The sequence below is a fragment of the Leucoraja erinacea genome, chromosome 28 (assembly GCF_028641065.1).
Source record: "Leucoraja erinacea ecotype New England chromosome 28, Leri_hhj_1, whole genome shotgun sequence".
Lineage (NCBI taxonomy): Eukaryota > Metazoa > Chordata > Chondrichthyes > Rajiformes > Rajidae > Leucoraja > Leucoraja erinaceus.
The window spans coordinates 545,090-656,193 of record NC_073404.1 but is presented as its reverse complement, the minus strand read 5'-3'; the positions used below and the strand labels follow the sequence as shown (position 1 = coordinate 656,193).

Below are 111,104 nucleotides of genomic sequence, written 5' to 3'. Positions count from 1 at the left end.
GAGAAGAGAGCGAGAGGAAGAGGGGAGAGGGAGAGGAGGGAGGGAGGAGGAGAAGGGAGGGGAGAGAGGAGCGGGGAGGTGAGAGGGGAGCGGGCGAGGAGGGGAGGGGAGAAGAGAGGAGAGGGGGGAGGGGGAGGGGAGGGAGGGGGAGAGGAGAGGATGGAGGGAGGAGGGAGGAGGAGAGGGAGAGGAGAGATGGAGAAGAGGGGGAGAGAGAAAGGAAGAGGGAGGGGAGGAGAAGGGAGGGGGAGAGGAGGGAGGAAGAGTGGAGAGGAGTAAGGGGGGGGAGGGGAGGGGAGGGATGGAGGGGAGACGAGGAAGAGGGAGAGGGGAGGGAGAGAGGGGAGAGAGGGGGGATGAGAGGGGCAGAGAATGAGGGGAGGGAAGGAGTGGAGCAGGAGGGGAGGAGGAGAATGGAGAGTGGGAGGGGGAGAGCGGGAGGAGGAGGAGGAAAGGGGGGAGGGAGGGGGGAGGAAAAGGAGAGGAGGAGGGAGAGGTGGAGAGAGAAGGGGGAGGAGAGAGGAGGAGAGGAAAGAGGGGAGGGAAAGGAGGAGGGAGGTGAGAGGGGGGAGAAGAGAGTAGGGGAGGAGAGGGGGAGAGGGGGGGAGAGAGGAGGGGGAAGGTAGAGGAGAGAGTGGAGAGGAAGTAGAAGGGGGAGGAAAGGTATTTGGAGAGGATGGGGGAGAGGCCAGGATGAGAGGAGAGGACGGAAAGAGAGGAGAGAGGAGAGGAGGGGAGGGGAGAGGAGGGTAGTGGGGAGAGGAGGGGAGGAGAGGAGAGGAGGGGAGAGGGGGGGAGGAGGGGGGAGGAGAGGAGGGGAGAAGAGGAGATGAGAGGGTCAGGGAGGGGAGAGGAGGACTGGAGAGGGGGAAGGGAGAGGAGAGAAAATAGAGAGGGAGAGGGGCAGAGAGTTGAGAGGGAGGAGAGGAGGGGGATGGGAGAGAGAGGAGGGAGAGGGAGGGGAGAGAGAAAGGGGAGAGAGAAAGAGAGGGATGAGGATGGAGAGAGAGGAGGGGAGAGGTGAAAGGAGAGGTGGAGAGAGAAATAGGAGGAGAGAGGAGAGAGAAAGGAGGAACGAGGGGAGAGAGAGCATAGAGGGGAGAGAGAGCGAAAGCGAAAGGGTTCCTAGGGAGAGGGGGGAAAAGAGAGAGAAGAGAGGCCTTTTTATTAACCCGAACCACCAACAAACAGGCAGTGCTTTTTATTTCAAACTAACCATATTTTCATTTTAAACCACATTAAGGGTACTTACTCACAGGTGTGAAGAAATTTGTTCAGTGTCATTCAGAGCTCAGAGTGTCCTCCATGTTGCAGAGACGAATTGAGGCACACCACATCCTGATTTTATAGTCCCTCCCCCTCCCTACAGCAGGGGCAGCAGAGAGAATGGGGAATGTTGTAAAAACATCAATATCTCTGTCATTTTTCATCGACGGGAAAAATCCTCGGCACACATGCGGCGGAGGGGGGCTGTGAGCAAGGTGGCCATAAATGATGGCCGTAGGTGGCGGCGTTCTCTCGGACATCGCAGCAAAGACGGCCGAAAGCGGTCTAGAACAGAGATTTAGTAATATAGATTAATTATTTGGACGAGGGAATTGAATGCAACATCTCCAAGTTTGTGGATGACACGAAGCTGGAGGGCAGTGTTAGCTGTGAGGAGGGTGCTAGGAGGCTGCAAGGTGACTTGGATAGGTTGGGCGAGTGGGCAAATTCATGGCAGATGCAGTATAATGTGGATAAATGTGAGGTTATCCACGTTGGTGGCAAGAACAGGAAAGTAGACTATTATCTGAATAGTGACCGATATGAAAAGGGGAGATGCAACGAGACCTGGGTGTCATGGTACACCAGTCATTGAAAGTAAGCATGCAGGTGCAGCAGGTAGTGAAGAAAGCGAATGGTATGTTAGCATGCATATCAAAAGGATTTGAGTATAGGAGCAGGGAGGTTCTACTGCAGTTGTACAGGGCGTTGGAGAGACCACACCTGGAGTATTGCATACAGTTTTGGTCTCCTAATCTGAGGAAAGACATTCTTGTCATAGAGGGAGTACAGGGAAGGTTCACCAGACTGATTCCTGGGATGGCAAAACTTTCATACGAAGAAAGACTGGATAGACTCGGCTTGTACTTGCTAGAATTTAGAAGATTGAGGGGGGATCTTATAGAAACTTACAAAATTCTTAAGGAGTTGGACAGGCTAGATGCAAGAAGATTGTTCCCGATGTTGGGGAAGTCCAGAACAAGGGGTCACAGTATAAGGATAAGGGTGAAATCTTTTAGGACCGAGATACGAAAAACATTTTTCACACAGAGAGTGGTGAATCTGTGAAATTCTCTGCCACAGAAGTTAGTTGAGGCCAGTTCATTGGCTATATTTAAGAGGGAGTTAGATGTGGCCCTTGTGGCTAAAGAGATCAGGGGGTATGGAGAGAAGGCAGGTACAGGATACTGAGTTGGATGATCAGCCATGATCATATTGAATGACGGTGCAGGCTCAAAGGGCCGAATGGCCTACTCCTGCACCTATTTTCTATGTTTCTAAACAAACGCAAAAATTAACAAAAAGATTGAAATATCGAACAGACTGTCGGCAGGGCTGCCATTTCCCATCTCCGGCGCCCCCTACCAGTTCAAGGTGAAGGTGAAAAGATGTAATAGGAATCTTAATGGTTACCATTTCACACAAAGGGTGGTGGGTGTATGGAACAAGTTGCCAGAGGAGGAATTTGAGGCTGGGACTATCGCAATGTTTAAGAAACCGTTAGACAGGTACATAGATAGGTCAGGTTTGAAGGGATATGGACTAAGCGCAGGCAAGTGGGACTAGTGTAGCTGGGACATGTTGGTCGGTGTTGGCAAGTTGAGCCGAAAGGCCCTGTTTCCACACTGTATCACTTTATGACTATGACTTATTTCCCTTTTTAAATCTCTCCAATGATCTAGTCCACAGCAGGGTAGAAAATACCAGAGATTCACCTGTGCAGAAAAAAACGTTCGGTGCTGAGAATGTGTGGCCCTGCAGAGCAGCACTGGGGTTGTTAGAATCTGTGTCCTGACATTATGGTGCCTTGTTGCATCAGCTCAGTGTCCTTGGCGTATACTGTTTTGTGTTTTCCTAGCATGTGGCCTTGCAGAACAGTCTTGCGACTGTGTTATTGTTTCCTGTCAGTTCCCTATAAGTATGTGAAGACACAAATACATGGACTACCACAGAACTCTATCAGTTGTATAGACTTGATCGGTACACACACAATGGCAGATAATTTACAGTGAGTAGTATTGTGTACATAACAAGTGTGGTCCACTGCTACAGTTCTGCGGCTGTGCATGTATTAATGTAAAACCAGAAAATGTTGCAGACTGACCAGCGGAGAATTTCCACTATCATCTGTTTCTAATTTACGTTTTCAGTATTTACAGTTTTCTAATCCCTTATTTATCCAACTGCTCTTGTTACAATCTATACCCTTATAGACTGCTGGTTGTTGTAAAGATAGGTGTCCTTGCAGTACTGTGCCAATGATGTTTGTCGGACAGAGTTCCAGTGAAGTGATGGAATTGTGCAGCTCGGGATCAAACGTGTTGTGTGTGTCAATCTCTGTCCTTATATTAGAGAGCTGAGTGTTATATTGGTCTGCATTCTCACTGGCCAGTGCTGTGCTCTAGCAGCTCAGCGTGCTTGTAATACAGTGTACAGAAGTTTGGCCTTTTTTAAAATAAACCAACATTGTCCACACTGGACATTAGAAGGTTCACAGAAAACTGTTTTGAATGTCTCAAGCCATTACTGGTTACAGGGTCATTCTGTGACAGGACGAGTGCACAAATACACGCACAGCCACAGAACTGTACCAGTGGGACGTACTTGCTTTGTACATAATGACAGATTCTCACTTCAGAAAGGCTGTGGACATCCCAGAGCTGGTAAAGAATATTCCCGGAAATGATTCCAGGGATGGCAAGAGTGTTTTACTTTCATATGTACAGAAACGGAACAATGACAACCTTACTTGCAAATACACCAGGTTTGTAAGCGCAGCTGTGTTTACATTAGGCCTGCCGTGACAGAGCCGAAATGGTGTTACACTCCAGCTGTGGCCCGCCATTGTGTTAGAATGCTCCACTGCCTCCCTGCTTCTGTCTCCGACCTCTGTTTAACAATCCAAGGATGCAATGTATTTTATTCCCCACTCATTCCACATGCCCTGCCACTCTCTGATATAGATACAGAGGAATACTCTGCTCCCATGTTCCTGCACAACCTGTAGATCTGTGACCTTCTGTCACCTTGTTTCCCTTTCGTTCCTTTCTACCAAGGTGCCTCACCTCACATATCTGTGCATTAAACATTATCTGCCTGACCAACCAAGTCTTGCAGTCTGTGACTGCTTTGGTTGGTATTGTCCATCTCCAATGGTGACCAGACCTATACCGTACATTAGAATGTACATAGTACCTCATTTACTCTGTTCCCACTAAGAAGATGAATCATGGAAATAGGTGAATATATTAACATAGAAACTTAGAAAATAGGTGCAGGAGGAGGCCATTCGGCCCTTCGAGCCAACACCGCCATTCATTGTCATCATGGCTGATCGTCCCCTGTCCATAACCCGTGCCTGCCTTCTCCCCATATCCCTTGATTCCACCAACCCCTAGAGCTCTATCTAACTCTCTCTTAAATCCATCCAATGATTTGGCCTCCACTGCCCTCTGTGGCAGGGAATTCCACAAATTCACAACTCTCTGGGTGAAAAAGTAATTTCTCACCTCAGTCTTACATGGTTTCCCCTTTTTCTAAGACTGTGGCCCATGGTTCTGGACTCGCCCAACATTGGGAACAATTTTCCTGCATCTAGCTTATCCAGTCCTTTTATAATTTTATATGTTTCTATAAGATCCCCCCTCATCCTTCTAAACTCCAGTGAAAAGCCTCGTCTTTTCAATATTCCTCATATGACAGTCCCGCCATCCTAGGGATCAATCTCGTGAACCTACGCTGCACTGCCTCAATAAGAAGGATGTCCTTCCTCAAATTAGGAGACTAAAACTGTAAGCAATACTCCAGATGTGGTCTCACCAGAGCAGAAGAACCTCTCTACTATACTGAAATCATCTTGTTATGAAGGCCAATATTCCATAAGCTTTCTTCACTGTCTGCTGTACCTGTACGCCAACTTTCAGTGACCGGTGTACAAGGACACCCAGGTCTCGATGCACCTCCCTCTTACCTAATCAATCATGGAACTTGGCAAGTGAGATTGCCCAGAAGGCAATACAAATGGCTGGTAGTTATTTTTATTATAGGGTGGGGGGATATCAACTTTAAATGAACAGAAACATTATATTTGTGAAAATGTGTAATTTTTCTGGTTGACATTTAAACCATCTCCTGAAAAGCAAAGAAAAGGCAGAGCTGTTCAACTACATGCAAAGTCACTTTAATTGTCATCTGAGTTGCTCCCAAGCAGAGCATCCTCCTCATCAGACTTGTCACTGTCAGGGTGAGGTCCCGAGGCAGATGTTGCAGCTGGGTCTTCACCCGTGTCAGGCCCCCTTGCCCTCATCCCTCCTGCATGCCACAAGCTGATGGCTGGCCGGGGATCAAAGTCCTTGGTGTTACTGGCATGCTGCATGATGAGGAGCGGGTCTGTTACCTGGTCATCCTGGAGGGAACATCTGATGGTGGTCTTCAGCTGTTTCAGCTGACTGAAGCCTCGCTCAGCCTCAGCTGAACTTGCCGGTATGGTAAGGACGAGGTCAAGGAGAGTGCAAATAGTGGGTAGCTCTTCTGGTGTGGGACTTCAGGAACACCATGCTGTATCACAACTACCCTTTCAGCAACATGGCTGTAACTTGGCACTACACTGGAGCACTAGGGGGAGCTTCAGTACCCACATTTCAGAGGTGGGTTTCTGATGAAAATGTGGGGGAGAACTGGTAAGCGAGAGACAGAGTTACGGAGACAGAGAGAGGCAGAAAGAGCAGAGGCAGAGACAGAGATGGATGCAGAGACAGAGAGACAGACAGATAGAAAGACAGGGACAGAGACAGGTACATGGATATGTGAGGAAAGGGTTAATAGGGATAGTTGATTTAGACTAGAAATCCTGAGAAATAGCTGAGGTAGGATAATAGTGAGCTTCAGCACGAACACCCCACCGCGCTTGTCTGGATAGTAACAGCAGAAGAACAGGTAGTGACAATTCAAGGTTGAGAATTAGAAGATAAGCAGCCCAGCAGAAACATTACGAGAACTGGGGGAAAGGGCAGGAACTACTCTGTACTGCGCATGCTTAATTAGATACATGAATATTACGACAACTCCCAGCATGACAAAATGTCTCATTTAAATACACATGCGATGTGTGATGTGGGAGGTGACCTGGACGTTGAAGGGCGTTATGGGACGTTCTGGTGAGAATGTGAACCTCAGTGCTCTGATTGGAAGGAGCCAGAAGGGGAGGCTGATTCAATACAGTACAATACAATACAACACAATACAATTTATTTGTCACTTGAACCTCATAGAAGCTCAAGTGAAATGTTGTTTCTGCAGTCATACATACAAGAAAAAAAAGACCCAAGACACAACACAATTTGCACAGACATCAATCACAGCGCATCTCCACCTCGCTGTGATGGAAGGCAAAAAAAACGTATCTCTCCCCTGCAATTCCCTCTCCCCCCGATGTCAGAGTCAAAGGCAGAGCCCCCGGCGGGCGATAATAATTGTCCCGCGGCCATTAACGCTGCGCCGGGTGATGCAAGGCTGCGTTCCGGGTCTTGTTGTTGGAGCCCCGGGCGGGCGCTGGCAAAGTCCCGCAGCCGTTGAAGCCACGCCGGGCGATGATGTAAGGCCCCGCTCTAGGTCATCCTCGACCCCGCTACTCGGGTGGGAGAAGTCGCCGTTGCGGAAGCCCCGAAAAGCGGTCTCCCAGCAGGGACCCGCGGGCTCCCGATATTACTGTCTGCCAGACCTGCGGTAAGCCTCCGAATCTCCGAGGGTCGGGTCGCAGCAGCGAGCCACCACCGCTCCTCCCGCTCCGGACTCGGCCAGCTCCGTAATGGTGAGTAGGTCCGCAGCTCCGTAACTGGAGCCCCAGGACGTTCCTGCTGGAGGCCGCTCCACGGTGCAGCCCCAACGACAACGGAGACCCGACAGGGAAAGGTCGGGTTCTCTGTGCAGGGGAAATTTTTTTTAAGTTTCCCATACCCCCCCCCCCCCCACACACACACACACATACCCCATCAAAAAAATAAAAACTACATTAAAACGGGACAAAAAATAACAAAAAGACAGACGGACTGCAGAGGCCGCTGCGACGCGAGTCGCGCCGCCCACCGGATTATATATAGATTCAGCCAAATGGTGCTGTATAAGTAGAGGATGGTTTCCTGGTCTCGGTGTCTCTCGGTTAGAGAGATACCCGGGGGCTGCAGACTCGTAAATAAAGGTGTTTCTTGTTTCCACGACTTTGTCTCTGGCATCGTGATTGTGAGCACTCACATTTGCATCTCACAGATAGATCAGGTTTGGAGGGACGTGGACCAAACGCAGGCAGGTGACTTTGCAGTTTCTCTGCCCCTCCCGTGGGATGAGGGATTTAAGGGCCTTTCCCACTTGGGCGATATTTTCGGCAACAGCCTGAAAAGAGGTTGTGGCGTCGTGGTCGGGTGGTGACGCATGGTGACGCATGTAGTGACGTTCAAAAGGTTCAAAATCCAGGGGTGACATTTGGGTGTCTCATCATGTCGTGCACCCGGTCACACGCTGGCGTATACTGTCCTGCGAGTGACACCCGGTTAGGGTTAGGGTTAGGGTTGGGGGTTACGGACTACAGATGGGCTGTAAAATATTCTTCCTTCAATGCATGGATTTTAAACATTAATATATTAAAATTAATACAATAAAATCAATTGTGCAAATGAAAAGACGTCTGAATCGTTCAGTTTTACTTTGTATTGGTCGCTTCCAGATCCAAATCACTGTCTCTAACTATTCACAGGGATGGATTCAGTGAGTGTAGACTGAACTCCTCTCTCCCCTACACCCCCCTCTTCCCCCGTCCCGCCTCCATCCCTCCTTCTCCACTCCACTCCCCCCCACCATTCTCCCTTCTCCTCTCCCCTTCTTCCCTTCCACCCTCTTCCTCCTCCCCGCTCCACTGTTCTCTCCCTTCTCCACTTCCACCCTCCCCTCACATACCCTTCTCACCCTCTCCCTCCCCCCATTTTCCGCACCGACCCGCACACTATCCTACGCTAGGGATAATTTATAAATACCAAGCCTATCAACCTAGAATTAGGTCAGAGATGTGCACCTCCCGTTTGGATTTTATAAGGTTTGTATAAATTGTCCCAAGCGTGTGTGGGATAGTGTGTGGGGGATCGCTTGTCACAGGCTGGGTCCACAAATGAGGTTGGGGAAAGTGGTGGGGGGGGGGGGGTGGGAGAAGGGGAAGAAGAGTGGAGCGGGGAAGAGGGGGGGAAGGGAAGAAGGGTGGCAGAGGGGGAGGGAAGAAGGGTAAGGGGGAGTGGAGAAGAAGGGGAGTGGAGAAGCAGGGATGGAGGGGGGGGGGGGGGGGGGGGGGGGTGGAGGGGAAAGAGGAGTTCAGTCTACTCTCACTGAATCTTGAAGGAAGAAGGGAATAAGCGACTCAGGCGCTCGACACAACTGCAAATTGTTCTGTTGCTGTTGTTCCCTTAAAGAGCCTGTCCCACTTTGCAATTTTTTCAGCGACTGCGGAGCATCAGTGACTGACGCCCTTTAAAACCGTCACTGATGCTCCACAGTCATTGAAAAAAATCGTCCACTGTCCACATCAGCCCAGCATTCCTTCGCTTGCCAAGCCAGGCAAAATGACTCTGCTTTTAGGTTGCCCGGATGGACTTTAGGTGGCCATTGGCTCCAGGACATCGGTCAATTTCGGAGACTTGCTGATCAGATATATCCAAGGACACAGTGGAAACCTACAGAATAAATTGTGGGAGGCCTTGCTGAGAAGAATGAATCATCATTGGACTTGAGTGAGGTGCCAGAAAACCCGAAGATGGGGAGGGCAGGCTAGGACTTCATTCCTTAGAACACAAGAGGCTGAGGGATGATCTTATAGAAGTGTATAAAATCATGACGTGGATAGATAGGGTGACGGCATATAGTCTTTTACCCAGATTAGAGAATCGAGAACCAAAGGACATAAGTTTAATGTGAGATTGGAAACATTTGATGGGAACCCGTGGGGCAACTTTTTCACAGAGGCAGGTATGATAACATTTAAAAGACATTTGTACAGGCACGTGGATAGGAATGAATTTGAGTGATATTCAGCCAAAGGCAGGCAAGTTGGCCTCGTGTAGATGGGGCGTCTTGGTTAACATGGGCAAGTTGGGCAGAAGGGCCTGTTCCCATGCTGTATGCCTCTAAGTACAGCAGTCCAGAGAGCAGCTCACACCCAATAACCCACTTTATTCTGATTATTACATTTTCAATTTTTGTTTGCCCTTGGCTATCTATTGCAGCCAATTCTTGTTGCTTGTCTCAGCTCCTCTGAACCTGATTCCCAGCACCTTCAGGTAGTCACACCCAATGGTGAAGGGACGGAAGATCAGTCGGCCCAGATGCCGAAGAGTAGAGTCTCGTTCTTCTAACAGTTTATTCCGGCTCCCAATGTCAACAGGTCACAGATGCTGACCGAAGTGTGGGCCAACTGTGGATCCGAGCAGAAGATGGTGACACCATCCATGGGCAGGGAGTCTTTGATCTGAGTGCCTCTACTGCCTGGCAATGCCACCCCTCTTCTGTTCGCATATTTCCTGATGGATTTAACAGAGGGTTCTTTACTGCATCTGAATAAGACAGGGGAGAGTGGCTGACTGAACCCTGCCTGACTCCTGGTCTTTGTCTCTGAAACTGGTACACTATGGTAAGCAACCAGGCACCATGTGGTTAGTTGCTGAGAACTACATTCTGCCCCTGTATTTTGGTGAGACCAAGCGGAGACTCAGTGACCATTGTGGCATAAAAAATAGGTGCAGGAGGAGGCCATTCGGCCCTTCGAACCAGCACCGCTATTCATGGCTGATCGTCCCCTAACAATAACCCGTGCCTGCCTTCTCCCATATCCCTTGACTCCACTAGCCCGTAGAGCTCTATCTAACTCTCTCTTAAATCCATCCAGTGACTTGGCCTCCACTGCCCTGTGTGGCAGGGAATTCCATAAATTCACAACTCTCTGGGTGAAAAAGTTATTTCTCACCTCAGTCTAAAATAACCTCCCCTTTATTCTAAGTCTGTGGCCCCTGGTTCTGGACTTGCCCAACATTGGGAACATTTTCCTGCATCTAGCTTGTCCAGTCCTTTTATAATTTTATATGTTTCTATAAGATACCCCCTCATCCTTCTAAACTCCAGTGAATACAAGCCTAGTCTTTTCAATCTTTCCTCATATGACAGTCCCGCTATCCCAGGGATCAATCTCGTGAACCTACGCTGCACTGCCTCAATCACAAGGATGTCCTTCCTCAAATTAGGAGACCAAAACTGTACACAATACTCCTGATATGGCCTAGAGCACTATACAACTGCAGAAGAACCTCTTTACTCCTATACTGAAATCCTCTTGTTATGAAGGCCAACGTTCTTCACTTTCTTCACTGCCTGCTGTACCTGTAAGCCACCAAAGTGGATAACCTCACATTTTTCTCATTATACTGCATCTGCCACGCATCTGCCCACTCACTCAACCTGTCCAGGTCACCCTGCAACCTCCTAACATCCTCGGTGGGGGCGTTGCAAGGTTGGCAGCCCTGCCAGCAATGTGTTAGTTTTTTCTACTTTTTTTTGTGTTTTTTAATGTATGTTTTTAATATTTGGGGGGGGTGTGTCTTGTGTGGGGGGGGTGGTGGTGGGGGGTGGTGTGGGGGGTGGTGTGGGGGGGGGGGGGGGGTGGGGGGGGGGGGGGTGGGGGGCGGGGAAACCGCTTTGGTCGCCTCCTCCACGGAGATGACTTTTTCCATGTCGCCTCCCCCATGGCCTAACATCGAGGATCAGTGCAGACTTTCCCGGAGACATGCCCGGGGCTTTAGTTGCGGGCGCAGCTGCGAGTGCAGCGTGGGCTCTCGTCGCGGAATGGGCGAGCACTCGCCGGGGGTCGCCGGAGGGGAGCGCTCCGTTCGCTGGCTAGCGGCAGCCTGAAGCCGGGGTCCGCAGAGCTCCAGCCAGCGCGGCGTCCTGGGCCTGGGATCCCTCGTTGGGGACCTCGGAGAGGAGCTCCGACCACCGGCCCGCGGCCAACTTCTACCGCGGGTGCGGCGTGGACTTGCCACCGTGTGCGGGGTCCCTCACCAGGGACCGTTGGAGAAGAGCTCCGACCGCCGGCCCTGCAGTCTGCAGCGCTTCTGGCTGCGGCGCGGTGGGAACATTTAGTCTTCGACCGCCAGCCTGCGGTCTACAACAACCTGAAGCCACGGTCTTTGGGTGGGAGGCACCGATTCAGGATTTACCTGGACTTTTCAACTTGTCTACTCATCTGGACGCCTGCAGCGACGGCTGCGGAGGGTTGAGGTCCAGACCACGGGGGAAAATGGAGGAGGACTGGCCAAATGTTGTGCCTTCCACCACAGTGATGAAAGCTGTGGTGGATGTTTATATTATATTTTTATTGTGCTTTTGTGTGTTCTTTTTCATTGTACCGCTGCTGGCAAATTCATTTCACTTGCACTTTATGCAATAAAACCAGGGCTGCCAACATTGGGTGAGAGTTGAGAGTGAGAAATTGTGAGGGAGCGTAGCGACCCAGGGGGGGAGGGTGTGGGAGGGGGTGTTCCCACTCCCATAGTAGGCTCCGGAGGCGGCACTCACCCGGTCCGCTCCTGGCTCCGGGCCGGGGTTAAAACTCCATGGAGTGTGGACAGAGCGGTCGACGGACATAGAGTCGCCGGAGGTGAGGGTGGGAGGTGTGTGCCGTGACTCAGGGAGGAAGGGGGAGGGGGGTTGGTGCTGGTAGTTTGATAGCCCTGCTTTAAACCAATCCCCTCTAGTGCTTGAATCACATATCCTGGGAAAAAGACTATGCATTCACCTGATATTCCCCTCATGGTTTTTACTCACCACTAAAACAATTTTTGCTTTATTTTGAACTTTCAGCACCCGCAGATATTTGAGCGTGAGAAATTTTGTGATCAGCGTGAGAGCATGAGAATTTTGTGAAATGCGTGAGTCTCACGCTCAATGCGTGAGAGTTGGCAGTCTTGCTAATAATGCAAACATTTTATGCAAGTTCCAATTGTTTGGACAAAAATCACTTATTACTGCTTTATAACAGTTAAGTTACTTTAAGACCATTTCAGAAATGATGGCACTCAACAAACAATCAACTAACAAATTAAAGCAAACTAAAAATAAATAACATGTTCCCTTTCCTGACTCGACCTCATAAGTACTTTAACGCTGTTAACAGAGCAAAGGGATATTAATCTCAAGAATCAAAATGGGGAAAGTGGGGGCAATTTTGCTTAAATGGTCATTCTAAGCCCATTCAGATCTTCATAGAGTCAGAGTTATACAACATGTACGTGGCTGGCCCAATTTGTCCATAATGATCAAGTTGGCATTCTGCGTGCCCAGGGACTGGCTGCCGTTCCCAGATCAGCTCGCGTCCCAGGGACTGGCTGCAGTTCTCAGGTCGGCTCGCCTGCCCTGACCCTGCGAAAACAAATTGAAAAAAAACGTGGTTTTTCGGGTTACGGGCCGGATTCAGCCCGTGTGCCGTAGGTTGCCGAACCCTGTCCTAGATGTTTGGCCTCATTGTGGTCCTCCCCATGTTTTACAACCGATTCACCTGGTTAGTTTTATCTCCGGCTGCTTCATGTTGTCAGCGGCTGCACATCCAACCAAGAAAGAAGAGAAGAGAAGAGATGCAACGTCACTCACAGCCGCCAACTGACGCGCTTCCCCGGAAGACTGCACAGATCGTTGTGATATGGCGCAAAAAGACAAACTGTGCAGGGACTGAAGACAGCGTGAGAATTCTGTCATCAGCGTGAGAATTGGCTGAAATGCGTGACTCTCACGCTCAAAGCGTGAGAGTTGGCAGCCCTGTCTAAGGCCAGGATGTGACAACAGATGCACAGGGAGACACATACACAAAGGAAGACACACAGGGAGACACACACACACACAGGGAGACACACACACACACACAGGGAGACAGACACACACACACACAGGGAGACAGACACACACACACAGGGAGACACACACACACACACAGGGACACACACACACACACACACACACACACACACACACACACACACACACACACACACAGGGAGACACACACACACACACAGGGAGACAGACACACACACACACACACACACACACACACACACACACACACACACACACACACACACACACACACACACACACACACACACACACACAGGGACACACACACACACACACACACACACAGGGAGACAGACACACACACACACAGGGAGACAGACACACACACACAGGGAGATACACACACACACAGGGAGATACACACACACACACACAGGGAGACACACACACACACACACACACAGGGACACACACACACACACAGAGACAGACACACACACACACACACACACACACACACACGCACACACACACAGACACACACACAGACACAGACACACACACACACACACACAGACACACCCACCCACACACACCCACACACACACACACACACACACACGGACACAGACACACACACGGGGAGACACACACACACACACACACACACAGCTAGTTTTTTGTAGTGGGTATACTGTGATGATTCCCTCCTAGCCTCTTCCACACCCGTCCTATAAACACCGCCACACTCACTGTCGCATACAGTAGCCTACAACCACCATAAGTAATTGAGATTATTCAACACTCGATATTGTCATCAGTTTCTAGGACAATAAACAGTCAAATTAAAATCACCATTAGGCACTAGCATCAAATAAACTATAAAGCATCAATAAATAAATAACTGTTGGCTATATAAACACTGTACTACTGTATATGTAACCGGCCTGGCCTCAGTACTAATGTGCTAAGGAGACGACGGGATACTTGAGTCTTTTGCACAGGACATTTATTGCTGCTGCTGCTGCATGCTCTGTTTAGAGTTTTGAGACAAGAAAAAACAGAGTTAGTCATTTGTCAGAAACAATTACAACTCAATAAAATAAAATACCCTATATAAGAAACAATAAATGCAAAAATACAAAATAAAAACATGTTCTTTAGAATTATGTTTCCCATACAAAAATACTTAAATAATAAATTAAAATAAATAAAACATATCAGCAACTGTTCTAAGACGTCTCACACTCATACTTAATACAGCAATCACACAGCATCACAAAATACACGTTTTCAATCACAGTAAGTCCTATGCAAATAACATCTGTTCAGTGTTTAACAGAGAAGAAAAACAGTACATCCGCAAAAACGACCAGCGGAGGGCGCATGACCCATGCAAAATAAAACAAACACCACAATCCCTTCATTGTAAAAAAGTAACAAACAAAGGTGAATACACAGTTACATGAGGGATATTTAGTGGAATACAAACACTTTTCCATACTTGCTACTGTAGCAGGTATGGAAAAGTGTTTGTATTCCACTAAAAGGGATTTTGTCAACAATTGTTTTTCACTTTAAATGTAGTAGCCTGCTAGTTTACAAAACTTTCCAAATTTGCTTGTACTCAGGCATCTGAGGTGTGCTCTGCCTTCTTGCTTGCGTGGCAGAGCGATGGCTTCGTAACCATGTTGATACATATTTGCTTGGCTCAAAAAGGCTTACAGGGGGCCCATTGATGCTGATCATCATCAAATTGCTGACACTAGACAACAACATTCTAGATCTTTGGTCTGTGTACACAATATTCATCAGACTGAAGCCCCTTTCACACTCTGCAGTGCTGCAAGGGATGGTCTGCATGCAGTGGATGAGTGGTTTGAGGCATTCAGGTTCACTCTCTGGGTGCTCGATGAAATCTCTCATTCCATTGACAGCTTGTTCTTGACAAAGATTGAATCGCCTGCACAGTCGTTTTACCTGTGACTCACCGTGCCGTATGCCAGGTGTTGATGGCCAGGTGCTTGAATCCAGAATGCTGAGATCATGAAGAATTTCATCCTTAAATGAGAGCCGCTTCTCCATGTTGTTGATCAGACTTTGTAGGAACTGCTTTGTATTGATCGGCATGAGCTTAGCATTTGACTCCAGGGACACTGATCCAAACTGTCCCAAAGCCTGTGCTTTCAATGCTTCCTCCAATTTCTCTCCTGGAGAATCTTTAAATGATGCCAGCACTCGGATGGTGCGCTTCAGCAGCTGTTCTGCTCTTAAAAAGTGTGATTGAATGGGCCTGTAATTGCTGGGACAGGTTTGAAAGTTCAGATAGTGCATCATACATGAGTCCAAGGTCACAAAGAAATTCCTTGCTTTGCATACGACGTGCCAGGCCTCTGTAGGTTTGCCTCTCTTTGCCGTTTCTTGTTTGGTCTCCTGCAGCATTCTCAAAGTGTCTGTTAAGTGCTTCGTATGACCTCCACACAGCCTTTACAGAACGGAAACTGCTGGCAACCCATCGGGTGTTTAAAACTCTGCCAATCTTCAGGACTTGTGAGCCCACTTCTTGTGCTGCTTCCATAAGTTCCCGTGAATTTTTATTGGACTGACTGTAGAGATTGTGGAGTTTGTCCATGAAAACTTTGAAGTGGTTGACTGCCTGAACCTCATCCACAGCATCATTTACAGCCAGTTCTAGACGGTGGTTCATACAGTGTCATGTGAAGAGGTTAGGGTACCTTGTAGTCAGCCTGGTTGCCACACCAGAGTTTTTGCCTAACATAACACTGGCTCCATCAGAAACAAATGAGATCCAGTTGTTTTGAAGCCACTCTTCACTAAAGCCTGCAGTGTCCAAACAGTTTAATAGAGCTTCCTCTATAGACTCTGCCCTCTGGCTTTCCAGCTCCACCAGGTCCAAAAAAACAAATTCAGGAGTAGCTCCATCTAAAGAGGCCTTCACATTGACAATCATGGCTGATTTATGGCTGAGAGAAGTTGCCTCATCAATGAGAACAGACAGCTTGCTTGAAGATGACACAATGCTGTCAACTATTTTTGTCTGCATCTTTTTTGCTATGTGTTCCACAATTTTTGTTGAACTGAACCTTGAGTGCAGACTTGTGCCCATGTTGACACCGTTTTTTTCCTGAAGCTCAATGAGATCGTCATGGTCAGAGAAAGGTCGGTTCATCTTGGCAAGATAATATGCTGTTCTGAATACAGCATTTGTCTCAGCTAACACAGTGTCTGACACAGCTCTCACAAGATTCCCAAGTAAATCCTGTCCACCCTTTTCAGTGAGCTCGAGCTCCTGAGCTATTTCGTGTGCCCTGGACATCTCATGCCGTCTGATCTTGTTTCTCAAGGAGGCCAGGGCTGTTGGTCTGCTTGAGCCTGATGACTGGATCTTAAACATCGCCCACTCCTCAGATATGGAAATTCTTTTCTCTGTTAAGACGCCAGTAGATTTTGTTGAGCTGCAAATAGCACAACCTGGAAGTAAACAAAAACATGACTAATTAACATCATACAAGTAGTCTTTTTTGAATCTATATTAGCAATAACACCTTCTGAACTGGATAAGAATCTATTCAAAATAATTGAATGAACTGTAAATAAGCTTCACTGTGACAATATCATTATAATTTAATTGTATAAAAGTGAAATTAATGTATCTTTAAGATGAAAATAAACCAGCTATACTCTCATTTGCATAAAGTTGACTTCATGTGTTTATACCAGCTTTACAAGTTGGCTGATATTTACCTAACTTTCTGTCCTTCCATTCTAACCAAGAATGCCTGCTTTTAAACTCCCTAGCCTGACTCTCAGTCCATAGGGCTGGCCAGGAGTTATCATCTAGAAGGAACAAGGAGATATTCAGCACACACACACTCACAGTCTCACAGTAAAATGTGTAATAACTACGTTATTTACTACTTTACTACAACAAGATTGAGCTAGCAAGGCCGTTTAGTGAATATATGTGTGGTATTCATTCAGTTTGGGAAATCTCTTATAAGCTAGTAGCTAGTAGTCTAATATCTGCTAAAGTTCACTTGTATACGACTTTCACTTACCCGATACACTGCTGGCATCAGGCTCCGCTGTAGTTCCCTCTTCTTCATCTAACGTCCTAGTGACTGCTGGAGTGTCGTCCGAGGCAGCAGCAGGCTTGTTTTTTTTTTTTTAAATGGCTAAGGGTAGTTTGTTGCTTCCGCTTCATATTTACTGTTGAGCCGCTGGACATCACCTCGGCGCCGACTGAGTTGATATCGCTGTCGTCTAGGTGACGTGACGTCAGGTCTAGGTCACGGGCGGTCACCACGGTCACGGGCACGGGCCATGGACGGAAGCCTCTGTATGGCTATTATAATGCTGCGTTCCATTGTACTCGGAACTCGGGACTTTCCGACTTCCGACAAGGAAAAGTGCGACTCTGACAGAGACACAGCGCACAGGTTGAATTTATGAATGAAAGTGTGACAGTTCTGTGACAGAGCTGTCATACTTTCATTCATAAAATAAACAGAACTTCTGTCACTATCGAAGTTGATACGTGTCATTGCGCATTTCTAAGTGGGCATACGGAAATGCTGGAGCTTTCTTAGTGGGACTACACCTCTGACACACAGGGAGACACACACACGGGGAGACACGCACACACACACAGAGACACGCACACAGGGAGACACACACACGGGGAGACGCACACGCACACACACAGACACGCAGAGACACGCACACGCACACAGGGAGACACACACAGTTAGACACACACACGGGGAGACACGTACACACACACACACAGAGAGACACACAGAGACACGCACACGCACACAGGGAGACACACACAGGGAGGCACACACACAAGGATACACACACAGGGAAACAGACACACACACACCTTTCCTCCCCCATCCCTCCCTCTCTTTCCTCCCCCTCTCTCTCTTTCCTCACGCTTCCTCTTTCTCCCTTTCTCCTTCTCTTCCTTCAATCCCTTACTACATCCCCTCCCCATCTCTCCCTTTTTCTCTTTCTCTCTCTCTCTTTCTCCCCTCCCTCTCTTTCCCCGGCCGCCGAATGGGGAGTCTGGCGGGCACGGTGCTGCGTGGATTGGCGGCGTTGGTGCTGCCGGGTGAGTTGAAGAGCAGGAGGGAGCGAGGTTGCCACGGCAGCCCGAAACGCAGCGCTCGTAGATGGCGCACAAAAGCGCTGACACCCGCTGCCCGGGACCGACGCGCTTCCCCAATCCGTGCAGATCGCTGTCATGTGTCATGTGGCACAAAGATCCTATAGCTCCGCCAATGCTCCGCTATAGGATCTTTGCTGTGCAGGGACTGAAGACAGCCTGTCAGCGTGAGAATTCTGTCTTCAGCGTGAGGGCGTGAGAATTGGCTGAAATGCGTGAGTGTTACGCTCAAAGCGTGAGAGTTGGCAGCCCTGTAAAACTGATTGTGATTGTTTCACTGAAAACTTGCTCTCAACCCAGTATTCACTGCAGTTTTGAAGGATGAGGGGATATCTTATATAAAATTATAAAAGGACTGGACAAGCAAGATGCAGGAAAAATGGTCCCAATGTTGGGCGTCCAGAACCAGGGGCCACCGTCTTAGAATAAAGGGGAGACCATTTAAGACTGAGGTGAGGAAAAACTTTTTCACCCAGAGAGTTGTGAATTTGTGGAATTCCCTGCCACAGAGGGCAGTGGAGGCCAAATCACTGGATGGATTTAAGAGAGAGTTAGATATAGCTCTAGGGGCTAGTGGAGTGAAGGGATATGGGGAAAAGGCAGGCACGGGTTATTGATTGGGGACGATCAGCCATGATCACAATGAATGGCGGTCTTGGCTCGAAGGGTTGAATGGCCTCCTCCTGCACTTATTTTCGATGTTTCTATATTTCTATGACCCATTTCTTCCCACCCTGCTTTCAACAAAGACTATCCCCTACTCCCATTTCCTCCTTCTATGCCAATCTGCGCCCAAGATGAGATGTTCCATACTAAAACAACTGAGATGTCCTCATTCTTTAGGGAATGGGGGTTCCCCTCTCCCATCATAGATGAGGCTCTCGCTCGTGTCTCTTGGTAACCTGCAGCTCCACTCCTCATCCTCCTACCCTTAGTCGCAACAGAGACAGAGTCCCCCTGGGTCCTTACCTTTCACCTCATCAGCCATCGCATACAACACACAAACCTCCGAAATATCCGCCACCTCCGATGGGATCCCACCACTGGCCACATTTTCCCATTCTACCCCTTTCCGCCTTCGCAGAGACCGTTCCCTCCGCAACTCCCTGGGTAACTCATCCCTTCCCACCCGAACAACCTCCTCCCCAGGTACCTTCCCCTGCAACCGCAGAAGATGCAACACCTGTTGCTATACCTCCTCCCTCGACTGTGTCCAGGGATCACAACTGTCCTTTCAGGTTAAGCAAAGATTCACGCACCTCCTCAAACCTCATCTACCGTATCCGTTGTTCAAGATGTGAACTCTTGTACATCGGTGAGACCAAACACAGATCGTTTCGCAGAGCACCTTCCTTCAGCCCGCTTGAACCAACCTGATCTCCCGGTTGTTAAACACTTTAATTTGCCTTCCCATTCCTACACTGACCTTCCTGTCTTCAGTCTCCTCCATTATTATCTAAATGGTGTCAAGTTGGGCAAAGGGGAAGTACAATGGGATCTGGGGGTCCTTGTTCATCAGTCAATTAAAGTAAGCATGCAGGTACAGCAGGCAGTGAAGAAAGCGAATGGCATTTTGGCCTTCCTAACAAAAAGAGTTGAGCATAGGAGCAAAGAGGTCCTTCTGCAGTTGTACAAGGCCCTAGTGACACCACAGCTGGTGTATTGTATGCAGTTTTGGTCTCCAAATTTCAGGAAGGACATTCTTGCTATTGAGGGAGAGCAGCATAGGTTCACAAGGTTAATTGCCGGGATGGCGGGACTGTCATATGCTGAGAGAATGGAGCGGCTGGGCGTGTATACTCTGGAGTTTAGGATGAGAGGAGATCTTATTGAAACGTGTAAGATTATTAACTGTTTGGACACGGTAGAGACAGGAAACATGTTCACGATGTTGGGGGAGACCAGAACCAGGGGCTACAGTTTAAGAATAAGGGGTAAGCCATTTAGACTGGAGACGAGGAAACACTTTTTCACACAGAGTTGTGAGTCTGTGGAATTCTCTGCCTCAGAGGGCGGTAGAGGCCGGTTCTCTGGATACTTTCAAGAGAGGGCTAGATAGAGCTCTTAAAGATAGTGGATTTAACGGGGTACTGATAGTGGATGATCAGCCATGATCATATTGAATGGCGGTGCTGGTTCGAAGGGCCAAATGGCCTACTCCTGCACCTAATTTCTATGTTTCTATGTTTCTATTGTCCATTGTCTAATGACAACACTTCATCTCACCCTACTAAAGACTCTATCCCCTACTCCCAATTCCTCTGTCTACGCCGTATCTGCACCCAAGATGAGGTGTTCCTTACTGGAACATCCAAGATGTCCTCATTCTTTAGGGAACGGGGCTTCCCCTCTCCCATCATAGATGAGGCCCTCACTCATGTCTCCAAGGTACCCCACAACTCTGCTATTGCTCTCCCTAGTCGCAACAGAGACAAGAGTCCCCCTAGTCCTTACCTTCCACACCATCAGCCATCGCATAGAACACTTAATCCTCCAAAATATCCGCCACCTCCAATGGGATCCCACCACTAGTCACGTTTCCCATCTCCACCCCTTTCCGCAGAGACCGTTCCCTCCGCAACTCCCTGGTTAACTCATCCCTTCCCACCCAAACCACCCCCTCCCCACGTACCTTCCCCTGCAACCGCAGAAGATGCAACACCTGTCGCTATACCTCCTCCCTCGACTCTGTCCAGGGACCCCGACAGTACTTTCAGGTTAGGCAGAGGTTCACGCACCTCCTCCAACCTCATTTACTGTATCCGTTGTTCAAGATGGGGCTCATACATCGGTGAGACCAAACGCAGACGGGGCGATCGTTTCACGGAACACCTTCACTCAGCCCGCGTGAACCAGCCTGATCTCCCGGTTTCTAAACACTTTAATTCTCTTTCCCATTCCTACATAGACCTTTTTGTTCTCCGTCTCCTCCATTGTCAGAGTGAGGCTAAACGCAAATTGGAGGAACAGCATCTCATATTTCGCTTAGGCAAGATATTTTATTTCTCTCACTTCAGGTAGCCCCGGCATTCCCTCTCTCTCTCTTCCCCTCCCCCACCCAAGTCGCACTAGCTTCTCATTTTCACCCTACAAACAGCTTACCATGGCCTCTTTCCTTTATCATTGTTACTTTTTAGCATATCTTTTATTCATTGGTCTTTATCTCTCAACATCACCTTCTATATCTCTCAATTCCCTTACCCCTAATCAGTCTGAAGAAGGGTCTCGACCCAAAACGTCACCCATTAATTCTCTCCACAGATGCTGCCTGTGCCGCTGAGTTACTCCAGCATTTTGTGTTTGATCTTTTCATCTCTGGCTTTTGTCTAACCATCTGCCTATCAAATTCAGCCTCCCCCCCCCCCCAACACCTATATCCACCTATTACTTGACAGACTTTGATCTGCCCCTCCTCTCTCTTCCAGTTTACATCTGCCCCTCCCCCCCCCCCCCCCCCCCCCTCCCCCCCCCCCCCCCCCCTCACAATCAATCTGAAGAAGAATCCTGACCTGCAGTGTCAATATTCTCCGGAAATGTTACCTGACCTGCTGTGTTACTCCAGCACTGTCTTTATTTGTAAACCAGCATCACCAGTTCTTTGTTTCTGTAGTCTGCACCTTTCCCCTTTGCTCCTTGACTTGAGTTTGATGATTGTATTTATGTATAGTGTTATCTGATCAGATTGTATAGTATGCAAATCAGAGCTTTTCACTTACTCGGTACATGTAACATTAAGGGCACTACATCTCTCTCCCTGCCCCTCATCTCTTTATCCAATTCATTGAGCACTCCAGTAGGCCTGGAAATGTTGGCTGATCCTGCACCAGGGAAGGTTGTTTCCATCAGAAACTTGAGCTCACCTCCTCTCTACAAATGCTTCCTTGTTAGCTCAGTGCTTCCATTTAGCTCTGTTTTTATTTCTGCTTGAAACATTGACTGCCCCTCCCCCGCAGTCGCTGCCTGCTTTGCTGAGAGCTTCCAGTATTTTCTTTCTCTTTATTTCCAGTACCTGCAGGTTTTGTTTCAAATGTGAACACAAGCTTCACTCTACAGACTGAACTTCTGTGCATATTCAGGTAACAGAGGGAATGCTGTGTTAACAGTACCATGTAACATGGGGACAAGAGACTACAGATGCTGGGAGATGGAGCAAAGAGTAAACTGCTGAAAGTGTAGGAAGGAACTGCAGATGCTGATTTCAACTAAAGATAGACACAACATGCTGGAATAACTCAGCAGGACAGGCAGCATCTCTGGAGAAAAGGAATGGGTGACAAGTTGGGTCGAGTGAAGAAGGGTCTCGACCCAAAACATCACTCATTCCTTCTCTCCAGAGATGCTGCCTGTACCGCTGAGTTACTCCAACATTTTTTGTCTAAACTGCTGAAGGTGCTCAAAAGCTGGAGAAACTCAGCGGGTGCAGCAGCATCAATGGAGCGAAGGAAATAGGCAACGTTTCGGGCCAAAACCCTTCTTCAGACTGATCGGGGACGGGGGTGGGCGGGGACAAGAAAGGGAAAAGGAGGAGGAGGAGCCCGAAGTCTGGGGGATGGGAGGAGACAGCAGGGGGGCTGAGGAAGGGGAGGAGACAGCAAGGACTAACAAAATTGGGAGAATTCGATGTTCATGCCCCCGGGATGCAGACTCCCCAAACGGAATATGAGGTGCTGTTCCTCCAATTTCCGGTGCTTCTCGCTGTGGCCATGGAGGAGACCGAGGACAGAGAGGTCGGAGACGGAGTGGGAGGGGGAGTTGAAGTGCTGAGCCACCGGGAGGTCAGCTTGGTTATTGCGGACCGAGCGGAGGTGTTCGGCGAAACGATCGCCCAACCTCCGCTTGGTCTCGATATAGGTCTGCTGACATCTAGAGCAGCGGACGCAATAGATGAGGTTGGAAGAAGAGATGCAGGTAAACCTCTGTCGCACCTGGAACGATTGCTTGGGTCCTTGAACGGAGTCGAGGGGAGGGGTAAAGGGACAAGTGTTGCTTCTCTTGCGGTTGCAAGGGAAAGTGCCCGGGGAGGGGGTGGTACGAGAGGGAAGGGAAGAATTGACAAGGGAGTTATGGAGGGAGCGGTCTTTGCGGAAGGCAGATATGGGGGGAGATGGGAAGATGTGGCGAGTGGTGGGGTCACGTTGGAGGTGGCGAAACTGACGGAGGATTACTTTTTGTATGTGACGGCTGGTGGGGTGAAAGGTGAGGACTAGGGGGACTCGGCCCTTGTTGCGAGTGGGGGGATGGGGAGAGAGAGCAGTGTTGCGGGGTATGGAAGAGACCCTGGTGCGAGCCTCATTTATGGTGGAGGAGGGGAACCCCCGTTCCCTGAATAATGAGTACATTGCAGATGTCCTGGTGTGGAACGCCTCATCCGTGGAGCAGATGCGGCGTAGACGGAGGAATTGGGAGTAGGGGATGGAGTCCTTACAGGAAGCAGGGTGGGAAGAAGTGTAGTCCAGATAGCCATGGGAGTCAGTGGGTTTGTAGTGTATGTCGGTCAGAAGTCTATCACCTGCAATGGAGATAGTGAGGTCAAGGAATGGTAGGGAAGTGTCGGAAATGGTCCAGGTGTATTTGAGTGCCGGATGGGAGTTAGTGGTGAAGTGGATGAAGTCAGTCAGTTGTGTGTGGGTACAGGAGGTGGCACCAAAGCAGTCGTCGATATAGCGGAGGTAGAGGTCGGGGATGGGGCCCTGGTATGTATTGAACAAGGATTGCTCGACGTAACCTACAAATAGGCAGGCATAGCTGGGGCCCATGCGTGTGCCCATAGCTACGCCTTGTATTTGGAGGAAATGGGAGGAGTCGAACGTGAAGTTATTGAGGGTAAGGACCAGCTCCGCTAGGCGGAGGAGAGTGTCAGTGGCTGGGTATAGGTTGCTTCTCTGGTCGAGGAAGAACCGGAGGGCTATGAGACCATCGTGGTGGGGGATGGAGGTGTAGAGTGATTGGACGTCCATGGTGAAGATGAGGGGGTGAGGGCCTAGAGAATTGAATGCGCGGAGACGACGGAGAGTGTCTGAGGTGTCTTGAACATAGGTAGGGAGGGATTTAACCAAGGGTGATAGGATGGAGTCAAGGTATTTGGAAATGAGTTCGGTGGGGCACGAACAGGCAGAGACAATGGGTTACTACTCCCTTGTCAATTACTACTCCCTTGTCAATTCTTCCCTTCCCTCTCGTACCACCCCCTCCCTGGGCACTTTCCCTTGCAACCGCAAGAGATGCAACACTTGTCCCTTTACCTCCCCCCTCGACTCCGTTCAAGGACCCAAGCAATCGTTCCAGGTGCGACAGAGGTTTAACTGCATCTCTTCCAACCTCATCTATTGCGTCCGCTGCTCTAGATGTCAGCAGATCTATATCGGTGAGACCAAGCGGAGGTTGAGCGATCGTTTCGCCGAACACCTCCGCTCGGTCCGCAATAACCAAGCTGACCTCCCGGTGGCTCAGCACTTCAACTCCCCCTCCCACTCCGTCTCCGACCTCTCTGTCCTCGGTCTCCTCCATGGCCACATCGAGCAGCACCTGAAATTGGAGGAACAGCACCTCATATTCCGTTTGGGGAGTCTGCATCCTGGGGGCATGAACATCGAATTCTCCCAATTTTGTTAGTCCTTGCTGTCTCCTCCCCTTCCTCAGCCCCCCTGCTGTCTCCTCCCATCCCCCAGACTTCGGGCTCCTCCTCCTCCTTTTCCCTTTCTTGTCCCCGCCCACCCCCGTCCCCGATCAGTCTGAAGAAGGGTTTTGGCCCGAAACGTTGCCTATTTCCTTCGCTCCATTGATGCTGCTGCACCCGCTGAGTTTCTCCAGTTTTTTGTGTAACCTTCGATTCTCCAGCATCTGCAGTTCCCTCTTAAATGCTGAAGGTGCTCAGTGGTTAGTCAGTATCTGCGAGACAGAGGGACAGTTCACATTTCAGATCGGGGCCTTGCAACTGGACTGAGAGGACAGATTGGCAGTCCAAAGTAGTGGATGGGAAGGAGGGGTGAGGCGGGGACTGGGATGTGATAGGTGAAAGCAGGTAAACACAAAAAGCTGGAGTAACTCAGCAGGTTAGACAGCATCTCTGGAGCAATGGAGTAGGTGACGTTTTGGGTCGAGACCCTTCTTCAGACCTGACCCTTCAGTCTGGACGCGAAACGCCACCAATTGCATTTCTCCAGAGATGCTGTCTGAGTTCTATCCTACACATTAGGTGAAACCCGGTGGTGTTCGGGGAGGAACAATGAACCAACACAAAGTTGCCTTGGTGGTTTGGTAATTGCTTGAGGAGACTGGGGGGAGGGTGGGAAGAAAGGCGGACCATGGAGAAATAACTCCGCTGTTGTTATTATACCTGCCTCAACTACCTCCTCTGGGAGCTCATTCCATATACCCACCACCATCTGTGTTACTCCTTAGGTCCCTATTACATCTTTCCCCATCAGCTTAAACCTATGTCCATTGGTTCTTGGTTAATCTACAATGGGTAAAAGACCATGCATTTAGCCGAACTATTGCCCTCATGATCTTATACACTCTATAAGAACACCCCTCACTTTCCTGCGCACCAAGAAACAAAGTCCTACCCTGCTCAACCTCTCCCTTTTGTTCGGGTCTTTAAGTCCTGGCAACATCCTTGTAAATCTCCTCTGCGCTCTTTCCAGCTATACGATCCTTCCAAAAGCAGGGAGGCCAAAACTGAACACAACACTGTAAATCGACGCATACACAATACTCTAAGTCACCCATTCCTTCTCTCCAGAGATCCTGCCTGTCTCACTGAGTTACTCCAGCTTTTAGTGGCTTTCAGTTTAAACCAGCATCTGCAGTTCCTTCTTACACACCCCAACTTCTACACTCAATACCCTGACTGATGAAGGCCCATGTACTGAAAGCCCCTCGGATCACCCCTCAGCCTCCTGTGCTCAAAGGAATACAAAGTCCTACCCTGCCCAACTTCTTGCTAATGCTTCAAAGGTACTTTATTGTGTCATGTACCTAAGTACAATGAAATTCTTTGTGGAAGCTTGGGAAAAAGAAACCCATGAGTGAACCAAGGAGTTGTGGGGTGAGTGATCTCTAAAAGGTGGAAAGTGGTGGAGATGGGAATATGTCATTAATGGTGAGATCCTATTGGAGGTGACGGTAATGTCATAAGGGATCTCATACAGGACAGAGGCACATGAGGCTAGATGTTGGTATGGAGGGTGGTGTGGGAAAGGTTAATGTACACAACAGGCAAAAAGCCAGAGAGAGAGGAAGGAGGGCTGGTTAAACTGCATGTGTTTTAATGCAAGGGTCTTGACGGGTAAGGCAGATGAGTTAGGGCATGGATAGGTACGAGTGACTGGCACATTGTAGCCATGACTGAAACCTGGATAAGGGAGGGGTAGGGCTGGCAGCTCAATGTTGTGGGGTACAGGAGCTTCAGGAGAAACAGGGGTGAGGAAAAAAGAGGAGGGGAGTTGCATTGTGGTTTAGGAGGATGTCTCGGCTGTGTTCAGAGGTGACATTATGGACGGTTTGTCAAGTGGCTGGAGATGAGGAACAAGAAAGGGATGATCACCTTGTTGGGGGTGTACTACAGACCCCCAAATAGTCAACAGGAATTAGAAGAACAAATGTGCCGGGAGATTGCACACAGCTGCAGGTCAAATAAGGTTGTTGTAGTAGGGGATTTCAACTTTCCCAATATAGACTGGGAAAATCATAGTGTCAAGGGTATAGATGTGGTGCAAATCCTCAAAAGTGTTCAGGAGAGTTTTCTTCAACAGTACGTAGAGGCCCCCACATGTGGGAGGGCAACGCTGGATCTAGTATTGGGAAATTGGGAAGGGCAAGTTAATGAAGTGTGTGTGGAGGAGCCTTTTGGGACATGTGACCACAGTTCGATTAGGTTTAAGATAGTTATGGATCGGGACGGAGAGGGTCCACATGTTAAAATGCCCAACTGGGGTAAGGCCATCTTTGAGGTTATGAGAGAAGGTCTCGCTCAAGTTGACTGGAGCAGGTTATTTGAGGGAAAAGGAACATCGGCCAAGTGGGATGTCTTTAAAAGTGTAATGAAGAGAGCTCAGGATGTGTACGTTCCCGTTAAGAGTGAAATGCAAAGCAGGCAAACGTAAGGAAGCTTGGCTGACGAGGGAAATGGAGATGTTAGTCATAAACAAGAAGGATGCATGGGACAGGTATAGGCAGCTGGGATCAAGTGCATCCCCAGAGGAGTTTCGGTAAGCAAGGAGCTAACCTCCCATGGTTTTGTCCGTGGGAGGTCGTGTCTCACAAATTTGATTGATTTTTTTGAAGACGTGACCAAAAAGGTTGATGAGGGCAGCGCTGAAGATGTAGTGTACATGGACTTCAGTAAGGCGTTCGACAAGGTTTCCGCATGGTAGGCTGCACCGGAAGGTTAGATTTCATGGGATCCAAGGAGAGATAGCTGAATGGATAGCAAATTGGCTCCATGGAAGGAAGCAGAGGGTGATGGTGGAAGGTTGCTTCTCAGACTGGAGGCCTATGACTAGTGGTTCGGTGCTGGGCCCATTACTGTTTGTCATCTACATCAATGATTTGGATGAGCACATACAGGGCAAGATTAGCAAGTTTGCTGATGATTAGTGGTTTTGCAGATAGTGAAGAAGGTTGTGAATAATTGAAGCAGGATCTGGATCGATTGGCCAGGTGGTCGGAGGAATGGTTGATGTAATTTAATACAGAGAAGTGTGAGGTGATGCATTTTGGGACGTCGAACAAGGGCAGGACCTACACAGTAAATGGTAGGCTTCTGGGTAGTGTTGTAGAGCAGAGGGATCTAGGAGTACAGGTGCATGGTTCGTTGAAGGTCGAGTCGCAGGTAGATAAGGTGGTCAAAAAGGCTTTTGGAACTTTGTCCTCCATCAGTCAGAGAATTGAATATAGAAGTTGGGTGGTCATGTTGCAGTTATATAAGACGTTGGTGAGGCCGCATTGAGAATATTGTGTTCAGTTCTGGGCGCCATGTTATAGGAAAGATATTGTCAAGCTTAAAAGGGTTCAGAAAAGATTTACGAGGATGTTGCCAGGACTAGAGGGTGTGAGTTATAGGGAGAGGTTAAGTAGGCTAGGTCTCTATTCCACAGAGCGTAGGAGGATGTGGGATCTTATAGAGGCATACAAAATCATGAGAGGAATACATCGGGTAGATGCACAGAGTCTTTTACCCAGAGTACGGGAATCGAGGACCAGAGGACATAGGTTCAAGGTGAAGGGGAAAAGATTTAATAGGAATCCGAGGGGCAACTTTTTCACACAGAGGGTGGTGGGTGTATGGAACAAGCTGCCAGAGGAGGTAGTTTATCGCTGGGACTATCCCATCATTTCAGAAACAGATGGACAGGTACATGGATAGGACAGGTACACAAAAAATTGCTGGAGAAACTCAGCGGGTGCAGCAGCATCTATGGAGCGAAGAAAATAGGATTTTGTGTACCTTCGATCTTCCAGCATCTGCAGGTCCTTCTTGAACACATGGATAGGACAGGTTTGGAGGGTTATGGACTAAGTGCAGGCAAGTGGGACGAGGGTAGTTGGGACATTGTTGGCCGATGTGGGCGAGTTGGGCCGAAGGGCCTGTTTCCACACTGTATCAATCTGTGACTATGACGCTAAGGTCATAAGTGATATGCCATAAGCAGTGTAGGCTCGAAGGGCCAAATGGCCTCCTCCTGTACATATTTGCTATGATAGTAGAATTAGGCCATTCGGCCCCTTGTCTACTCTGCAATTCAATCATGGCTGATCTATTTCTCCCTCTTCTCTCCTTAACCTCTGACACCTGTACTAATCAAGAATCTATCCAACTCTGCCTTAAAAATATCCACTGACTTGGCCTCCATAACAGTCTGTGGTGAATAATTCCATAGATTCACCAGCCTCTGACTAAAGAATGTTTTCCTCATCTCCTTCGTAAAAGAATGTTGTTTAATTCTGAGGCTATGACCTCTAGTCCTAGACTCTCCCAATAGTGGAAACATCGTCTCCTACACCCACTTGACCCAAGCCTTTCACTATTATGTATGTTTCAATGAGATCCCACCTCATTTTTTTAAACTCCAGCGAGTACAGGCCCAGTACTGGAAATCACTCATCATAGGTTATCCTACTTATTCCTGGGATAATTCTTGTACACATCCTCTGGACCATCTCCAGAGTCAGCACATCCCTCCTCAGATATGATTCCCTAAATTGCTCACAACATTGCAAATGCGGCCTGACCAGCACCTTATAGAGCCTCAGCATCACATCCCTGTTTTTGTATACAAGCCCTCTTGAAATAAATGCTAGCATTGAGTTTGCTTTCTTTACTACCGACTCGACTTGCAGATTAACTTTTTGATAATCTGTATCCAACACATGTTGTGATGGATGCAGAGGCTGGTGGGGGTGAAAGGCGAGGATCAGGAGAACTGTATCCTTGTTGCATCTGGGTCAGAGTGAGAGCAGAACTCCAGGACACAGGTGACGGATCCATCTATGACAGCTGGGGGAACCACATTCATGAAAGAATGATGACACCTCGATTGTCCTCTTATGGAAAGCCTGATTTTAGGAGCAGATGCAACAGAGATGGAGGAATTGAGAGAAAGGGAGAGCATTTTTTGAGGAGGCAGGGTGGCTACAAGTGTAGTCAAGATAACTGCAGGTGTTGGTAGATTTGTAATATATGCCAGTCAACAGTCTGTCTCCTGTGATGGAGACCGAGAGAAGAGGAAGGGAGAAAGGTGTCAGGGATAGTCCAGCCCCGATGCAGTCAGCGATGTAGAAGAGAAAGAGTTGGGGATCGGTTCAGCATACGCCTGTAACAACGACTGTACGACATATCTTCCTGGTGGGAGATGGAGGTGGTTAGCATGAGTGACTGGGGGGCCTAGAAACTGAACGTTATCAAAGAGTTGAAGGGTGTTTGAGGTGCTTCAGTTGTAAGTCAGAAGGGAATGGGCAAGGGGGAGAGGATAGAATTAAAATACGTGGAGATGAGTTCAGTGGGGCAGGGGCAGACAGCAACAGTGGATTTGCCAGCGTAGTTCTGTTTGTGGATTTTGGGGAGGAGATAGAAACGGGCAGTGCGGGGCTGAGGAACGATAAATATACATTAGATAGTACAAGTGTGTTAGACAGGAGACCACAATGAGGCAGTACACAAGTCGCCATTGTGTACCATTCAAGTCTAAAGTTGTTAAAAATGATAATGTCTTAACTTGGCCATAAAGGCCCATTGTCTCAGCAGCGGCACTGGGCCAGGAGTTGCGGTGGACATCCTGACTTGGCAAAGTGTCAAAGTCCTCCACTGCTGAACCGCCGCACCATGTCACTGCCCTGGTCTAATGGAGCCCCAAGCCCAGGCTCTATGATCTTTGCCCCAAGCTGCCTCGACCACTCCGATGGCTCAACATCTGCCCATGAATGCGCCACCCCTCGCCTCCAATGGCCATCGCTTAGCCTTCATGCCTGGGGCACTCTCGAAGCTGTCCAGTGCCGAGGGCAGTGAAGGTGAGCCCCATGCCCACTCACCAGCATTGTTCTTATCTTCCATCCACTGCCATCTTGATCCCATACTCTAGCCCAGACCCTCAGCCACATCCTTATACATCTTCTCTTATCTCTTGTGTAGGAAGGAAATACAGATGCTGGTATAAACCACATTTAGACACAAAGTGCTGGAGTAAGTCAGTGGGTCGCGCATCTTGGGATAGGCGATATTTAGATTTGGGATTGTCTGAAGAAAGGTCCCAATCCGAAACATCGTGTATCCATCCATGTACTGCAGAGATTCATGCTGCCTGAGCTGCTAACTTACTCCAGCACTTTGTGTTCTATATCACAACCACAGATCATAGTGCTTTGCTCTATGATGTTTGGTCACTTCTCCTCTCCTCTCCCCACTCCCTTCCTCTCCACCCTCTCTCCACCCTCTCCTCACTCTCCCCTCTCACTTCCCTCCCCTCTCACTCACTCTACCGTCACCTCTCTCTTCTAGCCAAAGATACTAGCCTTCCCTCTATATCCCCTCCCCTCCCCCTTCTATCTCCCCCTCCCCCTCCCCCCTCCCCCCCCCTCCTCTCCCCTCTCCCTCCCTCTCTCCCCTCCCCCTCCCCCTCTCCCTCTCTCCCTCTCTCTCCCTCCCCTCCCCCCCCTCCCCCTCTCTCTCCTCCCCCCCCCCTCTCTCTCTCTCTCTCTCTCCCCCCCCCTCCCCTCTCCCCCCTCTCCCCTCCCCCTCCCCCCCCCCCCCTCCTTCTCCCCTCCCCCTCTCTCTCTCTCCCCTCCCCCTCTCTCTCTCTCCCCTCCCCCCCCCCCCTCCCCTCTCCATTTCACCGACGTGTCCTGTCCGCTGCCACAACCAAAGATCTTATAGCGCTGTAAGATCTTTGGCCACAACTCTCCTGTCTGTAGATTGGGGATGCGGGTGCTCCAGCGCTACACACTGCTGTTGACGGCGGCGCTACTGCTGCTGTGTGGCGGCTGCGGGGGCGAGCTCGGCTCGGCTCTGGGGCAGCGGGATCCGCTGCTGCGACTGCCCCACGACCTGCTGTGGGCGACCGGAGTGAGCGACTACCTCCTCGGCCGCTGGGGCCCTGCCGCCCGGGAGCTGGAGCGCTCGCTGCTCGGCCGCTCGGCGTTGCGCCAGCTGCGGGGGGAATGCTCGGAGCACTGCGACCCGGGCTCAACCCCGGCCCGGGAGCCGCCGTCACTGGGCCACCCCCTCCCCACGACCCCCGGCCCTCTCCTGTCTTCGGACCCCTTGTCCCAACTCGCCTTCTTCGGGCGCGTCCTGCACCGCGCCGACTGCCTCCGCCGGTGCCTAGAGGCCGGGCTGGGTGGGGAACCGTCCCGGCATCGGGTGACGGGCGAGGTGGACGCTGCCTTTCGCAGCCGGGCCCCCTACAACTACCTCCAGCTGTGTTACTACCAGGTGAGGGGGAGAGAGGGCAGGGACGCGAGATACGAGTTGGAGGGGGTAGGGAAGGTGAGGGAGGGAGGGGTAGAGGTGAGGGATGGGTGAGAGACTGGAGCGGCGGGGAGGGGACACTGAAGGAGAATGGAAGTATGAGGGGAGGGGGGAGTGCAAAGTGAAATACATGGAAAGGAATTGTGCTGTCGATGTCGGTGTGGGGTAGTGAGGGAAGAGAAGGGCGCGGAGTATGAGTCTGGAAATGAAGGACAAAGTTGAATCGAGGGAAGGGACAAATGTAAGGATGATCGGAGTCTGATTCAACAACAACGGACACCAGGTCACGGAGCCGAACTACCAGTTGGTAGTCTGTGACAACTGCTGTCACAAGTGATAAGAACAGAATTAGGCCATTCGGCCCATCACGTTTATTCCGCCATTCAATCGTGGCTGCTCTATCTCTCCCTCCTAACCCTGGAAAAGGAGCTGGAGGGGGGAAAGGTGTCAGATAAGGATGGTGAAATGTAAAGGAGGGATGGGTGGAAGGGGACATGGAGGGGGAAGAGACGGAGAATAAATGGGAACTGTGGGACAGGAGTTGGAGTGTACAGAAGAGGGGAAAGATGCGGTGGGGTGGGAGAAATTGGTGAGCACCAGATAAAGGGGGGTTATTGATGGAGAATTCAATGTTTTGACTGTTGTGTTCTAAGCAACCCAGGCAATGAACTGTTATCGAGTCGTATAGAAGTTGAAAATCTGGTGGTTCTGAATGCAATAAACCTCTGGAATCAGATGATTGAGTTGCATTGGCACGTGTCCTGAGGTACAGTGAAAAGCTTCTGTTACATGCTAACCAGTCAGCAGGAAGACAATACATGATTACAATTGAGCCATCCAGAGTGTCCAGACTGACTTCCCAGAGTTGGGAAAAGGGTGGTTTCAGAGAGAGTTCGTCACTTTCCAAAGTGCTGGAGGCCCTGGCACCAGTAGCAGCAACACAGTGTCGAGAGGCCGGTGAGGAGGGCAGATGCAATGCTTGCCTTCATGTGTCAGGGCACAGAATGTAAAGCCGGGCTTTACATTCTGTAAATTTGTTACCAGCACAACTGCTCCCTATAGCTCAGGCCCAAGAGTCATCTTGTAAATCTCTCCACTCTTTTCAGCATGAAGACCAAAACTGAACGCAATATTCCCAATGTGGCTTGATCAACATTTTGCACAACTGTAACTTAGTGTGCCATCTTTATTACATATTTCCCTGACTGATGAAGGCTGGCATGCTGAAACTCTCCTTCACCACACTATCACACACCTTGCCACTTTCAGGAAATGATGTACTGTACTTGTACTCCTTGACGCCTGTGCACAGCAACTAAACTATCCTACAAACAACTGGAGAGCAGCCCTGAGCTACGATCTGCTCCATTGGAGACACTCGGACTATCTTTGATCGGAATTTATTTGGTCTTTATTTTGCACTAAATTATATTATAAAGTCATAACGTCTTAAGTGATAGGAGCAGAATTAGGATACTTGCCCATCAGGTTCACTCCGCCATTCAATAATATATGATCCATCTCTCCCTCCTAATCCCATTCTCCTAAATTAAACTAAACTAAACTTCCTCCGGTATGGTGCACAAAATTGTTCATAATGCTCCAAATGCGGCCTAACGATACAATACGATACTATAGAACTTTATTTATCCCAGGAATGAAATTGATCAATAAAGTTCTATCGTATCGTATTGTTAGGATGATCATAACCAGCACCTTATAGAGCCCTAGCAGTGATCTATGTAGAACTCCGCTAGTCACTGGCAGCCAACCGGAAAAAGCCCCCTTTATTCCCACTCTTTGCCTTCTCCCATCCAGCCAACCTGCCATCCATGCTAGTATCTGCCTTTGATACTGTAGGCTCTCATCTTAGCAGCCTCACATGTGGCATCTTGTCAAAGGCTTTCTGAAAATCTGGGTAAGCAACATCCACTGACTCCTTTGTCTGTCCTGCTATTTACTACCTCAAAAAGTAGTGGTGTGCCTCAGGGTGGGGTGCTGGGCCCGTTACTGTTTGTCATCTACATCATTGATTTGGATGAGAACATACAACGCAAGATAAGCAAGTTTGCTGATGATACAAAAGTTGCAGATAGTGAAGATCGTTGTGGAAGATTGCCGCAGGATCTGAATCGATTGGCCAGGTGGGCGGAGGAATGGTTGATGGAATTTAATACAAAAAGTATGAGATGTTGCATTTTGGGACATCGAACAAGGGCAGGACCCACACAATAAATGGTAGGTCTCTGGGAGGTGTTGTAATCAAGGTCAAGAGAATTTTATTGTCATGAGGGATCTAGGGATACAGGTGGATGGTTCCTTGAAGGTCGAGTCGCAGGTAGATTAGGTGGTCAAAATCGCTTTTGGCATTTTGGCCTTCATCAGTCTGAATATTGAGTTTAGAAGTTGGAAGGTCATGTTGCAGTTGTATAAGATGTTGGTGAGACCGCATTTACAAAAATTGTGTTCAATTTTGGACACCATGCTATAAGGAAGATATTGTCAAGCTTGAAAGGGTCCAGAAAAGATTTACAAGGATGTTGCCAGGACTAGAGGGTGTGAGCTACACGGAGAGTTTGGGTCTCTATTCCATGGAGCACGGGAGAGGGAATCTTATAGAGGTAGATCTATAAGATCCCTCTATAAGATCCCTATAAAATCATGAGAGGAATAGATTGGATAGATGCACAGAGTCTCTTTTCCAGAGTAGGGCAACCAAGGACCAGAGGACAAACAGTAGGTTCAAGGTGAAGGGGAAAAGATTTAATTGGAATCGAGGGGTGACTTTTTCACAGAAAAGGTGGTGTGTGTGTGTATGGAACAAGATGCCAGAGGAGGTAGTTGAGGCTGGGACTATTCCATTGTTTAAGAGACATTTGACAGGTACATGGATAGGACAAGTTTGGAGGGATATGGACCAAGCGCAGGCAAGTGGGACAAGTGTAGCTGGGACATTGGTGCCTGGTGTGGGAAAGTTGGGCCGAAGGGCCTGTTTTTTCACTGTATCACTCTATGACTATATGACTTTGGGTCACGGTGACGCAGCGTAGAGTTGCTGCCTTACATCAAATGCATTCGCCGGAGACCCGCGTTCGATCCCGACTGCGGATTCTGTCTGTACGGAGTTTGTACTGTGACCTGCGTGGGATTTCTCCGAGATCTTCGGTTTCCCCCCACACTCCAACGACGTACAGGGTTTGTAGGTTAATTGGCTTGATAAATCTAAAAATTCTCCCTAGTGGGTGTAGGATGGTGTTAGTGTGTGGGGATCGCTGGTCGGAGTGGACCCAGTGGGCTGAAGAGCCTGTTTCTGCGCTGGATCTCTAAACTAAACTATCACTGCAAAGTGTGTGTATGTGCCTGGAGGCATCTCCCTTAAAAAAAGAAAAAAGTGGTACTGATTCTAAGGGCCGAATGGCCTCCTGCACTTATTTTCTATGTTTCTATGTTTCCAAAGAATTCCAGCAGATTCTTCAGGCAAACTTTCCCCTTCATAAAACTATGCTGACTTGAATGAAGTCAGACTAACAGACTTATAGTTCCCTCTATTCTGCTTTGCTCTCGTCTTGTACTGCGGGGTAACATTGACAACTTTGCCAATCATTTGGAACCACTCCTAACTCTATCGATTCGTGAAATATCACTATTATTGCTTCCACAATCTTCGAAGCCACCTCTTTCAGAATCCTAGGGTGCAGTTCATCGGGTCCAGGTGACTTATCCACCTTCAGCCTTTCAACTTCCCAAGCACTTTCACCTTATTAATAGACACTCCACTAACTTCCACCCCCTGACTCTTGAATTTCAGGCACATTGCTGGTGTCTTCCGTTGTGAAGACTGATACAAAAACGTATTCAACTCCTCTGCCATTTCTTTATTCCCCATTATCACTTCTCCTGCATAATTTTCCAATAATTATTCATATTATTCCCTTTATCTTAAATCCTGCACACTATGGGTGGCTCGATTGTAATGTATTTCTTTCTGCTGACTGGTTAGCACACAACAAAATATTTTCACGGTACCTTGATACAAATGGCAATAAACTAAACTCAACTCAACTCCCCCAGGTTCTAAAATTCACAGCAAAGGTCCTGTGGTTGGACTTTGTAAAATGTGGCATATCGCTCAGATCTAAATTAACTCTATTCCTCGGCTGACTTGCCCAGCTGATCAAAATCCCAGTGATAACCATCTTCACTATCTATGCTGCCATTTGTTTTAGTGTCATCTGCAATCGTGCTAATCATGCCTTATACATTCTCATCCAATCGTTGATAAATTGACAAATAATCGATCCAATGCCCTAATTCCTGAGACACAGCACCTGCACAGGCCTCCCGTCTAAAAAACACCTTTTCGCCATCATCCTGTGCTTCCTACCTTGAAGCAAATTCTGTATCAAGTTGACAAGCACTCGCTGGATCACTGCGATCTAACCCTTCCGCATAACCTACTATGTGGAACCTTATCAAAGGGCTAGCTGATGTCCATATAGACTATGTCTAAGCCTTGCCCCTCATCAAACTTCTTTGTTACTTAAAAGAAACACTCATTGAACTCGTCAGCAAATTTGCCACAGCACTACACAGTAGGTCAACGATTATAAGCTCTACCTCGAGCATTGCTCCTTGCCATCTTCCTAGTTCAAATATCTTTGCACTTTCCTACCTACCCCTGAATTTTGACTTTTGAAGCCTGCAAGTATCCAAATGTTCCCTGCACCCGCCATCGTTGCTCACTGGAGCATGTGGGAAAGTTTACCAGACAGATGTGCAGCCGAGCGTGGCCAATGAGATAAGGGGCTGGAAAGGTGCGCTTTTTAAAAGTTTATTTATTGCTAGTGCTAGTGTCGAGTTATCGGTTTAAAACAGTATTATTCTGAAATGGAGGGCAAGGAAAATTACTGAAGGGTTGTTTAGAGACTACAGTGCATTGTGACAGCATATGTAAGAAAGGCCGCCGACAGTGTTAAAAATATTATACACCTTGGCTGGAGGTCTCCTAGATTTTGAGTGCCCTAGGCTTCAGCCAATCAAGCCTATAGGCACATCCAGCACTACTGGAAGGCGACTATGGACTGTTAAAGCCAGATATAAAAACAGCTTTTTTCCACAAGCAGTAGGTCTACTCAACAGCCAAAAATCTGTAGCCGGCTTTTGAACTGGTATTTTATTTCATTCATCGCATGTTTAAATTATGTTTTATTTTTAATTGTCTACTGTATATTGTGTTGTTACTTGCGAGCAAAGCACCAAAGCAAATTCCTCATATGTATACATATTTGGCTAATAACATTTATTTAATTTATTTCAATTCAGTTCAAAAGGCTGGGAGCTAAACATGCAGGGGTATTCGATATTCAGGAGGGATAGACAGAAAGGAAGAGGAGGTGGGGTGGCATTGCTGGTTAAAGAGGAGATTAATGCAATAGCAAGGAGAGACATTAGCTTATATGCTGTAGAATCTGTACGGGTAGAACTGCGAAATAGACAAGGGCAGAAAACGCTTGTTGGAGTTGTGGACAGGCCATCAGACAGCAGTAGTGAGATTGGGGACAACATCATGCAGGAAATTAGGGATGCGTGTAGCAAAGGTACAGCGGTTATCAAGGGTGACTTTAATCTACGTATAGATTGGGGCAACCAAATTTGCATTCCATGGGGGCTAAGCACGCAGCATTGAGGTGCTCCCGTGCTAATTGTTATCGAGGCTGACTCATTTCCATCAATACGAACAGTCTGTGGTTTTTGAATGAGGAAGTCCAGGATCCAATTGCAGAGGGATGCGCAGGGGCCCAGATGTGAGAGCTTGCGAACCAGCTTGGAGGGGATGATGGTATTAAATGCCAAGCTGTAATCAATGAATGACAGTCTGACATATGAGTTTTTGTTGTCCAGAGTGGAGTGGAGAGCCAGCGAGATCGCATCCTCCGTTGATCTGTCATGGCGGTAGGCGAACTGCAGTGGGTCCAGGTTTTTGTCGAGGTAGGAGTTGATTTGCACCATGATCAACCTCTCAAAGCAGATAGAAGTTTATAAAATTTTGAAAGGCATAGATAGAGTAGACACTCAATACTAAAGGGCCCAGCATTGAGGTGAGAGGGACAAAGTGTAAAGGAGATGTGCGGAGCAAGTCTTTTTACCAGGGGAGGTGTTGGAGGCAAATACAGTAGCGGTGTTTAAGAGGCCTTTGGATAGGCACATGGATATTTAGGGAATGGTGGGATATGGATCATGTGCAGGCAGAGAAGATTAATTTGGCATCATATTTGACACGGGCCAAAGGGCCTATACTGCACTGCAGTTTGATGATGAATCTCTCCCACTGCTCCCCCCACAGATAGGACAACTGGACAAAGCTGTGGCCGCAGCTCAGACATTCCTGGCTGCCAACCCAGACCATGAGGAGATGCAGGAAAACGTGGAAAAGTACCGGCGGATGGAGGGAGTCAAGGCCGAGGACTTCAGGGACCTGGAGGAACAGCCGCACTGGGTGAGGGGCTGGGGGTGGGGGGAGAAGGGTTCTCGCTCAAAGCCCAGGGTCAGAGAGGGAGGGGGCGGATTAGACCCGGGTACCTGCACCCGACCCCTGGGTCAGGGAGGGAGTGGGGAATTCTGTCCTGTCCTGAACCCTCCACCCATCCCAAATGAAGATATCTCTTGAATTACATTGACTGCCTTCTCTGTCTCTGGCACCATCTACCACACTCCATATTTGCTCTCACCCCTTTAACTTCCCTCGTCCCTTCCTATTCACTGCTCACTTGCTCCCTCTCCCATTAATAACCTGCCATTACCTCCCTCTCTCTCCCTTTCCCCCAGTGCCCCCCTCACCATCTCACTTTGCCCCATACTCATATCCTCTCCCCACTTTCTCCCTTCAACTCCTTTCTCCCCCTTCTCCACACATTCCCACCATCTCCCCTTCTTCTCCCCACCCTCCCTCCACCTCCCCTCCTTCTCCTCACAAACCTTCCCCTTCGCCCTCCACCATCTTACTTCCCCCCTCCCCCCTCTCCCCACACTCACTTCCTCCCATCCCCCTCTCCCCGCACTCTCTCACCCTCTCCCACACTCGCTTGCCCCTTCCCCCTCCCTCTCCCCACACGCCTTCCCCTTCTCTCCACATCCCTCTCCCTCTCCCTATGCTCACTCCCCTTCTCCCCACGCTCTCTCCCCCCCTATCCCCATCCCCTCCCACAACCCCTCCCCCACTGCATCCCCCTCCCCCCCCCACCCCCACCGCACACTCTCTCTCCCCCATAGCCTACCCCTCTCTCTACATGCCCTTTCCCCTCCATCACCCCCTCCCACACCCCCTCCCCTCCCCTCCCCTCTCCCCCTTCTCTCCAAACTGCCTCCCCGACCCTCTCCCCATACTCCCTCTACCTCCCCCTCCCTCTCCCCACACTCTCCCCCTCTCCCTCACTCACTTGCTTCCCCCTCTCCCCGACAGGTGTCCTATGACCTGGGCAGTCGGCTGCTGCAGGGGGAGCAGTTTGTGGAGAGTGCCCAGCAGCTGGAGCAGTCGGTTGGGCAGTTCCTGGCGGCCCTGGACCAGTGTCGGGCTCAGTGCGGAGGGCCCCATCAGTTCTCCGACTACAGCTACCTGGAATACCAGAGCCACCTGTTCGAGGCTGTCGCTGGTACGGTGTTGGGGGGGGGGGGGGGGGGGGGGGGTGAGGAGGAGAGAGAGAATGCAGAGAGAGGAACAGCGGGAGAGTGGGGCACAGAGAGAGAGTGGGGGACAGAGCGAAGAGGGGACTGAGAGGGGGAAGGGAAAGAAGGTGCTGAGAGAGAGAAGGAGACAGATAGGGAGAGAGACAGAGAGGGGGAGAGACAGAGGGAGGCACAAAGGGAGAGAGGGTTTTGAGTGGGAATTAGTCTGGACCTGCGGGAAGGTAGTCAATTGGAGTAAATTATGAACAGTTGCATTAGGTAAACCCATATCTGACGTGGGCCGGTTGATTAAGGTTCAGGACCTGCAATAATGTTGCAGTAATGAAAAGGGATTATAATGACAAGGTAAGGGAACCTTAGATGACCAAAGAGGCTGTAAATTTGGTCAATATGAGAAAGCAAGTGTATGGAAAGTTTAAGAAGATGAAATTAGACAGAGCCTGGGCCTGGGAGGAATATGAAGCAAAGAGGAAAGAAGCGAGCAATTGGAAGGTCCAAAAGGAGCCACAAGATTGGCTTTGGTAACTCAGATTAAAGAAAATCCCAAGGCTTTTTATACCCATGTTAAAAATGAAAGGGTACCCAAGGAGAAGGTAGGACAATTCAAGGATAAAGGAGGGGATCTGTGGGTGGAGTTATTGATTTAGGCAAGATACTAAACAAGTGTTTTGCAACTATTCGCCCAGGAGAGGGACATGGAGGACAGTGTGAAGAACTAGGTGGTGTATGATCTTGAAGAGAATTAAAGTGGATAAATCCCAGGGAGTGATGGGATCTATCCCAAGTTGCTGAGGGGACTGCAGGAGCCTTGACAAAGATCTGGAGGGCAGCCAATATTATTCTGATGTCTTATGTCTTATGAAGAAAGACTGGATAGACTTGGTTTGTACTCTCTAGAATTTAGGAGATTAAGAGGGGATCTTATAGAAACTTACAAAATTCTTAAGGGGTTGGACAGGCTAGATGCAGGAAGATTGTTCCCGATATTGGGGAAGTCCAGGACAAGGGGTCACAGCTTAAGGATAAGGGGGAAATCCTTTAAAACCGAGATGAGAATAACTTTTTTCACACACAGAGTGGTGAATCTCTGGAACTCTCTGCCACAGAGGGAGTTGAGGCCAGTTCATTGGCTATATTTAAGAGGGAGTTAGATTGTGGCTAAAGAGATCAGAGGGTATGGAGAGAAGGCAGGTACGGGATACTGAGTTAGATGATCAGCCATGATCATATTGAATGGCGGTGCAGGCTCGAAGGGCCGAATGGCCTACTCTTGCACCTAATTTCTATGTTTCTTTGTTTCTATTCCTTTTTATTATGAAGGGAAGTAAAGGGAATCCAGGCAATAATAGGCCAGTTAGCCTCATGGCAGTGGTAGGAAAGCTATTGGAGAGGATTCTTCGGGATAGGATTCACTTCCATTTGGAAAAGGATGGGTTTCTTAAGGACAGTCGGTGTGGCTTTGTATGTGGTGAGGGTTGGGTTCTGGATGTTATTTAGGTGGATTTTAGTGAGGCAATTGCTCACTTCCCCGATGGTAGGATGATTCAAATGAATAAAATACACAGGATTAATAGTGAATTGGCCACATGGATCCAGAACTGGCTTATGAAGTTAGTAAACAACATAAAGGTTGCTGGAGTTGTGGATTGAGAGGAAGTCTGTCAAAGTGGGATATGGATCAACTACAGAAATTGATGGAGAAATGGCAGATGGAGTTTAATCTGAGCCAGTGTGAAATGTTAAACTTTGGGAGTTTGAGTGTAAGGGATAAATGAACAATTAATGGCAACAATGTACAAAGGATCTTGGATTCCATGTTCAAATCCCTGCAATAGCAACACAAGTAGCAACAAAGGACCCACCACACTTTTTTTGAAAAAGTTACCCCTTAGATTCCTATTAAATTTGATCCCCCTTCACCTTAAACCTATGGCCTCTGGTCCTCGATTCACCAACTTTGGGCAAGATACTGTGCATCTACCCGATCTATTCCTCTCATGATTTTAAACACCTCTATAAGATCACCCCTCATCCTTCTGCGCTCCAAGGAATAGAGTCCCAGCCTACCCAACCTCTCCTTTTAGCTCAGCCCCGTTAGTCCTGGCAACATCATCATAAATCTTCTCTGTACCCTTTCCAGCTCGACGACATCTTTCCTATAACATGGTGCCCAGAACTGAACACAATATTCTCAATGCGGCCTCACCAACGTCTTATACAACTGCAACATGACCTCCCAACTACTATACTCAAACTCTGACTGATGAAGGCCAATGTGCGAAAAGCCTTTTTTACCTATCTATCTGTGACTCCACTTTCAAGGAACCATGCACCTGTACACCTAGATCCCTCTACAACACTCCCCAGATGCCTACCATTTACTGTGTAGGTACTGCCCTTTTTCGATATCCCAAGATGCAACACTTCACTCTTCTCTGTATTAAATTCCATCAACCATTCCTCAACCCACCTGACCAATCGATCAAGATCCTGCTGCAATTTTTCACAACCACTAACTGCAAAACTACCCACTTCTGTGTCGTCAGTAAACTTGCTAATGTTGCCGTGTGCGTTCTCATCCAAATCATTCATGTAGATGACAAACAGTAACGGGACCAGCACTGAACCCTGAGACACACCACCAATCACAGGCCTCCAGCCAGAGAAGCAACCTTCCACCATCACCCTCTTTCCATGAAGCCAATGTCTATCCATTCAACTGTCTCTCCATGGCTCCCATGTGATCTCGCCTTCCAGATCAGCCTGCCATGCGGAACATTGTCGACTATTTTGTTGAAGTCAATATATACAACATCTGCAGCTCTGCCCTCATCAACCTTCTTGGTCACGTCTTCAAAAAATTCAATCAGATTTGTGTCACATGATCTCCCATGTACAAAACCATGCTGACTATCCCAAATCAGCCCTTGTCCATCTCAATGCATGTATATCCTATCTCTCCGAAGACTCTCTCATAATGTTTCAACTACAGATGTTAAGTTCTTGGCTATATACTGGCCTATAGTTCCCAACATTTTCCCTGCAGCCCTTCTTGAATCGAGGCACAACATTTGCCACCCTCCAGTATTCCGGCACCTCTCCTGCATTGAAAGACTACTTATAAATTTCAACCAGGGCTCCTGCAATTACCTCTCTAGTTTTGCACAGTGTCCTGGGATATATCTGATAAGGCCCTGGAGATATTTCTACCTTCATACACAACAGTACCTTTAGCACCTCTTTGGACTGTAACACTTACTGCTCTCAAGGCACTAGCATGGACTGCCCCAAGTTCCTCTATTCTTCAGTCTTCCTCCTCGGTAAATGCAGAGAAGAAATACTCATTGAGGACGTTGCCCATCTCATGTGGTTCCACACAGAGATGACCGCTTTGATTCCTGAGGGGTCCACTCTCTCTCTCTCTCTAGTTACCCTGTTCCCCTTTATGCATTTATGAAATCTCTTAAGAGTGTCCTTAATGCTATCTGCCAGAGCTATATCCTGGCCCCCTTTTGCCCTCCTGAATTCCTTCATAGTTTACTCCTCAGTTCCCAAAACTCCTCCAGGGATACACTTGATCCCAGCTGCCTATACCTGTCCCATGCATCCTTCTTATTCTTCACCAATACCTCCAATTCCCTCATCAACCAAGCCTCCTTATGTTTGCCTGGCCTGCCCCTCATTCTAACAGGGACATGCATGTCCTGAGTTTTTTTACATCATACTTTTAAAAATATCCCACTTGGCTGCTGTTCCTTTCCCCTCAAATAACCTGCTCCAATGAACTTGAGCGAGACTATCTCTCATATCCTCAAAGGTGGTCTTGCCCCAGTTGAGCATTCTAACAAGTGAGCCCTCTCTGTCCCTATCCATAACTATCTTAAACCTAATCAAACACTGGTCACTCGTCACTGGTCCCAAAAGGTTCCTCCATGAACACTCACTTGCCCATCCCAATTTCCTAAGACTAGATCGACTGTTGCCCACTCACATGTGGGGCACCTAGTTATTGTTGGAGAAAACTCTCCTGAACACCTTTGAGAAATTGCACCCCATCTAAACCTTTCAGACTATGATTTTCCCAGTCAATATTTGGAAAGTTAACATCCCCAACTGCAACAAACTTATTTGACCTGCATCAACCTGCAATCTTTTGGTATATTTGTTCTTCTAATTCCCAGTGACTATTTGGGGGTCTGTAGTACACCCCCCAACAAGTTGATCATCCCTTTGTTGTTCCTCAGCTCCTCCCATATAGCCTCACTAGACGAATTGCCTGTAATGTCACCTGTGACCACTGCCGTGCAACCCCCTCATCTCTTTTATCATCAGCCTCGTCTTTCCTGAAGGTGCTTTACCCCGAAGTCCTGCCCTCTCTTAACCAGGTTTCATTAATGGCTACAATGTCCTTGTCGCACATACCTATCCATGCCCTAAGGTCATCTGCCTTACCCATCAGTCTGAAGAAGGGTTTTGGCCCGAAACGTTGCCTATTTCCTTCGCTCCACAGATGCTGCTGCACCTGCTGAGTTTCTCCGGCACTTTTGTCAGGCCCCTTGCATTAAAATACGTGCAGTTTAAACCAACCCTCCTTCCTCGCTTTCTGCCTTTCTCCTTTTGTACAGGTCACCTCTGCCCCAGAAGAAATCCCAATGGTCCAGAAATCTAAATCCCTGCCCCCTGCACCAACTCCTCAGCCACACATTCATCTCCCCTTTCTCTCTGTTTTTCCCTCGCCAGCACGAGGCATTGTAAAGTAAGAAAGGAACGCCAGATGCTATTGTAAACCGAAGATAAACACAAACATCTGGAGTAATTCAATGGGTCAGACAGCATCTCTCGAGAAAAAGTCTGAAGAAGGATCTCGACCCAAAACATTACCTTTTCCTTTTCTCCAGAGATGCTGTCTGAGTTATTCCAGATTTTTGTGTCTAGTACTGGAATGTATGTAATGCTTGTTTTAATTGATGTTGATTGTTAGAGTTGGAAAGTCACGATGCAGCTTTATATGGATTTAGTTCGGCTGTATTGGCAGTTTTCCATGCAGTACTGGTCGCCCCATTACAGAAAGGATATGGGGGCTTTGGAGAGTTGCAGAAGAAGTTTACCAGAATGATGCCTCAGAGGGCATTAGAGATAAGGTGAGGGAAGCAGGAACTGGGGATGGATAGGGAGAGGTGGGGGCAGATATGGAGAGAGGGGGCACAGTGGGTGAGGGGAAGCAGAGTAGGAGAGGGTAGGTGGAGTGGGGGAGAGAAATGGGGGCAGCGAGAGAGTTGGGGGGACAGCGAAAGAACGATAAGGGATAGAGAGAAAGAGATGGGAAAGGGAGTGAGGGGGGTGCAGAGTGACATAGAAGGGAACGGAGAGGGAGAGGGGGCAGATAGACAGAGAGAAGGGTCAATGGAGGGAGTAGAAATAGGTGAGGGAGAGGGGGTAGAAGGACACAGATGGGACATGGAGGGGGATCGGGGAGAAGGGCACAAGGATAGAGAGGGGAGGTACGGAGACAGGGTGTCAGAGAGAGGGAGAGAGTGGAGGGACTGTGAGGAGGGAAGATGCATTGTGGGGATGGACTGTAAACATAAAAATTGAAATTTTGTCCCCCCTTCATCCCCCCCCCCCCCCCCCCTCTGTCCCCTGTCCTGTCCCCTCGTATATATCCTCCATATCCCCTATATCCCCTGTCTCCCTCATCTCTGTCTCCCTCATCTCTGTCTCCCTCATCTCTGTCTCCCTCATCTCTGTCTCCCTCATCTCTGTCTCCCTCATCTCTGTCTCCCTCTATCTCTGTCTCCCCTCTATCTCCCCCTCCCCTCTATCTCTGTCTCCCTCACAGACCACCTGCTCCCTCTATCTCTGTTGTAACCAGGATCTGCGTGAGGTGGGCACGAGGCTGGGTCTCCCGCATCTCTGTCTCCCTCATCTGACCTCGCCCTCATCTGCTGTCTCCCCTCATCACCGAGGGTCTGAGCTCCCCCCTCCTCACTGTCCCCCCCCCCCCCCCCCCTCTCCCTTGCCCCCCCACCCTTGCCCCACCTCCCTTGCATTGTAACCAGGAGTGTGTGCGTGAGGTGGGCCCGAGGCTGGGACCCACGCCTGGCGCTCACTGACTTGCCCCCCCGCCCTGCGGCTGCTGCCCTTACGCCCCTCCACCCTTGTGAGAGCTCCTTGCCCCTCCTCCCTTGCCCCCCCTCCCTTGCCCCTCCTCCCTGGCCCTCCCCCCTCCTCCCTTGCCCCTCCTCCCTTGCCCCCCCATCTCCCTTGCCCCCCCACCCTTGCCCCCCCACCCTTGCCCCCCCCTCCCCTTGCCCCTCCTCCCTTGCCCCTCTCCCTTGCCCCTCCTCCCTTGCCCCTCCCCCCTTGCCGCTCCCCTTCCCCCCCTCACACCCCCCCCTACCCCTGCCCTCCCCTCCTCCCACATTACCCTCCTTGCCCCCCTCCTTTGCCCCTCCTCCCTTACATCCACCACCCTTGCCCCTGTCCCGGGGCCCCCACCTCCCCCCCTCCTCCCCCCCTCCCCCCTCCCCCCCCCGACCTTCCCCACCCCTCCTCCCTTCCCCCGCCTCCCTTGCCCCACCTCCCTTGCCCCACCTCCTTGCATCTCCTCCTTGAGAGTCACCCCCTTGCCCCCTCCTCCCTTACCCCTCCCCAGCCCTCGACCCTCCCCTCCTCCCTTGCCCCTCCCCCTGCCCCCCCTCCCCGCCATGTGGCCTCTGCCCAGCACGTCTGCCACCGAGGTGAGTGTCCCCGATCCTGCCAGCCCATCCCCTCCTCCTCGCCCCCCTCCCCTATGCCCCTCACTCAACCCCATGTCCCGTGCAGTACCTACTATCAAGGCCCCTGTCTTGGCCCCCCCTCCCCTTGCCTGTCCCCCTTGCCCCTCTGTCCCTTGCAACACTCTCCAGGCCAAGCTGGCCTTGCCCCTCCTGCCTGGTTGTGCCCTTCCCCAACTCTCCGAGTTCAGCTGCATCCCTTGCCCTCTTCCCTGCCCCTCCTCCCTTGCCCCACCTCCTTGCCACTAAAATCTTGCCCCATTGCAACTCCTGCCCCTCCACCCCCATTGCAGGCAACATCCACCCCCTGACAGCCCTGCACTCGCCAGCTTTCGGGAAACCATGCGCAGAGCCCAGATCCCTCTGTTCTGCAACAATCCTCCAGGCCTCCCGCCTTTAGTGTGTAAGTCCTGTCCTAGTTCTCACCCCTGCCCTCCACCTTAAAATGATTATTTGTCAGAGTGCCAATTAAATTTTCCCTTGCTTAGCTCACCTCCAAATGATCTAGATCCTGTTGCAAGCTTATAAACTCTCCACTACAACCACCAATTCTAGTGTCATCTGCAAATTTACTATGTTAACTTCATTGATATCCAAATTGCTAACGTAGATAATGTAGATAACAAACAGATAACAAACGACACTGACCACTGTGACTTCACTGGTCACAGGCCTCCAATTAGAAAAACAACCCTCCGCAACTATCCTTTCATTCCTTCCTCTAGACCAAATTTAAATCCAATGGGCGAGATCATCTTGGATGCCATGTGCTCTAACCTGCCTTGTCAATATTCACTGCCCTGCCCTCATCAAACATCTTGATGATCTCGTCAAAAACTCTATCAGAATTGTGAGGCACAATTCCTCATGCACAATCCCACACCAACTATATCTCAAGATACAAGATAAGATACAAGATACAAGATACATTTAATTGTCATTTGGACCCCTTGAGGTCCAAACGAAATGCCGTTTGTGAGCCATACATTACTGGGACCCTCTGCACAACAACACAACATAATATTTACATAAACATCCAAGCTGTGATGGAAGGTCTAAATAAACTTATCTCTCCACTGCACTCTCCCCCCCACGATGTCAGAGTCAAAGCCAAAGCCATTCCCTGCCCACTTCCTCGGGTTATCGTGATGCCACTAAAATCTTGTACGACATTGCAACTCCTGCACCCAATTGTCCATTGCAGGCAACCTCCACCACCCTGACCACCTCACTCGCCACTTTCAGGAAACAATGCGCACACTCACAGGTCCCTTTGTTCTGCAACACTTTCCAGGCCTCTCGCATTTAGTGTGTAAGTCCTGTCCTAGTTTGACACATTAAAGTGCCATTAAAATGATATTTGTCAGAGTTCAATTCCATTTTCCATTGCTTAGCTCACCTCCAAATGATCTAGATCCTGTTGCAAGTTTATAAACTCTCCACTACAACCACCAATTCTAGTGTCATCTGCAAATTTACTATGTTAACTTCATTGATATCCAAATTGCTAACGTAGATAATGTAGATAACAAACAACAGATAACAAACGACACTGACCACTGTGACTTCACTGGTCACAGGCCTCCAATTAGAAAAACAACCCTCCGCAACTATCCTTTCATTCCTTCCTCTAGACCAAATTGAAATCCAATGGGCGAGATCATCTTGGATGCCATGTGCTCTAACCTGCCTTGTCAATATTCACTGCCCTGCCCTCATCAAACATCTTGATGATCTCGTCAAAAACTCTATCAGAATTGTGAGGCACAATTCCTCATGCACAATCCCACACCAACTATATCTAACCCCACCTGTACAAATGCTGGAAGATCTTGCCCTAACAATCCTCCAACAATTGTGTTACCTCTGTTAGTCCTCTACAGAGACTTTGCCTTGCTGCCCTTCTTAAATTGCAGCACAATAATCGCCGACCTCTGGTCTTCCACAACTGGGACGTTGTACCCATGACTGAAACCTGGTTAAGGGCGGGGCAAGACTGGGAGCTCAATGTTCCGGGGTACAGGAGTTTCAGGAGAGACGGGGGTGAGGGAAAAAGAGGAGGACGGGTTGCATGTTGGTTAAGGAGGATGTCACGGCTGTGTTCAGAGGTGACATTACGGACGGTTCGTCTGGTGGGGCTATATGGGTGGAGCTGAGGAACAAGAAAGGGGTGATCACCTTGTTGGGGGGTGTACTACAGATCCCCGAATAGTCAATGGGAATTAAAAGAACAAATATGCCAGGAGATTGCAGATAGCTGCAGGTCAAATAAGGATGTTGTAATAGGGGATTTTAACTTTCCCAATGTAGTACACAGGGAAAATCACGGTGTGAAGGGTTTAAATGGTGTGTATTTCCTCAAAGCTCTCCAGGAGAGTTTTCTTAAGCGGTATGTAGCGGCCCCCACATGTGAAAGGGCAACGCTGGATATAGTATTGGAAAACTGGGAAGAGCAAGTTAATCAAGTGCTTGTGGAGGAGTCTTTTGGGACCAGTGACCGCAGTTTGATTAGGTTTAAGATAGTTCTGGATAGGGACGGAGAGAGCCCATGTGTTAAAATGCTTAACTGGGGTAAGGCCAACTTTGAGGGTATGAGAGAAGGTCTCGCTCAAGTTGACTGGAGCAGGTTATTTGAGGGGAAAGGAACATCAGCCAAGTGGGATGTTTTTAAAAATGTGCTGACAAAAGCTCAGGATATGTACGTCCCCGTTAGAGTGAAGGGCAAAGCAGGTAAACGTAAGGAAGTTTGGCTGACGAGGGAAATTGAGGCGTTGGACAAAAACAATCATGCATGGGACGGGTATAGGCGGCTGGGATCAAGTAATTCCCTGGAGAAGTTTCGGAAACTAAGGATTACACTGAGAAAGGAGATCAGAAGGGCAAAAAGTGATCAGGAGATAGCTCTGGCATGTAGTATTAAGGATAATCCCAAAAGATTCATTTAATACATAAGGGGAAATGTTAACTAGAGAGAGAGTGGGACATCTCAGGAATCAAAGCGGTGACCTCTGTGTGGAGCCACAGGAGATGGGCAAGGTCCTCAATGAGAAATTGTCCTCTGTATTTACCGAGGAGAAAGACAGTAGGATGGAAGAACTTGGGGCAGTCAATGGAGGTGTCTTGAGAGCAGTCAGTGTTACCGTCGAAGAAGTGCTGAAGGTACTTTTGTGTATGAAGGTAGACAAATCTCCAGAGCCTGATCAGATATATCCAAGGACATTGCAGGAAACTAGAGAGGAAATTGCGGGAGCCCTGGTTGAAATTTACGAGTCCTTAAATACAGGAGAGGTGGCGGAAGACTGGAGGATGGCAAATGTTGTGCCTCTTTTCAAGAAGGGCTGCAGGGAATATGCTGGGAACTATAGGCCGGTGAGCTTAACATCTGTAGGTGGTAAGTTACTAGAGAGCTTTTTGAGGGGTAGGTTATACAGGCGTTTGGATGGGCAAGGGCTGATTAGGGACAGTCAGCATGGTTTTGTACGTGGGAGGTCGTGTCACAAAACTGATTGATTTTTTGCAACGTGACGAAAATGGTTGATGAGGGCAGAGCTGTAGATGTTGTGTACATGGACTTCATTAAGGCATCCGACAAGGTGCCGCATGGTAGGCTGCTCTGGAAGGTTAGATCGCATGGGATCCAAGGAGAGATAACAGATTCCATGGAGGGAAGCAGAGTGTGATGGTGGAAGGTTGCTTCTCGGACTGGAGGCCTGTGACTTGTGGTGTGCCTCAGGGTTCGGTGCTGGGCCCGTTATCATCTACATGAATGATTTGGATGAGAACATGCGGGGCAAGATTAGCAAGTTTCTGATGATACAAAAGTTAGTGGTTTTGCAGATAGTGAAGATGGTTGTGAAAAATTGCAGCAGGATCTTGATCGATTGACCAGGTGGGCGGAGGAATGGTTGATGGAATTTGACACAGAGAAGGGTGATGTGTTGCATTTTGGGACGTCGAACAAGGGCAGGACTTGCACAGTAAATGGTAGGCCTCTGGGAGGTGTTGTAGAGCAGAAGGATCTTGGAGTACAGGTGCATGGTTCCTTGAAGGTCGAGTTGCAGGTAGATGAGGTGGTCAAAAAGGCTTTTGGCGCTTTTGCAGTAGTATATAATTAGTGAGACCACATTTAGAATATTGTGTTCAGTTCTGGGCACTATGTTATAGGAAAGATATTGTCAAGGTTGAAAGGGTTCAGAAAGGATGTTGCCAGGACCAGAGGGTGTGACCTATAGGGAGAGGTTGAGTATGCTGGGTCTCTATTCCATGGAACGCAGGAGGATGAGTGGAGAACTTTTCAAGGTGTACAAACTTATGAGATGAATAGATTGGGTAGATGCACAGAGTCTATTGCCCAGAGTACCAGAGGACATTGGTTCAAGGAGAAAGGGGAAAAAATGTAAAAGGAATTGTGGGTGCATGGAAGAAACTGCCAGAGGAGGTAGTTGACGCTGGGACTATCACATCATTTAACAGACAGTTAGACAGGTACATGGATAGGACTGGTTTGGAGGGATATGGACCAAGCACAGGCAAGTGGGTGTAGCTGGGACATTGTCGGCCAGTGTGGGCAAGTTTGGCCAAAGAACCCGTGTCCACACTGTATCACTCTATGACTATGACTCCAATGTCACCTGGGGCTAAAAATGATGCAAATATCTCTGCGAGAGCCTCGTCAATTTCCTCCCTAGCATCCCATGAGATCCGAGGATGCACTTGGTTTGGCCTTCGTGATTAATCTCCCTTATTGTGCTTTAAAACTGCAAATACCTGGTCTTTGATTGTTTGGTTATGATCCCAGACAGCTCAGCTCCTGTGCCTCAAATTCCTTAGCTTCCATGGTCTTCCTTTCAGTAAAAGCAGATGATAAATATTCATTTAATATCTCTCCCATCTCTTGTAGTTTGACAGAAAGACTACCATGCTGATCTTGAAGGGGAACATTTCTTTCCCCAGCCACCATTTTACTCTTAATATTTCTGTAGAATCTCTTGGGATTTTCGTTTACCTTGTCTGCCAACTTCACTTCATGTCTTCTTGCCACCTGATTGGCTTCTTCAGTTTATTGCTACACTTGGAGTCCTAGCGAGTCATAGAGTGATACAATGTGGGAACAGGCCCAACTTGCCCACACCGGCCAACATATCCCACCTACACTGATATACTTCTTATATTCACTGGGGGAATTAATTCATCCTGCCTACCTAAATCTGACATATGCCTTGTTCTCTTTCCTGACCAGAGCTTCAACACCTCCTGCTAACCAGGGTATCCTAAACTTGCCAGACCTGCCCTCCACCCTCCACGTTGCCCCTGTACACATGCTGTCTCGCTTTTGACAACCTCCCACTAGTCAGTGAAGTCCCCTTACCTGCAAACGTATGTTCCTGTCTAGTGTGTCCCCGAGTGGGCCAGTGCTATTGTTCTCCATAATACTGCGTAACCAATTGAATTCTGGTAATTTGCCCCAAAGTGCTCCCTGACAGGCACTTCCGTCCCTTACTCTGCCTAGTTCTCTAAGAGAAGGTCAAATGTTGCACCTTCTCGAGCAGGGCCCTCAAGGATGTTTTCAAGAACACACTAACAATATCCACCCTGTCCTTGCCCGGGAGACGCAGTCAACACTGTGGAAGTTGAAATCACACGCTAATATTACCCTATTATTAGTACAGCTTTCTGCAAACTTCATAAACATCAGCCTCTCTAATTCCCACTGACCATTGGGAGGCCAATAATGCAGTCCCATTAGTGATCTGTTTCTGTTTATAAATTCTACCATTATACCCTCACTGGCCCACCCCCAAAGAACATCCTCTGCACTGCAGTTATATCATCCCTGAACATAAAGGCTACATAAAGGTCCTCGATAGAGGTACAGGTCCTTACCTGTACCTCTATCATGTCTTTGGCATCTGTACCCTGGAATGCTGAGCTGCCTGTCCTGCTCATCTCACTACCAGGTTTCTGTTATCGTTACAATATCGCAGCCCCCGACTCCATCCATGCCCTGAGATTGTGCTCCTTACCTGTTAAGCCTCCAGCATTGAAATGTACATTGAACCATCGCTCTTTCTTCTCTCTTTACTGTCATGTCTGCTCATCTTCCTCTCTTTGACTACTGTTTGGACCGAGGAGGAAACAAATCTTTTGTTGGAACATGAATGTAAGTACTCAGATGAAAGCAATATTGACATTTAAATCGTTGGGAGCTTAGTTTGACAAACTAAGAAGCAGATCTTGGACAAGAGGCACATAATGGAATTAGTCAGGTTAAGAGATAATCTGCCTGCTTAATGCTCTGGGTCTCTCCTGCCAATCTGGTTTAACTCTCTATGTAGCACTAGCAAATCTGCCTCCCTGGATATTGGTTCCCCTCCAGTTCAGTTGAAACCCATCCCTCTTTTACAGGTCCCCTCTGTCGGAGACGAGATCCAAATAGTACAAAAATATGAAACTGCCCACTGCGCCAACTCCTCGGCCACAAACATGTCCTGTCTTTCTCTTTCTACTTCACTAGCGTCATGGCACTAGGAGTAATCTGGAGATCCGAAGGGTCCCAATCCGAAGTGTCACATGTCCATATCTCCAGAGATGCTGCCTAACCCGCTGTGTTACTACAATACCTTTGAGATGCTGCATTTTAACCAGTTGTCTAACTCCTTACTTTCACTCCGCAGGGCCTCATCCCTTTTCCCCATCCATGTTATGTATGCCAATGTGCACAATGACGACTGTCTGCCAGATCTAATGAGTCTCCCATCACTGTGGCTCTGCCTGTCTTTGCCATTCCCCACTGAGCCTCAGAACCAGGCCCAAAACCACGGAACTGAAGGCTGCTGCTGTTCCGCCCTGTTGGGTCATCCTCCGCTCAACAGCCTCCAAAGGGGGATACCTGTTGTTGATCAAAATGGCCCCAGGACATTCCCGCACTCTCTGCCTTCTCCCATCCTGGTGGTCACCCTCGACTCTCTACCTGTACCTTGGGTGTGACCACCAGGATGTAACTCCTGTCTCTGACACTCCCACACCCCCAGATAACCACGAGGTTGTCTGTCTGCTGTTCCAGTTCCCTAATGCGGTCAGTCAGGAGCTGCAGCTGGATATACCTCCCACAGGTGTAGTGCTCCCTGACATCCTGCAGGAGGAGCATTCCACCACCCTACCTGCCGTCTCTGCTGCACGAAGACCATGGATGAGTAACACAAACAACAGACTATCTGTACCAGTCGTCACCCTCTGCTCAACCTCATCGTTGAAGCCTCTCTAGTCAAAGCCTCAACACCACCCCTCGCCCACACCCCACCTCCACACCGCTCCTTATTGGCTGCTGTGCCACTCAAAGGCTGCCCTGTAAGCATTGCTCACCTCTCCTCCTCTCTCCCCAGCGGGCAACTATGAGCTGGCGGTGGAATATTCCAGAACCTTCCTCCTCTTCTGGCCTCAAGATCATGCCATGCTGCAGAACCTGGACTTCTTCAGATCCCGACTGGGAGAGGAGGGCACGGCTCGTGTGGGGGTCAGAGAGGTGAGTGACACCCCCCCCCCCCCCCCCCCCCCCCCCCCCCCCCCCCACCCTGGCTCTTCCCTCTCTGGAACCCCTCTCTGTCCCTCTCCTCCCCACCCACCTCCCCCAGGACCCTCTCCCCAGGAGCCCCAGACCCTGTCCCTCTGCTGCTAAGTCCCATTCTTCCCCTGGGCCATCTCCGCTGCCACTCACTCCATCAAGACCCAGTCCTCCCCCAGAATCCTTCCCCCTGGATCCACTCCGGTGGGATGCAGTTTCCTGGGATGTCCTTTCCAAACCCTCCTCTTCCCAGAACTCCTCCCTGCCCCAGCTAAATCCCTCTGCACCATCGACCCAATAAGCGAGTTCGGTATTCCGACCGCGCATGCCAAGGTAATTGGTCACAAGTGAAATACACTCTCAGCAGCCGAGCCGCGGCATGGACACAGATCTGCGCATTACCCGCTGCCAGGATCGATCCCAGGTCTCCGCCTCCACAATAGCTGTTGAACCGCCACTAGACCATCCACACCCTCTCCCGAGTGCCCCACGTCCCCCATCTGGGGGCGGCCAGAGACGTCAGGAGTCAAATGGGAGCGGCGCCCCCAGGCCCACAGCCAGCACGGAGAAGCAGCGCTAACTCCATGGCTCCGGGCTGGTGTCCCATCAGTCCAGGCAGGGCTGTAGGTTAACCCAGCGAGACGGGCAGAGTTGAGCTGGATTTAGCGCTGCTTCTCCAGACTGGCTGTAAGCTTGGGCTGTTGTTCCCGTAAATACAGGCAGGGCTGGTAGGTTAACAGGCAGGGTTGAGCTGGATTACCCCTGCTTCTCCGTGCTGGCTGTAAGCCTGGGGGCGCCGCTCCCGTCTGACTCACGATGTCTCTCTGACCTCTCCTGTCTTGCCCTTCGACCCCAGTCCCATACCCAGAGAGGATCAACTCCTGCACTTTCACTTTTTCCCCCTACCTTCTGCAATGTTTTCTAGGCCCAAAATTGCCTCCCCACAACCTACCTTTTGACCTATCAATCCCCGACCAACCCCCCCATTACCCTCGTCCTGACCTCGCCCCGTGTGTGGGGGGGTGGGGAGTGGGTGTGTTTAGAGAAATACTGCATTGTTACATCCACCTCGTCCCTGGGCAGGATATCCGACTCTACCTGGAGCGCTCTCTGCTGGAGAAACAGCTGCTGTACCTGGCGGAGGAGGGGCAGATGGATCAAGGCTTCGAGGACCCGGTGAGACCTCTCTCCCAACTAATCTCTAATAAACCTCTGATAGCCCCCTCTCCAAATCCTCCACATTCTTCCTGTAATGGAGTGACCAGAACAGCACACAATATTACAAATGCAAATTTTCATAAAGATGAATGTGACTTCTTGACTCGTATACTCAATACTGATGTCAAACATACCACAAGCCTTCTTTACCACGTATCGAACTGTGTTGCCACTTTCATGGAGCTATGCGCTTGGACCCCAAGATCCCTCTGTATATCAGTTGATATTAACTGTGTACTTTCCCCTCACATTCCAACTATGAAAGTTGAACACCTATAAAACGATACAATACGATAGAACTTAATTTATCCAAGGAGGGAAATTGGACATAAAACACAAGATTCATGAAACCTGTATGAAACGTGGAGATGTGCAAACATTGGGGAGGAGGGGGGAGGCGGTGCTGGCTCAAAGGGCCAAATGGTCTACTCCTGCACCTATTGACAGAAGGGGGAGGAGTTGTACAATCACTCCTATGGATTATACATAAGGATCTCCTGTGGCGTTCTGTGCTGCATCTTGGTGGAACCAGTCTGTTGCTGAAGGTGCTCCTCAGATTGACCAGTGTTGACCATGGAGGGGGTGAGCTGTAGTGTCCAAGATGCTACTCATTTTGAGGAGCATCCTCCCCTCCAAGACCACCTCCCATGAATCCAACTCTGTCCCCAGGATGGAGCCAGCCTTCCTGATGAGTTTGTTGATCCTGTTGGCGTCTGCATCCTTCGCCCTGCTGCCCCAGCACACGGCAGCGAAGAAGATGGCGCTGGCCACCACCGATTTGTAGAACATCTGCAGCATCTTACTGCAGATGTTGAAGGAGCGGACGGAGCCTTCTCAAAAAGTGCAACCGGCTCTGTCCCTTCTTGTACAGGGCCTCGGCATTCCTGGACTAGTCCAGTTTACTGTCCAGGTAAACTCCAAGGTATTTGTACCTTGATAAACTGCACACCCACACCATGACACGTGTGTTCCTCACCTCCTAAAGTCCACCATTAACTCCTTATTCTAGTTGGTGTTGAGCTGCAGATGATTCAGCCCACACAACTCAACAAAGTTGTTGACTACACCTCTGTACTCCCTCCCCTCACTGATCCAGCCAACAATTGCAGAGTCATCCGAAAACCTCTGCAGTTGGCAGGAGTCCAAGTTGTATCTAAAGTCTGAGGTGTAGATGGTGAATAGGAAAGGAGAGAGGACCGTCCCTTGTGGGGCCCCTGTGTTGCTCACCACCATATCCGAGACACAATTCTGTAGCCTCACATACTGTGGTCGTCCAGTCAGGTAGTTGGTGATCCAGTACACCAATGGAGCATCCACCTGCATCTTTGTTAGTTTGCTCCCTAGCAATGCAGGCCGGATGGTGTTAAAAGCACTGAAGAAGTAACAAACATGACTCGTGGTGCTTCCTGGCTTATCCAGGTGTGCGATGGAGCAGGTGGATGGTGGCCCCCATCTCAACCCCCATCTTTGTTTGGTAAGCAAACCGGTCTGTAGTCATTGGATGAGCTGGGACGTGTCCTCTTTGGTACAGGAACCAGGCAGGATGTCTTCCACATCACAGGAACCCCCTCTGCAGACTCGGGCTCAGGTTGACGATATGCTGGAGTACTCCGCACAACTGGCTGACACACACTTTCAGCACCCTAGGGCTGACACCATTGGGACCCTTGGCTTTGCCTGGGCGGAGTCTGCTCAGCTCCTTCCTCCTCTGCTCAGCCTCGTTGGTCAGGTGCAACAAAGAATGGACAGAGAAAGTGAACCATGGGGATTGAGGGGGAGGGTCTGTCTGGGTGCAGGGAGGAGGGTGGGCAGAGACCCCCCCCCCCCATCAAATCTATTAAAAATCAAGTTTAGCTCGTTGGCCCAGTCCTGATTGCTTTCCCTCCCCAGGCCACTGGTCATCTCGTAGCCTGCAGTAATGTTCTTCATACTGCCCCACACACCCCTCATGTTGTTCTGCTGAAGTTTCAGCTCCAGCTTCCTCCTGTGGTCGGAAGTTTCTCACAGTTGCTCAGATTAAACTCTGCCTCTGACCATTATAGCTGATCCCATTGTGTACTTTGACGAGCTTCCTCACTATCTGCAACAATTTTGATGTGATCTGCAAATTTACTAATCAATCCAATTACAGAGGATCCAGCACCGATCCCTACAGGAATCCACTGATTACAGATCTCCAGGCTTCCGCCACAACCCTCCATCATCTTTGGGTAAACCACCTCGTTCCTGTGGATCCCATGCATCTTAATTATCTGACCACGATCTTAATCAAATGCGTTGTTGAAATCCATGTTAAAAACATCCACAGCCTTAGTATCATTGATCACCTTCATCACCTTCTCAAAAAACAAAGTTAGTAAAACATAATCTGCTGCGTTCAAAGTCCAGCTGACTATCCCTAATTAACCCATTCTCTTCTAAAGGAGAGTAAATGGTAGCCTGAAGAATCCTCCTTAAGAGCTCCTACACCACCTCCTTTTTAATCTCAAACAATCCTAACATTTTGGTCTTCCATTCATTGGGGAAAGGGGAAAAGGGATCTGGGGGACCTTGTTCATCAGTCAATGAAAGTAAGCATGCAGGTACAGCAGGCAGTGAAGAAAGCGAATGACATGTTGGCCTTCATAACATGAGGAGCTGAGTATAGGAGCAAAGAGTTCCTTCTGCAGTTGTTCAGGGCCCTAGTGAGACCACACCAGACATATTGTGTGCAGTTTAGGTCTCCAAATTTGAGGAAGAGCATTATTGCTGTTGAGGGAGTACAGCGTAGGTTCACAAGGTTAATCCCCGGGATGGCGGGACTGTCGTATGCTGAGAGAGTGGAGCGGCTGGGCTTGTATACTCTTATTGAAACATATACGATTATTAAGTGTTTGGGTATGCTAGAGGCAGGAAACCTGTTCCCGATGTTGGTTGAGTCCAGAACCTGGGGCCACAGTTTAAGAATATGGGGTAAGCCATTTAGAACAGAGATGAGGAAACATCTTTTTCACGCAGAGAGTTGTGAGTCTGTGGAATTCTCTGTGGAGGCCGGTTTTCTGGATACTTTCAAGAGAGAGCTAGACAGGGCTCTTAAAAATAGCGGTCAGGGGATATGGGGGGAAGGCAGGAACAGGGTACTGATTGGGGATGATCAGCCATGATCACATTGAATGGCGGTGCTGGCTCGAAGGGCGGAATGACCTACTCCTGCACCTATTGTCTATTGTCCTTCATTTGTTGTACTTCATGTCCTTCTCCTGGGCGAATACATCCTCTAACTCCAAGGACAAATTCCCTCCTTTATCCTTATTCCCTACCTTCTCCCTGGTTACCTGGTCTTGTCTCTAATGTACGTATAAAAACCGTTGGGATTTTCTGCAATTCTGCTGAGCAAAGACATTTCATCTTCCCTTTGGGCCCTTCTAACCACCTGCTTGAATTTCTTCCTGCATTCTTTACATTCATCAAAGGGCCTGATTTAATCCTCCTAAACCTTGCATACATCTCTTTTTTTCTTTTTGACCATATTTACAACCGCTTTGGTCATCCAAGGCTCCCTTACCTTGCCATCCTTACCCCTCCTCCCGACAGGAACAAAGCAGTCTTCTACTTTGATCAACTGATGTGCAGGATGTGGACAAACCCAATAACAACTGCGGTACATTTACTCTCCCCAGCTCCCGTCTAACAATGTTGTAATCTGATTACCCAAACTATTTATTCCTCCAAGGTTCCCCTGTTCCACAATACTCTCCACCATTCACGTTGTGTGCCCGACCCTGTACACCAAGGTCCCTCTGTTCCTCAGGGCCCCCTGATGCCGAATGGCCCACCCTCCTAGGGCGGGGACGGTGTGAGGAGAGACCAGCTGCGAACTAACCCTTTTCCCTGCTCAGGATTCTTGGACCCCTGCAGAGATCATCCCCGAGTCGGTGAGGAAGAAGCAGAGGTTTGTGGAATTAACTGAACTCTACACCAACCCACATGGCGCGTCCTCCTTGTATCTCCACCCACAATGGTCCTCCTTGTCTCCCCTTTGTGGGACTCCCGCCTTGCTTCCTCTACCGTTCCCTCCTTACCTCCCCTCGCTTTCTGCAACCCTCCCCTGTCACAGCACTCCTACTCTTCTCCTCCTGCGATGCTCCCTTTCCCATTCATTCTCATGATGCTCTCACCACCCCTCCATACTCCCATGACGCTTCTTTCTCCCCTGCCTCCCCTCCCATCACGCTCCCTCTTCTCTACTCCCCTCCCAGGGTGCTCCCCTCCCCTCCCCACACCCGTGACACTGCTTCCCCCACTCCCACCCTTCCCTGTCTGCTCTGACGTCTGTTTGCTGTGACCCAGGACAGAAGAGGAGAAGCCCCAAATATCTGCTCCGAGGAATCAGAAGTCTGCTCCGAACAATCAGAAGTCCCAACCAGCTGCTGAACCGAGGAGAGGATTGGACGTCCTCAAAGGTGTGTCTGATCCCCAACACCACCCCTGACCCTGGACCCAACCACGGAACACATGCTCACTAGTGCCGGCTGTCCCACAGATGGTGGTTGGGGCTGGCTGAGACCACCTTCTGTCCTCTGGATGGGTCGGGTGATTTCAGGGGGCTGGGTGGGGCTGAGGCCTCCTGCTTTCCCAGAGAAGGGCCAAGTGCTCTCAGTATGTATCCCCAGTTGTTCCAAGGAGGGGCCGAGGAATCACAGAGAGGGGAGATGGGATGAGTGATCTTGGGGAGGGGAGATTGTCTGAGTGGGCTTGGGTGAGGGGAGATGGGCTGTGGTCTTGGGGAGAGAAGATGGGCCGAGTGGTTTCAGTGAGGGGTGATAGGCCGAGTGATCTCAAGGAGGGGAGATGGGCCGTGTAGTCTCCGGGTGAGGGCATAGTCCGTCTGCTGCCCACGCGGTGATGCCCCTCCACTCTTGCCCGCAGCCTCGTGGCCAGGCCTGGGGGGCCTCTTGGTCGCGGAGGAGACTGGCTTGAAGGGGCCGGAGGAGATGGTGCTGGACGGGGCACTGAGCCACAGCGAGTGTGAGCGGATGCGGGACCTGGCCAACGTGAGTCATGCAGCAGCCCGGCTCTTGACCACTGATCTCCCTCGCACACGACCCCTGATCTCTGCCCCAACTCGACCAAAGCTTTCCCCGGACTATCACCCTGTCCACTTTTGATCAAATCGTCCTCTGCGATTTCTGACCCATGACCCCCCTATCCTTAACACAGACCCTCCCCAACCTGACCTTTTACCCCTCGAAACATAGAAACATGGAAAATAGGTGCAGGAGTAGGCCAATCAGCCCTTCGAGCCTGCACCGCCATTCAATATGATCATGGCTGATCATCCAACTCGGTATCCTGTACCTGCCTTCTGTCCATACCCCCTGATCCCCTTAGCCACAAGGGCCACATCTAACTCCCTATTAAATATAGCCAATGAACTGGCCTCAACTACCTTCTGTGGCAGAGAGTTCCAGGGATTTACTACTCTCTGTGTGAAAAATGTTTTTCTCATCTCGGTCTTAAAGGATTTCCCCTTATCCTTGAACTGTGTGACCCGTTGTTCTGGACTTCCCCAACATCGGGAACAATCTTCCTGCATCTAGCCTGTCCAACCCCTTAAGAATTATGTACGTTTTTATAAGATCTCCCCCCCCCCCCCCCCCAATCTTCTAAATTCTAGCGAGTACAAGCCGAGTATCCAGTCTTTCTTCATATGAAAGTCCTGACATCCCACGACATCGAAGTCTTGCCTCAACTGCCAATTGGCCTAATTCCCACTGCTGCAGGTCGTGACCCTTGACCTGGTCTTATTCTGCCCCTGTACTCTGTGTGCGACCTTCACAAACCAATCTATTCCTTTTTGAACTCTCACCCCACCCACCTGTGGCTCCATGTGGCCTTTGACCCTTGATCACTTCCCTGGTTCTGTGATTGTCTCCTGTGCGGTGACCCTATCACACCATATGCCCTCCACTCTGACCCCTCACCTGCCCGACCTCTGACCTCTGAACCCCACAGTCTCCGACCTCTGCATTCTGGTCCCTGGACAGTGCCTGACCAGGTGACGTCCCCCCCCCCCCCCCCCCCCAGGGCAACGGTGGTGAAGGCGGGAAGGGGGTAGAGACACTGAACCCCACTCTGCTTCCTTCCGCACCCCAGACTGCAGAGGAACTTTCCCAGTGGAGCGGAGATGGGCGCTCGGCACCACCCCTGCCGGTGGGACTGGATCTCCTTCGGGTGTTGAAGGTGAGGGGGTCAGAGTGCGGGTCAGCGATGGGAACAGGATCAGGGTGGGGTCAGGGTGAGCAGCGGGTATAGTGACGGTTTGGTGTGAGGATCAGAGATGGCATCAGGCTGAGGGCCAGGTTGGGGGATGGTGGCAGGATCTGGGTGAATGGTGGGGTCATGGTGAGTGTTAGAGTCAGGGTAGGGGACAGGGTCGGAGTGAGGGTCAGGGATGATGCACAGTCTCTTGCCCAGAGTAGGTGAATTGAGAACCAGAGGACACAGGTTTAAGGTGAAGGGGAAAAGATTTAATAGGAACCTGAGGGGTAATATTTTCACACAAAGGGTGGGTGATGAATGGAACAAGCTGCAAGAGGAGGTAGTTGAGGCGGGGACTATCCCAATATTTAAGAAGCAGTTAGACTGGAACATGGATAGGACAGGGGGGCTAAGGACCAAATTCTGGCAGGTGGGACTAGTGTAGCTGGGACATGTTGGCCGGTGTGGGCAAGTTGGGTCGAAGGGCCTGTTTCCACACTGTATCATTCTATGACTCTATTCCACCTACCAAAGAGCTACACCTCGCGCTTGCTTTGGATTAAACTCCATCTGCCATTTTTCTGCCCATTTCGGTAGCTAATATATAACCAAGGGATTGTGGGAGAGAGATGGGGGGGGGGGAGGTGAAATGAGCAATGGGGAGAAAGAAAGTGAGGGAGAGGGAGGTAGATTGGAAGGCAGAGATAGATGGAGGGAGAGTGAAGGAGGGAGTGAGCAACTAGAGGCAGGGGGGGAGAGGTGGTGGGAGATGGAGAGGTAGTTGGAGGGAGGGAGAGAGGGAAGGAATGATCGTATGGTGGAGGGAGTGAAGGAGCGGTTGGGGAGAGGGAGGGAGGTGCGAGAGGAAGAGAGGGAGGGCTGTGCGGGGGGCTGTGGGAGTGGGCCTGTATCTGGTATAGCGCTGACCTCTGAGCCTGTGCTCTCAGCTGTCCAGGGCCGGGAAGGTGAGGCGTGACGTGGCCCAGCTTTACCTGCAGGTGACAGAACGCTGCCGCTCCGTCATAGAGCACCTGTTCCAGCTGCCGGGCCCCCTGCACTTGTCCTTCTCCCACCTGTCCTGCCGCTCCGTGCCTGCAGGTGAGTGGGGACAGGGGTGTGCTGCTTACGTGTCCATCGGCCTGAGACCAGTCCCCATGCCCCACCCGCCCCCCTCGCTATGTTCCCATTGCCGCAAGACCAGGCCCTGCGCCCCTCCCCCCCCACGCTCTCATCGTCCCTGGAACCAGACCCTACATTCCTGCCCCCGCCCTCCTCCGCCACGCTGCAATCAACCCTGGTCTAGTCCCCGCGCTGCACTGTGCGTTGCCTCGAGCACTCCCTTCCCAGACTCCCATTGCCCTGGCACCAGATCCCGTGGTACACACTGCGTCTCCTTCTGCATTTTTCCTCCCCCCCTCCCCCCCCCCCCCCCCCCCCCCCACACTCACTACCGTGCTCCATCCCCCTGTGCTCACCCTGGTGCTCCATCTCCCCCTTTGTGCTCTCCTGCCTCTCCCCCCTGTACACCCCACCACCCTGGTGCAACCCCCTGTACACCCCCCCCCAAACCCCCTCCCATGCTCACTCGCCCCTTCTGTGCTCCTCCACCCCCCCTCCCGTGCTCCCCATCTCTCGGGCTCCCCCCACCTCCCCCCCCCCCCCCCCCCCCCCCCCATCCCTCGGGCTCCCTTTGTTTTCCCCACCCCCCTCTTGCTCCCCCATACACAAGAGATTAGTGTGCAAAATTGGACCACATGGTATTGTGGGAAATGTATTGACATGGGTAGAGAACTGGTTGGCAGACAGGAAGCAAAGAGTAGGAATTACTGGGTCCTTCTCAGAATGGCAGGCAGTGACTCGTGGGGGGATCAGTGCTGGGATCCCAGTTATTTACAATATAAATGATCTAGATGAAGTAATTAAATGTAACATCTCCAAGTTTGCCGATGCCACAAAGCTGGGTGGCAGTGTAGCTGTGAAGAGGATGCTAATGATGCTTCAAGGTGACTTGGATAAGTTGGGTGAGTGGGCAGCTGCATGACAGATGCAGTATAATGTGGATAAATGTGAGGTTATCCACTTAGGTGACAAGAACAAGAAGGCAGATTATTATCTGAACGGTGTCAGATTAGGAAAAGAGGAGGTGCAATGAGACCTGGGTGTGCTTGTACATCAGTCACTGAAAGTAAGCATGCAGCAGGCAGTGAAGAAAGCTAATGGAATGTTGGCCTTAATAGCGAGAGGATTTGATTATAGGAGCAAGGAGGTCGTACTGCAGCTGTATAGGGCCCAAGTGAGACCACACCTAGAGTATTGTGTGCAGTTTTGGCCTCCTAGTTTGAGGAAGGACATTCTTGCTATTGAGGGAGTGCAGCTTAGGTTCACCGGGTTAGTTCCTGAAATGGCGGGACTGACATATGATAAAATAATGGGTCGACTGGGCTTGTATTCACTGGAATTAAGGATGAGAGGCTATCTTATAGAAACATATAAAATTCTTATGGGATTGGACAGGCGAGATGCAGGAAAGATGTTCCCCATGTTGGGGGAAGTCCAGAACCATGGGTCGCGTTCAAGAATAAGGGGTAGGCCATTCGAGACTGAGATGAGGAAAACCTTTTTCACCCAGAAAGTTGTAAATCTGTGGAATTCTTTGCCACAGAAGGCAGTGGAGGCCAATTCACTGGATATTTCCAAGAGAGAGTTTGATTTAGCTCTTAGGATTACAGGAATAAAGGGAGATAGGGAAAAGCAGGAATGGGGTACAGATTTTGGATGATCAGGCAGAATCATATTGGATGGTGGTGCTGGGTTGAAAGGGCAAATGACCTACACTTGCACCTATTTTCTATTTCATACCCTGTGCTCCTCCACCCCTCCCTGTGCTCCCTCACCCTCTATGCTCCTTCACCCTGCTGTGTTCCCCCCCGCCCCCTTGTGCTCCCACCTCAGTGTCCCCCAATCCCCCCCCCCTCTCGTTTCCCCAATTCCCCTACCCGTGCTCCCCTCTGCATCACTCCCGCGCCCTAGAGCAAGAGGTGCAACTCTGAGAGGATATCCCTTTCTCTGGTTCCCATGCCCAGGTAACGAGGCCACACCCACATCCCGGAGTTGTCTGGAGGAGCCGGAGGGCAGTGAATGCAGCCGACAAGGATCTGCGGGGGGAGCCCGTAATTTCAGGTAAAGGCCCCATCGACATGATCCCCCGTTCCAGACCCGTTCCAAATTCCCACTGTTTAATCCCGAAATGTGCGAGGCAGTGCGTTCTGGAATGTTGAACCAGGGCAGGACTTGCACAGAAAGTGGTCGGGCTCTGGGGAGTGTGTGGGGTCCCAGGGGTTCAGGTGCATGGTTCTCTGCTTGTGGAGACAGGGTGATGAAGGTGGTGTTTGCACACTTGGCTTCATCAGATATGGCTGGAAGAATCCCATGCCTTTCGTGCATTCATACATTCAAAACAAAGGTAACCAGTAGAAGATCAAGGGCAAAGAAGGGAATTTCTGCTTGGTCCTCTTAGTCGGAGGATGTAGAAGAGGTATTAAATCAGTATTTGCATTTGCCTTCACTGAGGAGAAGGTCAACAAGGACTGTGACATCAGTGTGGGTGGGGAATACTACTCTGCAAGGGCAGTTTGAGATCATGGAGAAGGAGGTAGTCACAAAATGCTGGAGTAACTCAGCGGGACAGGCAGCATTTCTGGAGAGAAGGAGTGGGTGACGTTTTGGGTCGAGATCCTTCTTATCACATGAAAATCTTCAGCCATTAAAATACTTTGAAGAAGAAGAAGGTGTTGGGCCCCTTGAGGAGCATTGAGGATAAATCCTCTAACATTATGGGACCTATCCCAGCTTATTAATAGAGGCAAGGAAGGAGATTGCAGGAGCCTTGATGAAGATCTTTATGTCTTCTTTAGCCACAGGCTAGGTCCCATGGGACTGGAGAGTAGCTAATGTTATTCTTTGTTTATGATGGGAAGTAGAGAGGATCTATGAAATTACAGGCTGTTGAGCCTCATATCAGTGGTAGGAAAGCTTCTTCTTCTTGCTTATGGCGTGCACAGCCTAAATTTGTAAGACAACTTGTTCTGTTTGATCTTCGGTTTGTGCACGGCATTGCATTTGTTGAACCAGGGTGGACCACGTGAAGGTTGCAATCTCCCACCCCATAGGGAAGCTGTTGGAGAGGATTCTTAAGGATAGGATCTATTCCCATTTGGGAGACAATGGGTTAATTAGAGCGAGTCAGCATGTCCTTGTATGTAGCAGGTCATGCCTTACTAACGTGCTTGAAGTTTATGAGGAGGTGACAAAGGTTATCAATGGGAGTAGCGCAGTGGATGATGTCTACATGAAGGCTGTTGCAGATGATGAGGGCCAGGACACACTGTTGGATGATGGAGGTGGAAGAGAATCCTGGACAGAAGTTAGTGTCAAGACCAGCACTGAAGGTGAAGGATTAATATGGCTGTGTGTCCACATGTTAGTGCTGACATTGTGCACCAAATGGCCTGTTCCCGTGGTGTGTCAGTGAATCCCAACCTGATTTTGGATCTCGTTCCGTTCACATGGTGAGCTCTTTGCTGACATCCCAGCCCTCCCCACTTTCCTCTCCTCCAGCCCATCCCACTCCTCCAGTCAACCCCGACCCCGAATAGGGCCGTTGAGCCAAAACCAAAAAGGCCCAAGGCAGGCAAGGCCATTGTAGTGGGAGACTCCATCGTGAGAGGTACGGACAGGGGTTTCTGCGGCAACAGACGGGATGCGAGGATGGTGTGCTGCCTTCCCGGTGCCAGGATCCAGGATGTCACGGACAGAGTGCAGAAAATCCTCAAGGGCGAAGGTGAACATCCGGAAGTGGTAGTGCATGTCGGCACAAACGATGTCGGAAAGAAAGGGATGAATATTCTGCAGCGTGACTTTAGAGAGCTCGGGAAAATGTTGAAAAGCAGGACCTCCAGGGTTGTTATCTCCGGTTTACTTCCAGTTCCCCGTGCTGGCGAGAGCAGGAACAGGGTGATACGGGACCTGAACGTGTGGCTGAGGAACTGGTGCATGGGGCAGGGATTTAGATTCTTAGATCACTGGGATCTGTTTTGGGGTAAGGGGGAACTGTACAAAAGGGACGGATTGCATCTTAACAGGTGTGGGACCAGCATTCTGGCAGGTAGGTTTGCCACTGCTACACGGGTGGCTTTAAACTGAATAAAGGGGGTGGGGTGTTGAATGGGATAGTGGAGGATGGAGTTAAAGGGAAAGGGTTTCTTAAATGTGTGAGCGTAGAGACCAAGGGGTGTACAATGAGGGTAGAAGCAATAGGTAGCAAGGTGAAAAGTAAAAGTGGCAGGCAGACAAAACCCGGGCAAAAATCAAAAAGGGCCACTTTTCAACATAATTGTATAAGGGGTAAGAGTGTTGTAAAAAAAAGCCTGAAGGCTTTGTGTCTCAATGCATGGAGCATTCGGAATAAGGTGGATGAGTTGAATGTGCAGATAGCTATTAATGACTATGATATAGTTGGGATCACGGAGACATGGCTCCAGGGTGACCAAGGCTGGGAGCTGAACATCCAGGGATATTCAATATTCAGGAGGGATAGAGAGAAAGGAAAAGGAGGTGGGGTAGCGTTACTGATTAGAGAGGGGATTAATGCAATGGAAAGGAAGGACATTAGTTTGGAGGATGTGGAATCGGTATGGGTAGAGCTGCGAAACACTAAGGGGCAGAAAACACTGGTGGGTGTTGTGTACAGGCCATCTAACAGTAGTAGTGAAGTTGGAGATGGTATCAAACAGGAAATTAGAAATGCGTGCGACAAAGGCAAAACAGTTATAATGGGTTACTTTAATCTACATATAGATTGGGTGAATCAAATTGGCAGGGGTGCTGAGGAAGAGGATTTCTTGGAATGCATGCGGGATAGTTATATAAAGCAACATGTAGAGGAACCAACGAGAGAGCAGGCTATTTTAGACTGTGTATTGAGTAATGAGGAAGGGTTAGTTAGCAATCTTGTTGTACGTGCCCCCTTGGGCAAGAGTGACCATAATATGGTTGAGTTCTTCATTAGGATGGAGAGTGACATTGTTAATTCAGAAACAATGGTTCTGAACTTAAAGAAAGGTAACTTTGAGGGTATGAGACGTGAATTGGCCAAGATTGACTGGCAATTAATTCTAAAAGGGTTGACGGTGGATATGCAATGGAAGACATTTAAAGACTGCATGGATGAACTACAAAAATTGTTCATCCCAGTTTGGCAAAAGAATAAATCAGGGAAGGTAGTACATCCATGGATAACAAGGGAAATCAGGGATAGTATCAAAGTGAAGGATGATGCGTACAAATTAGCCAGAAAAAGCAGCATACCAGAGGACTGGGAGAAATTCAGAGACCAGCAGAGGAGGATGAAGGGCTTAATTAGGAAAGGAAAAATAGATTATGAAAGAAAACTGGCAGGGAACCTAAAAACTGACTGCAAAAGTTTTTATAGATATGTGAAAAGAAAGAGATTAGTTAAAACAAATGTAGATCCCTTGCCGTCAGAAACAGGTGAGTTGATCATGGGGAACAAGGATATGGCGGACCAATTGAATAACTACTTTGGTTCCGTCTTCACTACGGAAGACATAAATAATTTTCCGGAAATAGCAGGGGACCGCAGGTCAAAGGAGTTGGAGGAATTGAGTGAATTCCAGGTTAGACGGGAAGTGGTGTTGGGTAAATTGAATGGATTAAAGGCCGATAAATCCCCAGGGCCAGATAGGCTGCATCCCAGAGTACTTAAGGAAGTAGCTCCAGAAATAGTGGATGCATTAGTAATAATCTTTCAAAACTTTTTAGATTCTGGAGTAGTTCCTGAGGATTGGCGGGTAGCAAATGTAACCCCACTTTTTAAGAAGGGAGGGAGAGAGAAAACGGGGAATTACAGACCAGTTAGTCTAACATCGGTAGTGGGGAAACTGCTAGAGTCAGTTATTAAAGATGGGATAGCAGCACATTTGGAAAGTGGTGAAATCATTGGACAAAGTCAGCATGGATTTACGAAAGGTAAATCATGTCTGACGAATCTTATAGAATTTTTCGAGGATGTAACTAGTAGCGTGGATAGGGGAGAACCAGTGGATGTGGTGTATCTGGACTTCCAGAAGGCTTTTGACAAGGTCCCACATAAGAGATTAGTATACAGACTTAAAGCACATGGCATTGGGGGTTCAGTATTGATGTGGATAGAGAACTGGCTGGCAAACTGGAAGCAAAGAGTAGGAGTAAACTGGTTCTTTTCACAATGGCAGGCAGTGACTAGCGGGGTACCGCAAGGCTCAGTGCTGGGACCCCAGCTATTTACAATATATATTAATGATCTGGATGAGGGAATTGAAGGCAATATCTCCAAGTTTGCGGATGACACTAAGCTGGGAGGCAGTGTTAGCTGTGAGGAGGATGCTAGGAGACTGCAAGGTGACTTGGATAGGCTGGGTGAGTGGGCAAATGTTTGGCAGATGCAGTATAATGTGGATAAATGTGAGGTTATCCATTTTGGTGGCAAAAACGGGAAAGCAGACTATTATCTAAATGGTGGCCGATTGGGAAAGGGAGATGCAGCGAGACCTGGGTGTCATGGTACACCAGTCATCATTGAAGGTAGGCATGCAGGTGCAGCAGGCAGTAAAGAAAGCGAATGGTATGTTAGCTTTCATTGCAAAAGGATTTAGAGTATAGGAGCAGGGAGGTTCTACTGCAGTTGTACAGGGTCTTGGTGAGACCACACCTGGAGTATTGCATACAGTTTTGGTCTCCAAATCTGAGGAAGTACATTATTGCCATAGAGGGAGTGCAGAGAAGATTCACCAGACTGATTCCTGGGATGTCCGGACTGTCTTATGAAGAAAGACTGGATAGACTTGGTTTATACTCTCTAGAATTTAGGAGATTGAGAGGGGATCTTATAGAAACTTACAAAATTCTTAAGGGGTTGGACAGGCTAGATGCAGGAAGATTGTTCCCGATGTTGGGGAAGTCCAGGACAAGGGGTCACAGCTTAAGGATAAGGGGGAAATCCTTTAAAACCGAGATGAGAAGAACTTTTTTTCGCACAGAGAGTGGTGAATCTCTGGAACTCTCCCACAGAGGGTAGTTGAGGCCAGTTCATTGGCTATATTTAAGAGGGAGTTAGATGTGGCCCTTGTGGCTAAGGGGATCAGGGGGTATGGAGAGAAGGCAGGTATGGGATACTGGAGTTGGATGATCAGCCATGATCATATTGAATGGCGGTGCAGGCTCGAAGGGCCGAATGGCCTACTCCTACACCTAATTTCTATGTTTCTATCCCTCAACCTGAATCATTTCCCCACTCTCTCTCACTCACAGTCCGACTCCTTCCCATTCCCTCCCATCCTCATCAGCCCCTTCCACCCACTACTCTCTTTTACCCTATATCCCTTGTCCACTGTACCCACATCACCCCAACCCCCCTCCCTCCTCCCTCCCTCCCTCCCCTCCCCAAACCTTCCGCAACGCCCCCAACCTCCCCCCACATTCCCTCCCTTCCCTCCCTCCCCTTCCTTCCCCCTTTCCTCCCTTCCCTTCCCTTCCCTCCCCTCCCCTCCTTCCCTTCCCTCCCCTCCTTCCCTCCACCCTCCCCCTCATTCCCTCCCCCCCTCTCCTCACCCCTTCCCCCTCTCCTCCCCTTCCTTCCCACCCTCCCCCCTTCCTTCCCCCTCTCCTCCCCTTCCTTCCCCCTCTCCCCCTCCTTCCCCCACCCGCCCTCATTCCCTCTCCCTCCCTCCCCCCCGTCCCTCCCCCCTTCCTCCCCCCCTTCCACCTCCCTTCCCTCCCCCATTCTTCCCATTTCCCCCCCCCCCCCTCTTTTCTCTCCCCCCACCTTAGTCCCCTTCCCTCCCCTTCTCTCCCCCCCCTTTGACCTCCTTCGCATCCCCTTTCTCTTGCCCCTTGTTCTTGCCCCTCCCCCCCCCCCCCCCACTCTCTGATCTCCAGGTTTCCTTTCTGTCTGTCCTGGTCTGACCTCCCTTTCTCCTCCTCCAGTGTACACCTCTACCTCACGATGAGTTTGAAGGAGGCAATTTGCTTTTCATGGATCTCAACACTCAAAATGTTACAGTAAGTGTGGACCCCGTCTCTCTCTCTCTCTCCCCCTCCCCTCTCCCTCAACCTCTCCCACTTCCCCCGTCCCCTTCTCTCCCTGACCCTACCCCTCCCTCTCTCTCTCCCCTCTTGCTCTCTCTCTCTCTATCCCCCTCTTGCTCTCTCTCCCTCTCTCCCCTCTCTCTCTATCTCTCCCTCTCTCTCTCTCGAGCCCTCCCTCTCTCGATCCCTCCTTCCCTCTCTCTCCCTCTCGCCCTCTCTCTCTCTCTCTTCCTCTCCCCCTCTCTCTCCCCCCCCATCTCTCTCTCGCTCTCTCTCTCCCCCCCCCACAGTGTCAGGTGGTGGAGAAGATTTGATGGGCCGAATGGCCTAATTCTGCTCCTATCACTGATAACCTTACAAACACTTGGGCCAACATGGACACCACATGATTTTCCATTGCCCATTAAATGGTCATGTGTGTTGGGCGCTGGTTCATTATAAGGTGGAGAGCACCTTTTCAGGGCAGCAGTACTACAACTGCCCAGTGTATGACAGGAGGCATTAACCCGGTCACCAGACTTCCCCCTCAGGACCTTCATGAACGCCGCAGCCCAGGATATCCCAGTTGGCTCCACCCAGCCTCAGGGAATTGCCTCTCCTCAGCTGGTGGAGGGCACTGATTCTGATACCTCTGATATCGGGGGAGCATCTAGGTGTTCGGCATCCTCTAGGTGGGCTGTTGCTACAGTATGTCTTCCCACAAGACCCTTCACACAACCTCACTGGACGAATCCTACACAAAGAGAGTCTCATGAAAGGACCCGGTTGACTCACTCTCCCAATCTGTGAGAAAGGTGGCGCCATCGGCGAGCAGTTGCGGAAACTGTCAGCGGACATGTTGGAGGTGAAACACGATCCAGCCCCTGAACCCACCACGATCGAACCTCAGTCCCTCAGCGTTCCATCTTTTGCTACGATCGCCACTGGAATGAGTTCCCGGTGGTTTATCCCTGGATAGGTTATGTCGAGTAACTCTCTCAATCCACCCGATCATGGAATCCTGTCCTTGGTCGACCCCCATGCATGTTCCTGACCAAAGAGACGCGTGTGGTCTTTTCCAGACCCCACTGTAGACTTAGGGAAGGGAAGCCTCCGCCGGTTACAATGTCCACTCCGACCAGAACTGTAGGAATGAATCCTGGTACCAGCCGTCCTCCATCAGTTGGCTGTTAAAGTGCCGGTATGTGGACCCAGCCCGTGTGCACAATGGGAAGAACTCTGCCCTTCAAGTGTTGGTCCGAGCACAGCGCCAGCACATTGGAGGCTGCCGAGACGCAGAAGATATATGCTTGTGAAATATACAGTCAGCAGCCACTTCATGAAGGCACTGGAGATGGATGGAGTTTGTTGCTCCATTATCAGCATCTAGGTGTTTGACACCTACTTCTAGGTGTTCGACACCTAAGATCGACCTCCCTGGCCTTCGTTCTCTCCCGTGGGATCTCCCTGTGCTCCATCCACTCTGTGCTCAACTTCCCCCATTGGAGTCTCCATATATGCACGCTTGCATCACATCAAATCTTTCCCCTCTCACCTTAAACATGTCCTCTTTGAGGAGTGACCTGACATTGATAATCTGTACTTTTACCAACCAATATAACTTTATTTAATTTAGTTTAGAGGTAGAACATGGAATAGGCTCTTCGGCCCACGGAAACCAGGCTTGTTTGGACCATCGTTTACCCGTTCATGCTAATTCGATGTTATTCCACTTTCGTATCCATTCCCTGCATACTAGGGGCACTTATTTTACAGAGGTCGATCCTGAAAAACCGCAATACTTTGGGTCGTGGGAGGCAATTCACGCAGTGACGAGGAGAATGTGCAAACTCCACACAGATAGCACCCGAGGTGGAACCCAGGTCTCTGGCGCTGTGACGCAGCAGATCTACCCACCGCACCATTTTGATGCCAAGTAGAACACTATTGTTGCTGTAAATCAGCATAACCAGCAGTTGATGTAGTACATTAGTGAAGGAGCGGATCAAATGAGCAGAGAAGCAGCGTTCTCCAGGTAAGTAAGAAGTATATCAGTCGATCTTCCTCGTCGACTTTGATGCTTCCAAACAAGGCTTCTTCTCCAGGTCCACCCGAGGCCTCTCAGGCTTGACAGAAATCCAAAGCACTGTTCAAACTGTCTTCACCCATCTCATCTGGGTGAGGCAATTGGGGCGAGAGGGAGATTATCGATGTAAATGATCAAAGAACAGAACAGTGCACAGAGAACTTCAGTCTGTGCCAGAGCCCGGGTGTGTGTGATGGGACCGTGCGGAGGAGGCTTCACTCTGACTCGAGCAAGTGGGTCAGGTTGACCTGCCGATTGAACCCTCACTCTGTTTATATCCCCTCAGGTGGAGGTCACTCCCAGGTGCGGACGCCTGCTGACCTTCAGGTGGGGTGACGGGACGTCCCATGGTGTTGGGGGTGTCACAAGGGGTCAACGTTGTGCTCTCGTCCTGTGGTACACCCTCGACCCCAGGCACAACGAGAAGGTGAGTGACTCATCTACTCTTCCCTAGGCCCCACCATCTGACCATCCCAGTGACTCTGCCCCCCCCCCCCCCCCCCCCACCACCACGGACCCAATGTCGGCACCTCCCACTTCTGCACCACTCTGTCCATGATCCACTCACCATCTGCCCATCCTCGCCCCAACCGTCTGTCCCTGACCTCACTGACTGCCCCTCTCCCCTTCTGCAGTCTGTCCCTACTGCCATACCTAGTATCCGCTACCCGAATCCCCACTCAGCTACGCCCCCCAGCGTCCGCACCGTCCTCCCACCTCCCTCTGCCTGTGGGATCGGTCCGTGCTCTCTCCCCCATTGCTGGGACTTCCCTGGTGCTAATGGGGCTTCCCCATGGGATCTTCATTCTCTCCTGTGGGATCTCCCTGTGCTCTCCTAGCCCCCGTGGGATCTCTCCGTGTTCTCTGTCTCCCGTGGAACCTCCTTGTGGTCACCCTGGATACAGTGGGATCTCCCTGTGCTCACCCCCTCTCTCTCTCTCTCCCCCCCACAGGGCCGCTCTCAGATCGACGCCCTGACCCAGGAACTGTTTCCGGATCCCATGCCGGGCGACCGTAGCCACGAGCCGGACAAAGGGCTCCCGCGCCCTGCGGAGGAGGAGTTGTCGGCCGGTGGCAGACGGCAGACACAGCGGGAGCGGAGGAGGGCGGAGCCGGTTGTGGCGGGGCGGCCTGGGAAGGATGAGCTCTGATCGGGCGGCGGGGGAAGAGCGGGGAGGAATGGCCACCGTGCTATCCCCTGGGCTGACGGAGCCTCTCTGCCAGCAGGTTGGTGGGGGAGGTTAATGCAGTAGAGATTGCCTGGAGGTGAGGGGCCATGTTCCCGAGGGAGATAGGGAGATAGAAGAATGGAGGGGAGGGTGGGGGGGTTCGGAGGAAGAGTGAGCAAGAGGGAAAGGGAGGGAGGCAAGTAAAGAGGTGGGTGGGAGAGAGTTGTCGAGCTGTACAGCATGGGAATTGTCTCTCGCCCATTATGGTCTTGCTGCCCCAGTTGCAACGCTGCGCTAGTCCCACGTCCCATAAACCTCTAACCCCCCCCCCCCCCCCCCCCCCCTTCCTCTCCATGGCTCAGAGTATTTTAAATGCTGTTGGTGTATCTGCTTCTATTGCTTCCTCTGGCAGCTCTTTCCAGATACAACTACCCTCTGAGGTTAAACGTTACCACCGAGGTGCCTCATAAATGTGCCCCTCCCCCTCAACAAACCCACACCCTCTAGTTTTAGAATTCTCTCAACTGGAATACAGACTGGGCCTGTCCCACTTGGGCGTCATTTGCGCGTCATTTATGCAACATTTACGCATCACGACGCGTGCATGGCGTGCATTACACGTGCATGGTGCGTGGTGATGTAGGCAGTAACGCACGGCCACGCGCGGCGCCCCAGGATTTATGATTGACAAAATCTTCGAGCGTCACCTGCGTGACGTGCAAATGAAGCCCGTGGGACAGGCCCTTGAGGGTTCACTTAATCAGGAAGTTTATCACTCGGCCTCCTGTGCTCTGAAGTAAATGGCCGCAGTCTCAAGCCCGCTAGCCCGCAAGCCCTGGTAATGACCTGGTGAATCCATTTTGCACCCTTTCCGATAAATGCCACACTTCCTGTAACTGGGTGAGCAGATGGCATCCAATTCTCCAAGTGTAGTCTGGCCACTGATGTGTACAGCTGCATCATGAGGTCCCAACACTTGCCCTCAATGACCTTCCTAATTAAGGCAAGCAATTGTTTACATTGTGCAGAAACATGGGACTGCGGATGCTGGTTTACAAAAGACACAGAGTGCTGGGGTTACTCAGTGAAGCTGCTCCAGCACTTGGTGTTGTTTCATAAATCACCACCTCATCCAGCTGGCGAGCCACTTTCAGCAAACCATGCACATGTACTCCCAGATCTCACTGTCCCACAACACGCAGAGAGCGAGGGAGCAGGGGCAATTGGACAAGCAAGGAAGTCAGGGGCAGGAGAGAGGGAGGGGGACCGGGGAGAGGGAGATAGTCACGTGGCAGGGAAATTGAGCCCGCCAGGGGACTGTCACATGTGGAAATGCGGTTGTGTTGCTTGGTCAGAGGGGATGGGGGTGAAGGCTTTGAAGGAACACACTCCTGCCCACCGCCATGATCGGCCACTCTGGCTGAAAGATGGGAGTCTGGAGGGAGAGGGGTGGTGAGGATGGATAGGGGTGGGGGGGTGCAGGATGAGGCACCCAGACTGTAACTTGGTGTTAACCCAGGCCTCGGGCAGGGTGAGGTGTCGGAAATGTTCAGTGCGGGCAAAAAGAGCTACTCCAGAGTTCTATTAAACATGCGTTTTGTTGAAACTGCCTCGATGTGGTTTATTACAGCAGCAGATTGCACAGAGATCCCTATAATAACCCATATTGTACTCAATGTGAGGTTGCGTGTTGCCGGGTCAGGGATAGGTTGAAGTTTAGTTGTTATTGTCAAATGTACCGAACTGCAGTGTTGTTTTGCCTGCTGTCCAAACCGATCAGATGTAGCATATATAAATACAATCAATCAAGTACATTAAATCGAGCAAATACCGAGATGGAGAGTGCAGAATAAACTGGAGTTGTCAGCGTTATAGTAGCGCATCTGTTTAGATATACGACTAAATAATAATAATAATAATAATAATAATAATAATGGTGTTGGTGTCGAATGCAGAAACACAGTCGTACGTGAAGAGGGCGTAGAGCATGGGGCTTAGTACACAGCCCTGTGGTGTGCCGGTGCTCAGGGTGATAGTGGAGGACAGGTGCGGGCCCAGTCTCACTGCCTGCGGTCGCTCCGTCAGAAAGTTCAGGATCCAATCGCATATCGGCGAGCTGAGGCCTAGCTGGTGGAGTTTGGTGGTGAGCTTGGTGGGGATGACCATATTGAATGCAGAGCTATAGTCAATGAAGAGCATCCTCACGTACGTGCCCTGTCTGTCCAGGTGAGTCAGGACAGTGTGAAGAGCCAGAGAGATGGCATCCTCAGTCGATCTATTTGCCCTGTATGCAAATTGATGAGAGTCCAGTGAGGCAGGGATGCTGGATTTGATGTGGGAGAGGACCAGCCTTTCGAAGCACTTCATTGGGATTGGAGTTAGGGCAACCGGGCGGTAGTCGTTCAGGTTGGTGACTTTGGACTTTATCGGCACCGGCACTATGGTGGCTGTTTTCAGGCACTTGGGGACCGTTGCCAGAGATAGAGACAGATTAAAGATTCTCGTGAATACCTCCACCAGCTGTACAGCACAGTCCTTTAGTACCCTTTCCTGGACTCCATCCGGGCCTGCAGCCTTGCGTGGATTGATCCTACGCAGAGCGCACTGTACCTCCTGAGTGCTCAGTCTTAAGGCCTGTCCCTCCGCCATGGCCGGGGTTATTCCACTCCTGGTGGTGTTGCCAGTTTCGAACCGGGCAAAGAAGGTGTTTAGTTCGTCGGCCAGTCTGATATCACCGTGGGGGCAGGCGGGGCTGATCTTGTAGTCAGTGATGTCCCTGACACCCTGCCACATGCTTCTGGTGCCCGCGGTATTGAAGTCGTCTTCCACCCTTTGCCTGTGGATGTCTTTGGCCTTTTTTATGCCTTTGTTCAGGTTAGACCTGGCCGCACTGTAGGCAGAAGTGTCCCTGGATTTAAAGGCATTGTTGCCTGCCCTTAGCAGATCCTGAACCTCATTGTTCATCCAGGGTTTCCGGTTTGGGAACATCTTTATTTGCTTGTCCACTGTGACAGTCTCCACACAGTAGTTGATGTAGGAGAGCACAGTGGATGTGTACTCCTCCAAGTTTACCTCTGTACCACTGGTTGCCTGTTGTGCAAACAGGTCCCAGTCGGTGCGATCAAAGCAGTCCTGGAGTTGTAGGGTGGCGTCCTCGGGCCATATTTTGACCGTCCTTATTGTAGGTTTGGTCTTGCGGATGAGGGGTATGTATGCAAGCAGTAGAAACAGTGAGAGGTGATCGGATTGTCCCAGGGATGGGCAGGGGAGAGCTCTGTAGCGTCCTTGATGTTGGTGTACACTTTATCCAGCGTGTTTGAGCCCCTGTTAGGGCACTGCACATGCTGGTGGAATTTGCGGAGTGTGGCTCGTAGGTCGACCTGGTTAAAGTTCCCTGCAACAATGAAGGCACCGTCGGGGTGAGCATCCTGCTGCTTATTGATGGCCGAGTGCAGCTGTGCTAGCGCTAGGCTAGCATTAGCCTGTGGTGGGATGTACATGGCCATGATGATAACCACAGTAAACTCCCGAGGCAGGTAAAACGGCCAACATTTAATCACTAGGTATTCCAGGTCTGGGGAACAGTAGCTCTCTACTGCAGTGTGGTTGGTGCACCAGTCATTGTTGATGTAGATACAGAGGCCCGCCACCCTTGCCCTTGTCCTTTGTTCTATCAGCACGATGCAGTGACCGGTTGGTTAGGTCCACAGCCCCATCGGGAACCAGCGCGCTGAGCCATGTCTCTGTGAAGATCAGCACACAGCAGTCTTTCAGGGATCGCTGGGTGTTGATCCAGAGCCTCACCTCATCCAGCTTGTTGGTGAGTGACCGGACATTTGCGAGAAAGACACTTGGGACTGATGGTCTTTGTGGAGCCTCTGTAGCCTGTCCTGCACCCCCGATGGCCCTCCACGTTTCTGCTTCCGCTCCCGGCGCTTGCTCCGTCTCCTACCCTCCGGAGTGGTGATCCAGGGGGCTGTTCTGCCCAGCTCCATCGGGATTTTGGTGAGGGTGCTGTAGTACTCACAAGCCAGTTTCTCGCAGCCACGTCCGATATTGAGCAGTTCCGTGCGGCTCCATGTGCGACCCGTCGGGATTACGATGCGAGTCCTGGATTTCCTCGTCCTGGAGGTGAGTTTCTTACTATGGTTTCTGGGGGTACTGGGGGTTTCTAGGGGTTCTCGGGGTTCTGAGGTTTTTAAATACCTTATTTTCACAGCCGCGTTCGGTACCGGGATTGACTCGGACTTGGGAGCGCAAAGCCGCTTCGTCTGAACGCGCCGCCATCTTCCATCTGCCAACTAAAAACAGGCCATTCGGGCCACCGAGTCCATGCCGACCATCGATCACCCGCACACCTGTTCTATTTTATTGCACTGTTGTATCCTACACACTCGATTAAATGTACAGAAGCCAATTAACCTACAAACCTGCACGTCTTTGGAATATGGGCGGAACCCGGAGCGGTGAAAGGGAGAACGTACAAACTAGGCACAGACAGCACCCGCAGTCAGGATCGAACCCGGGTCTATGGCCACATGGGGCAGCAGCTCTCACTGCATCACTGCCACATAGTTCCAAAGACAAAGTCCAATGTCTTCAAAGAGTAGAGATGAACCCGGACAATACAGATATCCATCTCCCATCACCTATAGTGGACCCAGTGTAGATGTTGAGTGGCCCTGGGACTGGGGCAGCATTGAGACCAGTCTATACCACCCACAGTGCACCACACCCTCTCGCACCCTCAGCTAACAGCTCGACCTCTAACCCTCCAGAACTCGACTGCCTCTGTGGGTTTAGTGGTGAGCCATTTAGAATGGCGATGAGGAGGAACTTTTGCACACACAGAGTTGTTAGTCTGTGGAATTCTCTGCCTCAGACAGCAGTGGAAGCTGGTTCTCTGGATGCTTTCAAGAGAGAGTTAGATGGGGCTCTTAGGGATAGTGGAGTTAAAGGATATGGAGAGAAGGCAGGAACGGGGTACTGATTGTGGATGATCAGCCATGATCACATTGAATGGCGGTGTTGGCTCGAAGGGCCGAATGACCTGCTGCCTGCACCTATTGTCTATTGGTTCCAACACTCTCTGTTCCCCATGTTTCCTTAATCTCTCTCCCTCCCCTTCAGCCATATCCACCTGATCCACCTCTCTCTCTCTCCCTGGTCCCCATTCTCCCATTCACCAGATCTTTATCTCCCACTTGCTCTTTCTCCCCCTTTCCGTCTCCCCACCTCTTCCTTTCAATCATACTCTCACCCCGACCCGTTCCTCTCTTTCAGCCATTTCCCCCCTCCCTCTCCTCACTCTCTCTCACAGTGGCCACAACATTGTTCTCTCCCACTCGCTCTCTATCTTACCCCCTCCCTCCCTCCCTCCTGTCTTCTCTGCCCTCTCTGTGCACTCAATTTCTCTCTCCAACATTCTCCTCATACTCACTCTACCGTTCATCTCTGATCTTTTATTGGTTCGACTCCCTCACTCTTTCTCACTACCCATCTTCCCCATCAGTCTCTGCCACTCCTCTCCAACTCTCCTTCCCTCTGATATCTTCATTCTCTCTTTTGCTCCCAGTCGGATTTTCTCTGACATTTTCTCCATCACCATCTCGTTCGCTCCCTGCCTTTACTCGTTTCTCTATATGTTCCTCATGGTCACATGTCATCTTTTTGTCCGTCTCTCCATTGCTCTGTCTCTTACCCTCTGTAACTCTCTATCTCCCTGTCTGTCTCTCTTTTTCACTATTTGTCTCCCTTGGTCTCCCCCTCTCTATCTCTCTCTTGCTCCCTCTATATATCTACCTCTCCCCCCCCCCCCTCTCTCTCTCACACACACACATCACACACACACACACACACACACACACACCCTCTGCCTCTGCCCCCATCCTGTACTCTCACTTTCTCTGCCCCCTTTCGTTCTTTCGTCCTTTCTTTCTCTACCTCGATTTATCTCCAGATTTTAAGGCTTTAGGGAATTAGTTGCTAATCCTGGTTTAGGGATTAAATGCTTGAGATTATCCCAGGGATTGGGCCATTAACAGAATCACTGCCTTTAATACTGTGGGGCGGGGTGGTGAGTGAAACAGAGAGAACGGGTGGCACAGAGAGAGAGAGAGAGAGGGAGAGAGAAACTAAAAGTGAGTGAACAATCGATGAGAGAGATACCGAGACAGGCAAAGAGAGGGACCGTGAACAGTGTGGGAGGAAGGGAAAGAGATGGGTAGAGAGTAAACAGGGGAGGGGGTAGAGAGAGAGAGCGAGTGGAGGAGATAGAGAGTGAGAGTGTGATAGGGCATAGTTGGCCCCGAACGTCTTGCCCCACGGTACAGTAACACCCAGATTGAGATTGGCCCCCGAACCGAGAAGACCACGTGTCTGCACTCGCCCTCACGCTCGACTCTCATTCACCCTTCATATTTTCTCTCCAATTTTCATCAGGTTTTAAGTACATAATTCTAGGAGTAGAATGAGGAAATTCTGCCAAGTCTACTCCACCATTCAATCATAGCTGATCTATCTTACCCTCTCAATCCGATACACCTGCCTTCTCCCCAAAACACCAGAAACCATCACAAATCAATTTTAACTACCCCCCCCTTCTCCAATCCTCCCCCGATCCCTCCCTCTCCTCTCTCTCCCAGCTCTCTCTCCCCCTCCCCCTCTCCCCTCTCTTTTTCTCTTTTTCTCTCTTTCTCTCTCTTTTTCCCCCTTTTCCCTCTTTTTCTCCCACCCTCTTTCTCTCTCAATTTCAATTTCAATTTTTTCAATTAAAAAAAACTATTGGCATGATAAAAACATTGTTATATTGCCAAAGTATAAAACGTGACATACATATTTAAAATGCATAAGTATAAATACAAGTATACAGTGCATGGATAGATATGTCCCTGTACATAAACTCGCAATAGGCTGATAGCCCTTTTATTGATTGCTGCGCATTCTTGCAGCTGTAAGCAGTACAACAAGTTTAGCAACAACACTGTCTCTGTCTCTGTCTCTGTCTCACTCTCTCTGTCTCTGTCTCTGTCTCACTCTCTCTGTCTCTGTTATATTGCTGTTATGTATTGTGCACCAAGATGTGCCGTATTTCCTTCGCCAAGGATTATTCTTAGTTTTGATGTATCATCTAGTTCTTTAAAATCAGGGGTTGCCACACTGAGTTTGTCAAAGTATGCTTTCTCTCTGTCTCTGTCTGTTTCCTCGATCGGACACAATATGGGATTAGCAGCGATCAGATAAATGGGGATAAAGTGCAGGGGTGATGGGCTGTAACAAGGGCCTTGGAATCTGTATCCCCGACCCCCTCTCGTCCAGCCCCTACACACCTCCTTTTATACCCCACCCTACCTGTACCTCTTCGGATCCTCAAATCCCTCCATATCTCTGAACCTCCTCCTCCTCCTCCACTCCACCCTTGCATCCGTGGCACTTTACAGTTCAAAACCACCTCATGTCTCCATAACTCATCTGGCCAAGTTGCACTGCCGCCCCCTTGTTTTCATAACACCTCACATCTTTCTAATTCCATGTGGCCCCTATACCTCTCCTCAGGGCCGGCCTTAAGCCAATTGGACCAATTGCTCCCAATTGGGCCCCGCGTTAGAGTAATCTACTCTCGGCTCGGGTAGATCTACCCCGGGTGGAGGGGGGAAAGAGGGGTGGAGAGAGAGTAGAGGGGTGGAGGGGGAAGAAAGGGGTAGACGGGGAGGGGTGTGTGAGGGGGAATGGAGAAGGGGGGGGAGGTGGGTCGTTCCGTCACGGACCCGGGGCAGCGCTCCCACCTCTCCAGTCGCCGTGCTTCATGCACACAGCCCCAGTTCCACCCCTCTCCCCGGGGAGACGTGGTGATCAATACAGGGAGGGCCGGACCGCTGGTTGGAAAAACGTTTACAAACCTTGGCCTCAGCTCACACCTATCCGCCCGGACCCCAGCATCCGCTCCCGTCACCGGCCCTCTTCCTCCCTTCCCTCCTTCCCTTTCCTCCCTCCCTTCCTCCCTTCTCTCTTCCCTCCTCCTTCCTCTCTCTTTTCCCTTCTCTCCTTCCCTTCCTCCCTTCTTTTTCTCCTTCCCTCCCTCCCTTCATTCTCCACTTCCCTCACTCCCTTCTCTCCTTTCTCCCCCCACATAATCCTTTTCTCTTCCACCCTCCCACACACACACACACCCACACACACACACACACACACACACACACACACACACACACACACACACACACACACACACACACACATACACACACCCCAATAGTTATTGGTTTTCCAGGATCTAGTTAATTAAATTACGTTTTTTTCATTTCACAGTCACCAAAACAAGTGGTATTGTAACTATGTACTTTTCAGAGGTGATCCACACATTTTGTTTGTTACTTGTAGGTTTACATGTATGCAATTTTATATTAAAATGTAGCTTAGATCTGTTTGATCCATTAACCCGCACGCACTTTTTAAGCGCACATTTTGATTACTTTCCATTCTACCATAGAGATATAAAGTCTATAATAGGCTATTTCAGATTCAGATTCAGATTCAATTTTAATTGTCATTGTCAGTGTACAGTACAGAGACAACGAAATGCATTTAGCATCTCCCTTGAAGAGCGACATAGCAAACGATTTGAATAAAAATAATAAGTGTCCGGGGGGGGGGGTGGTGATTGGCAGTCACCGAGGTACGTTGTTGAGTAGAGTGACAGCCGCCGGAAAGAAGCTGTTCCTCGACCTGCTGGTTCGGCAACAGAGAGACCTGTAGCGCCTCCCGGATGGTAGGAGGGTAAACAGTCCATGGTTGGGGTGAGAGCAGTCCTTGGCGATACTGAGCGCCCTCCGCAGACAGCGGTTGCTTTGGACAGACTCAATGTTTATATTTATATCAAGCTACAGACCTTGGCTGGGAACCTGGGGCTCACCAACATGGTTCCCAATTGGGCCCCGTACCTCCTAAGGCAGGCCCTGCCCCTCCTTATCTCTGAAATTATCAGTTGGCTGAATGTCCTTGTTCCATGCTGTATCTCTCCAAAATAACGAGGTATAGATAGAGTGGACAGTGAGAACATTTTTTCCCTAAAGGTCCTGTCTTAGGCTATTTTTAGGCGACTGCCGGCGATCGTCACAGTCGCAGTACGTCGCGACTGGACGCCCTTCAACATAACATTTACTGTATAACCTTCAAGAAAAATTTATTCCTATGAAGAAAAAAAGGGGTAAGGGTAAGAACAGTCAGCCATGGCTCAGTAAAACTATAAAGGATAGTATTCGGCTGAAGGCAAGGGCATATAAGGTAGCCAGAGATAGTGGGAGGGTAGAGGATTGGGAAGCATTTAAAGGTCAGCAAAAAATAACTAAGAGATTAATTAAGACGGGGAAAATAGACTATGAAAGGAATTTAGCGAACAACATAAAAACTAATAGTAAGAGTTTTTATAGCTATATAAAAAGAAAAAGGGGGGCTAAGGTGAACGTTGGTCCATTGGAGGGTGAGACTGGAGAGTTGTTGGTGGGGAACATGGAAATGGCAAAGGCATTAAACGAGTATTTTGTATCAGTCTTCACCATAGAAGACACAAAAAATATTCCAACGCTGGATAAACAGGGGGCGGTAGGAATGGAGGAGCTTAATACTATTAAGATCACCAAGGAGGTGGTATTAGGGAAATTGATGAGACTGAAGGAGGATAAATCCCCTGGGCCTGATGGATTACATCCAAGGGTCTTGAGGGAGATAGCGGTGGGGATTGTGGATGCATTGGTGATAATTTTCCAAAACTCCCTGGAGGCAGGAACGGTCCCAGTGGATTGGAAAATGGCCAATGTAACACCTATATTTAAAAAAGGAAGTAAACAGAAGGCGGGTAACTATAGACCGGTTAGTCTAACATCGGTGGTGGGTAAAATGTTAGAGACAATTATTAAAGAAACACTAACGGGGCACTTGGATAAACATGACTTCATCGGACAGAACCAACATGGTTTTGTGAAGGGGAAGTCCTGTTTAACGAATCTGCTCGAATTCTTTGAGGAAGTAACAACCCGGGTGGATAAAGGGGAACCGGTGGATGTGGTATACTTGGACTTCCAAAAGGCTTTTGACAAGGTGCCACATAAGAGACTATTGCTAAAAATAAAAAATTATGGGATTGGGGGTAATATATTAGCATGGGTAGAGGATTGGCTAACAAATAGGAAGCAGAGAGTGGGGATAAATGGTTCATACTCGGGATGGCAACCGGTAACTAGCGGGGTTCCGCAAGGGTCGGTGCTGGGACCCCAGTTGTTCACAATTTATATAAATGATTTGGAGGAGGGAACCAAGTGTAATATATCAAAATTTGCGGACGATACAAAAATGGGAGCAAAAGTAGGGGATGAGGAGGATAGGAAGAGTCTGCAAAAGGATATAGATAAGCTAGGTGAGTGGGCAACAAACTTGGCAGATGAAATTTAATACTATAAATGTGAAGTCATTCACTTTGGGAAAAAAAATGATAGGGCAAGTTATTTTCTAAATGAAGAGGAGCTGCGTTGTAATGCAACGCAAAGGGATCTAGGGGTATTAGTACATGAATCACTGAAAGTTAGTATGCAGGTGCAGCAAGCAATCAGGAAGGCCAATGGAGTTTTGGCCTTTATTGCTAGGGGGATTGAGTATAAAAACACGGAGGTCTTGCTGCAGCTGTACACAGTATTAGTGAGACCACATTTGGAATACTGTGTACAGTTCTGGGGTCCATACTTAAGAAAGGATGTACTAGCCCTGGAGGCAGTGCAGCGAAGGTTTACAAGATTAATTCCTGCAATGAGGGGATTGACATACGAGGAAAGGTTAAGTAGGCTGGAACTCTACTCTTTGGAGTTTAGAAGAATGAGAGGCGATCTCATTGAAACATATAAGATCGTGAGGGGCCTTGATCGGGTGGATGCACCGAGGATGTTCCCAATGATCGGGGAAACTAGAACTAGGGGACATAGTTGCAGAATAAGGGGGGGCTCTTTTAAAACTGAGATGAGGAAGAACTTCTTCACCCAGAGGGTGGTTAATTTATGGAATTCACTGCCCCAGGGAGCAGTGGAAGCAGAAACTTTAAATATATTTAAGACTAAAATAGATGTTTTTTTAGCTGCCAAGGGGATAAGGGGCTACGGGGAGAGGGCAGGGATATGGACCTAGGTATGGTTAGTAAAGTAAGACCTGAGTGATCTCCTGGACAAGTGTCGATCGCCTAGATTGGGGTCGGAGAGGAATTTCCCGGTTTTTTTTCCCGAATTGGACCTGGGTTTTTATCCGGTTTTTTGCCTCCCCCAGGAGATCACGAGGTTCTTGGGGTGGAGAGGGGTGATAGCGGTATAAAGGGGAGGGTAGTGTCTTGTGTTCTGTGTCTTGTGTCTACTGTTTGTGGGTAAGTGTGTCTGTTTAGTGTTCAGCCATGAGCGAATGGCGGTGCGGGCTCGATGGACCTGGTGGTCTGCTCTCGCACCTACTTTCTATGTTTCTATGTTTCTATGTAACATTTGAAATAGAATCATTACTTTAACAAAAAAAAAACTCAGCACCGGCGACAACCTATATCACCTGGCGACATTACGACAGCACCTGTGTCAAAGGTCAAGCTACCCTCATTGGCCTCAAACTCACTGTCGCCGACTGTCTCCGAAAATCTTTCAACATGTTGAAAATCCAGCGGGGACCAGAAAGTCGCTACGACTCTTTGGGCGACTAAGGAGACGACACACGACCATAAAGGCGATGCCTGGCGACCATGTGGCGACAGCCTAGTCACTGGTAGTTGCCTAAAAAATTGTCTAAGTGGGACAGGCCCTTAACGCAACAATGCATTCTATTTCGAAGGCTACATTTCTACAGCAGAGTTTAACGTTAGTGAGGCAGTGTTTAACGGATCTAAAGGGAGCAAGTTATTTTACACAAAGAGTGATAAGTACCCAGAACACATCGCCAATGCGATAGTGGCTTTTAAGAGTCTTTTAGTGGTCAGGTCACATGGGAATGGAGGGATATAAATCACATCAAGCCAGAGGAGATTAAATTAACATGGCATCATGTTTGGCATAGACATTGTGGACCGAAGGACCTGTTCCTATACTGTACTGTTTTATGTTTATGAAATATATAAACACCCACTCTCACGCAGACACTCCCTCTCACACGCATACACAGACTAACACAGACTCCATCAGCCAGAGATACACGCACTCACGCACACACTCACTAACACACACGCGCACACACACTCATGCACACGCGCACACGCACACGCACATACACACACACACACACACGTGCACACACACATTTTCAGCCATCTGGCACAGAGACTCATGCTCACAATCAGAGTCACACACTCACCCACAGACACACCTCACGCCACCCCGGGCTGCTGTGTTGAACCGGCCCGTTCGCGGAGCTCAGATTCAGCCGCGGGACTGACATTACTTACCATCGCCCGGCGGGGTCACAACATCTGAAGCCTGGATCGCCTCGGAGCAGAGGGAGAATAAGAAGGGAAGGGACAAAGACTTAAGACTTTTGCCTTCCATCGCAGTGAGGAGGAGCCTGGTGAACTCACTGTGGTGGATGTTAATTTGTGTTTATTGTGTGTTTTTGTCATTTTTACTATATGTAGGACTGCAAGGCAACAAAACTTTGTTCAGACCGCAAGACAATAAAGGCTGACTGACTTTGACGCATAGACTCAGGCTCTCTCATACATACTCAGACTAACACACATGCACTCTCTCTCACGCACACAAACAAACTCACACTCAAACTCTCTCTCACAGATTGACACACTCAATCAAATTCTCAATCACTCGCTCTCATACATAAACACACACACACAGACTAATAATCGGTACGCCTGTGGTGTCCCATGTCTGGTCAGTTGTACTCGGTCTGTGTGGAGCCGTTCCTGTGTCTTCTTCGGAGGGGGTTGACAGGCCTGGCTTGGCCGATGGTTCTTTCAGCCTATGCCGATGATGTACCCCTTTTGTTCACTGACCATGTTGACCTGCGGAGGATGTGTGAGTGACAGCAGGTTTTCCCAGCTACATCCTCCGCTAGGATCAAATGGAGTAAGTGTTACGGACTTTTAGTGGGTCAGTGGCAAGTGGACTCCCTGCCGGAGGGGTTAATAGACAATAGACAATAGGTACAGGATTAGGCCATTCGGCCCTTCGAGTCAGCACCACCATTCATGTGATCATGGCTGATCATCCACATTCTATACCTCATTCCTGCCTTTTCACCATATCCCCTGACTTCGCTATTTTTAAGAGCTCTATCTAACTCTCTTGAAAACATCCAGAGAATTGGCCTCTACTGCCTTCTGAGGCAGATAACTCCACAGACTCACAACTCTCTGGGTAAAGAAGTGTTTCCTCATCTCCGTTCTAAATGGCCTACCCTTATTCTTAAACAGTGGTCCATGATTCTGGACTGCCCCAACATCGGGTATATGTTTCCTGCCTCTATCGTGTCCAATCCCTTAATAAACATATGTTTCAATAAGATCCTCTCTCATCCTTCTCAATTCCAGAGTATATAAGCCCAGCCGCTCCATTCTATCAACATATGACAGTCCCGCCATCCCGGGAATTAAACTCATGAACCTACGCTGCACTCCCTCAATAGCAAGACTGTCTTTCCTCAAATTTGGAGACCAAAATTACACACTATACTCCAGGTCTGGTCTCACTGGGGCCCTGTACAGCTGCAGAAGGACATATTTGCTCCTATACTCATCTCCTCTTATGAAGGCCAAAATGTCATCAGCTTTCTTTACTGCCTGCTGTACCTGCATGCTTACTTACAGTGAGTGATGAACAAGGACCTCCAGATCTCCTTGTACGTCCCCTTTTCCTAACTTGACACTATTCAGATAATCTGCCTTCCTGTTTTTGACACCAAAGTGGATAACCTTACATTAATCTGCCATGCATCCGACAACTCACCCAACCTGTCCAAGTCACCCTGCATCCTCATAGCATCCTCCTCACAGTTCACACTGCCACCCAGCTTTGTGTCATCTGCAAAATTCCTGATGTTACTTTGAATCCAATCATCTAAATCATTGATGCATATTGTAAATAGCTGTGGTCCCAGCACCGAGCCTTGCATAACCACACAAGTCACTGCCTGCCATTCTGAAAGGGACCCGTTAATCCCTACTCTTTGATTCCTGACTGCCAACCAATTTTCTATCCATGTCAGTACTCTACCCCCAATACTATGTGCTCTAATTTTGCCCACTAATCTCCTATGCGGGACCTTATCAAATGCTTTCTGAAAGTCCAGTTACACTACATCCACTGGCTCTCTCTTGTCCATTTTCCTAGTTACATCCTCAAAAAATTCCAGAAGATTAGTCAAGCATGACTCCAGCATCTTCCTTCCCATCGATGTCAGGCCAATTAGTTTATAATTCTCTCCCCCTGCCTTTCTTAAAAAGTGGGATAACATTAGCTACCCTCCAATCCACAGGAACTGATCCTGAGTCTATAGAACATGGGAAAATGATCACCAATGTGTCCACGATTTCTAGAGTACCCTGGGAGTAGACCATCAAACCCTGTGGATTACCAGCCTTTGGTCCCATCAGTCTACCCAACACCTTTTCCTGCCTAATATGAATTTCCTTCAGTTCCTCTGTCACCCTAGATCCTCTGGCCACTAATACATGATGGAAATTGTTTGTGTCTTCCTTACTGAAGACGAATCCAAAGTAACATTAGAAAGTTTGCAGATGACACAAAGCTGGGTGGCAGTGTGAACTGTGAGGAGGATGCTATGAGAGTGCAGGGTGACTTGGACAGGTTAGGAGAGTGGACAGATGCATGGCAGATGGAGTTTAATGCAGATAAATGTGAGGTTATCCACTTTGGTAGCAAAACAGGAAGGCAGATTACTATCTAAATAATGCATTTTATTTGCTGGCGCCTTTCTGGACACCCAAGGACACCTTACAAAAAGTAACAGAAGAGAAAAAAAACATATAGTCGGAGAAAAATAAATAATAAGCACATCACCAATACACAAATTAAAGTTAGAAATCGCTCCAAAAACACAAAATCAAAAAATCAAAAAACACAATGTGAAGAGAGAGCAGCGGCAGCTAAAGCGCGCCAGCGTCCACTCTCCCTTCCGACAGCCATCTTGGACACAGACTAACATGTTTACTTACACACAGAAAAATCATCCCCCCACAGTGGATACCACTATGGGGGAAGGCACAATGTCCAGTCCCCATCCCCAGTTCACCCAAAGTCAGGCCTAATGAGGCCACCGCTATTGCCTCTACGGAGGCCCGATGTTCCTGGCCGTTCTGGCCGGGTGGTGTTGCCCCGGCATCGGGAGAATCCTCACAGCGGCTGGGCAACCTGGAACGGCGGCTTCCTAGCAGGGGACCGCGGGATTGTCGGCTTCCGAAGCTGGAGCTCCCAGGCTCCCGATAATAAAGTCAGCGCCACCCGCTCCGCTCCGCAGACCCGCAGCCCGGAGGTGTTGATCTCGGCGGTCACAGCTCACCGGAGCTCCAGCGCGTCGATCCAGCGCGGCGACCCATGCAAGGCATCGCCCGCTCCGCTCTACGATAGCGATAGCGCTCCAGCGCCGCCAACGAAGCTGAGGTGCTGGGCCAGGAAACGGCGCTCCACGCCTGCTAGTAGGCCACGAGGACGGGTCGACGGGCAGCCCGGAGAAAAAAGCTGCCTCACTGACCAGGTAGGGACCTAGTAGTATAATTACCCCCTTCCCCCCACATTAAGAAGTCAATTTCTCCAACAAACGAAGAACATGACATACTAAAAACTTTTTTTTTTAAAATGGCATCAAGTTGGGAAAAGGGGAAGTACAATGGGATCTGGGGGTCCTTGTACATCAGTCTATGAAAGTAAGCATGCAGGTACAGCAGGCAGTGAAGAAAGCGAATGGCATGCTTATAGCAAGAGGAATCGAATATAGTAGCAAAGAGGTCCTGCAGTTGTACAGAGCCCTAGTGCGATCACACCTGTAGTATTGTGTACAGTTTTGGTCCCCTAATTTGAGAAAGGACATTCTTGCTATTGAGGGAGTGCAGCGTAGGTTTACAAGGTTAATTCCCGGGTTTGCGGGACTGTCATATGCTGAGAGAATGGAGCAGCTGGGCTTGTACACTCTGGAGTTTAGAAGGATGAGAGGTTATGTCATTCAAACATATAAGATTATTAAAGGTTTGGACATGCTAGAAGCAGGAAACATGTTCCCGATGTTGGGGGAGTCCAGAACCGGGGGCCACAGTTTAAGAATAAGGAGTGAGCCATTTAGAACGGAGAGGAGCAAACACTTTTTCTCACATAGAGTGGTGATCTTAGAATTCTCTGCCTCAGAGGGAGACTGGAGCAAGAGAAGCTAGATAGGGCTCTTTAGCAGTCAGGGGATAGAGCATGAACTGATTGGTGATGATCTGTGGAATTCGGTCTGCTCAAAGGGAGAATGGCAGCTATTGTCTATTGTCTATTGTCAAAGTACCTGTTCAACTCATCTCCAATTCACTTGTTTCGGTCTTCAAGGGTCCAAATTTGGTCTTAACTAATTGTTTCCTCTTCACTCCTCTAAAGAAGCTTTTACTATCCTCCTTTATATTCTTGGCTGGCTTACCTTCCTACTTCATCTTTTCTCCCCATATTGCCTTTTTAGTTACCTTCTGTTGCTCTTTAAAAGTTGCCCAATCCTCTGGCTTCCTGCTCATCTTTGCTATGTTATACCTCTCTTTTATTTTATACAGTCCTCGACTTCCTTTGTCAGCCATGGTCGCCCCTTACTCCCCTTGGAATCTTTTTTACACTTTGGAATGGCTGATACTGCCTCCCAGATTACCTCATTGTTGTTCCAGTCATCCCAGCCTTATCAAATCCGGTTCATGTACACAACACACTAAATCCATAATAGATGCTTATCGTATTATGGTCCTTCTCTCTGGTTGGTGGTCACTACGCTCCAGTACAAGCTAAATCCATAATTGCCTTCTCTCTGGTTGGCTCCAGTACAAGCTGCTTGAAGAATGCATCACAGAGGTACTCCACAAACTCCCTTTCTTGGGGTCTAACTCCAACCTGATTTTCCCATTCTACCTGCATGTTGAAATCTCCCATAACAACTGTAGCAATGCCTTTATGACATGCCAATTTTAACTCTTGATTCAACTAAATGTAGGCTACTCTTTGGGGGCTTGTAGATAACTCTCATTAGGTATTTTGACCCATGCAATTTCTCAGTTCTGTCCATACTGACTCTTCATCTCCTGATTCTCTGTCACCCCTCACAAGGGACTGAATTTCATTCCACACCAACATAGCTACCCCACCCCCTCTACCCACCTGTCAGCGTTTTTGATAGGACGTATACCCTTGAATATTCAGTTCCCAGCTCTGGTCCTCTTACAGCCACGTCTCTGTAATTCCCACAACATCGTACTTGCCAATTTGATACCTTATGCATGGAGCACCACACACCACCTCTACCTGGTGGTCTAGCTGAGTCTCACTGAGGATGCTTGGCCGACAAACTGGCAAGAGCTGGAGACGAAAGTCATGGCCCGGCTGGAGCGTTGGTCAGGCTTGCTCAGAGTTGTTTCCTTTTAGGGTAGAGTGCTGGTCATAAGCCAGCTGGTGGCCTCCATGTTATGGTACCAGCTGGCCACTCTTGTCACGTCATCTATCTTTGTTATCTCTGGGGAGACAAGAAGCACTGGGTTTCCGCAGCGTTCCCGAGTCTCTTGTTAGAGGAGATCGGCCAGCCCTATGTATGTGTCATACCCAGGTGGCGGCTCTCGGTCTCAGGACCCTGCGGATGTCCATGTACGCGGAGCACCCTCCTACATGGCATGCTCTGGCCAGGACTGTTACCTAGAGGGGGGGTTTGCTGCTCCCCGTGACAGGCATCAGTTGACCTGTCATGCGGGATCTGCCCAGCTTTTCCCGTGATATCTTAAGAGTTATGAATCTTGTCACCTTCAGCCAGCCCGCTGCTCCTCGGGGGGAGGGGGGTGTTGGAACAGGAAGAGTTGTCAGTCCTCACCTTGTCACTGCGGGTATCGAGGAAAGGCGTGTGTGCAGAATGATGCCAACCGAGCTTACCCCCGCTCCGTCGGAATCGCTCATTGGGCCCATGCCCGGAATATTTTCCCGGAGCCGGCATTACACAACATGAGCCGCCTTTCCAAGACCCCTGTGTGCCGTTCCGTGACACGGAGAGACGTTTAATGTACTGGTTGTTCCTGCGCATTCTACACTTCCTCACCCTCACCTTCCATCCCGACACGCCCTGGCGTTACCACTTGATGGTGTGAGCGGTCCCCAGTGCAGGTCGCTCTATAATGCAGACCTCCCACTTCACGTCGGGTGCCTGTTGCACAGAGCTGTGGTGTGTAATAAATATTTGAGTCGGTTGACAGACTCGCCAACCGCCTGTAACATCTGCAGCGAGGAAGAGACTGTGTTCCACGAGTATGTGGAGTGTGAGAGGTTCCAGTTCTTGTACGAATACTTCAAGGGGCTGCTTCTCATGTTTTAGTTGCATATTAATTCCGATATTTGGGCACGTCAGGGAGTGGGGAGGGTCGTTCAGGAGGGATGAATCTCTGCTGGTTTTAATCCTGGGCCTGGCCAAGGTGGCGATTCGCAGGTCCAGACAGCGGGTAGTCGATGGAGAGGGAACACACTGTATCCACTTGGACTCCAGAGGCCTTCCCTGAATGCTGGTCGCCGCGGGGGGGGGGTTGAGCGTATGGTTCGTTCGTTCGTCTATCTGTCTGTCTGTCTATCTGTCTGTCTGTCTGTCTGTCTGTCTGTCTGTCTGTCTGTCTGTCTGTCTGTCTGTCTGTCTGTCTGTCTGTCTGTCTATCTATCTATCTATCTATCTATCTATCTATCTAGCATTGTTTTTAAATTTGCGTACAAGCGGTACGCTATATCTCTAGGATTCTTTCTAACACTGCCCCCCAGCTTCATGTTATCCGCAAATTTGGAGATGTTGCATTCAATTCCCTCGTCCAAATCATTAATCTATATTACTAAAAGTCTGTTCTTGACCGGTTTTGGCCATCTGTGCTGCGATTTCTGAGAGAACGCCGCATTTCCCCTTATCTAACTGGACCGCTTGTTCTGGACTTCCCCAACATTGGGATCAATCTTCCTTCGTCTAGCCTGTCTAACCACTTAAGGATTTTGTAAGCTCAGAGCCCCCCTCCTTCCGCTATGTGTGCCGAGGATCCTTTTCTTCATGTCGATGACAAGGAATGACAGAGTTAACATTAATGTACCTTCTATGGCAAGAATTCCCCATTCTCTCAGATTGCTGTACGCCCCAGGTGTGGTCTGGCAAGACTCGGGGGACTGCAGGACCTCCCTGCTATAAAATCATTTTGCAATGCTAAGTCGCTTCCTTGTGCCTGCTCACAAATGTCTATTGTCTATTGGTTCTGAAGCTTGCAAAAAAAATGTCTATTGGTTCTAAAGCTTGCAAAAAAAATGTCTATTGGTTCTAAAGCTTGCAAAAAATGTCTATTGGTTTTAAAGCTTGCAAAAAAAAATGTCTATTGGTTCTAAAGCTTGCAAAAAGTGTCTCTTGGTTCTAAAGCTTGCAAAAAATGTCTATTGGTTCTAAAGCTTGCAAAAAATGTCTATTGGTTCTAAAGCTTGCAAAAATATGTCTATTGGTTCTAAAGCTTGCAAAAATATGGTTATAAAGCTGGCAAAAAAATGTCTATTGGTTCTAAAGCTGGCAAAAAAAAGTCTATTGGTTCTAAAGCTTGCAAAAAAAAATGTCTATTGGTTCTAAAGCTTGCAAAAAATGACTATTGGTTCTAAAGCTTGCAAAAAAGTCTATTGGTTCAAAAGCTTGCAAAAAAAAAGACTATTGGTTCTAAAATGGTTCATACTAGCGCACCAGAAAGCCCCCCCCACCCCCCCCACCCCACCCCACCCCACACTCCCACTCCCCTGGTTGGCTTGGCTTGGGTGTGTCTTGAAATTGAAAGGTACTACTTACTGCAAATGGTGGCATGAAGTTGAAAGGCACTACTTACTGCAAATGGTGGCTTGAAGTTGAAAGGCACTACTTACTGCAAATGGTGGCATGAAGTTGAAAGGCACTACTTACTGCATTTGGTGGCATGAGGTTGAAAGGCACTACTTACTGCAAATGGTGGCTTGGGTGCTTTGGCTTGAAGTTGAAAGGCAGTACTTACTGCAAATGATGGTGGCTTGAAATACACCACTTACTGTGGTTTGAAGTTGAAAGGCATTACTTACAGCAAATGGAGGCTTGGGAGCTTTGGCTTGAAGTTGAAAGGCACTATTACTGCAAATGGTGGCTTGGCAGCTTTGGCTTGAAGTTGAAAGGCACTATTACTGCAAATGGTGGCTTGGGAGCTTTGACGTAGTTGAAAGGCACTACTTCCTGCAAATTATGGCTTGGGTGTCTTGAAGTTGAAAGGCAGTACTTACTGCAAATGGTGGCGGGTGCAATGGCCTGAAGTTGAAAGGCACTACTTACTGCAAATGGTGGCATGAAGTTGATAGCACACCTTACTGCAAATGGTGGCATGGGAGCTTTGGTTTGAAGTTGAAAAGCACTATTACTACAAATACAATACAATACAATACAATACAATTTATTTGTCACTTGAACCTCATAGAGGCTCAAGTGAAATGTTGTTTCTGCAGTCATACATACAAGAAAAAAAAAGACCCAAGACAAAACACAATTTACACAGACATCCATCACAGCACATCTCCACCTCGCTGTGATGGAAGGCAAAAAAAACGTATCTCTCCCCTGCACTTCCCTCTCCCCCCGATGTCAGAGTCAAAGTCAGAGTCAGAGCCCCGGCGGACGATAATAATTGTCCCGCGGCCATTAACGCCGCGCCGGGTGATGCAAGGCCGCGCTCCGGGTCTTGTTGTTGGAGCCCCGGGCGGGCGCTGGCAAAGTCCCGCAGCCGTTGAAGCCACGCCGGGCGATGATGTAAGGCCCCGCTCCAGGTCATCCTCGACCCCGCGACTCGGGCGGGTGAAGTCGCCGTTGCGGAAGCCCCGAAAAGCGGTCTCCCAGCAGGGACCCGCGGGCTCCCGGTGTCACCATCCACCAGACCTGCGGTAAGCCTCCGAATCTCCGAGGGTCGGGTCGCAGCAGCGCGCCACCACCGCTCCTCCCGCTCCGGACTCGGCCAGCTCCACGATGGTGAGTAGGTCCACAGCTCCGTGACTGGAGCCCCAGGACGTTCCTGCTGGAGGCCGCTCCACGGTGCAGCCCCAACGACAACGGAGACCCGACAGGGAAAGTGCAGGGGAAATTTTTTTTTAAGTTTTACCACCCCCCCCCCCCCCCCCCCCCCCCACCCCACACACACACACACACACATACCCCATCAAAAAAATAAAATAAACACTACATTAAAACGGGACAAAAAATAACAAAAAGACAGACGGACTGCAGAGGCCGCTGCGACGTGAGTCGCGCCGCTCACCGGATGGTAATGGTGGCTTGGTTGCTTTGGCTTGAAGTTGAAAGGCACTACTTACTGCAAATGGTAGCTTGGGTGTGGCTTGGGTGTTGCTTGAAGTTGAAAGACATCACTTACTGCAAATGGTGGCATGAAGTTGAAAGGCACCTACTTACTGCAAATGGTGGCATGAAGTTGAAAGGCACTACTTACTGCAAATGGTTGCTTTGGCTTGAAGTTGAAAGGCATTACTTACTGCAAATGGTGGCTTGGGAGCTTTGGCTTGAAGTAGAAAATGCACTACTTTCTGCAAATGGTGGCTTGGGAGCTTTGGTTTGGAGTTGAAAGGCACTACTTACTGCAAATGATGGCTTGGGTGGGGCTTGGGTGTGGCTTGAAGTTGAAAGACACCACTTACTGCCAATGGTGGCATGAAGTTGAAAGGCACTACTTACTGCATATGGTGGCTTGGGAGTGGCTTGAAGTTGAAAGGCACTACTTACTGCAGATGGTGGCTTGGGTGCAATGGCTTGAAGTTAAAATGCATTACTTACTGCAAATGGTGGCATGAAGTTGAAAGGCACTACTGACTGTAAATGGTGGCTTGGGAGCTTTGGCTTGAAGTAGAAAAGGCACTACTTACTGCAAGTGGCGGCGGGTGCTTTGGCTTGAAGTTGAAAGGCACTACTTACTGCAAATGGTGGCATGAGGTTGACAGGCACTACTTACTGCAAATGGTGGCTTGGGTGCATTGGCTTGAAGTTGAAAGGCACTATTTACTGCTAATGGTGGCTTAGTTGTTTTGACTTGAAGTTGAAAGGCACCTCTTACTGCTAATGGTGGCTTGGGTGTGGTTTGAAGTTGAAAGACACTACTTACTGCAAATGGTGGCGTGGGTGCTTTGGCTTGAAGTTAAAAGGCTTCATTGATTGTATATTGATTTTAGATAAAACGCTACCACTTGTCGCTATGATTTTTGGCCATCTTACTCAGTCCCCCTCCTCCGCTGAGCACATGCAGAGAATTCTTCCCATCAATGAAAAATAAAAGTGTTATTAGTTTTTTTTTTAAATGTTGAGAATCTCTCTCCTGTCAATCACTCCATGAAAGCCACACCTTTTCCGGTGAAGGGTGGAGGGGAGGGATTATAAAACCCGGAAATGTGGATGTGGCTCAGTCTCTGCAAGATGGAGGAGGGAGAGGTCACGACTCGCTGTCTTTAGTGGCTTTGCACCCTACTTCAAATGGTATGAAACTGCACTTGAATTTGGTGGCCTTGCACCCTGCTTGAAATAGAATTTCAAGGATTAGCCGTGAGTCAACTACCAGCCCACCAGCCGTGAGTGAGTGAGTTGCCAGCACAACAGGCTTGATTGACTGAGACGCCAGCCCAAGAATCCATTTGGCGCACAATTTGCATACTAGCCCTCTGGAAACCAGTTCCTTCAGCCCACAACACCCATATTAGCGCTGCAGAAAGCCCCCCCTCCCCCCCCCCCTAACTGGCCACCAATATTAGAATTGGTGGAGAGGTGGAATATTGCGTTGGATGACCAGCCCTCCTGTGTGATGCTGGGACCCAATGGGTCCCACTCAGTTTAGTATATATTGTAAATAGCTGGGGTCCCAGCATTGAGCCTTACGGTACCCCACTAGTCACTGCCTGCCATTGTGAAAAGGACCCGTTTACTCCTACACTTTGCTTCCTGTCTGCCAGCCGGTTCTCTATCACATCAATACTGATCCCCCAATACCATGTGCTTTAAGTTTGCATACTAATCTCTTATGTGGGGCCTTAACGAAAGCCTTCTGAAAGTCCATCCACTGGTTCTCCCTTATCCACTCGACTAGTTACATCCTTGAAAAATTCTATAAGATTCGTCAGACATGATTTACCTTTCATAAATCCATGCAGACTTTGTCCAATGTGCTGCTATCCCATCTTCAATAACTGACTCTAGCAGTTTCCCCACTACTGATGTTAGACTAACTGGTCTGTAATTCCCCGTTTTCTCTCTCCCTCCCTTTTTAAAAAGTGGAGTTACATTAGCTACCCTCCAATCCTCAGGAACTACTCCAGAATCTAAAGAGTTTTGAAAAATTATCACTAATGCAGCCACTATTTTTGGGGCTACTTCCTTAAGTACTCTGGGATGCAGCCTGTCTGGCCCTGGGGAATTATCGGCCTTTAATCCCTTTAATCCATTCAATTTACCTAACACCACTTCCATGCTAACGTGGATTTCACCTGGATGTCACTCAGTTCCTCCATCTCATTTGACTCCTTTAGTGAAGACAGAACCAACGAAGTTATTCAATTAGTCTGCCATGACCTTGTTCCTCATGATCATTATGAAGGTTTAAATAATCGTGAGATCAGCAGATCCGTCTTCTCGTCTGTCTGTCACCATGAAGGTAATGTCCCTTCCGGCACCCGCTGGAGAATAAAGACCCAGAGGCAGGGCTGAGTCCGTGAGCACGTCCAGAAAACCGCCCAGAATAAAGTTGAAACCGCGGTGTGTGGGCTGTGTTCCGCGGGTTGGGGAGGGTTGTGTTCGCAGGTATGGGTCCATGAGCGGGGGCTGTGAGCGCAACAGACGTGGGGACGGGAGCAGTTGAGTGAGTCCGGAGCCGGGTCCTGGAGCCAGGGGTGCGGTCGGAGCAGGGGACGGGAACCGATGACCCCAAACACCCCCTCCCACACAGCCCCTCCCCTACACACCACCTCCCCTACACCTCCCCTCCCCTACACCCCCCTCTGCTACACCACCCCGCCCTACATCCCATTCCCCTATACATCGTCCCTCCTACCCTACTCCCTCGCTACCCTCCACACCCCCCCATCCCCCCACCCCTCTCCCCCACATCCCTCTCCCTCCTCACCCCCTCCCCAAAACGCCCCTCCCCCACATACATAGCCCCGACACCCCCTACCCACACCCCCCCCCCCCCCCCCCACCACCCCTCCCCATAAACAAACTTTTGATGCGAGGAGAGAAATGTGTTATTTGTCATGCACACATGTCACCGGGCCGCCAGCCAATTGTGCCCCCCACCCCTCAGGGTGAGGTGTCGGAAATGTTCAGTGCGGGCGGAGAGAGCTACTCCAGAGTTCTATTAAACGTGCGTTTTGCTGAAACTGCCTCGATGTGTGGTTTATTACAGCAGCAGATTGCACAGAGATCCCTATAATAACCCATATTGTACTCAATGTGAGGTTGCGTGTTGCCGGGTCAGGGATGGGTTGAAGTTTAGTTGTTATAGTCAAATGTACCGAACTACAGTGTCGTTTTGCCTGCTGTCCAAACGGATCAGACCAATCAAGTGCCTGTACATTAAATCGAGCAAATACGAAGATAGAGAGTGCAGAATAAATTGGAGTTCTCAGCTTTATAGTAGCGCATCCGTTTAGATATACGACTAAAAACAGGCCATTCGGGCCACCGAGTCCACTCTCTCTCTCTCTCTCTCTCTCCTCCTTCTCGATATACATATATATATATATATATATATATCGCTCTCTCTCTCTATCACGCACCCCCCCCCCCCCCCCCCCCCCCCCCCCCCACACACACACACACACACACACACACACACACTCACACACACACACACACGTTCTTCTTTTGTCTACCTCGATTTATCTCCAAATTTGAAACCATTAGGGAATTAGTTCCTCATCCTGGTTCAGCGATTAAATGTTTCAGATAGAGAGAGAGAGAGAGACACACACACACACACACAGAGAAAGAGAGAGAGAGAGAGGAGAGAGGGAGGAGGGAGAGAGAGAGAGAGGAGAGAGAGGGAGAGAGAGAGAGAGAGAGAGAGAGAGAGAGGAGAGAGGAGAGAGAGGAGAGAGGAGAGAGAGAGAGAGAGAATAGGACGAGAAAGTGTTTGGAAGTGAGAAATTAAAAGCGAGTGAACGATGGATGAGAGAGATACCGGGACAGGCAAGGAGAGGGACCGTGAACAGTGTAGGAGGAAGGGAGATAGAAGGGGAGAGAGTGAACAGGGTAGGGGGTAGAGAGAGAGAGTGGAGGAGATATAGATAGGGAGTGAGAGAGTGAGAGGGCATAGAGTGAATAGTTGGCCCCGAGCGCCTTACCCCACGGTACAGTAACGCCCAGATTGAGATTGGCCCCGAACCGAGAAGACCACATCTCTGCACTCGCCGTCACGCACGACTCTCATTCACCCTTCATATTTCCTCTCCAACTTTCGTCCGTTTAGATGTTCATAAATTCTGGGAACAGAATGAAGCCATTATGCCAAGTCCCGGCCTCTGTCACATCTCTCGGCCGCCACACGCCTCTCTATATCGCGGGGTGACGTCTGTTTGGTGGTGAGTAGTCGCTCAAATAGTCGTACCTTTTTCTGCTAATGTTGAAAATTTTCGGCAAACTACTGCGATGACGGGTGCTGGCAAGTCGCCGAAAAAATCGCGTAACTGGGACAAGCCCTTCATTCAGTCACATTCAGTCACACACGCCCACACAGAATTCACTCATGCCCGTGCAATTTTTAAGGCGACTACAGGCAACCAGGCTGTCACCAAATAGTCGCAGGGGTGTCGCCTGAATGGTCGTGAGTGGTCTCCTCAGTCGGCCAAAGAATTGTAGCGTTTTTCTAGTCACTGCTGGATATCGATATGTTCAAAACATTTCGGCAATAGACGACGACCCTGGGCTTGTCCTAGCGTGACTTCTCCTTCCGCAGGTGCTGTCGTAGCTTGTCGCCGGGATGACGTAGGTGGTCGCCAGGATGACAGGTTGTCGCCACTGACCTGTGAATTCCATTTGCGACTACCTGCGTCAACCGGCGACAGGTACCAGCGACTGAATTGTTTTACCTTGTCGTAGCTTGTCACGGGTGTACGTAGCTTGACCTATGGGTCGCCTGTGGCGGTAGCTTGCGTAGCTTGACGCCGACCAGGTGGTACGTTGTTGTAGACATTGTCATATACATTGTCATAAAGGGCCGATCCCACTTGTGCAAAATATTCTGCGACAGTCTGAAAAGATGTTGTCGCGTCGTGGTCAGGTCATGGTGCATCGTGATGTGTGGTGATGCATGTAGTGATGCACGGTGATGCGCAGGTGACGCACGGTGATGCGCAGGTGACGCGCTGTGTCACCCTGTCACCCCTGGATTTTGGAATGTTCAAAATCCAGGGGCAACATCTGGGTGTCTCATCATGTTGTGTGTCCTGTCACATGCTGACCTTTGCTATCCTGCGGGTGACGCCCGGTTAGGGTTAGGGACCAGAGATGGGCTGTAAAATATTATTCCTTCAATGCATGGATTGTAAGCATTAATATATTTAAATTAATACAATACAATCAATTGTGCAAATGAAAAGAAGTCTGAGTCGTTCAGTTTTATTTACAAATGTATTGATCTGCTTCCAGATCCAATCACCGTCTCTAACTTTTCACAGGGATGGATTCAGTGATTGTAGACGGAACTCCCTTCTCCCTTCCACCCCCTCTTCCCCTCTTCCACCCCCATCTCTCCTTCTCCACTCCCCCCTCCCCTTCTCCCCTTCTCCCTCCCCCTTCTTCCCCTCTTCCCTTCCCCTCTCCTCTTCCTTCTTCCCGCTCCACTCTTCTACCCCTTCTCCACCCCCCCCCTTCCCTCACCCCCCCCCCCCATCTCACTTCCCTTTCCCATTCTCCACCCTCCCACTTTCCCCGACGACCCCATTTGTGGACCCAGCCTGTGACAGCTAGATCCCACTAATAGTTCTGCACAAAGCCTACTCCACATCATCTGTTTTTAGTAACATTGACTATGGGATGAATGCAGACTTTGTGAAAAATACCACCACCCCCCCCCCCCCCCCCACCTGCAAACCCCCCCCCCCCCCCCCACCCCCTCACCTTGCTTGAAAATGAGCGGTGGGTATTTAGACTCAGTGGCCGGAGCAGATTGGTGGCTCTGGTACATTGACAACATTGCCCATGCCCAGTTGAAAAGCCCGCTGCATCTGGGGGTTTGGAGAGACCTTTCGAAGAGGGATCACTGGAGGAACAACTCGTGGCCAACAGTTTAGTTCCCATGAGGAGCAGGCAGAACATTGGGGCTTCGAGTCCAACCCTTGGGGCCACTGTGTCACATTTAGTTCGGAGATACCCTAACTCCAACCCTAATCCTAACCCTAGCCATAAACACACTCGCACAGAGTATTTTGCCCATAGTAGGGCACAGACTTGTGGGGCCGAGATGGCCTGTTTCCGTGCTGTAATTGTTATATTGTTATATGGTTATAGGGGAATCGAGAACCATATGACATAGGTTCAAGTTGACGGGGAAAAGATTTAATAGGAATCCGAGGGGTAACTTTTTTACACAAACGGTGATGGAGGTATGGAACAAGCTCCCAGAGGAGATAGTTGAGGCTGGGACTATCCAATCGTTCAAGAAACAGTTAGACAGGCCCGGAGACACGCTGGAGTTTGCGGATGACACAATGCTGGGGGGCAGTGTTAGCAGTGAGGAGGATGCTAGGAGGCTGCAAGGTGACTTGGATAGGTTGGGTGAGTGGGCAAATGTATGGCAGATGCAGTATAATGTGGACAAATGTGAGATTATCCACTTTGGTGGCAAAAACAGGAAAGTAGACTATTATCTGATTGGTGGCCGATTAGGAAAAGGGGAGATGCAACGAGACCTGGGTGTCATGGTACACCAGTCATTGAAAGTAGGCATGCAGGTGCAGCAGGCAGTGAAGAAAGCGAATGGCATATTAGCATTCATAGCAAAAGGATTTGAGTATAAGACCAGGGAGGTTCCACTGCAGTTGTACTGATATTCATCGATTACAGCTCAGCATTCAACACCATTATACCCCCTAAACTGATCACCAAATTCGGTAACCTGGGCATCGACCCCTCCCTCTGCAACTGGATATTGGACTTTCTAACCAACATACCCCAGTCTGTTAGGTTACACAAGCACACCTCTCCAACCCTCACTCTGAACACCGGCGTTCCACAGGCGACCCCCCACCCCCCCCCCCCCCCACCCCCCCCCCCCCCCCCCCCCCCCCCCCCCCCATCCTCGGGGGCCCCCTTGAGTCCCCTCTCTTCCCAGTGACCCCACCCCATCTCTCCTTCTAGCTTACCCCCTCCCCCCTCCCCTGTCTCAGTTGCACCAGGTGACCGTTGGAGGTAGGTTGCCCCCCCCTCCCCTTTTCCCCCCCCCCTCCACGGGGATCCTATTCCTTCTGTATGCTCCACGGGAATGCCCTCCATTACAGCTCCTCCCTCCCCACCTCGTACCCCTAGACACACGTGAGTTGGCACAAAGCACGCAGCACTGGCCTGGGCCTCCCCCCCCCTCTGCCCATTCAGAAGTCTGGGGATGGAAAGGCAGGATGCATAACCTCAACATAGCCCCCTGTCCGGGGTCAACTCTACTGATTGCGGCCACTTGGACCACCCTCCCTCTAATCGGAATACCCACCACCCAACCCGGTTCCTCACTCCCCCAGTCCACCAACTCGTCCAACACTAGGGCGGCACACCCATCGTCAAGGACTGCATCTGAACACACCTGTACACAAACAGCTTGGCGTTGCTTACGTTCCGTATGCTGCTGGCCCCTCCTCTACTCCCTCTTCACCTATGACTGAACACCTGTACATGGTACTAACACCATCACCAAGTATGCAGATGATACAATGGCGATTGGCCTCATCAGCAACAACGACGAGTTGGGGCCTACATCACCCCCCCCCCCGGCCCAGACCCCCCCCCCCCCCCCCCCCCCCCACACCCCCCCCCCCCACCCCCCGCCCCCCCCCCCCCCAGGACCCCCCCCCCCCCCCCCCCCTGTGGTGCCCCCCCTAGCACCCTACATAGGTTCCCCTAAGGAGAAACATCACCCGGCTTGTTAAGTATGCACCCCTCCCTCGCCCCTGCCATATTGAGGTATTCTAACCAACCAGGGCTTTACACAGCCAAGTATGCTGTGTGACAAAACACACCCCCCCCCCATCCCCTACCCCCCCCCCCCCTCCTTCATACGACTGCACGATTGGCAAAGTATGCTCATCATTGGGCATCACAACGACGAGTTGGCCTACAGGGAGGAGGTCCAGCTCCTAGCAACATGGTGCGCTGACAACAACCTGGCCCTTAACTCCAAGAAGACCAAGGAGCTCATTGTAGACTTCAGGAAGTCTAGGGATGGCACGCACACACCCATCCACATTAACGGGACGGGGGTGGAAGGTGTTTCCAGCTTCAGGTTCCTGGGGGTCAACATCTCCGATGGCCTCTCTTGGACCCACGCTCTGCAAAATTGCCCAACGCATCACCGGTTCCTCACTCCCCTCCATTAAGTCTGTCCAAAGCAAGCGTTGTCTGCGAAGGGCGCTCAGCATCGTCAAGGACTGCTCTCGCCCCAACCACAGACTGTTTACCCTCCTACCATCCGGGAGGGGCTACAGGTCTCTCCGTTGCCGGACCAGCAGGTTCAGGAACAGCTTCTTCCCTGCGGCTGTTACATTACTCAACACTATACCTCGGTGATTGCCAATACGAGTATTGGCAATAACCGAGTATTCGCCAGGTTAATTGCTCACTGGCGTCTTGCCACAGCAGTGGCAGGGCTACGATCTGGGTCACAAACACACGACAGCAAATCCCAGATTTGAGAGTAAGTACTGATCACACAAAGCTCTTACTGCAAACGGATTATCCCAGCGACTCAGGAAATCCTATGGTCTATTTAATTCATCTACAGTGAGGGAGGGTCGTGTGGTGCATCATTGAGGGTGTGCGGTGTATCAGTGTTACTTGTGAGATACATCAGTGTCACAGTAAGCGGTGTGGGGTCTATGTGTTACAGTGCGGGGTGTGGGGTGTATTTGTTATAGTGAGGGGTGTGGGGTGCATCAATGTTAGATGTGTGTGGGCGCACCAGTGTTATAGTGAGGGCTGTGGGGTGTATCGGTGTTATAGTAAGGGGTGTGGGGTGTAACGTTGTTACAATGAGGGGTGCGGGTTGGATCAGTGTCAAGGTGTGGGGTGTGGCGTGCATCAGTATTCCACGGGTGTGGGGTGTATCGGTGTTACAGTGATGGTTGTGGGAATAACAGTGTTACAGTGAACGATAGGAGTATCAGTATGACAGTGAATGGTGCGGGGTGCGTCATCGTTAGTGAGAATGCGGGGTGTATCACTATTACAATGAGGGGTATGGGATATATCGGAGCGTTTGTTCCCTCGCTGTGTACAGTCAGACCCCTTTTCACATGGAAATGTCGAAGCTTTGGGGCCGACGCTTTAGGGCAAGAGCGAGAACGTTGAAAAGTCGTGTTGTTTACACAGCCGTGTTGTCTACCCGTGTTGCTTGGGACACTCCGCCAGGGGCGCTAGTGGAGGCAGATGTGTCATGTAGGCTAATGTAGCTAAAGAGGCTTCTGGATAGGCATGGATTGGGGGAATACCACATGCAGGCAGAAGGGATTAGTTTACCGGCATCACATATGGCATAGACATTGTGGGCCGAAGGGCTTGTTTCTGCGTTCTATATTTAAAATCATTCCCCTCTCAACTTAAAATGATGCCAAATAATTTTAGACTCCCCAATCGTGGGAGAAAGACTGAGATCGGACACATGTTCTGTGCCCCTCCTGATTTTATAAACCTCAACACCATTACCCAATCAGTCTTCTGTTCTCCTGGGTAACCAGCCCCAGCTTTTGAGTTAGTTAGAGCTCTCGGGGTTAGCGGAATCAAGAGATACGGGGAGAAGGCAGGCCGGGTTACGGATTGTAGGTGATCAGCCACGATCACAATAAATGGCGATGCAGTCTCAAACGGCCAAATGGCCTCGTCCTGCACCTATTTTCTATGTTTTCTATGTTTCTACGTACAACCTCGCCCTCTAACTGAAACCTCCCAGTCCCGGCAAAGTCATGATGAATCTCATCGGCACCATGTTTACTCGCAATTGTCACTTGCAATTGAACAGGGCCCCAGTGAGACCTCACCTGTAGTGTTGTGTGCAATTTTGGTCTCCAAATTTGAGGAAGGACAGTAAAGAAAGCGAATGATATGTTAGCTTTCATTGCAAAAGGATTTGAGTGTAGGAGCAGGAGAGTTCTAGTGCAGTTGTACAGGGTCTTGGTGAGACCACACCTGGAGTATTGCGTACAGTTTTGGTCTCCAAATCTGAGGAAGGACATTATTGCCATAGAGGGAGTGCAGAGACGGTTCACCAGACTGATTCCTGGGATGTCAGGACTGTCATATGAAGAAAGACTGGATAGACTTGGTTTATCCTCTCTAGAATTTAGGAGATTGAGAGGGGATCTTATAGAAACTTACAAAATTCTTAAGGGGTTGGACAGGCTAGATGCAGGAAGATTGTTCCCGGTGTTGGGGAAGTCCAGGACAAGGGGTCACAGGTTAAGGATAAGGAGGAAATCCTTTAAAACCGAGATGAGAAGAACTTTTTTTCACACAGAGAGTGGTGAATCTCTGGAACTCTCTGCCACAGAGGGTAGTTGAGGCCAGTTAATTGGCTATATTTAAGAGGGAGTTAGATGTGGCCCTTCTGGCTAAGGGGATCAGGGGGTATGGAGAGAAGGCAGGTACGGGATACTGAGTTGGATGATCAGCCATGATCATATTGAATGGCGGTGCAGGCTCGAAGGGCCGAATGGTCTAGTCCTGCACCTAATTTCTATGTTTCTATGTTTCTATGACATTCTTACTATTGAGGGAGTGCAGCGTAGGTTCACGAGGTTAATTCCCGGGATGGCGGGACTGTCATATATTGATAGAATGGAGCGGCTCGACTTGCACACACTGGAGTTTAGAAGGATGAGAGGGTGTCTTATTGAAACATATAAGATTATTAAGGGATTGGACACGCGAGAAGAAGGAAACGTGTTACCGAAGTTGAAGGAGTCCAGAACCAGAGGCCACAGTTTAAGAATAAGGGGTTGGCCATTTGGAACGGAGACGAGGAAAAAACGTGTTACCAGAGAGTTGTGAATCTGTGGAATTCTCTGCCGCAGAAGAAAGTGGAGGCCAGTTCTCTGGATGCTTTCAGGAGAGTTATATAGAGCTCTTAAAAATAGCGGAGTCAGGGGATATGGTGAGAAGGCAGGTACGGGGTCCTGAATGTGGATGATCAGCATTGGTCACAGTGAACGGCGGTGTTGGCTCGATGGGCCGAACGGCCTAGTCCTGCACCTATTATCTATTTGTCTATTGTCTATTCACTCCATCGCCACCTCCTCGGCCAGAGAGTTGAAAGTTGCCTCGGATGGAAAGTCCATCTCGGCGGAATGACATTGACCACAACTGAAGGTGCCCCTGACTTTCAGCTAACTTTCTCCACCCTCAGTCAGCCCGCCCGCCTCATTTGCCTCGGCTCTCATTTGACTGCAGCCGGTCGCTGGCTCTGCAGGCGAGTGATATTTCGCTTTCCGCTCATCCACCAACAGTCCCTCTCGCCTTCGCAGCTACGACAGGTTGGTTTGCGCGACCTCACCACCCCCCCCCCCCCCCCCCCCCCCCCCCCACACACACACACAAACCTCTGCCTCTCCCACTAATGCAGCCCCTCACGTTTTCCTCTCAGGGAGGGAGAGCTGGAGACGGGGATAGAGAGGGGAAGGGGAAGGGGAAGATGGAGAGAAGAAGTGGGGTGCAGGGAGGTAGGAGATAGGGATGAGAGAGGGGTTAGAGTGAGGGTGGGGGGGATAGTGAGAGCGAGATGGAGAGAGGGCGAGAGCGAGGAGAAAGGAAGGAGGGTAGACCGGGAAGAGTTGCAGAGAATGGAGCGATGGTTGAGGTGAAGGAGAGTTGGGGTGAGGAGAGCGAGAGATGGAGAGAGAGAGAGAGATAGAGTGATAGAGAGAGAGAGGTGGGGGGTTGAGCGCAAAAGCGGGAGATAGTGAGAGAGGGGAGAGAGAGTTAAATGCACGGAACAAAAAGGAGAGAGCAAGGCGGCGGTAGAGGTCGGTCGGGGTCGGTGTGGGCGCGGTAGTGTTTCTTCACTCATCTTCTACACCCTTTCTCTTCCCCCCTTCTCCTCCCCACCCTCTCTCTCCATCTCTCTGCCATCCTATATCTCTCCCGGTCGCTCTCTCTCTCTCTCTCTCTCTCGTTCTCCCCCTTTCTCACCTACGTCCACCTCACCCCACTCTCTTCCCCTCTACCATTTTCTATCTCTCCGTTTTCTCATCTCCCTTCCTGCTCATTCTCTCCAGCTCTCACCAATATCTCCGTCTCTCCTTCACTCTCCCGCCTTTCCCTTCTGCCCTCTCTCTCTCCTACTACCTACCCGTTTTGTACTCCTCTCTCTCACCCCCCACTCCCTACCCTCTCCCTCTTCCACTTTATTCCCCTCTCCATTCTCTCTCCCCTCCGTTCACACCTTCTCTCACGCCACCGTTCCCCATCTTCATCCCCTCCATTTCCCTCTCCCTTCTCTTCCCGTTTCTCTCTCTTTTCTCTTTCTAGGCACTCTCTTTGTACCTCTCCCATCCCTTTACACTCTCCCTTTCTCCTTTATCTCTTTCTCCTTTCTCCCCTTTCCCTTCCCCTCTTTCTGCCCTCTCTCCCTTTGCCCACACGCTCCAATGTATTTCCCCTCTCACTCCGCTCTGTCCTCGTTCTCCCTCTGCCTGCTCTCTCTCCCATTCTCTCCCCATCTCTCTCTCTTCGCATAGAAACATGGAAACATATGAACAAACTCCTTCCCTTTCTCCCCTCCTCTTCTCAATTCCCATCTTTCTCTACTATATCCCCCTCTTGTGCTCTCCCTATTTTTACCTATCCCCTCTCGCCCTCCCCATCTTACTTCCCTCTACACTTCCGTTCTCCCCACTCTCTCCCCATCTCATTAGGTCTCACTTTCCATCTATCCCTCTTATACCACCCCTCAGGGTCGGGGGTTGATGAACCAGGTGCAGGTCTGGGCACCATCATGGCGCCGGCTCGCTCTGTGAACGTCGAGACGGCTGGGTGTTAGTTGCTTTGTCGCAGTGTGCGTGTGCGTGTGTGTGCGCGCGCGTGTGTGTGTGTGTGTGTGTGTGTGTGTGTGTGTGTGTGTGTGTGTGTCGGTGGAAATCGCTCCTGAACCAGGATGGAATGACGGGGAGGGATGGAGGTGGGTGCGGGTGCCCCTACCCTGCGCCCCCCATTCTCCGGAATGCTTTCCTTCACACTCACCCGAGGACTATAGCCCCACCACCCCAGCCCTCCCTGCCTGCTCATGCACCCGTCTAAATGCCCTTAAAATAGACAAAGAATGCTGGAGATACTCAGCGGATGAGGCAGCATCTATGGAGAAAAGGAGTTCGCGGAGTTTCGAGTCGAGGGCATTCTTCAGGTGTAAACTACCCAAGCGAAATATGTGGTGTTGCTCCTCCAATTTGCAGTGGGACTCACTCTAGCCATGGAGGAGGCCCAGGACAGAGAGGTCGGATTCGGAATGGGAGGGAGAGTTAAAGTGCTGAGCCACCGGGAGATCAGGTTGGTTATTGCGAACTGGGCGGAGGTGTTGAGCGAAGCGATCGCTAAGCCTGCGCTTGGTCTCACCGATGCAGAGCAGTTGAATCTCTTCTGCGCCCTTTCCAGTTTAATGACATCCACCTAGAGCTAGGAGACCAGAACTGCACACAGTAGTTCTCAGGTGGTGTCGGCAACATATTGTATAGCTGTAACATGACACACGGTCTCTGTAACACCCCGCCCTCCCACTCCAGCTGTGCAAAACGTTGGTCGTGCCACATTTGGAGTTTTGCATGCAGTTATGGTGTTCCCATTACAGAAATATTGTGGCTTTGGAGGGGGTGCAGACAAGGTTGCCAGGACGCTGCCCGGATTAGAGAGGATTCAGTGCAAGGAGACGTTGGCCAAATTTAGATTGTTTGCTGTCGACCTTCAGTTCAGACTTCATAGTAATTTTAAAAGATTCCATGACGTCTCGCCTATCATACATTTTCTCGCAAGGGAGTAATATCAAAGACTAGTGGGCGTCGCTTTAAGGTGAGATGGGGAATGTTTAAGGGAGATGTACGGGGCAGGTTTTTCACACAGAGGGCTGTAGATGTCCGGAGCGCGCTGCCAGGGATGGTAATGGTAGCAGATATGAGAGTGGTGTTCCATGGGTTATTGATCGGCACATGAATATGCAGGGAATTAAGGAATATAAGGCAGGTATTTAATTAATTTGACATCATGATCGGCACGAACATTGGGGGCTGAATGGTCTGTTCATGTGATGTGCTCTTCTGTATTATGTGGTTCTGCATGTACCGGTCCAAATGTCTTTTACACGTAGTTATAGCCACCGCCTGTCTGAACTACGTCCTCTGGCAGCTCGTTCTATATACCCAACACCCCAGAGAGGCTGAAGAGGGATTCACCAGGATGTTACCGGGCGAGAGGGCTTGATTCATAGCGAGAAGCTGGATAGATCAGTTCTGTGTCCCTGGAGCGTTGGAGGCTGAGGGGTGACCTTATCGATGTTTACAAAATCATGAGGGGCGCAAAAGATGGATGGTCATGATCTGTTTTATATAGGGTTGTGAAATCAAGAACCAGATGGCGCGATTTCAGTGTGATAGGGGGGAAGGTTTGATAGGAACTAGAGGACCAGCTTTTTCACTCAGCTATATGGAAGGAGCTACCAGATGAAGTAGTTGATGCAGGAACAGTGACAACATTAGATAAACACACGTGGACAGGTTTAGACGGATATGGACCAAAGCTGGGAAATGGGACTAGCTCAGATGGGCAATAGGCCGGCTTGAACAAGTTGGGCCGAAGATCCTATTTTCGTAAAGCCTAACGGTGTTTTTTCTCCCTCAACCCCCCTCTCATCCATCTTGATCAGACTCCAAGTCGTCCCTCGGAAGTAATCTCGTCTGCCAGCCACCGCTGTAACTACTTGAACCACTGAAACATGGCCGAGATGGAGCAGTTGAAGCAGGAGATGGAGTCACTCAAGCAACAGATCGCGGTGAGTGCAACTTCCCCACTCTCGGGGTTACCCCAGTCCCTACCCCACCCTTCACCTGAGGCTTCCATCCCCTCCGCACGCCGCGTGCTGCCGCACCCGAGGATTCTCCCACCTGAAACCCAGCGCCAAGGATTTCGCCACCCCGTCCAACCAAATTTGTGCCCCACCTCGGGGTCTCCCTGAATTGAGCCTCACCCCTGGAGCCGGCTACAGCACCGCATCCGCACCGCTGCCACCCCACTTGCTCCTCACCCCGGGCTCCCACACACTCCGGAGCCCCCATCCTTTGTAAACCCGTCTCATACCCTCACCACCCCGGGCGCCCCACCCGCACCGACGCCGCAGTACCAGTCCCACCTCGGCCCCAGCCATGACCCATTTTGGCCTGGTGCAGATTGAAGGCCGAGCCCGACGTCAGTGTTCCCGCTGTGACAAGAGACCGGATCAGCCGAGGGACGGGC

General features: G+C 49.8%; 3 protein-coding genes across 3 annotated transcripts in view; 2 read left to right on the top strand and 1 right to left on the bottom strand.

Annotated features, from left to right (window-relative positions):
• Nucleotides 1-14,135: 14,135 nt before the first annotated feature.
• Nucleotides 14,136-17,323, bottom strand: LOC129710492 (E3 SUMO-protein ligase KIAA1586-like). The gene is made up of 3 exons (XM_055657447.1): nt 17,223-17,323; nt 16,909-17,001; nt 14,136-16,635 (listed from the first exon to the last, which is right to left on the bottom strand). The coding sequence occupies exon 3, from the start codon at nt 16,556-16,558 to the stop codon at nt 15,857-15,859; it is 702 nt and encodes a 233-aa protein (XP_055513422.1). The 5' UTR covers nt 16,559-16,635; nt 16,909-17,001; nt 17,223-17,323; the 3' UTR covers nt 14,136-15,856.
• Nucleotides 17,324-31,650: 14,327 nt separating this feature from the next.
• LOC129710491 (prolyl 3-hydroxylase 1-like) lies at nt 31,651-75,762 on the top strand. Its single transcript, XM_055657446.1, is given in 15 exon segments — nt 31,651-32,264; nt 38,644-38,796; nt 39,760-39,949; nt 54,142-54,281; nt 55,404-55,496; nt 59,417-59,469; nt 59,868-59,980; nt 60,447-60,571; nt 61,674-61,760; nt 62,726-62,876; nt 64,862-64,958; nt 70,821-70,834; nt 70,837-70,895; nt 73,274-73,414; nt 73,941-75,762. Coding segments are annotated over 15 exon segments (2,127 nt in total). The 5' UTR covers nt 31,651-31,751; the 3' UTR covers nt 74,139-75,762.
• A 34,733-nt stretch (nt 75,763-110,495) lies between these two features.
• The window catches only part of LOC129710490 (guanine nucleotide-binding protein G(I)/G(S)/G(T) subunit beta-3-like), a 9,229-nt gene continuing 8,620 nt past the window's right edge, over nt 110,496-111,104 (top strand). Inside the window, exon 1 of the mRNA XM_055657445.1 lies at nt 110,496-110,643. Coding sequence (XP_055513420.1) covers nt 110,587-110,643 — 57 coding nt within the window. The 5' untranslated portion in view covers nt 110,496-110,586. The remainder of the gene's footprint in view (nt 110,644-111,104) is intronic.

Excerpts from the sequence above, each read along its gene's own strand:
- LOC129710492 (XM_055657447.1), bottom strand. The coding sequence starts at position 16,558 with ATGTTTAAGATCCAGTCATCAGGCTCAAGCAGACCAACAGCCCTGGCC.